Genomic DNA, 144179 nt, shown 5'->3' on the forward strand with positions numbered 1-144179 from the left:
ACCACAGCAACACTGGATCCGAGCCTCATCTGCAACCTACACCATTGCTTGGAGCAATGCCGGATCCTCAACCCACTGATCGAGGCCAGGGACAGAACCGAATTCTCATGGAGATTATGTCGGGTTCTTAACCCACTGAGCCACAGCGAGAACACCTGTATCTTTTCTTTAAAGAATCAATCTTTTTGTATTCCCATGTATGAAAAGAAAAAGGGGATTTTTTCTTTTTCTTTTTCTTTTTCTTTTTCTTTTTTTTTTTTTTTTTTGACTTGAGGTAGTTGTCTGCCTGTTTGTTTTAACCAGCAGTCCTTGCTTACTCAGCTTTGTGTCGTGAGAAAGTCCAGGACAGTGTGGAATTTAACCTCAGACCAAGGTTCTCCCCTGTTCCCTAGAAAACTGCGAGGAAAAGGTACCATTTGAAAACTCCTTTAACCTGGCCTTTTGATACATTTGGAGCAGTTGTCTCCTTAGCAGCAGCCCCGGTGTGGATACTTCAGACAAAATTATGGAGCCACAGAGTCAGAATTTGAAGACAACACCTCCATTGACTTTAGAAAGATTTCACATTTCTGAAGAGTATGGCTTTCTTCTTCCAAATCCTCTGGTAAGAATAGAGGCTTGGAGCACGTTTCTTAAGATGCTGATTTGTGTGTTAATTTGTTTAGTGGGTGTGGTCATTAAAAAGGTGTAATATATGGAGCTCCCTGATGGCTCAGTGGGTTAAGGATCTGGCCTTGTCACTGTAGCAGCTCAGGTTGTTGCTGTATTGTGAGTTCGATTCCTAGCCGAGGAATTTCCACATGCTGTGGGTGCAGCACACACAAAAAAATACCATAGAAAGAAAGAAAGAAAACAAAGAAAAAGAGAGAGAGGTAATTTAAATACCAAGTCATTCATGTGGGACAGATAATACAAATAAGGCAAAGTGTGATTGCCTACAGAAGTGGCAGCAACAACAGCAGAGGAGAGTTTGTTTTAATGTCAGGTGACTTTTTGCTTTTTGTTTCTGTTTTTTGTCTTTTTAGGGCCTTAAAGCATATGGAGGTTCCAGGCAAGGGGTTGATTTGGAGCTGTGGCAGGCCTACACCACAGCCACAGCAACTCAGGATCCAAGATGCGTCTGCAACCTACACCACAGCTCATGGCAACGCCAGATCTTTAATCCCCTGAGTGAGGCCAGGGATCGAACCGGTGTCCTCATGGATGCTAGTCAGATTCATTTCCACTGAGCCATAATGGGAACTCCTAATGACAGGTTTTTAACAATTTTTTAAATTTATTTAATTTTTTTGGCTACCCCCACGGCATGCCAAATTTCCCAGGCCAAGAATCAAACCCAAGCCCCAGCAGTGACGGCATTCTTAACTGCTAGGCCACCAGGGAAATCCTATGTCATTTTCTTTTTTTTAACACATAAAACTGTATTTAATTCATCTTGTATTGTTGAACATTTAGGTTACTTTCATGATTTTTTCATAGCATGATGAGTACCTTTTGCATAATTAAAGATAATTCTGTAAAATTATTTAATTGCCAGTTTCTTCAAGGTACATGTTTAGGTTCCATTTTTTAAAATAGTTTTCTTAAGAGTTTTTTTTTTTTTTTGAGGGGAGTATTTTTTAAATTTAATTTTATTGGAGTATAGTTGACTTATAATGTTGAATTAATTTTGGGTTCACAACAAAGTGTATCGTCATACATATAAATACATCCATTCTTTTTTCCCATATAGGTTATGACAAACTATTGAGTAGATTTCCCTGTGCTATACAGTGGGTTCTCATTAATCATCTACTTTATACAGTAGTGTGTATGTGTAATTCCTACCCTCCCAATTCTTTCTCTCTGCCCCCAATGTTTTGGCCTATGGTAACTGTAAGATTGGAAATCTGTAAGCTTGTTTCTGTTTTTTTTTTTTTAGTTAAGTTATTTTGTATCATTTTTATTAGATTCCACATGTAAGTGATAGTCTATGATATTTGTCTTTTGCTGTCTGACTTACTTCACTTAATGTGACAATCTCTAGGTCCATCCATGCTGTTGCAAGTGGCATTATCTCATTCCTTTTGTGGCTGAGTGATATCCCATGATATGCGCCACAGCTTCTTTATCCATTCCTCTGCTGATGAGTATTTAAATTGTGTCCATTTCTTGGCTATTGTATAGTGTGCTGCAGTGAACATAGGGGTGCAAGTATCTTTTCAAATTAGAGCCTTCTCTGGATCAATGCCCAGGAGTGGGATTGCTAGATGGCGTGGTAATTCTATTTTTTCTTGAATGGATTGTCATTCAGTCTATTAAACTTTTGAGCAAATGTTACCCAAAAAAAGGAGAGAGAGAATTTAGATAAAGATCAATTATATGAGCAAATCAGTGTACCTTTACTTCCGAGTGTTAATAGAGGAATACAGACAAAGGTCAGATCTATTCGCTGATCCCAGAAGTCCTCTGTAGGGCTCTTTTTCCTGAGACAAGTCATAGACCTGCAGGTAACCTGAGCATGACAAGTAATAACTTTGGGAGTTCTCATTGTGGCTCAGCAGTAATGCACCCAACTGGTATCCATGAAAATGTGGGTTCAATCCCCAGCCTTGCTCACTGGGTTCAGGATCTGATCCAGCACTGCCATAAGCTGTGGTACTAGGCCGGCTGCTACAATTTGACCCCTACCCTTGGAAATTCTGGATGCCGCAGGTGCAGCCCTAAAATAGACAAAACAAAACAACAACAACAACAAAAAACCCTAAAACAAAAACAAACAAAAAACTCTATCTTGGAGTTCCCATCGTGGCTGAGTGGTTAACGAATCTGACTAGGAACCATGAGGTTGCGGGTTCAATCCCTGGCCTTGCTCAGTGGGTTAAGGGTCCGGTGTTGCCTGAGCTGTGGTGTAGGTCGCAGACGCGGCTCAGATCCTGAGTTGCTGTGGCTCTGGGGTAGGCTGGTGGCTACAGCTCCCATTAGACCCCTAGCCCAGGAACCTCCATATGCCGAGGGAGCGGCCCTCGAAAAGGCAAAAACGAAACAAAACAAAACAACACAAGACAAAACTATATCTTCTAGAAGAATTAGCAATTTTAAAAAATCCTTTAAAAATAAATAAAAGTAATGACTTTGGGGTGTTATGCAGAGGAGTGCTGTAGCCCAGGATTCTGTCCTGTGTTCCCTAATACGGCTACTAGGGTGACTAAGAATGGCCTTTAGTCATTAGAGACCAAAGGAGTTTCAAGATGCAGGATTTTCCATGCGAAACCAGGAAAGTCAGAATTACTGAGTCACCCTCTCTTGCATTTACTACCCTCTTGTGACTAGAATGAATCACAAGCATTACCTGCCTGACTTTCAGTTTTCACGTATGTCTGATGGAGATCCAGTCCCATCCCCACTGGATTGCTAAGGAGCACAAGAATACTTCATAAATCTGCTGTAAGGATAGAAGCCAAGTTCGCCCTACCCTCAGTCTAGAGCTTAAATCAGAATTCCATCCTGTGGGTATAAGTTGATTCAGGGACACTCTCATCATCTCTAGTTCACAAGATAGGATCAGTAGGCCAATATCTCTTATTGGGATTCAATATACACACTGAGCTGAGAAAAATAATATGGAAAGTATGTAAATGTGGGATTGGGCCCTGATTAGGGCACTTTCTTCTTTGCTGACTCTTTTCTTATAAAGAAGAAACTCAGATGGAAAGCAGTAACAGCATCAAGTGCTTGTGAATTTCTGGACTTTCTGGACTTTCTGAGACAGCACATGCTTGCCTCTGTCCTGTAGTTTGTTTGATGGATTCCCCTTGGAAGAAATTTCCATTCCAGAGCTCATGTAAAAATTTCCTGGCCATGGAGTTCCCGTCATGGCGCAGTGGTTAACGAATCCGACTAGGAACCACGAGGTTGCGGGTTTGATCCCTGATCTTGCTTAGTGGTTTGAGAATCCGGCATTGCCGTGAACTGTGGTGTGGGTTGCAGACGCGGCTCAGATCCCATGTTGCCGTGGCTCTGGTGTAGGCCAATGGCTACAGCTCCGATTCAACCCCTAGCCTGGGAACCTCCATATGCCACGGGAGCAGCTCAAGAAAAGGCAACAAAACAAAACAAAAAAATTCCTGGCCAGCTGGGTCTACCCTCCCAGTCCTGTGTTAGAGTTCCAAAGATTGCAATTCTTTGTTTCAGTTTTAGTTTTCTCTCACTCATGTGAGTAGTTTAAACATCTCCCTTTCTGGGAAGAGAGTGTACACCAGAATTTTCCTCAGGTTGCTCAGCTGATCAGGAACCATCTGCCACCCATCATTAGGCTGTTGCAGTGTTGAAACTGGTTCCCAGTTGAGAAATATCAGCCAGTGACTTTGCCAAGCACAAGAGTAGGCTTTGTTTGCCTTTAGGGAAGTGATGGGGTGGCTCTTCCTTCATGTCAATGAAAGTTGCTCTCTCAGGAAGCTTAGTTGCTTACCATAAGTACTTTTTTCAAAGTCTCTCTAAAGAAAACACAGTCAAGCTCATGAATAAGCAAATATTCTGGCTTTAGGGAAAAGGGCTGACTTGGTTTCTAACATACTACCTCACTGTTTATGTAAACTCTCAAACATTTCCAGAGTCTAATGCTTCAGTGAGGAATATATATTCCTCTCAAACCCATATCCAAAGCCAAGACTGTGTGTGTGTGTGTGTGTGTGTGTGTGTGTGTGTGTGTTTGGGTTGGTGGATAGGGAGTCATTTTTCTTTAGACATAAAGGTTATGATGAAATTATCCTGGCAGGAAAGGAAGGGCTGAGATAGACTACAGCAGGTTAGATTGGAACTCAAAGCTAGCTCAGAAATTTGAATTCCACATACCTGATAAATGCATAATTCACTGGCCTGTGAATATAATCTCCTGCAGAATGTTAAGTGCAGGGCAGGTTACAGCAGTGGTTCCTGGACTGCACACCAAAATTAGTTGGGGAGCTTAAAAAAACTTATGGATGTCAGAATCCCATCCAGGAGTTAATTCAGAATCTCTAGTTTGATGACTTTGGTACTTGAAAACCCCAGAGTATATAAGGGACCGTGAAGGTCCACATGAGAGACAAGGGGCTGCACTTAGGAAGCTCTTTGTGGACATAAAGATGTCCTAACCACGAGAACCAGCAAGAAGAGCTTGGAAGTGGTTTAAATACAAAAACAAAGGAAAAGGGGAATTTGAAATGTGCCATGGAGCAGAAAAAAAGAAAACATGCCAAGAGTCGGAGTTCCCACTGAGGCACAGTGCGTTAAGGATCCAGCATTGACACAGCTGTGGCATTTGTCACAGCTGCAGCATTTGTAGAAGCTACAGCTCAGCTTCAACCCCTGGCTGGGGAGCGTCCATATGCCACATGTGCAGCAAAAAAAAAAAAAAAAAAAAAAAAAAAAACTGGAGTTCCCTTCGTGGTGCAGTACTTAACAAATCCAACTAGGAACCGTGGGATTGCGGGTTTGATCCCTGCCCTTGCTCAGTGGGTTGGGGATCTGGCATGGCCGTGAGCTGTGGTGTGGGTCGCAGACGCGGCTCGGATCCCGCGTTGCTGTGGCTCTGGCGTAGGCTGGTGGCTACAGCTCCGATTAGACCCCTAGCCTGGGAACCTCCATGTGCCGTGGGCAGTGGCCCTAGAAAAGGCAAAAAGACAAAAACAACAACAACAACAACAAAACAAAAAAAAAATGCAAATAGTCGTGAGGACTTTGGAAAATTAATTCCGTATGATGATCAAGCAACTATTTAGAAAAAAGAAATATGTCTTTTCTCCTGGACACATTCAAAGCATTTGAGAGAAGCAGTGGATTCCAGCTATTAAGAAGGAAGCGTGGAAAAAGAATTAACTCAGGACACTATAGTTTTCCAACAGAAAGTGGCAGTAGGAAGAACTTAGATTGTTTCCTGGGAAAATATTGTCATCTCTGACACTGTTTGGGGTATTTTGAGGCAATGACAGTAATTTAGTAGAGAAGGACCCAAAGAGATCAGATGTTAGAATACTTGGGGTAGACCCATAAAGAGCTCTTTTGGGGGGGTGGGAGAGGCTTGGATGGGATGGATTTCTGTGCCAAGATTAAGGAAGGTGAGGAGAGCGCCTGGGGAAATGAGTGGGCAGGGACAATGAGGTGAAAGCAGAGCCAGCCAGGACAGTCCTCTAGAAACTAGAATTCTAAACAATTATGCCACTTAGCATTTTCTTCCTTAGGATATCTAAGCTGTAGAAAAATGTAAGACAATGTGGAGTGGGGGAGAGGGGGGGAAAGAACTGAGCTGGCAGATCCCAGAAAGGGTGAGAAAATTGTGCCCTGGGCAACAAAAACAAAAATACAGCTGCTCTTTTCAGTCAAAACGAGGCTGAGGGAGTGGGTTAATTTCCTAGGGCTGTTGGACCAAATTACCACTATCTTGGTAATCTTAAAAAAAAAAAAAAAAAAAAAAAAAAAGGGAAATGTATTCTCTCAGAGTTCTGAAGGTCAAAAGTCTGAAACCAGGGTGTCAGAAGGACCATTCCTCCTCCGAAAGCTTTAAGGGAGAATCCTTCCTTGTCTCTTCCATCTTATTTTATTTTTTTATTTTTATTCTTTGGCTGCGAGGCATAGGGAATTTCCTGGGCCAGGGATGGAGCCTGAGCCACAGCAGTAACCCCCGCTGCTGCAGTGACAATGCAAGGTCCTTAACCCGACGCCCCACAAGGGAGCTCCCCCTTCCATCTTCTTGTAGATCCAGAGGTAGAGGGAGGGAGACCCTGGGGCAAGAGAAACTGAAGCCTTGTCTTGTCCTGAGATGCCCAAAGAGGACCCTGCAGAAGGATAAGAGGCCCTGAAACATGAAGATGCAAAACACAAAACCGTCAAAGAGACAGGAGGATTCAGTTAAATATTGACTGTTTTTGTCAACGTTGTGTCAATTCGTGTTCACCAGTGTGACCTCCGTGTTCAGAGGAAAATTCACTGGCTCTATTGTAGATGTGTAGCTTTAAGATCAGAGCAAGGCTAGAATATGAGAAAACACCATATGGGCAAAGAGGAGACAGCTAAGGTAGCCCCTGTGAGCTCAAGGTCCTGAAACCATGCATAAGTCCCTGAATCCTTGTGTTTTTGGCGTAAAAGTCTTTTCCTTTAGCCTCCCAGGCCTCCCCTCAGTCTCAAAAGGCTGACTCCAGAGTTAATGATTAAGAAATATGGTTACAGCTAAAAATTAGTTAAAACAGTTTCCATGATGTTATGCCCAGCCTTAGCCCACTCACTTATTACTAATGATTACTTTCTAGTTGGAGTAAGATTGTGTGCCTAGTGTTTTATTTTGCTTTGAAACACTCCTGAACACCCCCTTCCTCTTGTGAGCAACCTTTACTGCAGAGACAAGGTCAAGGGTGATAACCCTAAAGACCACCACCAACAGTCACCGAACCACCTGACTCCAGCCTTGATGACTTTGAAATGATCTCTGCAAGGAGAAGAATGCAGGCGCCCTAATCTGTATCAACAGCCTTGTTTTTTTCCAGCTAAACCTATAAACCCCTTGCAATCTCCTCTCAAGGAAGGACACAGCTTGGAGGCATTAGCCTGCTGTGGCCTCCTTTGCCTGGCAGAACAATAAAGCTATACTTTAGGCCTCACCCCAAACTCTAAGAGACTTAATTAGTGCCGTGTACAGAGGCCAGTTTTCAGCTACAGTCCAGCCTTGTTTTACAAACATGCCCAGGGTCACAGAGGAAAGCAGTCTTCTCTCCTGCATAAATTCCAAAGGATCAGCTAGAATCATGTTTCTGAAACTGTGGCCTGTGGAATAGGAAGCGGGAAAAGGAGCAGATGTAATCCTGAAAATGCCTAAATCCTAAGATTTTTTTTTGTTTTACTTTTCTTCCTCCTTGGCAAATTTTCTTTTCTTTTCATCTTTTTCAAAGGAATTATAGTCAAGTTACAATAGATTTTTGATTCTGTGTTTTTACTCTCTGACAAGGTGTATAAAGAAACATTTTTAGCTACAGAGATAATTGCCATTAGGAAGTTATTTCCAAACCATAAGATTTTGGTTTCTTTCTTCTTTTTTTCCAGCTGAGGTTCTTTAGATCCTTGGAAAATTATTCTCTGGCACTCATGAAAACTATTCCTTTATAGCAATTCCATACATTTTTCTCATTGAGAAACAGTATATCGTTAATATGACAAACTCTGGTTAATGGCAAAGATGACATTGTAATATTCATGCTGATGCAAAGTCCAGCTAAATCTCTCCCCAGTTTTAAAACTAAGTCATATTTGATCTCTTTTAACCTACTTTCCTTTCGTGGATATGCTATGGGGATCAAAGTAAGAAATCAATAAAGATTAGACCTTACTACCATGTCAAAGATTCTGACACTCTCTGGTTTGAGTCTAGACCTAAATTATGTCAGGCCCAGCTCTGGGGCTTATTGACAATAGGATAAGTTGTGACTATACAGCCTAGATTTTCTAAATTGTGACCAGTTTCCAATGGAACATGTTATTGCATTTTGTACCATAATTAAGTCAATATTTATCAAACTGTACATCTTAATTTGATTTTAAAACATAATTATTGTAAGTATCTCCCAACTACTTTCAATCACACTTATGACCCCACTATTGATAAAAAAAAATTTTTTTTTAATTATAATTTCAGGTTATTATTTACCATAAATTGGCTGTCCTCTGCCTAAAATCTTACCTCACCATTCTTTTTACTGATTATTTAAGATTTATCTTTAGCAATGAGGAGACTACTAATTTATGGTGGCTCATCATTAGTCACAGTATTTTTACAAAAAAAGTTATAAAGGTGGTGATTTTCTTACTAAATAAATTCATATCAAATACCTGAATGTATGGGAAAAATTTTTAAAGTAGGACACTGATTATTCAAAGTTCCACCACAAAATCAAAACATTTTTGGTATCTGGGGGTGATTAATCTAAGGAGGTATATGTTTGGGTGTGTGTGTGTGTGTGTGTGTGTGTGTAAAATTGCAAAATGGTAATTCTGTTGCATATCCAAACCTGCATTGTGCATTTTAAAATCAATGCTATAAAAGAAACCTTTTCCTGAAATTTATCCACCTTGATAGTATAATTTTAATGGTTTCATTAAATCCATTTGCATGATAAAACATCACAATTTACATGGCATTGTACATTCTGGTTAATTTCAATTTTTCCTCTCTTTATGAATAAAACTGATATATAAAACTATTGGGTTGGAGTTCCTGCTGTGGCTCAGTGGTAATGAACCGGACTAGTAGCCATAAGGATGTGGGTTCGATCCCTGGCCTCACTTAGTGGGTTGAGGATCAGGCGTTTCTGCAAGCTGTGGTATGGGTTGCAGATGTGGCTTAGATTGCTGTGGCTGTGGTGTAGGCAGGCAGCTGCAGCTCTGATTTGACCCCTATCCTGGGAACTTCCGTATGCCACATCTGGCCCAAAAAAGTAACAAACAAACAAACAAAACAGCTGTGTCTGTTCCACCCTTGATGTTTCCAATCAAACCAAATCATTTGCACAAAAATTTCATATCTTGTTCCTAAAAATAGCTTTGAATCACGAGCTGATTTGAGGGTGATTGGTTAGAACGTTCCTCATCCTTCCTTCTAACCTCCAGCCCTCTGCTCTATCTTTCTTGTTCCAAATGAATGCCCCTCCTTAGACTATTTGCTCAATTTTTCTTTTTTTTTTTACTAAGATCTTATTTATTGCTTCACTTTAGTGTACATTTTTTTCACTATTTGGTATATTTAAGGGCATTTAGGTAGATGCCTAGGATGCAGAAGCAAATGGGAAGGTGAACGTGAACTCTATACCCCCGGACTAAACAAAACTTTGATAAAGTATTGAGGCAGAATATTAACTCAGGTAGTCAGTGTAGGAGCATGGGCTTGGATGCATTCTTTGACATGGCCATTGATTAACATCCGTGGCTTAAGGGCTCCAGGAAGTAACATCCCCACAAGCCTTGTTTACTATAGGGAGTGTACCTACGCCCAGAGGAACCTTAATCCCTAATCCCCTGTGACTCAGTCTACAGGAAGAGAAGGGCAAAGAAACCATGAGACTTACAGGACATTTCCACTCCTAAGACCTCAATTGAACAAGGACTGATATAGGTAACTGGTCAAGGCCAATGGGAGAAAACCACATCTTTCTGGACCCCAAGTTGGTAACCCCCATCTTTAAGGGATAAAAACCCCTATGAGACAATAGTGAGAGGGGCTCTTTCCTCCCCCCCCAGCTGTCCTGAGAGCTGTTTGCTTTCCTGTAATAAAGACTTTGCTTACTTGCCGCCTGGGTGTTCTCAGAGCTCATTCTTCAGCTGCATGAATAAGAACCCAGATTCCAGTAATATTTTTCCAGCATCAGTATGAAACCGGAGCAAAAGATGTGGGACCCCCTAGGTGGATGAATTCACTTGCTGCCAATGAAAAGTTTTTAATATCTGGCCAGTATTTGTGATAGGAATACTTGCGTTCCCCTTATGGGTGGAGAGACAGGGGCCAGAGCTATCCAAAGCTATCAAGTGTTAGTCCCAAATCTAGTTATCCATCCCTCAGGAAAAAGCAGAAAGAAAAAAAAAGAGAGAAGAGAGAAAGAGAAAGTAAAGAAAACTTGATCTTTGTCAAGTTCCGTCTTAGAAAGCATTTTAGCAACCATTTGTTATTTGTCTCTCCAAACCTTTTCTATACTTTCACTGTTCTCTTTCCCTCCAATTTTATATACAGTAATACTTTTCCAGTGTCAAAATACACTCATAGTGGAGCTCTCTGGTGGCACAGTGGGTTAAGGATCCAGAGTGGTTATTACAGAGGCTCAGGTCGATGCTGTGGTTGGTGCTGGACCTCAAGAACTTCCACATGCTGCCAGTGTAGCCAAAAAAACCCGTATATCCATGTGTGTACACACACACACACACACACACACACACACACACACATATATACACACACCCATACGAATGCCCAAAATTAATTGGTCTTTGGATATACTATAGAATTCAATTTGACAATATTTTATTTAAGAATTACCTTTGTGAAAAAATAAATAAATCACAGGAGTTCCCATCGTAGTGCAGAGGAAACGAATCCGACTAGGAACCATGAGGTTGAGGGTTTGATCCCTGGCCTCGCTCAGTGGGTCAAGGATTTGGCGTGGCCATGAGCTGTGATATTACCTTTGTGTATTCATACATAACAGTAGTGTTACTATTTCAAAGGTTAGTCCTAGAGGTTCAGTTATCTTTAAATAATGTAGTTGATGCTTTTTCATGTTTGTCTAGGCTCTGGAACAGATAGCATATCATGATTCCTAAGACTGGAATTTTTAATTTTAGTTTAATTTTAATTTTAAGCTGCAAATTTAAAATTTTTTTTTTCATTCCTCTATGCCCATTGGTCCATTTAGATGTCATGTTTTTAGACTTTTTTTTTTTTTTTTGGCCTTTCAGAGCCACATCCGCAGCATATGGATGTTCCCAGCCTTGAATCAGAGCTGCTGCTGCCAGCCTCAGCCACAGCAACACGGGATCCGAGCCGAGTCCTTGACCCACACCACAGCTTGTGGCAACTCTTTAACCCACTGAGTGGGGCCAGGGATCAAACTTGCATCCTCGTGAATACCAGTCAGGTTCTTAACCCACTGAGTCACAAGAGGAATTCCCATAGAAAAAAAAAAAAAAAATTTGATCTTTTACAATTTTCCCAATGGGGTTTCGATTCAGATTTTTGAAGTATCAGCAACATTTACTTATAGCATTCTTTCATTCAGAATTGCATTTTCCTTGGGAGTTCTCTGGGGGTCTAGTGGTTAGAATTCAGTGCTTTCACCACCACGGCAGCCTGAATTCAGTACCTGGTCTGGGAACTGAGATCCCACATCAGGCTGCTGCATGCCACCCCCACCCCCAAATAAAAAAGAATTGCATTTTTCTTATTTCCTGTGATAATATATAACACTGTACATGTAGGCATCATTATTTAGTCCTTGCTCACATTGTACTAGGCCTTGTATTAGCTGCACAATTTGCATTTGGGCCTCACAGTGATTTTGACTATTCTCAGATAATTCATGTGCTAATGAAACCAGCCCTGTCTCTCCTCGCTGCCCTCTTCCTCTTCTCCACTCTAGTCCAATAGGCCAACATTCCCCAACCCCTACTATTGCCTCCGAACCATTTTGATTTCGATATCCCCTCTTCCTCAACTATAAAACACTCTCTGCAAGGTAGCCACAGTGATCCTTTAAAAAGAAAATCAGAGAGTTTCCGTTGTGGCTCCATGGGTTAGGAACCCAACTGGAATCCCTGGCTTCTATCAGTGGGTTAAGGATCTGGCTTTGCCTTGAGCTGAGGTGTAGGTTGCAGACATGGCTCGGATCTGGCATTGCTGTGGCTGTGGCATAAGCCTGCAGCGGCAGCTCCAATTTGCCACCTAGCCTGGGAACGTCCATATGCTGGGAACAGGGGTGTGGCCCTAAAAAGACAAAAAAAGGAAGAAAGAAAGGAAGGAAAGAAAAAGAAAAGAAAGAAAGGAAGAAAGAAAATCAAATCATGTCGCTCCAGTCTTTAAAACTCTTCATTTGCTCTGTAGAACAAAATCAAATGGTTTGGTGTAAGCTGCAAGGCCCCTCATGCTGCTTACCTGTCTCTTCAAAGGCATCTAATATCTCTTTCTCCTCTTTACTTTACAGCAACGTCACACCAGCCTTTGTCCACTGAAACTTAGCTACTTCACTTAAAACCATCTGCTTCAAATCCTCATCTGTCCAATAATTTACATTCTGATGTTTATGATCCTGCTATTGTCACTCAGCTTTCCTTTGTTGGCATTGGCCTGGTTTAATTTCACTTAAACTTTGATGTTTTAACCTTTCTGGCCTACTTTCTTAATCAGTAGCTTTAGTGTTAACACGACTTGTTGCGATAAGAGGCCTCCTTTCAAAAAAGTCTATTCTGGGAGTTCCCATCGTGGCGCAATGGAAATGAATCCAATTAGGAACCATCAGGTTTCGGGTTCAATCCCTGGCTTTGCTTAGTGGGTTAAGGATCCAGTGTTGCCGTGATCTGTGGTGTAGGTCGCAGACGCAGGGCTCTGGCATAGGCTGGCAGCTGTAGCTCTGATTAGATCCCTAGCCTGGGAACCTCCATATGCTGTGGGTGCAGCCCTAAAAAGACAAAAGACAAAAAAAAAAAAAAAAAAAAAGTCTATTCTTTTTTAGATTATAAATGTGTTGAGAAAAATTATCTAAAATAGAGCCAAAGGAGGGCCGAGTGTTCATGCAAGACCATTTGGAGCCCTAACAGTGTCACTTTAGGATTAGTTAATTATCCAAGGGATGGCTTGTTTGACATACTACTTACTATTGATTAGAGACCAGTCTCTGAAGTTACAGATTAACTTGCAGATTTTTGTATAAAGACTGGCAAATGATTTCTGTTGAGTAGGAAATATCACCCTAACGCTTATGATTGTGCCACCATATAGGACATTAACCAATTCCTCTGCCTTTAACTTAACAATTTGATTTTAACATTTTCCAAAACTCTGTAAACATTCAGTTTATCAAGTGCTTTTTTTTTTTTTTTTTTTTTTTTTTTGGCTTTTTAGGGCCACACCCACAGCATATGGAAGTTCCCAAGCTAGGGGTCAAACAGGAAGGAGCTGCCGATGCCAGCCTACACCACAGCCACAGAAAACGCTGTATTTAAGCTGCACCTGACATAGCACACGGCAATGCCAGATCCTTAACCCTCTGAGCAAGGCCAGGGATGGAACCCGCATCCTTAGGGATACTAGTCTGGTTCCTGACCCACTGAGCCACAACAGGAACTCCCTCCTGCTTGCTCTTTTGAACCAGCTTTCTCATCCTGCTGAGTTCCTCATTCATAAACGAAATATGTTTTGGGAGTTTCCTCATGATTCAGCATGTTAAAGATTCGTCATTGTCACTGCTTTGGCTAGGGTTATCCCTGGACCAGGAATTTCTGCCTGCTGTGGGTACAGCCAAAATAAAGATTTTTTTTTTTTTTTCAAAATAAAGAATATTTTGGACACACAGTATGAGTCATTGTTTTAACTTTTTTGCAAATTATACTTTGACACATGTAAAAGTCCAGAAAAAAAAAGATATCATAAAATAGGAAACTGGCTTTTATCAAGAAAAGAAGGCCAGAAATTTTATTATTCCTGTCCACCCCACATCTGGATCTTCAGGTCATTGGAATGAGGGGAAGAAAAACATGTTAAGTTTCTCTTGAGTTCTTGGCCCCTTGTGCCATCTCTCCATCTTCCTGGCCTTCTATCCCCGATGTATTTATTCGAAGGAGGTGTTGGAAAGGACACCAGACTTTGAGTCAGAAGTTAGACCTAGTCACCAACCAGATGTGTAACCTCGGGGAAGTTATATAACTCCTCCGGCCCAGAATTTCCTCTTTTGAATTGGAACTAATGAGATAATATGTGCTAACTCACAACACAGATGGAGATAGATTAAAGATGTGGGCATCAACAGTTAGGCTAGAAATACTCTAAAAAAATTGATACTGGGACAAGAAGAACTTTCTAAGCATCATTAGAACCAAGTGGCATAGGAGTTCCCATGTGCACAGCAGTTTAAGGATCTGGCATTGTCACTGCAGGAGTTCGGGTCGCTGCTGGGTGCATGTTCCATCTCTGGCCTGGGAACTTCCATATGCCATATGTTCCAAAAAACAAACAAACAAGAAGGAGGAGGATAAAAAATGGAGAGGAAGGGAAAGAAGCCTCTAGGCACCCATGGAGAAAGGAAAAGAAATGCGCCTGGATTGAGGTAAAAGGTAATGTTTAAAGATTTCCATGCAAGCGAGGAAGCAAAAATCCAGGATGCTTTCATTTAATTCTCAGGATATAATCCCCTCTTTAGATATCTAAGAAGGAAAGACAGAGGTGATGATTTATTATAACTTTTCTTAAAATCCACCTTAAAAGGAACTTCTAAGTACCATGACGCTGTTTCTGTGATTTTCTTTTATAAACATCGTGTTCCCTTGTCTCTGCAGCTGCATTCAATTTTTGTTCACAAAACATAGGCATCATATAGATGCGATGAAAAACAAGTCACCATTTCAGTCAGTTCACCATAAATCTCTCTGCCGTTATTATTTTTTATTGAAGTATAGTTGATTTACAATATTGTAAGTTCTGCCCTACAGCAAAGTGATTCAGTTATGCAGACTTATATACATTCTTTTTAAATATTCTTTTCCATTATAGCTATCTCAGGATATTGAATATGGTTCCCTGTGCTATACAGTAGGACCTTATTTTTTATCCATCCTATATGTAATAGTTTGCATCTGCTGATCCCAAACTCCCAATCCTTTCCTCCCCCAGACCCTTCCTCCTTGGCAACCACAAGTCTGTTCTCTACGTCTGTATCATAGATAGGTTCCTTTACATTTTATTTTATTTTATTTTATTTTATTTTATTTTATTTTACTTTATTTTATTTTGCTTTATTTTATTTTATTTTGCTTTTTGGAGCTGAACCTGTGGCAAATGGAGGTTCCCAGGCTAGGGGTTAAATCAGAGCTACAGCCGCCTGCCTAGGCCACAATCACAGCAAGACAGGATCCGAGCCACATCTGCGACCTACACCATAGCTCATGGCATAGCCAGATCCTTAACCCACTGAGCGAGGCCAGGGATTGATCCCACAACCTCACATTTCCTAGTTGGATTCCCTTCTGCAGCGCCATGACAGGAACTCCCATTTACTTTTTAGATTCCACATGTAAGTGATATCACATGGTATTTGTCTTTCTCTTCCTGACTCACTTCACTTAGCATGATAATTTCAAGGTTGGTCCGCACTGCTACAACCAGATCTTTTAACCCACTCCACCAGGCTTGGGATGGAACTTGCACCTCTGCAGTAGTGACCTGAGTCACTGCAGACAGATTCTTTTTTTTTTTTTTTTTTTTTTTTTTTTTTTTTTTTTTCTGCTTTTTAGGGCCACACCTGTGGCATATGGAGGTTCCCAGGCCAGGGGTTGAATCAGAACTACAGCTGCCGGCCTACATCACAGTCACAGCAACACAGGAGCCGAGCTGCATCTGTGACCTACACCACAGCCCACCGCAATGCCATATGCCAGATCCTTAACCCACTGAGCAAGGCCAGGGATGGAACATGCATCCTAATGGATGCTGGTCAGATTCGTTAACCACTAAGCCATGACGGGAACTCCCTGCAGTCAGATTCTTAACTGACTGTGCCACAGTGGGGATTCCCTTGGTAAAATCTGAACCCTGCTTCCATGACCCTGACCTAAATGTCTATGCCCTATATATAGGGAAAAAAAAAAAAGAGAAAAAAAAAATATATATATCCTAATGAACTTTTTAGGTTAGGCTTTTTTTCCCCAAAAAAGAGAAAGAAGAGCTTACTTAATGATGCATTTAGCTTTCTGATAAGTTCCCACCTCTGGGAATCCGCCATGGTGTGACTTTCACACATTGATTCTCTTGACTCCCTGAGCTTCTGCACGTGTGTTTTCCATCTGAACGGCTGCATTCAGTTTCCTCGCCTGCCCAGTAAGTGTTCCCCCACATGCTGATCGAAGCCCGCTTCTCCTTTTACTTTGCAGCTTCTCCCAAATGACCCTGTATACTCTTGTGGTTTTAAGCACAAAGTGGAATTTGCACTACTGCTATGCCTCCCGACTATATCTTTCTAATACGACTTCTCTCTTGCAATTCTAGCTGTATAGTCAATGGCCCAGGCTCTCTTGACATGCCATAGATATTTTAGGTTGGAGCTATCTAAACATAAATTTAGGAGTTCCCATTGTAGCTCTGTGGTAATGAACCTGACTCGTATCCATGAGGAGGCGGGTTTGATCCCTGACCCCGATCAGTGGATCTGGCACTGCTGTGAGCTGTGGTGTAGGTTGCAGATGAGGCTCGGATCTGGCATTGCTGTGGCTGTGGTGTAGGCTGGCAGCTGCAGCTCCAATTTGACCCTTAGCCTAGGAACCTCCATGTGCTGCGGGTGCGGCTGTAAAAAGCAATAAATAAATAAATACATAAATATGAACATAAGTTCACTCTCATTATGTCCTTTCTGTCTTAACTTCCACCGGGATTTCTGTTTCATTATGCATTCTCACCAATTCTTTCAATCAGTCACCTAATTCAAACACATGTACGTCATCCTCACTTCCTCTCCTTCTAAACCCAGAGACCCGCATTCAGTGGCGCAGATGGGACTCTGTCAAAGGGGGCCCAGCCTCTGGAGTTAGACCTGGAGTTGGGCTGTTTTTTCTGTAAAGGGTCAAATAGTGAATACTTAAAACTTTGCGGACCAGAAGGCTTCCATTGCAACGACTCAACTTTGCCACTGTAATGCAAGGGCACTACATGCAAACAAAAGAGCTTGGCTGTGTCCTAATAAATGTGGGTTTACAACCACGGATGTAGTTTGCTGCAGTGTGCCATTTCTTGGGATCGAGAGTCAGGGTTGCTGAAATCCAGTGTATGCTATTCTTGGGGAAACCATGGGCCTGGTGTGGGCAAGGAAATGGTGCTACTGGAGTAGGAATCTTCTTGCTTCTTTTAGCTCCACTCCTATGGCTAAATTTAATTATTTCAATTTTATTTTCCAATTTTTTTGACGCGTCCTGGGCCAGGAATCGAACGCGAGCCACAGTTGTGACCTGAGCCACAGCAGTGAACAACAGCAGATCCTTAACCCGCTGCTCCACCAAGGAAATCCTCTGACTATTTTTGAGAACATACCTTCTCCTTTCCAAATTCACTGTCATTGCCTGAGTTTATTTTTTTCACAATATTTCAAAGGCTTCCTAATCTGACTTTATGTCTTAAATCTTGTAAGCAAGATTAGCTGCCTAAAATTCAGATGGAACCATGTCACCAATATACATAAAAATAAAATTCTTACGTGTGTATTTTATCAAAAGAATCCATAAGCAATTTTTTTTGTCTTATTTTCAGGGCTGTACTTGCATCATACGGAGGTTCCCAGGCTAGGGGTCGAATTGGAGCTCTGGCCTCTGGCCTATGCCACAGCCACAGCAATGCTGGATCCTTAAACCACTAGGCAAGGTCAGAGATTGAACCTGTGTCCTCGTGGATGCTAGTCAGATTCGTTTCCACTGAAGGAAGATGGGAACTCCCATAAGCAATTATTATGTATTCTAGGAAAAAAAGTTCGATCTGATTTTCCAGTGAAATCTTCCATCATTCTTTCTCTTGAGCTTTATTTTCTAGTAATACTGTGTCACTTGTAATCCCCAGAAGCAGAGTTATCTCTATTTATCCATTATCTAGTCTGTTTCACTACCTTCCCATCTTCAAATTTCCAACCAGAAAAGTCCCTTTCAGACCCTAATACTGGCCCCAATGTGGTATTTCTAGAGTAGTTCCCTTTAATTCTGTTGAACAGCTGGCAGGTTTGACTGCTTCCTCCTCTGCTCATTCTTGAGCTTACACACATCAGCAATTGAACATATTACACGGTTTTGGGTATATCTGAGTACATTTTTTGGGGGGCCATGCCCACAGCATGTGGACATACCAGCCATAGACCTGTTGCCATAGCAGTGACCCAAATTTCTTCATTGACCATGCTAGATCCTTAACCTGCTGCTCTACCAGGGAACTCTCCAAGGGCATTTTATTTATCCCTTGCTGGACCAGATGCTCCTTAAGCACAGGGATTTTGGGGTTTTGGTCACCTGTGCTTCTGCAGTGTGTCCAGAGGGTCCAGCGTAGAACGAGTTCTCATAACGCGTTGACCTGAATGCTGCTTGAAGACCGAAATCTGAAAGCAGTTAAATACTGAGACATGTTGTATTCCTTTGATGCAGAAAGAACTCCCCGATCATTACAGGCCCTGGATGGAAATTGCCAGCAAACTCCCTCACTTGATTGACACTCACCAGCTTCGAGCTCAAGTGAACAAGGTAACACTTTCTGTCTTCTCTTTAACCCCATCTCGCAACCCTCTTTTCATCATCACACCACTTTCCTTTCACAACACAGAAGTCGGTCCACAGCCTGGGCACTGATGTTAAGTTTATCACCCCAAACTATCTTACTGTTTGTAATAAGCAGAATCGTATGTTCTTGGTAATGACAAATACTTACAATTTCCAGAGACTGCCCAGAGCAATCCCTGGAACACAGGGAGCCCTAAACAAGTATGCATTTAGAAAAGGAACACAGTCTGGCTGGGAATTGTCAACAACTGATGGATAAGATCTGATAAGATCAAGCTGGGGAAGAAGAGCGGGGACTTCTCAGCGTCCTCAGGCCAAGTCATGTGGTGGGGACTCTCTGCCCTCTGATTAAGGTGACATTGATTTGCCATCAGTGTCTCGTGAAAGAGTGGAACCAAGAAGCATTCTGAGTTATAAAGTCAGATTGGTAGGTTCTTTGGAAATAATGGATAAGTCTATAAACCACAAATGGGGAAAGTTGAGCAACGTCACTGTATATAAGGAATGCTGACATTTCTTGGTCCTGGGACTCCACGGGAATAATAAGAAGGTGTAACAGGAGTTCCCATTGTGGCACAGCAGAAACGAGGCTGACTAATATCCATGAGACTTCAGGTTCGATTCGTAGCCTTGCTCAGCACATTAAGGATCCGGCATTGCCATGAGCTGTGGTGTAGGTCACAGATGTGGCTCAGATCTGGCTTTGCTGTGGTTGTAGTGTAGGCCGGCAGCTACAGCTCCGATTCGACCCCTCGTCTGGGAACCTCCATATGCCTCGGGTGTGGCCCTAAAAAGAAAGAAAAAGAAAAAAGAAAAGAAAAGGTGTAACAGGAAGAATATGGATTTTGATTGGATTGTGATGATCATTGTACAACTACAAATGTAATAAAGACATTGAGTAATTAAAACAAAAAGAATATGGATTTTGACTCAGGAAGACCGAGTCAGACCCTTGGTTTTGTCCCTTAGCAGCGATAAACCTTGAGCAAGTTACTTAACATTTTATTTATTCTGCTTCCATATTTATAAAATGTGAGACATTCTGGCCCCTAAAATTGTGAAAGCTACATGGCTTTTGAAATACCCTTTCATATTTCCTCCCCGCAATAGCATTCCTTATATATGTATATTTCCCTCTGGTCTCTTCATTACTCTCACCGATCTGGAGTGCCATGTGATTTTAGAGATATAAGAGGTTTTCCACCCTCCACGATGCTCCTTCCTTTCATATCTATAATTATAAATTCATTTAAACATATTTGGTGTGGCTCGGTGGTAACGAACCTGACTACTATCTCTGAAGATGTGGGTTGGATCCCTGGCCCTGCTCAGTAGGTTAAGGATCTCAAGGTGCCATGAGCTATGGTATAGGTTGCAGATACAGCTCAGATCCCACGTTGCTGTGGCTGTGGCACAGGCCAGCTGTTGTGGTTCCAATTGGACCCCTAGCCTGGGAACTTCCATATGCCACATATGCAGCCCTAAAAGGCCAAAAAAAAAACCCCCAAAAACACCTAAGTGGGGAATTCCTTTGTGGTAAAGTGGATTAAATATCTTGTGTCGTCACTGTGGCAGCTTGGGTCACTGCTGTGTCATGGGTTCCATCCCTGGCCTGGGAAATTCCACAAGTCACAGGCAAGGCAAAAACAAAAACAAAAACACAACAAACAAACAGGCCTAGTGAATGTCTGCTAAGTGCAGGCACAAGATTTAAAACTCTGGAAGAGATTCAAGACTTTAGTGTCTTTAGTGTCTATGCAGATGGTAAACTAAACCTAAGAATTTATTTTTATGCTGCAAAAAGTCTCATTAACAGGATTCAAGACATCCCAAAAGAAAATATCTGAGAGTGAGGGAAAAACAAGATAAGTGGCCAGTGATGAAATAAAAACATTAAGGATTTTTATACCGTATTAAGAAAATTTTATCAGATCCAGAAATAAAGTCTACAGTACTAATGCCAAGCATCCAACCAAAGGAGAAATAAGACCCCTGGGAGTTCCCTAGTGGTGCAGCAGGTTAAGGATTCTGCATTGTCACTGCAGCTGCTGTGGCTGGAGTTCGATCCCTGGCCCAGGAAATTCCTCATGACTTGAGTGTGGCCAAAAAAGTAAAAGAAGCTCCCCGCCCCCGTACCCCCAGAAGCTCCTTCCCTCTCCCATCTGAGAGGAACAGGGTGTGGAAACAAGGGAGAGTTTGTAGTAAGCAGATTCAAGTTCAATTTGTGAACCAGACAGTCCTCTGTACCAGGCTTTCCCCTGGCTTCATGGGATAAAAGCTCTGTAGGTGAAGGGTGTATTGTATTGATGCTTCTCCTCTGGTCAGTGTCATCAAGAAAAGGCCAGGTGTGTCCAGCTAACCTCTGGCTGCTGTAAACATGGGCATGGGGGAAACAGCCCAGCACAGCAATGGAATTAACCCCCTGCCACTGCCACTGGGTTAAGGAGTGTCTCTCCAGATATCAGGTCTACTTGGAAGCCTGAAGGTGACCTTATTCGGAAATAGATACTCGAGGTACCTAAAGTGATATTGCATTCCAGTGCACTCTCAGTGCAGTAAGACTGGTGTGCTTAGTGCAAGAAGGAAATTCAGACTTGGAGACACAGATGCACGGGTGAGAACATCAGGTGAATACAGAGGCTGAGATTGAACGGATGCATCTATAAGCCCTTAAATGTTCCCAAGAGTTGCTGGCAATCACCAGAGACCAGGAGAAAAACATAGACCAGATTCCCCCTTAGAGTCGCCAGAAGGAACAAACCTCATAGATACCTTAATGCCAGACTTCCAGCCTCCAGAACTGTGAGTGCATCTGAAACCAGGCTCTGTACACCAGCTCCACTTAAGTCTCGGAGGCAGGATCTTAGGTGAAGCAGAAAGAACAGCTTTATTGCTTTGCCAGGCAAAGGAGACCACAGCAGGCTAACGCCTCCAAGCTGCGTCCTCCCTTGAGAGGAGATTGCAAGGGGTTTATAGGTTTAGCTGGAAAAATCAGGGCTGTTGATGAGGATTAGGGCGCCGGCATTCTTCTCCTTGCAGAGATCATTTCAAAGTCATCAAGGCTGGAGTCAGGTGGTTCGGTGACTATTGTTGGTGGTCTTTGGGGTTATCACCTTTGACTTTGTCTCTGCAGTGAAGGTTGCTCACAAGAGGAAGGGGGTGTTTGGGAGTGTTTCAAAGCAAAAGAAAACACTAGGCACACAATCTTACTCTGACTAGAAAGGAATCACTAGTTAAAGGATAGCAATGAAGCAAGGAAGAATTCATTTGTGAAAAGCCCATTAGTGTAAATTCACGGGCCCAGGCAGGACATAACATCATGGAGACTGCGTTAACTAGTTTTTAGCTGTAACAATAGTCCCTAATCATTAACTCTGGAATCAGCCTTTTGAGACGAAGGGGTGGCCTGGGAGGCTAAAGGAAAAGCCATCTACTTCAAAACATAAAGATGTGGGGGCTTGTACAAGATTTCAAGAGAAGATATTTCTGTTGTGTTCCTTGGTTGAGGCAGCCTTAGGAAACTAACACAACATTCATGGCCAGCCTCTACAAATTCCTCATCGACAACTAACTCGGAAACAAACAAACAAAAAAAAACACCTTTTAGATTTCACTGCTGTAGACTGAGACAGAAAACCATCATGAGAAGCAAATATTATGGCTTCCCACCACACATGGAGCTTCAGACTAAGACATGCATCCTTCTGAGTCCTTCACGTGGCACAAACAACATAATCAGTGAATTCACACTTTTTTTTTTTTTTTTTTTTTTTTTTTTTTTGGTCTTTTCAGGGCCACACCCACGGCATATGGAGGTTCCCAGGCTAGGGATCCAACTGGAGCTATAGCTGCTGGCCTACACCACAGCCACAGCAACAGCAGATCAGAGCTGAGTCTGTGAACTACACCACGGCTCATGGCAATGCTGGATCCTTACCCCACTGAGTGAGGCCAGGGATCAAACCTGCAACCTCATGGTTCCTAGTCGGATTTGTTTCCACTGCGCCATGACGGGAACTCCTATTTTTTATTTTATTTTTTTTTCTTTTACTGCCACACCCATAGCTAGGGGTGCAATGCGAGCCGTAGCTGAGGCCTATGCCACAGCCACAGCAACCTGGGATCCTAGCCACTTATGGCAACGACAGATCCTTAACCCACTGAGCAGGGCCATGGATCGAACCTGAATCCTCAAGGATTCTATGTCAGGTTCTTAACCCACTGAGCCATGAGGGGAACTCCTGAATTTACACTTTTCATCTCACAGTACTCCCAGGCCAACCACCATGTTCTTAGAAAGCCTCAGTGTATTTCCCTATATCTTGGTAAAAAATGTGTTTGTCGACTTACACTCCCCTGTCTTAGAGGAAGAGAAAGATTCCCCCTTCTCCACCCCCTGGGTCAAAGCTCGACAGGCAACTGATTTATTCACAGGAAGCTACCCAAGAGAAGGAACTCAGAAATATTCTAGAAACATGAGGAGGAAAATTATGTTACTAAACCTGACAACACTAACCTCTCTTCCTGAGATGAATGGATAACCCCAAGTTACTGAACAGTAGGAAGAGAAGAAGTGCATCAAAAAGGAGGAGTTGGAGTTCCAGTTGTGTCTCAGTGGGTTACGAACGGGACTACTATCCATGAGGTTGCAGGTTCGATCCCTGACCTCGCTCAGTGAGGTTAAGGATACAGCACTGCCGTGAGCTGTGGTGTAGGTCGAAGACGTGGCTCGGATCCTGAGTTGCTGTGGCTGTGGCTGTGGCGTAGGCCGGCAGCTGCAGTTCTGATTTGACTCCTAGTCTGGGAACTTCCATATACCATGGGTACAGCCATAAAAAGACAAAAAAAAAAAAAAAAAAAAGAGGAGGGAATTTCAGGACTTGCGGCTTCCAGTAAAAACCTGAAGATGAAACAACCAGTGCTTTAAAAAATCTGATTAAAGGTCTCCAGTTTATTTACCTCCTAAAGATAAGTTGCTGTGTAAAAGGAACTTTGGGGAAGCAAAGAAATAAACAAATAAAAAAACTCAATATAAGCCCAAATAAATAAGGGAAAACCTGATTCCAGAAAAATAGTTTGTTTCAGTTAAGCAAATGCTGCCTAAATATGGGTGGGTTTTTTGTTCTGTTGTAATTTGATTTTCATTTGGTTTTGTTTTGTTTTTGGCCTTGCCTGTGGCATGTGGCTGAGCCCCTGCAGTGACAATACTGGATCCTTAACCCACGAGAACTCCTAAACCAGGGTTTTTGAGACCAATTGTGAAAATCTTACTCCATGTGCTCAGTATTCTCAACTCAGCCTCCTTCATATTTATACAAAGAGACGTTGTAACCAATATTCAGAAAATCAGGAAATATGCCAGCCAGCAAGAGCTAGGCACAAAAGAAAACTGTTTTGTGTTTTGATGCAATGAAGCTAAACTACTCTTGCTTTTGCAAAAGCATTTGCTTTCCACCTTACAGGGAAAAACAATTATGTAATTAAGTTGATAACCTGAAACTGACAAAAGTATTTAAAGTTCTTATCTCACTCTTTTCCTAATCATGTCATTTTTTTTTTTTTGGTAGAAAAAAATCCCATTACAAAGGTCTCTGTTTTAATCAATTAAAACATTATTTGTATGTTTGCCTGGGGAGAGTCTATAGGTTCTGAAATACACAGGAAGTTTCCAAAAAACAAAACAGAACCTCTAGCCAAGAGAAACCTTCTCAGTCAGGACACCTTATTCTCTCACTCTGAGACTGCCACACTGTAAGAAGTCAATAGCCACTCCTGGCTACCAAGCACCTGAAATGTGGCCATGAAAAATTGACATGTAAGATATTCACTGAAGTTTGAAGACTCACTATAAAAAGAGAGTGTAAACTATCTTAATATGTTTTTTTTCAAAGTCTTTTTTGCTTTGTTTTTTGTTTTTGGTCTTTTTAGGGCCACATCCACAGCATATGGAGGTTCCCAGGCTAGGGGGTGGAAATGGAGCTACAGCTGTGGGCCACAGCCACAATCACAGCAATGAGGGATCCGAGCTGCCTCTGCAACCTACACCACAGCTCACAGAGGCTCTGGATCCTCAACCCACTGAGCAAGGCCAGGGATTGAACCTGCATCTTCATGGATGCTAGTCAGATTCCTTTCTGCTAAGCCACTCTTGGAACTCCCTATCTATCTTGATATTTTTAATACTTATTATATGTTGATAATATTTTGCCTATATTATCCTAGATCAAATGTTATTAAAACTAAGTCTATCTGTTTCTTGGGGTTTTTGTTGTTTTTTCTACTCAAAATCTGGCTGACAGAAAATGTAAAATTACACACATGGCTCTCATTTATACTGGGCAGGGTTGCCTTCAGAGAGCAGGGCTGCAGTCTGCAGAACTGAAGTAACCCCCTGGCTCAGTCCCTCTTGGCTCTGTGACCCTATGTAAAGATCTTTTTCAGACTCTCAGTTTTGGCCTGTGGGTTTGGGGGAAGACAGATTACCGCCCTGCGTTGGAAACTTTTAGCGTTATGCCGCGCACGCGCGCACACACACACACACACACACACACACACACACACACCCCTTTCTAGATTCTATCCCGAGTCCATTTTTAGGGCCAAAGTCTGGCAAAGTGCGGACAGACACGGAGATGCTGCCCCCTAGAGGACAGCGGAGGAAGGAGTCCATCGCGAAGGCTGAGGCTCCAGCTTCCTGGCCCGGTCCCAGCCCATCCTTCATCTAGGAGCTTAAAGAGACAACCCGCGACGTCCACCGCTGCCCCTTCTGGCGCTTCGGACCCGGGACAGCGTCACCTGGGAAGATCCACATCAGACTGTGTCTAGCGCTGGGGAAGGGATTGGGGACGGAGGAAACTCTAGGAGGATGTGCAAGGAAGCTGGAGCTCAGAGGCTGTTGATGGCAACCAAGACCCGCCAGGCTCACTCCGGCAAAACTGAGAAACAGTCATTTTTGCTTGGGTAGCGCTGTGGGTAGTAACTCACTTGCGTACAAGGTTTTGCCTTCAATAACATCACCTTTAAACCTCCCGAAGAGTCATCTTGAACAAGGAGGAAGCAGGCGTGGAGAGGTGAAAAGACCCAGCCAAGATCACGGGAAGTGTTTGGACTGGACGTGCTTGGATGGGACTGAACCCACCCCACCCTCACTCCAGCTCAGCTAGGTATCGGATCACATTCCTAATTCCACTGGGTCTGTTTACCTATGAAGAAAACAAAGAGAGTAATCCCCACAGCTACAGGGCTATTATTCGGGGTAAATGGACCAGTTAGCAGAGGTGCTTTCCTAAGGCAGGATTGTAAAGATTGCCCTGGGAGACGGCCCTTCAGTAAATGATAGCAATCTTGGGACTTAGTTATTCTACAACGCTCTAACCAAGCTGTCATTTCAGTGATGGTGACCAGAGTCCAGCACAATCAGGGGGACAATTTGGGGCACTTCGTGAGCAAAATCATCTGAAATGCCTTCTACACGGCAGCATCTTAAGATCAGAGGAGGAATGGGTGTGTGCAGAGACTCAGGCCCTTCAAAGAAACATAGCCCATCTTTTACACCCAAAGATCCCTTCAAGCCACAGCAGCCCTATGTCCATCCCACTCCTGCAGCTGGTAATATCTGGCAATTCTCTTGAACAGATGCCCCTCTTGAACTGCCAGTTCCTCACGGGTTACAAGGAGCAGCACCTGGCCCACCTGATCCTGAGCTTTATCACCATGGGGTATGTCTGGCAGGAAGGAGAGACGCAGCCCAAAGAGGTAGGGGCAGAGGGACGCCTGTTTTGTCATCCAGCAGGTCTGCGGCACCCGGGGTGTGCTTGCTCTACTATTTTCCCTGAAAATGGGTCCCTTCTGGGTTTCCTCCCTCCTGGGGGATATGAATTGAAGGAAGGGCAAAGGGTTCATTGACATGAAAGATGTTTCTACCTTCTGGCCAAGGGTTACTTTTCTTTAGAACCTGTAGCCCTTTCATCAAGTTTTGGATCTTTTTTTTTTTTTTTCAATTTTTATTTGGTATCCACTCTCCTCCAAGAATTTTGAAGTCTCCAATTTGAAGGCAAGTCCTGAGATGTCATAAAAAATATAACAGCTTCCTTTTAACAGCGTTTTGTGCTCTTCTACACATCTATAATCACAGTCATTGTTCACCGTCCCGGAAGGTAAGTATGTCCAAGCTCTGCCCATTTTGCAGACACCGGGGGGTGGGGTGGGGGTAACAGAAGTTAAATTGCTCGCCCAAGGTCAGATAGCAAGTTTGTGGAAACTTCAAGGCCACAACGCAGATCTTCTGCTATCACGTCAGAGGCACACGTTGCATGTTATAACACCAGTCTTATTTTTGTTTTTCACGTTGTTTACTATCTACCAGTATGGGTCTGTCTCTTAATAATTCATGTAAATCCCTTTTGAATCTTTGCATAACATTTACAGTTTTGCTCTGAACCTTGGGACATGAGATCTTTGAGTTCCAGTAACTGCATGGACCCCTGGGTGTCCTCACAACAGCCAGGAGGCCCTGGCAACTTCTTGATGTTCTTTCTCTCCAGACCGTCACAAGTCTTTTTTTTTTTAATTTTAATTTTTAAAATTATTTAATTATTTAATTTTTAATTTTTTAATTTAATTTAATTTTAATTTTTTAAATTTAAGTTTAATTTTTTAAATTTAATTTAATTTACAATAAATTGTAACACTTATTTACAATATTGTGTTAGTTTCAGGTGTACTGCAAAGCGAATCAGTTAAATTTCTTTTCAGATTCTTTTCCTGTATAGGTTATTACAGAATATTGAGTAGAATTTCCCCATGCTATACAGTGGGACCTTGTTACTTGCCTATTTTGTATATAGCAGTGTGTATATGCTAATCCCAAACTCTTAATTTATCCCTTCCCCCAGTGTTTTCCTCTTTGGTAACCATAAGTCTGGTTTTAAAACCTGTGAGTCTGGGGAGTTCCCATCGTGGCACAGTGGAAACTAATCTGACTGGGAGCCATGAAGTTGCGGGTTCGATCCCTGGCCTTGCTCAGTGGATTAAGGATCTGGTGTGGCTGTGAGCTCTGGTGTAGGTCGCAGATGTGGCTTTGATCTGGTGTTGCTGTGGCTGTGATGTAGGCCAGCAGCTATAGCTCTGATTAGACCCCTAGCCTGAGGACCTCCATGTGCTGTGGGTGCAGCCCTAAAAAGAAAAAAAAAAAAAACTGTGATTCTGTCTTGTAAATAAGTTCATTTGTGTCATTTTTTATTATATTATATTCCACATATTAGTCATCCCATATGATATTTATCTTTGTCTGACTGACTTCACTTAGTGCAATCATCTCAAGGTCCATCCATGTTGCTGCAAATGGCTCTTTGCCATGGAGTCCACTGCCTCCTGAGCCTGGAGCTGCCTGTTCCCCCTGCCATGCCCGGGCTTCCCCCTACATCCCCTGCTGCCCCTTTTCAGACTTTTCAAATATCAGGATGTCTAACTATAAACAAAAAATCATGTGTTGGAGTTCCCTTGTAGCACAGTAAGTTAAGGACCCAGTGTTGTCACTGCTGTGGTGCAGGTTTGATCCCTGGCCCAGGAATTTCTGCACGCCGTGGACTTGCCCACTCCCCACTCCAAAAAAAAAGAAAAAAAGAATCATGTGTTTTGTCATGGTCTGTGCACATGGGGAGAAGAGTCTCAGGACTCCTTTCAGGGTGAAAAGAAAGAAGAGTTTATTGAGCATGGTGAGATGGAAAGAAAGTAGAGTTCATTGATTGAGGCGAGAGAGGCTGCAAGTGCAGCAGGATGGCTTCCTGTTGACCAGGGAGAGCCGACCCTGGCCGTGTGGTCATGTCTGCTTTCATAGCCCAGGGAGAAGGGAGGCCTTACGATACACCTGCTGACCTGCTGATTGGTTGGGGGAGAAGTAATCTTAGGATACTTTTGCTGGTTGGTTGGGGGCATATAAGGCCCCCATAGGGGTGGGGTGCGGAGTGGGCCACATACCTTTCCTAGTAGGGGCAGGAAGGAGCAGGGCAGGTTGTTCAAGGTGGGGGAGGGGGGCATTAAGATGAGACAGGTGGGATGATAAGGGTCTGGTCGTTCTTGTCTTGCCCAGAGGCTTCGAGCTGTCTCTCCTTGAAGGGGCTTTGAAGCCCACCATGCCCACCATGCCCACCGTGTCTGTTTTGGAAAGTTGAGATCCAGGCATGCGGTAGAACATCCCAGTGAGTGTCCCTCCCCTTCTGCTCTCAGAATCATAATCCTCAGTCAGAGGTAGGGGTAGGGCAGGCGACAGGGGAGGAAGCCTCCAGATGGGCCTGCATCCTTCCAGGCCACCAGGGTATCCCCCCTGCTCTCCCGCCCCCCTCCTTGGGGCAGCCCTTACTTTCTGGGTACCTCCTCCTCTATCGTTCCCACTAAGCAGACCCCTCACTTCTGCACTGCTCTCCTCACCCTCGTCCTCCCAAGGATTGGCTTTAAGTTTGAATTTGAAAACTCTTTAGGGCTCTTTATTGTTTTCTAACTAAGAAACTGTTTTGTCCCAAGCTTAAGGGGAAACAGAGGCAGGAGCTAGACTTCTTTGAGTAGATATTTCTACCTTGACGGGGAAGGAAAAGGGAAGTGGGAGGTAGGAAGCATAAGGATGATCCTGGATCTAGATGAATTTAGCCTTGTATGTGGTTTAAGCCCCCCATCCCCGCTCCCATGGATCTGAGTAGTTTTTTCCTGGATTTGTAAGCAGGTAGGGCTCTGAGTTTTCTTCAGATTAACTCAGGGGTTGAGAGGAAACTGATTTGAGATGATTTATTTGAAGTTGTTATTGGATTTGAATTAGTGTCCTATTCTTCCCATTCCTCTCCCTGATTTGCATGCGTGCGTGTGCACGTGCACACACACACACACACACACACACACACACTCCTAAAAATATGACTACACACACAAACACAAATATATATAGATATCTGTATCTATCTATCTATCTGGATGTGTGTGTGTGTGTGTGTGTGTGTGTATAGAAAGATTTTTCTCCCACTACTCGTTACCTCAGCCCCAATTTATGCTTAAATATTTTGTAATGTCCATTTTTGCACAGTTTTCAGAGATTTTTTGTATTCCATCTCTGTGTGTGTGGGTTCCAATTTCATAATTTTTTTTTTTTTTTTTTTGTCTTTTTAGGGCCACACCCAAGGCATGTGGAAGTTCCCAGGCTAGGGGTCAGATTGGAGCTGGAGCTGCCGGCCTATGCCAGAGACACAGCAACTCAGGATCTGAGCCTCGTCTGCAGCCTACACCACAGCTCACAGCAACACCAGATCCTTAACCCACTGAGCAAGGGCAGGGATCGAACCTGCATCCTCATGGATACTAGTCAGATTCACTTCCTCTGAGCCATGACAGGAACGCCCAATTTTGTAATTTTCTCTCTCTCTCTCTTTTTTTTTTTTTTTTTTTTTTTTTTTTGTCTTTTTGCTATTTCTTTGGGCTGCTCCCGCAGCATATGGAGTTTCCCAGGCTAGGGGTCTCATCGGAGCTGTAGCCACTGGCCTACGCCAGAGCCACAGCAACGCAGGATCCGAGCCGCGTCTGCAACCTACACCACAGCTCACGGCAACGCCGGATCATTAACCCACTGAGCAAGGGCAGGGACCGAACCCGCAACCTCATGGTTCCTAGTTGGATTCGTTAACCACTGCGCCACGACGGGAACTCCTGTAATTTTCTCTTATACTTCAAACCATCCTCATGAACAACATCCCCAGGTTGTTAACAGAATGAACATGAGAGCAAGGTGTGTGTGTACATGAATCACTCACATAATTTCATAATTTCATTTCTTTACCAAAGACAGCCATGATTAAGTTCTCTGATGCATTCTTTCTAGAATATACTAACTGTCTGGATTTACATCTGAAAGGTTCTGCCAAGAAACCTTGCCCTTCCCTTTGTGGAGGTTTCCAGGAACTTGGGGCTCCCCCCTATCCTGGTTCATGCAGACTTGGTGCTGGCCAACTGGGCTGCAAGGAATCCGGAAAAGTAAGTCAGGGAGAGGGAGCTTGGGGTTTGATCAGATTAACACCGAGTAAGGGAGAGTCTTGAGACTTTTAACCTTATAAGAAAAGCCCAGGGCTTTTCAGCTATTTTGTGGTTAGAGATATTCATATTTATTACCTGATTCACAGTTCCAAAGAAGGGGTGAACTTGAACACAAGTTCAATAAATCACAGTTGTTGTGGTCTGTGCACGGGTTGAAAAAAGAATTTCCAGACTCGCAGTGGGGTGAAAAGAAAGATAAATTTATTGAGATAAGAGTGGGGTGACTTCCTGATTAGGGTAAGCAGACCCTGAGCTCAATGTCCTTTTTGTTTTTATAGCCCAGGCACAGAAGAAAGAGGGGAGGTCTTAGGATACACTTGCTGGTCAGGGGTGGGAGTATAAGGCCCCTAGAGGGGTGAGGTGAGGAGTGGGTCACATACTTTTCCTAGGAGGGTCAGGAAGGGGCAGGCCAGGTTGATTACGAAGGGCTCAAGAACTCTGTTACAATTGCGGTGGGACAGAAGGGGCCATGGTAAGGGTTTGTTTGTTTGTTTGTTTGTTTGTTTATCTCAGCCAGCAGCTCTTTGAATTTATCTCTTGGGAGAGGCCTTGGAGTCCCACAACAGTCTTTAGGACTTTGAACACACCCTGAATCCACTGGAGCAGGTCACTACAAATACATAAAAGGAGTATGATAACATGTCAGGGTGGCCACAGGCTAAATGTTCTAGGGCTGATGGATAAGTTGAGCTCTAGCTCACTCTTTGTCATGGAGGAAAACATTTCCCTTCATATTGAGGTTCCTTGGCTGGTCTAATAATTAAATAGACATAAGACAGCTTAGCAGGAGAAAAACAGATGTCATTCTATCCAAAAACATATGGTTCACTCGTATGTATAAATGAATGGGGGTTATGCTTTCAAGTGCCTAATTCCCACTTTAAAACTTCATGCTGGGAGTTCCTGTCAGGGTGCATTGGAAACAAATCTGACTAGGAACCATGAGGTTGTGGGTTCGATCCCTGGCCTCACTCAGTGGGTTAAGGATCGGGCGTTGCTGTAGCTGTGGTGTAGGCTGGCATCTGTAGCTCTAATTTGACCCCTAGCCTGGGAACCTCCATATGCCTCAGGTGCGGCCCTAAAAAGACAAAAGACAAAAAAAAAAAAAAAAAAAAAAAAAAAAAAAAAAACTTCATGCTGGGAATTCCCCTTGTGGCTCAGTGGGTTAAGAACCTGACTGGTATCCATGAGGATTCAGGTTTGATCCCTGGCCTTGACAAAAAAAAAAAAAAAAAAAAAAAGGAAGCAATACATTTGTGGAGAATAGACAAGACAAAGGGGTTTGGGCTTGGGGTGGCTAATTTGTAAAGAAGTAACAAGATTTGCTTATACACACTTCTCAGCCCTGAATTCCTCCCTCTGGTGGTAAGGCTGTCTCTCTATCTCCTGATACTGGAAGAGTGCTTTCCTGTGGGAGACTTATTTCCCACCTTCAGGGTCACAGGGGAGGTCAGAGCCTCCCTCTTGCTCCTGCTGTTTCTCAACTACCTTTCATTCAAAATGATCAATAAGCTAAAATGGCACATTTGGGGTGACCTTATTCAGCTCTCCTCAGGTCCGTAGTCTAGCCGCAACCTGCAACATTGAAACTGTGCATTAGTGTGTGTGTGTGTGTGTGTGTGTGTGTATGTTTGTGTGTCTTTGTGTCTGCATGTGCATTTACAAAGAGCTGTGCATGCCTGGGTGCATGTGACCCCAGAAGGCATGTTAGGTTTGCACACTGATTGGCTCTTTTCTTTTCTTTTTTTCTTTCATCGATAACTGAAACTGGACTAGACCCCTGGAAATAAGGTAAGTTCTCAGAAATCCTTCACTCACTTTAGGATCCAGGCCAGCTATCAAAGCTTACAGTAAAACAAAAAAGAAGGCATACAAAGCCATATGTGTAGTATATAAACCCTAAAAAAAAAAAAGCATGAAAACAAGACTATAAGCAAATGTGCTCCAAATTGACAGCCCCAAAGTTAACAGTAGTTGATTCTGCTGTGTAGAGATTAAGGCATTAATTGTCTTTCTTTTTTTTTTTTTTTTTTTTCTTTTTTTTTGGCTGCACTGGCGGCATCTGGAAGTCCCCAGGCTAGGAGTGGGATCAGAGCTGTAGCTGCTGGCCTAGGTCATGGCCACAGCAACACTGGATCTGAGCTGCATCTGTGAACTGTGTTGCAGCTTGCAGCAATGCTGGATCCTTAATCCATTAGCAAGGCGAAGGATTGAACCTCCATCATCACAGAGATATAGCATTGGGTCCTTAACCCACTGAGCCACAATAGGAACTCCAAGGTGTTAATTTTCCTAATAAAACAAGTAAAATGAAATGCAAGAACAGAAAACAAACAACAAAAACTGAAATTTACCAGTTCTCATTCTCTGTGATTCTTTGAGGTCTAATGACCTGAAAACAATCTCTAGTCTCACCATTAACTTCTATGAAAGGCCAAATTGCAAGGCAGTAGTTGCTACAACTACAGAAGAATTCTTCTGCAATATTATAGAGACTGGGCCTGGTAGAACAAGGCTGGTCCAGACATTCTTAGGCTCTTCTTTCCCCACAGAGCAAAATTACCCTCTAAGCTGACATTTCCTTTCTCATCACCAAACCTTAGCTCAATAAAGGGGCTCAGAAAGAGCTATAACTTGGGGGATGGAAGGACAAGGGGTAAAGACCCCATTTCCCTCGCTAGTGCGATGCTGCTGGAACAATGGACACCTTGACTTTGTTTTCTTTTCTTTCTTTCTTTTTTTTTTCTTTTCATTTCTTCGTGTACTTAAAATGTTAGAGGCTGAAGGGATTTATGAATTTTTTTTTATGTTTTGTAGACTAGATCCACATCTGGGATGAATCCATAATAGGAGTTCCCACTGTGGTGCCATGGGATAAGAATCTGACTGTAGCAGCTCAGGTTACTTCAGAGGCCCGGGTTCAATTCCCTGCCCAGTGCCTTGGGTTAAAAATGATCTGGCATGGCCAGAGCTGTGGCATAGGGGACATCTGTGGCTCAGATTTGATCTCTAACCCAGGAACTTACATATACTGTGGATGCAGCCATTAAAAAAAAAAAAATCCCTCTACAGTGGTCTTCAGCTTTCATTGTCATAATACAGCATTTGAAAGAAAAAAAAAATCACTGATTGGAAAGAACACTTGAACTCATGGGTTAAGAACCCAGCTAGTGTCCATGAGGATGTGGGTTCAATCCCTGGCCTTGCTCAGTGGGTTAAGGATCCAGCATTGCCATGAGCTCCAGTGTAAGTTGCAGATGCTGCTCAGATCTGGCATTGCTGTGGTTGTGGTGTAAGCCAGTAGCTGCAGCTCCTATTCAACCCCTAGCCCGGGAACTTCCATATGCAGCAGGTAAGCACTGCCCCCACCCCCCCCACCACCAGAAAAAGCACTTGCCTGAGTTATGAAACTGTTCTTGACTACATCCTGGGACTAAGCAGCTGGATGAGCTTGAGGAGACTATTTTGTTTCTTTGGGCCATAGTTTTATGTCTGTGAAAAAGGAGCCTGGGATTAGCATTAGACACTATGCTCCTGACACACGGATGGAGTGATGGGCCCTAGATGAGTCAAGTGAATAATCAACCTGAGCTGTCCACTTGGGTTTCAGGGGTCCCATGATGGGGATGGCCTGGGGCCACCAGGGTCATGCCAGACTTTGAGGGTCCTCAATGTTGGGGTCTCTGCACGCAGGTGGGAAAAGAATGTTCCAGATTCAAAGCAAGGTGTAGAAAAGACAAGTTTATTGAGATAAGAGACTCTGTTAACACAGCACACCGACTTCCTGATAATCAGGGAGAGCCAGCCCTCGGCACATGGTTGTGTCTGTTTTTATAGCCCAGAGAGAGAGGAGTGCAAGAAGAGGGCTTGCCATCCACCTGTGGACCTGCTGATTAGCTAGGGAAGGATGAGGTCTTCTGATACACTTGCTGGCAATGTAGGGCATATACTGCCCCTATAGGAGTGGGGTTAGGAGTCAGGTAAGGAGTGGGCCACATACCTTTCCTAGTAGGGGGCAGGAAGGAATAGGCCAAGTTGCTGGGGTGGGGAGGGCCTTAGGAACATTGTAACAACCATAGTGAGATGGATAGGATGAAAAGGGTCTGGTAATTCTTTTTTTTTTTTTTTTTTTTTTTTTGGTCTATTTAGGGTCTCACCCTTGGCATATGGAGATGTCCAGGCTTGGGATCAAATCGGAGGTGCAGCCGCTGGCCTACACCACAGCCACAGCAACACCAGATCTGAGCTGCATCTGTGACCTACATCACACCTCACGGAAATGCCTTATCCTTAACCCACTGAGCAAGGCCAGGGATTGAACTTACACCCTCATGGATACTAGTCAGATTCATTTCCACTGAACCACCAAGAATGCCAAGGGTCTGATAATTCCTATCTTAGCCGGGGCTTGACGTCCCACACTCCAGTTGGGTGAACCTGGGCAGGAGCAGATCTATCTCCTTCCTTCCCCAAGGATGCTGAAAGGATGCTCAGATGTCAGCCTCCAGCCGCCTTGTAGAGAGAACTTGGTCCACTGTTTCAACCTTGTACTTGATTTGTCAAGACCACTGCTGGACTCCATGTACTCACTGTGTTCAAATCTCTCTCCCTTCCAAGGAACCTGGACCCCATTGTCTCCTTTCCTGGGGGAGAAAGCATCCGTGGTTTTATACTGGTGACTGTTTTGGTGGAGAAAGCAGCGGTACCCGGGATTAAGGTACCTTCTCATGCACGACACTTTTTTTTTTTTTTTCCTCTAAATGAGAAATCAGTCTGGATTTCTCTTTCCCTGTGGTGCATTAGTCAACAGAGACAAGCATAGGCTTTGGCTTATTTGGTTACTTGAGCAAAGTGATCTCAGTTCTAGCCATCAGAGAGGTCTTCCTTTGCTCAACAGCTGGGAAATGTGGACTCGACCGGGTGCCCATGTCACCGAAATCTCAGCTGCTTCTGTTCACTGATGTCAAGTGGAAAAGCACAGACAGAGTTGGAGGAGCTACAGAAAAAGCAGCTTTAATTGCCAGGCAAAGAGGGGAACATAGCAGGCTAGCGCATCAAGGACAGTGCCCGCCTTGGAGGGGGTAGTGAGAAGTCTCACAGTGTTTGAGGAGCAGGGCGTGATCAGCTCATGGACACTTTCCTGATTGGTTGTTGGTGAGGTCATCGTGTCAGTGTCATCAACCTTCTGGTTCCAACTGATCTGGGGTCCATGTGCTTGTGGGCAGCACACAGTTGGCTTCTTCCACACAGTGGGGGCTTCAGCACCTGCAAAACAGCTCCAAGGACATGGCTCAGAATATTATCTATAGTCTTTGAAGAATAGAAGGCCCTTGATTTTGTTGAATGGCTGAATTATTATTATTGTTTTTTTCCTTTTTTTTTTTTTTTTGTCTTCTTAGGGCTGCACCTGCAACATATAGAAGTTTCCAGATTAGGGATCAAATCAGAGGTGTAGCTTCTGGCTTATGCCACAGCCACAGCAACATGGGATCCGAGCCCAAATCCGTGATCTACATGAGAGCTCACAGCCAAGCCAGATCCTTAACCCACTGAGTGCGGCCAGGGATCAAACCCACCTTCTTGGGGATACTGGTTGGGTTCGTTACCACCGAGCCACAGTAGGAACTCCCTTTTCTCTGTGTTTTCTCACTTCTCTGATTCAGTTGGTTCTTTGGCTAAAGGTTTTCTATAGATAAAAAGGCAGGTGGGGGTCCACTCTGGGAAGGCCTCCCAAGGTCCTGCTTGGCTAAACCTGTTTAACAAAGAGCAGTGTCCTAGGCAATGTGCTGCCTGGGGGAAGAAGAGAGACGTTGTTCCAGCCTCCACAGAGGCTCACCAGCCAGGGGAGGAAGAGGGATTGATGTCTAGGGTGACAAGAAAAAGGGGCAGTGTTTCCTGAAAAGACCTCTGAAAACCTAATCTAGTTTTGAAGCATCAGGCAGAGGTTTCTAAGGGATATGGCAACTCATAAAGTTAAAACCTGAGAAATGTAGAGGGAGAGAGAGCTAGGGAGAGAGAAACAGACAGACATAGACATAAAGAGAGAGAGAGAGACAGAGACACAGAGAAAGAAACAGAGTGACAGACAAAGACAGAGAGAGAGACAGAGGTACAGAAAAAGAGAGAAACAGAGAGAAAAAGAAAGACAGACAGAAACAGAAAGGGAGACACAGAGACAGAAAAAGAGAAAGAGAGAGAGAGATTAAGAGAAAAACAGAGAGAAAGAGACAGAAAGAGAGAGGGAGTGGAGGGCTTGTTTCTGGCAGAGGGAATCGCCATGCAAAGACTCTGGGGAACAATGAACCTTCTGGAGTTCCTGTCATGGCTCAGTGGTTAACGAACCTGACTAGCATCCTTGAGATTGCAGGTTTGATCCCTGGCCTTGCTCAGTGGGTTAAGGACCCTGCATTGCCATGAGCTGTGGTGTAGGTCGCAGACGCAGCTCAGATCCCGCATTGCTATGGCTCTGGTGTAGGCCGGCAGCTACAGCTCCGATTCGACCCCTAGCCTGGGAACCTCCATAGGCCTCGGGTGCTGCGCTAAAAAGCAAAAAACAAACAAATAAAAACAAACAATGAAACTTCTTTGAGATTATCTGGCCCTGGGGGCTTATAAACTTGAATTCTTTCAGGGGCCAGGCAGGTACTAGAAAGGTCACATATAAAACAAACAACGACAACAAGAAAAACACTGTCATGCTGCAGTGATCAGCTAGAGGATTCATGCCTTGCCTAAAGATACTGGAGTTAGAATTCTTCCTGCAAGGTGACCAGAGATTGTCCCTTTAGGAAGCAGTCACAGTAAATCTGGGCTCATGGCACTCCCAGGGGAACCCTGCCAGGGGGTCCAGCAGGCAGAGGGCTGCCCTTCCTAGACATCCCCCGCTGGGATGCTCACCCCGTAGCCAAAACTAGTTCTTTTCACTAGTGCTGAAAAGAAACACTGAGGTGGTATTTTGGAGGAAGGAGAAAAAAATTGCTTTCTTGCTTTGCCAGGCAAAGAAATCCACAGCAAAATAATGCCCTAAAGAATGTGCTTTCTCTGGGGAGAGATTAGGAAGTGCTTTTCTTGCCAAAATCCAGTGTCTGTCTGCCAGTGCTGAATTGAAACACAGAGACAGGGTTGTGGGTAGAGAGAAAAAGATAGCTTTTATTGCTTTGCCAGGCAAAGGGGACCACAGCAGTGTAATGACTTAAAGACTGTGCCCACTTTGGAAGGGCTTAGGAGGTGGTTTTATACTTTGGGGAGTGGAATAAGGATCAGAGCTGTAGATAAGGATCAGAACAGAGGCAAGGCTTGCCCTGTTTCTCAAAGCTGGTGTTTAGTGGCACTAGAACAGGTTCTGGTGGTTCTCCTTCATCCCAGAATGAAGGAGCCTTCATCAAGTAGTTCTTCCCTTTGCTGGGGGTTTAGTTCTGCAGAAAGGCTCAAAGATATCGTTATGCGTATTCCTTGAGGAGGAACCAGGACCCTGCCCCAAGGCTGCACTCTTGTCTCTAGACTGCTCCTGCCTGGTCTCTGCATCCCCTCTCTTGCCTGATGAGCAACTGCCCTTTGGAACTCAGGGAAGGTCCTGGAGGCTGAGGCTTCTTCCCTAAAAACAAGAAATGGAGGATATAGAAAGGCTTGTGTGCCCAGGAGCCCCACTGGGCACTAGCTCGGTTATAGTTTTATAGTTTGGGAGTGAAAAGTAGGGCCACAGAAAAGGATGGGTATAGAGAGGCAAGCTTTCATTCTTCTTTAGAGTTTTTTTTTTGTTTTTTTTTTTTTTTTTTTTTTTTTTGTCTTTTTGCCTTTTCTGGGGCTGCTCCCACGGCATATGGAGGTTCCCAGGCTAGGGGTCTAATGGGATCTGAGCCGCGTCTGCGACCTACACCACAGCTCACGGCAATGCCAGATCCTTAACCCACTGAGCAAGGCCAGGGATTGAACCCACAACCTCATGGTTCCTAGTCGGATTCCTTAACCACTGAGCCACGACGGGAACTCCTAGAGTTGGTGTTTAGTGGCCCCAGCATTGGTTCTGGTGGTCCTCCCCTCAAAGATATAGTTAAGCGCATTCCTTGAAGAGGGACCAGGACCCTGCCCCAAGGCTGCACCATTGTCTCTAGACTGTTCCTCCCTGGTCTCTGCATCCCCTCCCTTCCCCGGTTTGCAACTGTCTGAACCTCCCTTTGGAACTCTGGGAAGGTCATGGAAGCAGAAGCTTATTCGATAAAAACCAGAAATGGGCGGACACAGAAAGGCTTGTGTGCCCAGGAGCCTCGCAGGTTGTGCTCAGCATCACTCCTCCTCTGTAGACCCGAAGTGACACTAATGAATTGAGTGACAAAAACCTCATCCCCAGGCCCTTGTTCAGGCAGTGAATGCCCTCTTGAAGCCCAGCCCGGACTGCCTGCTCCAAGCCCTGCAGCGACTGACACTCTCCATCCAGGATATCACCAGAGCCTTGGGACAAATGCACGGTAGGCGTTCCTCCTGAAGGCTGAGGGTGATGCTTGGGAAGCAAAGGGCTGGAGGTTGGGCAACATCCATCAGGTGGCGCTGCTGTGTCAGCTTTTTTCCTAGGTAACTGGTGTTCACACTCTTGGAAAATATGTCAGTGTGGAGGAATATTCTTGTGCTTTTGTCCTTCTTTTCTTTTCTTCTTCTTTTTTTTTTTTTTTTTTGCCTTTTCTAGGGCCGCTTCCACGGCGTATGGAGGTTCCCAGGCTAGGGGTCGAATCGGAGCTGTAGCCGCCGGCCTACACCAGAGCCACAGCAATGAGGGATCTGAGCCACGTCTGCCACCTACACCGCAGCTCATGGCAACGCCGGATCCTTAACCCACTGAGCAAGGCCAGGGATCAAACCTGCAACCTCATGGTCTCTAGTAAGATTCGTTAACCACTGAGCCACAACGGGAATGCCTGTCCTTTATATTTTCTTATGATGAGGATGAGGGCAGTTTCCTCTTTTCATAGTCTGAAGTTTCTTTGCAGGTTGAGATCTTGCCAGAAGCTTTCAAGAAGGGGATGCGGCCACACAGAACTGTTTGTACCTGCTTCTTCCAGCAATGATGTTGGCCCCAAGAGATGTGTGACCTGAGCTTCCCCAGTTCTCCTTTACTGTGGCCAGTGCAGGAATGAGTTTATCACAGGCATGGCCAGTTAAGGGGCCCACCCTTTTTTGCATCTGGTTACATATTATTCTGATGAGTGCATTTCTCTCCAGTGCCTGGGCAGCTTTTTAACTTCCTCTATCAGGAGCATTAAAAATAAGTAAGAGGGAAAAGGGTGTGTGATCTGTTTACCAGAGAGAAACAGCTGAGAAGCAATTTCCCTAATTCTTACTTCAGTGGCAAACAAAAGGGATTCTGAAAAAAGAGAGCGTTTATAAGAAATGGGGCAAGAGGGAGGGAGCCGGAGACTGGGTGGTGTCGAGTTTAATGACCTTTTATTAAATAAAAGAGTAGATGTAGAGAATTACCATGGTGGCTCAGCTGGTTAAGGACCCGACATTGTCTCTGTGAGGATGCCGATTCGATCCCTAGCCTTGTTCAGTGGATTAAGGATCCAGCATTGCCTCGAACTGCAGCGTAGTTCACAGATGCAGCTCAGATCCAATGTTGCCGTGGCTGTGGGGTTGGCCTGCAGCTCTGATTCAAACCCTGGTCTGGGACCTTCCATATGCCACAGGCACAGCCATAAAAACTTTTAAAAATTAAAACAAAAGAGTGGATATACTCGTCATTGTGGACTCTATACTAGTGGAAATCTATGCCAAGTCACAAAGTTAGGCATTACTTCCATTCAGCTTCCCTGTTGTACATTGTAGTGTTTTTCTGGTTTTGTTTTGTTTGCTTTTTAGGGCTGCATCTGAAGCATATGGAAGTTCCCAGGCTAGGGGTTAAATCAGAGCTGCAGCCTCTGGCCTACACCGCAGCCACAGCAACTCGGGATCTGAGCCGAGTCTGAGATCTACAGTGCAGCTCACAGCAACGCTGGATCCCTGACTCGCTGAGTGAGGCCAGGGATCAAACCCGCGTCCTCATGGATACTAGTTGGGTTCTTAATCCACTGAGTCACAATGGGAACTCCAGCCTCTTGTACCTTTGAGACTCCCATAGCCCCATTTCCCAGAATTTGAATGGTAAAGCCCTCCGGATCACAGCAGTCAGCACTCCTGCCGAACAAGCTCTGCCAACTTCGAGAGATGGATTTTAATTTTGCAGAGATGCCCTGGGTTTATTAGTCAGGATGTCAAGACCACTAGAGGGACATTGAAGGGTCTCCAGATGGCATGGAGGAGCAGAAGTTAGTCCTTCAGAAAGTCAGGTGGGGCCTCTGCTCTGTCACAAGGTGGGCGGCAGTAAGGTGGCACCTGCCTGGCTGTCACAAGCTTTCCTTTCCTAGTACTCATTTTCAAAGTCACTTCTTCAGCAGGGCCAACCCTGCAGCTTTCTTGATCATCCTCTGCAGGAGGTCTGATGGCCTGGGGGGTGAGGTCCCTTGTTTCCCCCAAAGGCATGTTTTCCCACACAGGAGTGATTTATTTCAAAGGTTTCACTGCTGGCCAGTAGGTGAAATCGATGAAGGTATCAGATCACATTTTTCAAATGCATCTTCCATCCTTCCATGACAAGGTGACCTGGAAACCCCTCTCAGCAGAGGGTGGGGTCTATGTCCTTGTTTGTGACGGGGGTGGGCTTGCGACATGCCTGTGACCAGTAGAACTCAGCAGAAGTGACACTGCATGACTTCCCAGACAAGGCTAGAGAAAGTGACCCAGTTGCCACCTTGTACACTGAGTCACTGGGAACAAAACGTACCGTGGCTTTGAATAAGGATGTCAAGCCACCTGGAGGGGCTGGGTGTAGGTGTCCCACCTGGTACCTGGCATGGGGGTGCATAAGCCCTCAGGTGCGTCTAAGTTCCCATCTTCAAGGCTTCCTCCATCTTCATTCATCCCATCTGAGGACCCGGTCACTGTGTGGCAGAGACCAGCCGCCTCCACTGGGTCTTGTCCTCATGTGCAGCCTGCAGAGACCATGCTTGAAATGCAATGGCTGTTCTATGCTACCGAGTTTGAACTAGTTGGTTATGCTGCCATGGTAACCAGAGGAAAATGCAGTTCTAAAAATGCTCACGAGTCACAGAAACCGCAAGGTGTAAGAGATCATACAAGTGTTTTAGTTAATGCCTGTGATATATGGTTCTTGACTTTGCTGCATAATACACAGAGCTCAGCAGCACGGCTTTCCTCCCCCAACTGGAGCTGACCCCCAAAATGCCTTCTTCCTGAGCCCGACTTTATCACGGATTGGGTGCTTTCCTCCCTTCCTCCATGAGCACCTCTCAGAATTTTCAAACTCACGTCTGAAGACATGCCCAAGGCAGAGGAGGAGGTCTCCTTTATTGCAGGGCTGCATTTTGGGTATCTGAAGACCACCAGGCTCTGACCGTTGTCGCTAGGCTGCTCTCCAGCCCACACAGGATCTCTGCTTCAAAGCTTTCCCCAATTCTCACCACTGACTGGAAGACAAAATCAGACCGTTCCATTTCCATAGCCTGACTCCCCACAAGGCAGGGGTCCTTCACCACCTCACACGTGTGGACACACCTCGACACGCACTGCTTGCCAAGTCTCCACCTTGCACACCTGCAGGACCCGAGTCTAGCTCCCTGCTCTGGTGGTTTGCAGAGAACTCAACCACATCCCAGCTTTGGGCTCCTTTGGAAGGCTAAAATATGTTCCGACTTTCAAACATCCAGATTATGTCTGGATTTAAGCAAATCTTTTGGAGCCCTTATCAATAAGCTCTTGTTCTCTAAGGGTGAATTTTCATAGAAAAGCTCAGGGATTATTTTCTCTCCCCAAACCCATGGACATTGTTGCCTTGTCTTTTCTTCTGAACAAACACAGTTTCCAGCTTCTGCTTGACCTGTTCGTAGCTGTAAGAATGTCTCTTTTATGAGTGATGAGGAGTCAAAAAATGTTTCCTCCAGAGTTCCCGCTGTGGCGCAGCAGGATTGGCAGCATCTCTGTAGTGCTGGAGCTGTAAGTTCAACCCCTGAGCCCAGCACAGTGGGTTAAAGGATCTGGCACTGCCACAGCTACGGCTTTGGTCTCAACTGCAGCTTGGATTTGATCCCTGGCTGGGAACTCCACATGCGGGCGGGCAGCCAAAGAAGAGAAAAGTTTCCTTCTAACAATTTGCTATGTGTTCAAATTAGATTTTTTTAGTCAGTGAATTGGTATAGTGTGAATTCTTCAGCCATCCCCTTCTGATTAGTTCACCTGATTTTGCCTAAGACATTTTCCTTCCTAATGTGTGAACTTGTTTTGTCTCAAACCAATTGCAAAAGAATTAACACTGGAATCCGTCTCTTCAAATGCCAGTTTGATAAGATGACCAAATTCACATTTCTAAAGTTGTTTTCGTTCAGGGCCTAGTTACACACAGTAATTCTGAATATACCCAAGTCATCTGAGGCACCATCTCTTACCTTAAATCCAATTTCATCCTGGCAGTGCGTGCAGTCTGGAAGCACGCACACATACACATATATAGATACACAGGGTTATTAAAGTGCTTTAGGCATCTTCACAGAAGACTTCGCCTTAGGGCTGTAAGGAGGAATAGACATTGCACATCATACCTCAAAGATATCTAAAAATCCCCTTGTGGCTCAGTGGGTTAAGAACCTGACATAGTATCTGCAAGGATGCAGGTTCGATCCCTGGCCTCGCTCAGTGGGTTGGGGATCTGGTATCACCACAAGCTGTGGTGTAGGTTGCGGATGCATCTTGGATCCAGTGTTGCCGTGGCTGTGGTGTAGGCTGTAGCTGCAGCTCTGATTGGACCCCTAGCCTGGGAACTTCCAAGTGTGAGTGTGACCATTAAAAAAAAAAAAAAAAGAAAGAAAATCTAGAATCTACAATGATTATTGTTGTTTTATATGGTTAAAGTTCACACAGATTTGCTTGTATATTTATAAATTTCTTTGCTCTTCTATCCTTTGAATCACATTTTTTTTAGGTAAGAAAAATATTATTTGTTTAGATAAGAGAAATTGTAACACATTTCAGATCAGATTTTAAAGAAGGGATAAATCATACAAACATGACAAAATCTGGAAAAACAACTTAATATTGTTCCTAACTACATAACCTCTATTATAGCATCTGTACATTTGAAGCCCTATTTCTCCTCTTCTACTCACAAGTTTTCAGTGCCAGCTTTCAAGACGTATTTGCTTATTTATTTTTTTATCGAAATCTAGTAGATTTACAATGTGCTAATTTCTGCTGTACTGCAAAGTGATTCAGTTATGCATATATACATTCTTTTTTTCATATTCTTTCCCGTTATGGTTTAATCTTAGGATATTGAATATCTCTGTGCTATAGACTAGGACTTTTGTTGTTTATCCATTCTATGGGTAATAGTTTGCATCTGCTAACCTCCAACTCCCCAGTCCATCCCTTCCCCACCCCTGTAAACATTTTGGATTTTTTTGCCTGTAGAATTTCCTCTCATGAATCTGTTGCTGATAAATGCTCTCATCTAAAAAATTACCTTCTTTTTATATTTATTTATTTTTAATTTAATTTTAAAGTTGTATTTATTAATGTTAATATGTACTATATATTATATTTTTGTGAGTAACTATATTCTTAGATGTTGAACAGATCACTGCAGTAGTTTCTGGTTCCCATCATCCCTAAATGAGAAGGTACCTGTCAGTCTGTCCTTTTTTCCCTTGTCTACTTTTTTCTCTCTTCCATGTTGTTGACCTTATTATGCTTGGACTTCGCTATGCTTCTTTAACTGCTATGACTCATCTGTTTGGAAAGTCCTCAGCCATGAAATACTGACAAATTGCCTATGTTTCACACCCTTCATCTCTCCTCCTGGAACTTTTTTTTTTTTTTTTTTAATGACTGACCTGCAGCACATGGAAGTTCCCAGGCTAGGGATCAAACCCATGCCTCTGCAGTGAACAGAGACGCTGCTGTCAGATTCAGATTCATCACTCATTGCACCACAGCAGGAACTCCTCCCTCTGGAGCTTTAACTGTGGATGTTAAACCTTTCTTCCTAGCTTTCCATCTCCCTCAAATCTTTGATTTTCCATCTGTTTATTTCTTGGGGCTCCATTCCAGATGAATTCTTCTGGCCTAAGTAAATCCTTCACTCTTCAGCTGCTTCTAATCTGCTGCTAAGCACACTCAATAGATGATTTCATTTTTCATTTCCAAAAGCTATATTTTATTATTTTCAAATCTGTTAGTTTACTTTTTGTAATTTTCTGTTCCCTGTAGATATTTTCAAGCTCGCTTAAACATGGTAAGTGTGGTTGTTTTATAATCTGTAGGTGGTAAAGGTGGTAATTCTAATATTTAAAACTTGTTTCTGTTTCTTTCTTAGTTTTTTTTCTTTCTTTCTTCCTTTTTTTGGTTCTCACGGTGGTTGTCATTTTTTTGTATGCTTGCTTTTTTTTTTAACCTGGTACTGTTCATTGTCCTTGAAGTGTCACTTGGAGGCAGGCTTTTGGGACTAGAATAGAGAAGTATTTGCATTTGGTTCTTCCTTGTTCTTAGCAACACTGAAATTCTGAACCATCTTACATCAAGTTGAGTGAACGAGGGTCCATGTAGCAATCTTGTGTTAAAAATGTGCCAGAAAAAAATGGCCACAACTTTTCAAGGACAGCTTTTTAAAAAATCTTCTTTCGCTCAGTGCCAAGGTAATCTTAATTCATGGCAAGCAGGTGGAGACAGTGCTCTGAGTCACCCCGAAGTTGAGGGCGTAGGTGTTTGGGACTCCAAGGTCAGTGTGAGGAGGGTATCCGTTAAAAGACCAGGGCCCCCATCACTCAGAGACACCATTAGACCAGAGCCCGGGTGAACCTGGATTGGCAAAGTGTCTTTACCAGTCTTATTCTCTGCCTCCCTGGATGCCTGCTTTTTCTTATAAGGCTTTTGCTTGGTGGGTCTTTGCTATCTTTTCAGCTCTTTGATTGCCTTTAGAATGTTTTCATATTTATCCAGCTTTTTTGGTTTGTTTTTAGTAGAAGGATAGGTCCAGGTAACATAGCACTACATAACCACAAATGGGAACCTCTTTCTGGAGTACCGTTTGCATCTCTTCTTTTCCGATCCCACCATCACTTACTCTTCACATGGCCATCATCATCTGCTGCCTGGACTCCTGCAGTAGCCTTCTAATTGTCTCTCATCTGCCCTTTACCTAGTCTAATCCACTCTCTGCACAGAAGCCTGAATCGACTTTTGGATGTGCAAATTGGGTTGCATCACTTTTCCTCTTAAAACTCTTTGGTTTCCATCCTGGCAAATTCCAGTATGGCCACTGAACCCTTGATAAAACTAAAATATTGTATTGATATTAATTTTTTCCATGTTTTACCTTTGGATATATGACAACTAGAAAATGTAAATCTACATGTGTCCATCTCATTATATTTCAGTGCAACAGCACTAGTTTACCCATTACTCTAAGGGTAAGACAAAAATCCTTAACCCCATTATGCAGGATCCAGCATGATCTGACTGCAGTCTCTTTTCATTTTAATTTACTTCACATCATATTTCCCTTCACTCGTTCTTTCCATCACTAGCTTTTAAAGTTCCTGGGAAGACCCATTTCCACTTTAAGGCTTGTGTTTTCACTGTTTCTTCTGCTTCATTCTTCCCAACTCCTCCTCTGCCTAGTTAACTCCTTTTTATACCTAGATTGAAGCTCTGGTCTCATCCAGGCTCTGATGGCTGTTTAAACCCTATCAGCAGTGCTTCCAATCCCAGGAATAGGGGACAGGAGGGAACAGTGGCAGTAGCAGAAGAAATAAACAAAAGACCTCAAGAAGAAGGACTGAGGGTGAGCAGAGCTTAGGTGTGATCTGAGGTGTCAAGGATGTACTGGATTTCAAAGCTGATTAAAAAAATCATGATGCCATATCCAACCACTTGTGATAGACCACAAATAAGATAATATGGGGAAAAGAAAGCATATATATGTATAACTGGGTCACTTTGCTGTCTATCAGAAATTGACAGAACATTGTAAATCAACTATACTTTATTAAAAAAGAAAAGAAAAACAGGGAAAGGAAACGAAGCAAAATAGACTCGCAGACATGGGGAAGAAACGTGTGGTTGCCAAGAGGGAGAGGGGGGGAGTGGCATGGACTGGGAGTCAGGGGTTAGTAGATGCAAACTATTCCATTTAGAATGGATAAGCAATGACGTCCTGCTGTACAGCAAGGGAATTCTACCCAATCTCTTGGGATAGAACATGATGGAGGATAGTATGAGAAAAAGGATATATATATGTATGACTGGGTCAAATTTGCTGTACAACAGAAATTGACAGAACATTATAAATCATGTATACTTTAGCAGAAAATTCATGGTGCCTCTTGCAAAAATTTGTTATTTAGAAGATTGAATCGAATTCTGATTGGTTGGTAGATTGATTTTCAAAGGAAATAGGGAATTCGAGGGAAGGATGCAATACTTGCTTTGAGACAAGTCATATTTAAAGTGATAGTGAGACACCCAGTGGAAATAGGTGGCTTTAAAAGTGGAAATTACACAAAAAAAGATACAGTCTGGTGGTCATGGTCAATGGATACATAGTTCGATTATGCACCCACTGTGCTTTTTTGGGGGGATCGGTACTAGCACAGTGCTGAATTACTTCCCTGAACAGAACCATATTGAATGCTAACGCTAATAATGTAATGTGAAATTGCTGCAGTAATTCTGGGTCTGTAGTGTTCATACTGACCCAAAGCCAGGATATGCTGAGTTTTGCTTCGTTTAAAGACCATTTCTCCATATAAAACCTAAATCCCCTACCCCTGAAAAGTTTTCAAAAAGCAAGTTTCCTAAGGGAAACAAAGATAATCCTTATGACAAAATTTGCATGAAGCGCATGTATCCTAATCAAAAGCAGACATTGTGTTTTTCTTGAGATTCACTTAGATTTAACAGCAAAAGAGACCTAACTATCCTATGTTTGGCTGAACAACATCAACAGAAACTTTTGGAAGCTGTCTAGCTGGGCAGTAAAGACACCTGGGCTTGGGCATCAGGATGGATGTTGCAGTCGTGGTACCCTTTTCCCATCCCTCTAGGAAGACACGTGGAAGGGAAGGGGGGAGGCTGATCTTAGGTGTGTTCTTGGATCTTCTGTGTTGCCTGTAGGATAATGTCTCTGGCTTTCAAGGATTGCCTTCTTAGCCAAAGCGTACACAAAGCAGATCCAGAAGCAAGTGCACTTTTGTGGCTCTCAACCCTCCCCACCCCATCTTAATAGATGTCCTCTACCCGCTATTCTCTGAACAGGGGTTCAGAGTCAGCTGCCCCAATACATTCCCTACTAGTGTGGTTGAAAGTTCTCCCAGAGAGTTCAGCTTGGGGAATGGAAAAGAGTAGGATGCAAAACCAGAAGATGGGATTCCAGCTCAGACTCTCTTAATACCACTCTGGATCCTAGATTCTTTTTTAATTCAAAAAAAAAAAATTTTTTTTTGGTCTTTTTGTCTTTTTAGGGATGCACCTGTGGCATATGGAGGTTCCCAGGCTAAGGGTCCAGTTGGAGCTGTAGCTGCCAGCCTATACCACAGCAACATCAGATCCGAGCTGTGTCTGTGACCTACACCACAACTCAGGGCAACGCCGGATCCTTAACCCACTGAGCAAGGCCAGGGATCGAACCTGCGTCCTCATGGATGCTAGTCAGATTCATTTCCACTGAGCCATAATGGGAGCTCCCATAGCATCTTTTTTTAAATGAACTATCTCTTCTACCTACCATACAGAATATTGACTATATAGAAAAATTGTAAAATAAACTCCCTTATACCCTCCAACTTAAGAAATACTAAGCACAAACTCAGAAAACTTTTGTGTGAAACTTTCCAATTTCGTTATCTAAACATGTCTCCTGGTTACCATCATCCTGATTATGACAGTAATCATTTACTTTGACTTCTGAATAATTTCACTATTTAAGAACTATTTCTGGAGTTCCCTGGTGGCCCAGCAGTTAAAGATCTGGCATTGTCACTGCCATGGCTCAGGTTTGATTGCTGGCCTGGGAACTTCTGCAGGCCATGGGCGTGGTCAAAAATAAAAAAGACCTAATTGAAAAAAAAGAATTATTCCTAAACTGCATATTTATCTCTATTTTTGAACTTTATATACAAAGAATTAAAACGTATATATTTTTTCCTGTAACTTGCTTATTTCACTAAGGGTTATCAACATTAGTCTTATAGAGGTAGGACAGTTTCACTGCCATATAGCATCTTTTTGTATAAAAATAATATTATTCTCTTTATTTCTTTTTTTGATTTGCTTGGTTTGGTTTGGATTTGCTATGATAAGCAACAGTGGTACAAATGGTCATGCACAGGGCACGTGGTATGTTCTTGGGAATATCTGTGAATCTTCACTTTTACTAACTAGCACCAACTTGTTCAACAAGTGACTTATTAGTTTGAAATCTCAGTCATGCACATTTAATATAATTAGCTTTATTCATTCGAAACTGTGCCACAACAGTGACCCAAGCCATGTCAGTGGCAAGGCTAGATTTTTCATCAGCTGAGCCGCTAGGGAATTCCTCTTTGTTTTTGAATATTTTTTTTTTCTTTTTAGGGCTACACCTGCAGCATACGGAAGTTCCTGGACTAGGGATCGAATCAGAGGAGCCGAAGCTGCCAACTTATGCTATAGCCATGGCAATGCCAGATCTTTAAGACGCATCTATGACCTACACTGCAGCTGGAGGCAATACTTCATATCCTTCACCCACTGAGTGAGGCCAGGGATTGACTTGAATCCTCAAGGAGACAATGTTGGGTTCTTCACCTGCTCAGCCACGATGGGAACTCCTGTTTTTTGTTTTGTTTTGTTTGTCTTTTTAGGGCCGCACCTGCATCATATGGAGGTTCCCAGGCTAGGGGTCGAATCTGAGCTACAGCTGCCAGCTTACACCACAGCCATAGCAACGCCAGATCCAAGCCACGTCTGCGACCTACACCACAGCTCACAGCAATGCCGGATCCTTAACCCACTGAGCAAAGCCAGGGATCAACCTACGTCCTCATGGATACTTGTTAGATTTTTTTCCACTGAGCCACAACGGGAACTCCTGTTTTTGATTTTTGACGCCTGTCTTGGAGAATACCTCCCTTTGGTTGAATATGTTTGGGGAGCTATGAGATTCATGAACTTGGACATCCAAGGCTCTTCCAGTTTTGAAAAATTCTCAGCCATCGTTACTTAAAGTAAGCTTTCTGCTCTTTTGCCCTCTCCCCTCAGCTAGGACTGCAATAACTGTTACGTCGTTTCTCCTAATGGAATCCCAGAGTCATGTAAGCTTTCTTTACCCTTTTGCATTGTTTTCATTGTTCCCTTCTAATTAAATAAATAAGTTCCAATCTTCTACCTCAGGGATTCTTTCTTTTTCTTTAGATATCTTTAAAAAAAGAAAAATGTTTGGCCCTACCAGCGGCAGGTGGAAGATTCTGGACCAGGAATCGAACCCAAATCACAATTGTAACTGCACCACAGCTGCAGCAATGCCAGATCCTTAACCCACTGCACCCCAGGGAGACTTCCTGCAGATTTTTTTCTTCTGCTTGATTCACTTTGTGGGTTTTTGTTTTTTGTTGTTGTTGTTGTTGTTGTTTTCTCTTTTTATTCATTGTATTCTACAGCTCCAGCCTTTCTGTTTGATTTTTTAAAATAATTTCCAACTTTAAACTTCCATTTAAGTTTGAGTTTTCTGTTAAACTTCTCCTTTTGTTCATGTGTGGCCTTACTGATTTCATTGAATGGGATCTTTGTGTGTTGTAGTTCACTGAGCTGTCTTAAAACAGATATTTTGAATTCTTTGTTGGGCAAATCCCAGATCCGCATTTCTTCAGGGTCAGTTAGTGGAAAATTATTTTGTTCCTTTGATGGTAGCAAGTTTACTGGATTTTTTCTTGTTTGTTTCTTGAAGTCTTGTGTTAAATGACTTTACCTTGGAAGAAGCGCTCACCTCCTCCAGCCTTTACGGACCACTTTCAGGAGAGAAACACCTTCCCTCAGCCCTGTTAGGGCTTCTGAGGCTTTTTCAGACCTTCTGCGGATGCGCCTGCTCCACTCTTCTTGCCCCCTCTTGTGGCAGAACTCCTAATCCCAACTGTGCATGCCTTCTTTTGATCCTGCAAAGCCAGGCTTTGCTTTTTGGGGTGGGGAGGGGAAGGAGGCAGTGCTGAAAGCTCAGGTTTGTTTGCTTTCTCTCAGCCCCACAGAGTCCTGCTGCCTGTGCTGGGCAAAGGTGCACTCTTGTCACCCTATGGGGTGTGTGGGTGAGGCACTCTGAGCAGTAGGGGTCTGGGTTAGCTGGGGGGAATCCACAGGCGAGGTATCCCCAGAGGCTCAGCGGTGGGATTTTTGGGGGCTTGGGGTTTTTTGCTTTTTTTTTTTTTTCCTTTTTTGGCCACCCCAAGACATATGGATTTCCTGAGCCAGGGATCAGATCCCAGATTCAGTTGAGACTTAAGACACAGCTGCTACAATGCCAGATCCTTAACCCACTGCAGCGGGCCAGGGATCGAACCTGTGTCCCAGCGCTCCCAAGCCTATCCCATTGGGCCACAGCAAGAACCTCAGGGGCAGTTTTCTTGATGGAGTCTGTGAACACTTTAATGTCTCTGTCCCTTTAATGCCTTCCAACAGCCCCATCTGACACCCTCCTGGTCACCCCCCACCCCTCGTGCAAGGAGCACAAGCCAGTATCTGGGATGGGATGAGAAAGAAGTGGGTCTCTTTGGCTGCATTTCATGCAGTTGGGGAAGCCAGGCACTCACGAGCTCTCACTTTCCCTTGTGGGAAAAATCACAGGCTGAAGAGGTCTGTCTTGATGCTGAACTGTGCTGCGCTGGGCAAGGGGCACTGTGGGTAAAGTGAAATCTGTCTTAGATGCATCCAATCTTAGATTTTTTTTTTTTCCCTCTTTAGGGCCATACCTTGGGCATATGGAAGTTCCCAGGCCAGGAGTTGAATTGAAGCTGCAGCTGAGGCCTATGCCATAGCCACAGCAACACTGTAACAGAGCCACACATCTGTGACCTATGCCGCCGCTCACGGCAATGCTGGATCCTTTACACACTGAGCAAAGCCAGGGATCGAATCTGTAGCCTCATGGATACTAATCAGATTCTTAATCTGCTGAGGCACAACAGAAACTCCTAATAAGGAATTTTTGTTGTTGTTGTTCCAGTGGTGTGCTGGAACTTCTCCACTCGACTCTTGGACTTCTACAAAGGCTTCTTATCCACGAGTGATGGTCTGAAGTAACGTCTGGGAGTTCCCGTCGTGGTGCAGTGGTTAACGAATCCGACTAGGAACCATGAGGTTGTGGGTTCGGTCCTTGCCCTTGCTCAGTGGGTTAAGGATCCGGCGTTGCCGTGAGCTGTGGTGTAGGTTACAGATGCGGCTTGGATCCTGCATTGCTGTGGCTCTGGCGTAGGCCAGTGGCTACAGCTCCGATTGGACCCCTAGCCTGGGAACACCATATGCCGTGGGGAGCGGCCCAAGAAATGGCAAAAAGATCAAAAAAAAAAAAAAAGAAAAAGAAAACTCTTATTCTGCCATAATGAATATGTTACTCTTGCATTTCTGATCCCTCATGCGTTAACGCTCTTCTGTGAGTGTGTGTGTCTGTGTGTGTGTGCTCCTATGTGCTCACCACTCACACCCCTGTTTTGTGAAATGCGTGGCTTTCCTTATTTTTGCAAATGTCTTTTATCTTTTAGTTTTAATGTTATTTTTTAGGACATTCGGGAGGGTGATTTTTTGTGTTATGCATTGCAAATGTTGTGGTTTGTCTTATTTCTGCCTTTTGAAAGCAGAAGTTCTTAATTTAAATATAGTCAAAAGCATGTATCATTTCTTTTGTAAAAGTCCATGTTTCAGAAGTCTTGGTTATTATTTCATGATCACAGGTCATAAATCGGTTTTTCTATATTTTCCTCAGAAATTGTTGTTTGCCTTTCACATTTCTGCCCTTATTACACATAAATTATTATCTATACATAGTGTGACACAGGAAATAAATTCAACTTCCTGTCCACGAATAATCACTAATCTACAATATTAGCCCAGTCTTACATCAGATTTTCTTTCTTTCACTTCCTTCCTTACTTCCTCTCTCTTTCATTCTTTCTTTTTTTCTTTCTTTCTTTTTTTCTCTCTCTCTTTCTTTCTTTCTTTCTTTCTTTCTCTTTTTCTTTCTTTCCTTCTTTCTTCCTTCCTTTCTTCCTTTCTTCCTTTCCTTTGTAGGGTGGCACCAGAGGCATAAGGAAGTTCCCAGGCTAGGAATGGAATTGGAGCTGCATCCGCAGGCCTACACCACAGCCACAGCAATGCTGGATGCCCAACCCACTGAGCAAGGCCAGGGATCGAACCCGCATCCTCATGGATACTAGTCAGATTCATTTCTGCTGCACCACCAAGGGAACTCCCAGATTTTCTTAAATGACTGAATCTGTTTCCAGGCTTCCTATTCAGTTTCATTCTCTGTTTGTCTTGCCCTGCAAAAATACCATCTGTCTTTTCTTAAATTTTTTTTATTGGAGTAGAGTTGGATATACAATGTTGTATTACAATGTTGTATTAGTTTCAGGTGTACAGTAAAGTGGATCAATTACACATATACACGTAGCCATTCTTTTTTCCCATACAGGTTATGACACACCATTGAGTACTGTGCTGTGCAGTAGGTCCTGGTTAGGTATCTATTTTACATAGAGTAATGTGTATGCATTTATCCCATCCTCCCCATTTATGCCTTCCCCCAAGGCTTCCCCATAACCATATGTTTGATTTTGAAATCTGTGAGTGTTTTTCTGTTTTATAAATAAGATCTTTTGTATCACAATGCCATCTGTCTTCCGAGAATTGCAGCTTCGTAAGAGTTCTCCTTTTCCAGTAGAGAAACTCCCCTCATCCTCACCGTCCTCGTCTTCTCCAGGGACACCTGTTCTATCTTTGACTCTGCCTTTCATCTAAACTTAGAATTAGCTTGGCAAGTTCCAATAAACATATCTGTGAGGGATTTTGCTCAAATTCCATGCAGGTTGTGTATTAATTTGGAGACAAGTTACATGATTTTGATATTATAACTGATCCGTCTTACCATCAAGGCAGGTGGAGAGATGGAGACTAACATAAACACATTAACATGTTCCCCTAAGTTGTGTCTTTTTTTTTTTTTTTAATTTTGGCCATACCTGCAGCAAATGGAACTTCCTGAACCAGGGTTGAAACTGAGCTGCAGCTGCAACCTACACCACAGCTGCAGCAACACTGAATCCTTAACCCACTGCACCAAGCATGACCCTTAAGTCATGTCTTTGTATGCTTCTTTTGTCACATGGCCTGAAATTTATCTAGTTAGAAAACTCTTCTTTCCACACAGTTCTTCTCTTAGGTTTTTTTTTTTCTTTTCTTTTCTTTTGGTCTTTTGTTTTTTTAGGGCCACACCCATGGCACATGGAAGTTCCCAGGCTCAGGGTGAATCAGAGCTACAGCTGCCCACCTACACCACAGCCATGGCAATGCAGACTCTGAGCCCTGTCTGTGACCAACACCACAGCTCATGGCAATGCCAGATCCTTAACCCACTGAGCAAGGCCAGGGATCAAACCCGCATCCTCATGGATCCTAGTTGGGTTTGTTAACCACTGAGCCACAACAGGAACTTCCATCTTCTCTTAGATATTGATACTGAGTTTTCTTGTCCATGAGCAAGGAAAGGACACACTTTTCTTAAATTTCTTTAATTTCTTTCAAGATAAGAGATTTCGATATTTTCTGCTTTATTCATGGTTACGGCATATTTTTGTTTCTAGTGACTACGTATCTTTTGACTTAAGTACTTCCTGTTTGTTCCTGGTTTGTAGAATGAAATTGATTTTTAATATTAACCTTGAATCTAGCACTTTGATAAACACTCATTAATTGTTATGATTTTATTTTACTTTACTTCATTTGTCTTTTTAGAGCCACACCCGAGGCATATGAAGGTTCCCAGGCTAGGGGTTGAATCGGAGCTACAGCTGCAGGCCTACGCCACAGCCATAGCAATGTGGGATCTGAGCCACTTCTGCGACCTACACCACAGCTCATGGCAACACTGGATCCTTAACCCACTGAGCAAGGCCTGGGATCGAACCCGCGTCCTCATGGATGCGAGTCAGATTCGTTTTGGCTGAGCCACAGTGGGAACTCCAACACTCATTAATTGTAATAATCACGTGCAAATTATCAGGGTTTTCTGTGTAGAAATTATATTATTTGAGAATATTTTATTTCCATTTATGATACTTTTGGCTTTTATTTCTTTTAATTTGTTTTCTTATTCTTCAGGCAAAGATGCCTAACGCTGCGTTAAATGGAAGTTCTGATACTTGGTTTTGTCCCACATTTTATTTTATTTTTATTTTTTGCTTTTTAGGGCAGCCCCTGTGGCATATGGAGGTTCCCAGGCTAGGGGTCAATTAGGAGCTATAGCTGCCAGCTGCCAGCCCATGCCACAGCCACAGCAGCACGGGATCTAAGCATACACCACACAGCTCACGGCAATGCCAGATCCTTAACCCACTCAGCAAGGCCAGGGATCGAACCCACATCCTCATGGACACTAGTTGGGCTCATTACTGCTGAGCCACCACAGGAACTTCCCTGTCCCATATTTTAAAAGATTTGTTTTTAACATTTCAATATTAAGTATAATATGTACTATAGGCTTTCTCTGGTTTCCTTTTATCAGTTTAAGGATGTTCCCTCCTGTTTCTAATTAGCTAAACTTTTTGCTTATTTTAATCATAAATGGGTTATTTATATCTATTGAAAAACTTCTACATCAACATAATCTCACATCTAGTGAAATGATCATTTGACTTTTCCTCCTTAAATATGATAAGTTGGGTAAAACATTAAATTAGTGCCAGTCATTTCTCTTCAGTAAAAACTTGTACTTAGCATTTTTGTGGGATAGAGCACAGACTGGGAAAGACTCAGAAATAGGGCCCAGAGAAAAAGTCCAGCACATGGGACATTGTCACAGATGAGCAGAGAGAATGTGACAGCACTCGGGAGCCCTGGGGAGCCCTGAGGCTGAAGGAAGACGTGAGTTACCTGAGCCCACCGGGCCTCAGAGAAAACAGAGAAGGGGGCCAAGACAGGTGTGATGGAGGAAAAGGTGAACTGATACTATGGAGATGTCATTATTTGGGTTTCATTAAAAATAGATGTTTGTGGAGTTCCCTAATGGCTCAGTGGGTTAAGGACCTGGTGTTTGACTGAACTAATTTTTTTTTTTTTTTTTTTGGTCTTTTTGCCTTTTCTAGGGCCGCTCCTGTGGCGTATGGAGGGTCCCAGGCTAGGGGTCTAATCAGAGCTGTAGCCACCGGCTTATGCCAGAGCCACAGCAACATAGGATCTGAGCTGTGTCTGCGGCCTACACCACACCTCATGGCAATGCCGGATCCTTAACCCACTAAGCAAGGCCAGGGATCGAACCCGCAACCTCATGGTTCCTAGTTGGATTCATTAACCACTCAGCCACAACGGGAACTCCTGACTGAACTAATTCCTATTTGTTACTGATTTACAAAGTGAAATTGAGATTTTATACTAACCTTGAACCTTGAATCTAGCACTCTTATTAATTCTGATGCTCACCTGCAGATTATCTGGAGTGTCTATGTAAAAATTACACTATTTGAGAATAATTTTTGCTTTTTTCCATTTATGGTACTTATGATTTTTACTTCTTGTGATTTTTTTTTTCCTAACAGAGTGTTGAATGGAAAGGCTGATACTTGGTTTTGTCCCATCTTTTAAAAGACAACATCTAGGGGAGTTCCCATTGTGGCTCAGTGGAAGTGCATCTGACTAGCATCCATGAGGATGCAGATTTGATCCCTGGCCTCGCTCAGTGGGTTAAGGATCCAGCATTGCCACGAGCCGAGGCTCGGATCTGGCGTGGCTGTGGCTCTGGCATAGGCCAGCAGCTACAGGTCCCTAGCCTGGGAACCTGCATATGTTGCGGGTTCAGCCCTAAAAGGAAAAAAAAAAAGAAACAAAGAAACAAAGGGACAGATATCTGGATGAGATAAATATTCCAGGTATTCCAGGTTACAGAGGGGTCCCATGGCATGAAGAATAGAGAACAGCTTTCAAAAAGTGATGAAAAGAAACTCATTACAAATGTGAGGACATGTGCCTTTATATACAAGTTCATAAACGAGTGGAATCAATTATCCCCACACATTGAGTCAGATTCAAAACTAGCTGCAGAGCCTAAGGAATGCACCTCAGGGGTTCCAGTTGTGGCTCAGTGGTAAGGAACCCAACTAGTATCCATGAGGATGTGGTTTCAATCCGTGGCCTCCCTCAATGGGTTAAAGATCCAGCGTTGCTAGGAGCTGTGGCATAGGTTGCAGCTGAGGCTGGATCTGGCATTGCTAGGGCTGTGGCTGTGATGAAGGCAGGCAGCTGCAGCTCTGATTCGACCCCTCACTTGGGAACTTTCATATGCTAAAGGAGTGGCCCTAAAAAGAAAAAAAAAAAAAATGCAGCATGGCGAGTATGTATCTGACCAGGTGTGGGAGGACCTGAGCAGGACGCACTCCCTCTGTCCCTTGCTGACTCTGCAGGCCTTCAAGTGAGCACCCCTGGGCCCGGTTTTCCGCTCTTTTTAAAGCCTTGACAGAGTAGCTTCCTTCTCTCCGCTTCTCTCCTTCCCACTTCCCCCATCCTCGCAAATATCATGTCTGTTTAAAATATTAGTATCTTCAAGATAGCCTTGACCTCTCTTTTTCTTGTTGTTATGAAGGACAGAAGGGGGAAGCGCCACAAATAGAAAAGGGCAGCATTTGGAACAGTTTAATGCTTCTGAAAGCGCCCGCGAGGGGGGCTCCGGTCGCAACATTGCTCCCCCGCCCGCAGCTGTGTTCCTCCGTTTCTGTGCAGATCAGATAGTGGAGGCGGCCGGGTGGGGGCGGGCGGCAGGGCCCCTGCATATGGAAACAATTGCTTTCTGTGCCTGTAGTCAAATTTACAATGTGATTGTTCCTCCAGATTATGTCGATCCAGACATATTTTATGCAGTCATCCGCATCTTCCTTTCTGGGTAAGTAGAGTTCAACTCCCTTCCTGCATGAGGCATCTGCAACATTCCCCCAATTTAGGAAGGGAGAAACAGACAGAAACTTTCTAGAGGAAGAGACACTCCGAGTCACCCTGGCTAGCAAGGTAGCGAGGATGCACTCTTGGAGAAAAGGAGTGGGGTACCACCTGCAGGACAAGAGACACTGGAGGGTGACTCTTTCAGTTGAGAGTAATCCGAGTTTCTGTTGAGGCTCAGCGGATTGAGAACCCGACTAGTAACCTTGAGGATGCGGGTTCGATCTCTGGCCTAGCTCAGTGAGTTAGGGATCCGGTGTTTCTGCAAGCCGAGGCATAAGTTGCGGGGTTGGCTCAGATCCTTTGTTGCTGTGGCTGTGGTGTAGGCCGGCAGCTGCAGCTCCGATTCCACCTCAAGCCTGGGAATTTCCATATGCCATGGGTGCAGCCCTAGAAAGGAAAAAAATATATATATATATATATTTAGAGTACTTGTCCTTTGGCCACCACTTTAGAGTCATTTGTATTCACCTTAGAAAACCACCTGGATGTCAAAGGGAAAAAAATCCAGTGTGCCCCCCACTGGATAAATGGAAAGCTCTATCATTTATGCCCTTTTTCCTTCTTCTTATCAAGGCAGATGAAGGCTTCGCCGGCAGCTTAAAAGCTTCCTTCTAACAGTTGTGGAACAGCTGTCCCAAGACATGGTTGCATGTTCCTTCTTTGCTCACATGGCCTGCAATTTCTCCAGAGAGAGAATGCTACTCTTAGAGACATTTTTTTAATCTTAATGCATTGGTCATAACTTGACATGTTTTAAGAAGCTTGCTTTCCTACTCACATTAACTGAAATTAAGGTTTTTTTGCTTTCATGTTTGCTTTAATAGTAAAAAGTGAAAGGTGGAGGTAGTGGATGGAAGAGGTGAGGCTTCCTCTTCTCATGCGTTTGCTAGAAATATGCTGCTAAGAAAGGCTAAAAATAACCTTGCTTACAGAGAGTTAAAAAGAAAATAATTCTTTTTCTTCACAAAGAGCAGTTTGGGCCTGAGAATGCAAGGGAGCAATCCTTGAGCTATTCAGAAAAATCTAATTTTCCTTCCTCAGATTAATCTCATCAGAGGTGGAAAATTTGGGCTTTGAAAGTAGATGACTTTTTTATTTATTTTTAACGTTCATACTTGTGTTTTATCTTTTGCCTTTTTATAAGCTGGCCAGGTCTTGTCAAGAAATACACTTGGGTTTACTTATTCTAGGTAAATAATACCTAATTATAGCATGCTGCTTTTTTCATTCATTCATTCATCAAATATTTAGCAAGTTAGACCATGATGAAAAACAAAATGATAAAAACAATGTATATGTATGTATATATATAATAGGTGTGTGTGTATATACATACATATATGACTGGATAACTTTGCCGTACAAGAGAAATTGACACAACATTGTAAATCAACTATACTTTAATGAACAAAATTTTAAAAAATGTCTAGCAAGGGCTTACAAAGTGCCAGGCAGAGTGCTAGGTGCTGGGAATGCAGCAGTAAAACAAAACAGCAACTGCATTCCTGTGGGGCCAACATTTTAATCATGGGAGAGAGATGATGAATAAATAAGTATAACAAAGGCAAGCATCACCCTGTATGCTCGATAATTGATGGGGGAAATTTAAGGTAGGACGTAGAGCATTACAGAGCGTTAGGGGTGGGTGCTGAAGTTTTTTATTTATTTATGGTGATCTATGAATGCTGCATTTCTAAGAGATGTTGAAGCAGACACTTTTTTTTTTTTTTTTTGTCTTTTTAGGGCTACCCTTATGGCATATGGAAGTTCCCAGGCTAGGGGTCAGATGGGAGTTACGGCTGCAGCCACAGCCACAGCAATGCCAGATCCTTAACCCACTGAGCGAGGCCAGGGATCCAACCCACATCCTCATGGTTACTAGTCAGGTTCATTACTGCCGAGTCACAATGGGAACTCCCTGAAGCAGATGTTTGAAGGCATTGAGGAGTACGCCCCCCAGGTCCCTGTTCTACCCAAAAGGCACAAAGATCGCAATGACCTTGAGGTGGGAGCGGTTGGAGGAAGGGCTTCACTGAGCCCAGCAGTGTTAGCATGGAGTAAATATGGAGGAATGAGAAAGGCAGGCGATGGGGAACCAGATCCCCTAGGGACTCGCTGGCTTCTTTTCTGAGTGTAATGAACAGCGTGGGCAAACTTGGAGAAGAAGAATGACATGAGCTGCCTTAAGTTTCACATCATCACTCTAGCTTCTCGGTGGGAAAGACAGTGGATGGAGGAAAGCCCTTGGGAAGCTGTGGGTACCGCAGCTGGTGGGCTAAGGTGCGAGCCGTAGAGGCATTGAGAAAGGGTCGGTCCTGGATGTGGACTGGAGGTAAGGTTGACAGGATGTGCCCTTGCATTGATCTGCCCTTGGATTGCATGTAGAATGGAAGAGAAAGAGGTGCATCAAATAGGACTCTGGGGTTGGTGGCCAGACCCACTGAAAGGATGGAGCTGCCATCTTCTCTTCTCCGATGATGGAGACAAGGGGAGGAAGTAAGTCTGGCCTGAGGAAGGGAGGATGGAGAGGTCAGTTAGGGACATGTTCACCCCTGTGGAGATACCCAGTAGGCAGTTAAACATATGTGTCTAGAATATAAGGGACAGGTCCTGGTCTTAGGGGAGGGGTGTCCATAGTCACACTACAATGGTTTAATTGGCTCCTAACTCTAGCCTCTAGGAGGCTAAGGAGATCGCTTGGGAAGTGAGAGGGGTATGAAGCCTAAGGACTGAACTCTGAGCGGGCCCAGCACTTTGAAGTGGTCCCAAGGGAAGGACATGGAGAAGGAAGCAAAAATGCCTGTGTGGAACCATCAGCAGGATTACAGAGAAAAATCGGAACCAACCAGCACGGCCATTGTGTTGGGTTCACTTACCACACAGTGGGTGATGTGTGTGTTTCCCTTCTCTCTGGCAGAAAACTGTTAGAATGACAGGAGGAAGCAGAGAAAACCACAAGAGCCTGTTATTTAAACCATTAACAAGGAGAGAGAAAGATTCTGTTCTTCATCGAAGTAGAAATCCACACGCAGATGTCTTGGGAAGTGAAACTAGGAAATTAAAATTTGGGTTTCAAAGTTTGGTTCCCTCGCACCCTAACAATACGGCCCTGGAGACTTAATGCCTTGAAATGGGTTTTAAAAAAATGACTGCCTTGGAGCTCCCATTGCGGCTCAGCCAGAAACAAACCTGACTAGCATCCATGAGGACGCAGGTTCAATCCCTGGCCCCACTCAGTGGGTTAAGGATCTGGTGTTGCTGGGAGCTGTGGTGTTGGTCAGAGACATGGCTGGGATCCCATGTTGCTGTGGCTGTGGCTGTGGCGATTCAATCCCTAGCCTGGGGACTTCCATATGCCATGGGTGTTGCCCTAAAAAGCAAAAATAAAAAAAGCCTGCCTTGATCTGCTCCAGAATGGACAGAGGAAAAAATGGATGTGAACGTGAGGTGGAAACTAAAGCATTGTGAGTGCAGATGTGATGTGTCTGTGATGCTGCTGTTTCTGTCTCATTAGGGAGTCACATTCCATGATTGTTCAAGGCCCTGTAAAAAGTCAGACTGCTGAATGGGTAAAATAATTGGTGATAGAAAGAGGGGGGCTTAAAGTTCCTGCTGTGGCACAATGCAATTGGCGGTATCTCTGGAGTGCAGGTTTGACCTCCCGCTCAGCACAGTGAGTTAAGGATCCAGTATTGCAGCAACTGTGACATAGGTCACAACTGAAGCTAAGATCTGATCTCTGGCCCAGGAACTGCCATATGCCAGGGGGCAGCCAAAAAAGAAAAAAAAGAAAGAGGGGGATCAGAGACAGAAAGATGAAAAATGGAAGCAGGGTCTCAGAAGAGGAAAGACGATTGGAGAGAGAAAGGGGAAAAGAAATGCATGTAATCTGAGCCTCAATTCCAGTCTTTTCTTCTGCCCTTGACGTAGCTTCTGGTGACCTGCATGCTTGTGTTGCATTTCTTTGTGGCCACTCTTATAATCAATACTTGCCATCAACAGAGGGTTTGATAAAGGCACTCCCATGATGAAGTCACATAGTATTTAGAACTGATAGTTTAATGTGAAAACTGTTATAGCTGTAATTGTTTTAAGAAAAGACAAAGGGGTTTGTATGTGTGTGCACATGTGCATGTATTTTTAAAACTCTACCCATGGAGTTATAGGTGTCAGGTCATCAAGGTTGAGATTGGCAGAGGGGGTGAAGATTTTTCCAGAACCCCTAAATGAATTGTTCCTGTTGATCAGCACTGATTGCACCTACATAACTGAATTTTTCCCATAAATAAGTCATAGGACACATGCCAAAAGATTCCTCTCTAAATACCCTTTGCTTCTCTGGAACAATTCTTTAAATGAGGAAAGAGAAGGGCCGGCCTGACGTTCGGGTCCAGATGATGCTCAAGTTTATATCGTGCAAAGACATCCAGTCTCTTGCCCTGAAATTGCCATTGGACTCGTGTTTGGTTTCTTGCTCCATCTGTTTCCCTATCAGAAAATACACCCAATGCCTAGCACCCACTTCTTCTTTCTGACTTGCACTCTTGCGTAGGTGGAAGGATAACCCAGCAATGCCTGCGGGGTTGGTGTATGAGGGCGTTTCTGAAGAGCCTCTGGGATATTCTGGTGGCAGCGCTGCTCAGAGCACCGTGCTCCATGCCTTTGATGAATTCTTAGGGATTCGTCATAGCAAGGAGAGTGGTAAGTCACACATTTTTCTTTTTCTTTTCCTTTACCTGGAGAAAGAACCAAGGTGTTTTTACCGATGGATAAATCCAAATGTAAATTAAAATGTCAGAGATGGTCATTCTAAAGGAAGTCAGACAGGGAAAGACAAATACCGTATGATATCATGTATACATGGACTCTAAGAAATGATATGAATGAACTTATTTATGAAACAGAAGCAGACTCACAGACATAGAAAACAAACTTATGGTTACCAAAGGGGAAACGTGGGGGAGAGGGATAAATTAGGAGTTTGGGATTAACAGATACATACCACTATGTATAAAATAGACAACAAACAAGGACCTACCGTATAACACAGGGAGCTCTACTCAATATTCTGTAATAACCTATATGGGGAAAGCATCTGAAAAAGAATGGATATATGTATATGTATGACTGATTCACTTTGCTATACACCTGACACACAGCACTGTAAAGCAATTCATTCCAATACACACATACATACATAAAATGTCAGGAAAATATTCTCTAGATCAACCAGGAGATTGTACCTGCCATATGTTTGGTGTCAAACCACTTAGTATCAGAGCTGTTGGATTTTATTTCCCAATCTTAAAATGTTGCTACAATATCTGGCTCTTCCCTGTGACTTTGTTTGGATCCTTAGGTAGTAGCTTCCTTTCTCCAAAGTGGGGAAAATATCTGGAGATCAAAGTCTGTGACACTATGTCACCAAGTCTGGATATAGCTAGCAATGGTGTCAACTCCTTCACTGCAACCCTGTCCTTATAAAAATGGTGCAGCCTTGAGCTATGTCTAGTATTTAGACCAGAAGAGGGGCCTGCCATTTATAGCCTTGACATGGCTCATGTCCTTACCTGTTAGCATCAAGCCAAGTGTCCAACTGCTGCCAAAGGGCACTTCCTAGAACAGAGCTTTCAAGTTGGATTTGGTGGCGGAGGCGGGGAGATGAGAATTTGGTGTCAGAGGTTCCAGTCTCATCCACAAGAGTCCATTCTCTAAAACTATGATTGTGTTTCATGGACTTTTGGTGATGTTCATAGTTGACTTACCATACATCCTATTAATCCCATGATGGCTTTATAAATGATCTCTCTTCTATCTTATTTCCCACAAGTATCTATTGATTCAATTTTCTGACTTCATTGGCGTTCCCTTTGTGGTTCAGTGGGTTAAGAACCAGACTAGTATCCATGAAGATGAGGGTTTGGTCCCTGGCCTCGCTCAGTGGGTTAAGGATCCAGCATTGCTGCAAGCTGTGGTGTTGCTGTGGCTGTGATGTAGGCCATAGATGTGTCTTAAATCCGGTGTTGCTGTGACTATGGTGTAGGCCATAGCTGCAGCTCTGATTCAACCCTTTGCCTGGGAACTTCCATAATGCCACAGGTGCCATATGGCAAAAAAAAAAAAGATAAAAAATTGAAAAAAAGGAGGCTATTCCTGAAACAGTTGCTCATTCTTTGTCTTTTTGCCCTTAGAAACTCTCTGACTTTCTTCTTTCTTAGCACTCCCTCCAAAACCAAACACTCAGAAACAAAATTCAGCAGAGTATTTAGCATATCAGTTTAAGGGTCCACGTCTCATGTATGTGGGGTGTCATTATGACTAGCAGGATATCCTGTCGTTGTGACTAGCAAGATATGCTGTCTGCATTTGATAGATGGTAAATATTTATACATTGGCTAGTAAATCTGGTTCCACCTTAGTTATCTGAGATAGGTGTGGCTCTTTAACCTTCATCATATCCAGTCAACCATCAGGAATGTGCATTAGAGTGTCTGATGTCTACAAGCCAAAGAGCCAGCAAAGTGGATTAGATCCTCAGGAAGAGGGGTTAGGACAACAGCAGCAGCTAGTGCTGCATGTGTGACCTGGAGATGGGCACTTGCCATCTGCCTCTCTTCGGATTAAATCAGGAGCCACTGCAGCTATTGACCATTAACAACCCCCAGAAGGAGCTCAGGGTGGGGATCAGGAGGGAGGTGCTCTGTGCTCTGGGAAAAGTGGCAGAACACGTCTTCAGACAGTTAGATACTTGCAGGACAAAATTTTAGGAGCCCAATTCTTGCCACTCATATCTAGAAAAGCACTAAAATCCTTCATGGTGATGCTTTCTCCTTGCGACTAGCAGTGACCTTCACGAGGCTAGGGGTGACCTTCTATAAAGCATGTGCTTGGGGAGTTCCCATGGTGGCACAGTGGTTAAGGAATCCTACTGGGAACCATGAGGTCGCGGGTTCGATCCCTGACCTTGCTCAGTGGGTTAACGATCCGGCGTTGCCATGAGCTGTGCTGTAGGTCGCAGACATGGCTTGGATCCCGTGTTGCTGTGGCTCCAGCGTCGGCCGGTGGCTACAGCTCCAATTCGACCCCTGGCCTGGGAATCTCCATATGCCGCGGGAGCAGCCCTAGAAATGGCAAAAAAGACAAAAACAAAAATAAAAATAAAAAACATGTGCTTGGTTGCGTGGACCTCCCCCTTCATCAAAATCACACATATACTGACCTTCCCCCCTGTATCTCTGGTGCAATTTCTCAGAGCTAGCTGAAATGCTGCCTCCTGGGCTCTAGTCCTCAGTTTGCCCCAAATAAAACTTAACTCTCAACTTTTTTCTCTCATTTTTTTTTTCCAAAAAGCTGTACCCTTGGCATGTGGAAGTTCCCAGGCTAGGGATCGAATCAGAGCTATAGCCACCGGCTTACGCAACAGCCACAGCAACGCCAGCTCCTAGCCACTTCTGCTACCTACACCACAGCTCATGGCTGTGCCGGATCCTTTAACCCACTTATCAAGACCAGGGCTTAAACCCACATCCTCATGGACACTAGTTGGGTTCGTTGCCACTGAGCCATGAACGATGAGAGCTCCCAACTCTCAACTTTTAAATTGTGCTTATTTATTTTGAAATTGACATATTCGTGTCTGGCAAAGCACACGGGCTCTCCCCTTGCTCCACGTGGAGCCATGACATTGTCCTGCATTGTTTCTTTCAGCGGATTTTCTGCACAGGATGAGGGATTACATGCCTCCCTCCCACAAGGCCTTCATAGAGGAAATCCACTTGGCTCCTTCCCTGAGGGACCACGTCCTGTCCTCTGGAGACGGCCAGCTTCTGACAGCCTATAACCAGTGTGTGGAGGCCCTGGCAGCCCTGCGCAGCTATCACATCACCATGGTGACTAAGTACCTCATCACGGCTGCATCCAGAGCAAAGGGCAGGAGGACCAGCCATCTCCCAGGGCCGCCCCGGTGCTTAGAAGAGAGGGGCACTGGCGGTACGGCAGTTCTGAGATTCCTGAAGAGTGTTAGGGACAGGACCTTAGAGGCAACCCTCCAACAATCAGCTAAGAGGAGTTCCCGTTGTGGCTCATCACGTTAAGGACCTGACGTTGTCTCTATGCGAGTGTGAGTTCAATCCCTGGCCTCGCTCAGTGGGTTAGAGATCTGGGGTTGCCACAAGCTGTGGTGTAGGTCACAGATGTGGCTTGGATCTAGTGTTGCTGTGGCTGTGGCATCGAAGGTCAGTGATAGCTCCAATTTGACCCCTAGCCTGGGAATTTCCATATGCCGCAGGTGCAGCCCTAAAAAAGACAAAAAAAGAAAAAGTTGCTAAGAGCCTCTCTCCCATCCAGCAAGGCAAATGCAGTCTCTCCTTGCCCTCTTCTCTGCGGACGGCAGGCCCAGGGTTCTGTCTGGAATCCTCTGGAAGGGACCTCAGCCCTGTTGCTGTTCTTGCTACACCGAGCACCACCTTCTCCTCTGTCGGGAGCTCTTCGTCCTCATGGAGAAGAATGTTCAAGGCCAGAATCTTGTTTTCCCTACCTGAGCCCTGGGTAATAGCCAACAGCTTTGAATATGCTTATTCAGAACCCCACAGAAGAGTGCGTGTACCCCCATTCTGTGTGTAAAGCAATTGAAAACCAAGTTCAACTTCACAGATCAAATACAATCACTTGTGGATGGATCGCTTGGTTGGTGTCTCAAAAAAAAAGTAAAAATTCCTGTGTTCAGGAGTTCCCATGGTGGCTCAGTGAGTTACGAACATGACATGGCATCCTTGAGGATGTGGGTTTGATCCCTGGCCTCGCCCAGTGGGTTAACGATCTGGTGTTACCACAAACTTCAGGATAGGTCACAAATACAGCTCGGATCTGGTGTTGCTGTGGCTGTGGTGTAGGCCTCAGCTGAAGCTCTGATTTGACCCCTAGCTTGGGAACTTCCAGGTGAGGCCCTGAAAAAAAAAAAAGAAAAAATTCTTTCATTCATTCATTCACTTATTATGATGTTCCTACTGAGCACTGGCTTAGGGGTTACAGCAGGGATCTTTGTGGCCCCAGTCCAGCCGTCTTCTCCCTGCACATGCAGAACTTGGGGTCAGACAGTGACAAACTCTCCAGGGGAGATGTAAGCTGACAGTAAGTCTCTGGAATCACCAGTCTGGAAACGAGTAGTTAATGACATGGGAACGGATGTGGCTTGTCACGTGGTTCTGAAATGTGTACAGTCTATTTTGGTTTCCTTCTTTATTTTTAGAAGAAGGATGATTCTTTCTCCTTAGGCTGAAAGTCTGCATTTTGTAAAAATGAATGGATTGACCCTTTGGAAGCCAATGGGTGAAATAGGAATAAACAGGAAATTTAGGTTTTGCGTGCAAAGGAATGTAGCTTTTCATGGACTGAATTCCTATCTCAAGGTCTTACTCCCTCTCAGAGTAGAAAAGTAGAAGATGTTAATCTTTGGATGAACTCCATTAATTTAGGGCCCTCCCCTTTTGCTTGTACACACACACACACACACACACACACACCCCACACCTAGGATGGGTCTAAATTCCATAGGGTTGATCTATGTCATGGCATCAGGGAGAAACCTGCTCGTTGGGCGAGTTAGCCTCTGCTAAGCCCTCCCCATGTGGGTACTGGTCTAATGGAGCCTGCAGAGTGTGTCATGTGAGAGGCAGGAAAGATGCTCAGGGACTATCCTTCCAGCTGGCGGAGCGCTGACTCCTTCCCACAGTCCCTGGGACTGTTGACTGACTACCAGAACAGCTCAGAGCATGTGCCCAACATCACAGCCACCGCCTCCACTCCCCAGGGCCAGAGGGAGCAGAGGTGGGGATTTTCGACACTCTTCAATGTTCAGGACCCTTGGTAAGACGTCATGAACCAGTATATTTCTGGGGCGCCAAAAGGGGTCCTATGTCCCACATCCTCCAAAGACTTGGTCTCGCAAAGCATGGGGAGGGGAGCATGACAGGGCATCTGATGTGCATGGACCAAAGAAACCCTGGGTCTGACAGGTGTCCTCTCTGCCTATTGGTTGAGTCAGAGTCTCAGCTCAGAAGTCTGAGGCTGTCGAAACTCAAAAAGCCTTTTCTGTTCACACTCTGTTCTTAGCTTATGTTTGAACAATCTATTGTGAAACTCAAAAAATGGGCATGGATGTATTTATTTCTCTTTGATTTGCTTTCCTAACCGCTCCACCTTGATATCAACAAACCTAGCCTGTCTTAACTGCCCAGGCTGGGTGTACACTGCGGTCCAAGGAAGTGGATCAAGGGGTCTGGATGGTAGGAACACTACAGCTGGTGGTTCAGAACAAACTCCCTCTCGGGGTCATTCCTGGGCAAAAAGGATGTGACCTTTAACATAAGTCTGAATTCTGGCATCTCCATTTTTTAAAATTACTATTTTTTAATTGAAGTGTAGTTGATTTGCAATCTGGTGTTAGTTTCAGGTATATGGCAAGGTGATTCTGTTATACATACATAAATTTCTATGTCTATATTCATACATTTTTTGGAGTTCCCACTATGGCTCAGTGGGTTAAGGATCCAGCACTGTCTCTGTGCCAGCGTGGGTTTGAGCCCTGGCCCAGGAACTTCCACATGCTGTGGATGCGGCCATGAAAAAAAAAAAAAGAAATCTGTATTCATCCCACTTTTTAACAATGTGGATTTGACCAATTTCAGAATACCTCTGATCCTCAGCTGCTTATTTCCCATAAAATCAAAATGTACAGGTGGTCTCAGGATGAACAGAAGGTGAAATTTATTTGATTGTGAGATGGGGCTCAGAGCATCGTGGAGACACCAGTTCAAGAGAGAACATTTTATTCCTCCAGCTTCTTGACTCACAGAGTTTGCACAGCAATACAATGACCATTTATCATTTGGGGATCCTAGAAAATGATGAAAGCAGGGGCTTTAAAAAGATGAAAAAGGAGTTGTTTTGTAGCTCAGCAGATTAAGAACCCGACTAGTATCCATGAGGATGCGGGTTCGATCCCTGGCCTTGCTCAGAGGGTTAAGGATCCAACATGGCTGCAAGCTGTGCTAGGTAGCAGGCATGGCTCAGATCCCGAGTTGCTGTGGCTGTGGTATAAACCAGCAGCTGCAGCTCTGATTCAACCTCTAGCCTGGGAATTTCCATATGCCACAGGTGCAGCCCTAAAAAGAAAAAAAAAAAAAGAAAAAGAAAAAAGGAGACAAAACCTGGGTTTGTATTTCAGCTTTGTCACGTTGCATGGTATATTCTTTAATCTTTCAGAGCCATGGTTCTCTCACATGTAAAGGAAGGCTGTTTGTAATCACTGAGTGGGACTAAAACAGAGACTAAGTAACTAAATGGTGGTTATTACACTTTTAATCTCATGGATGTGGCCTTGAACTAGAGACAACAGGGTCCAGGGCTTCCTAAGGACCAGAAGGGAAGGTGGACCTGGCTGTCTCTGTCCCTCCACTTGGTAAAGCAAACAGGAAAGGTGACTGCAAAACAAGCCAGCAAAGTGAGACAGAACCCAGAAATATTATTCTTTTTTTTTTTTTTTTTCTGTCTTTTTGCCATTTCTTGGGCTGCTCCCTCGGCATATGGAGATTCCCAGGCTAGGGGTCTAATCAGAGCTGTAGCCACCAGCCTATACCAGAGTCACAGCAACGCAGGATCCGAGCAGCATCTGTGACCTACGCCGCAGCTCACGGCAACGCCGGATCCTTAACCCACTGAGCAAGGGCAGGGATCGAACCTGCAACCTCATGGTTCTTAGTCGGATTCGTTAATCACTGACCCACGATGGGAACTCCGGACATATTATTCTTGAAATAATTTGAGGCCAAGTGGGAAGTAAGGATAAGGGCCTTTGTGGGAGAACTTGGGAAAAGCTGCCGGGTCAATCTAGGCTCTGAATCCAGGTCTGTATCAAATGGGGCCCCGAGTGACAAGATTAACAGGGAATCGTCTTTCTTGGTCTATTTCCAACAGCTCCGGGAACACACACAGAGACCTCAGGGCCTGCCTCTGAGCAGGTTTTCAATCACTGTTGAATAAGTAGAAACCCAATTAGAGGAAAGGGGGCTGGAAGGGAAGTGAACCAGGTGTTGTCTTTTCAAAGCGTTCAGAGTGGTTGGCTTGTTTGTCTGTTGTCATTACACCACGAGGAAATACAGGCAAACAAAAGAGTTCCTTTGCCAATGAAGCAATTTCTCACTCACGAGCCAATTTGCTTTATCGGGCCAGGGAGTTCCATTTTCAGCTTTCTGATAGAGTGGTGAAAGTAAAGCTTCCAGGACAAAAGAGAACATGGTTTTCTCAACATTTCTAGGGATAAAGGGTCGCCACGTCATTGCAGAATAAGTGACTCTCTAATGGTAGAAATCATTTCATGACAGTGATGGTGTGAAGATGCTACTGCAAACTGAAGAAATGGCTAAAGTGTAGACTTAGAAACTCTCTCTCTACCCATACCAACATCTATAGCTATCCCAAGCTGAAGACTCAGGGAAGAGCCCATGCTGTGATTCAAGTCTGAACATCAGCCACTGGAGAATTTCTTCTTCCCCAAGGAAGGATCACCCTTTTTGTTCTAGCCGTGCCTTCAACTGATTGGACAAGACCCACCCACCTTACAGAGGGCCAGCTGCTTGACTCAAAGTCCACAGAATTGCATGTGAATTTTACCCCAAACACCCTCTCAGGAGCATCCCGAATAGCGTTTGACCAAATATCCAGACATCATGGCCCAACAAAGGTGACATATAAAATTAGCCATCACAAGCTTCCTCGAGAAGAAACTGATTTAGGGTAAGTTATGGGATCTGACACACTCGCCCCACACTCTGTATTAGAAGAGGAATTTTCCTTTGTCATGATGGAGAGGAGGTAAAAGAAGGTACAGAGTAGAGCTCTCCTCTAAGATGTGCCAGGAAGGGCAGCAGCGGGGGATTGGCTAGAAGCCACTAGGGAGAAGCAGGGAGCTGAATGATCCACACGGAACGGACCATCATCTCTCTCTCACTTTTCGGCTGCCCGGTGGCATATGGAGTCCCAGGCCTGAGATCAGATCTGGGCTGCAGTTTCAACCTAAGCAGCAGCCGCGGCAATACCAGGTCCTTAAACCACTATGCCGAGCCAGGGATAGAAACTCCCTCCCAGTGCTCCCTCTCTCTCTCTTTAAAATAATTTTTTAGATCTTTTTTTTTTTTTTTTTTGGCCATGGCAGGCAGATGTGAGATCTCAGTTCCCAAAGCAGGGATTGAATCAGTCTGCAGCAGTGAAAGCACTGAATCCTAACCCCTAGACCACCAGGGAAATCCCTCTCTCTTCATAACAGTAAAATCCCACTGTTTTGAAGTGGAGAATCCAGGGTAAACCTTCACCTAAGAAGAAGGAATAAGACCTGAAAGTCCTAAGCCTTGTACATGAGACTGACCTTCCTCTTGGTCACCCCCCGATCACTGCTGGTGACACCCTTGTGTGTCTGATTCTTCCCCTCCTGTGCTCTGGTCCAGAGAGGATCAGTTGGGTCATTTTTTTATGAGACTTGAGTAAAGAACTCAGACTTTCAGACTACAGAAAGTTTTAGATCCCAGAAGAAAAGTTGGTTATTCTTTTTCTGTGCCATGACAATTTTGTTTTTAATTTTGAAAAATGAGTCTCTTTATTTAGAAACGGCCTCGGGGGCAGAAGATAGTAGCCACTGTCCTCTTCAAAATGATGCATTTATTCAGGACAAGCCTTAATTTTGTCTTCTTCAGAAGAAAGAGCGGCTGCCACGCCTACAAGATGGAAAAACTTCAAGACGCAGGGGTGACTTTTCTTTTTCTTTCTTTCTGTCTGTCTGACTTTCTTTTTAGGGCTACACCGGTGGCATATGGAAATTCCCAGGCCAGGGATTGAATCAGAGGTGCAGCTGGCGGCCTACACCACAGCCACAGCTACACGGGATATGAGCCAAGTCTGCGACCTACACCACAGTTCATGGCAACCCTGGATCCTTAACCCACTAAGCGAGGCTAGGGATCAAACCCACACTGTCGTGCATACTAGTCAGGTTCCTAATCCACTGAGCCACAACAGGGACTCAAGATGAGTTTTAAAGAAAACAAACAAAAAGCACAAAGGAAATACTATCTAGATGGTATGGCTAACAAGTCATGTTCTCTCTGTGGACTCAGAAGCCTCAAACCACCCCAATCCTGGGCTGTGCACAGCTTGAGGTAGTCCCTCAACCCCTGATGCTAAGATCTTTCAACTTACAGGAAGTCAAGCAAGACAGAGATGCTCATAGATTGAGTTGGATTGCTATTAGTCTGTAATTCACTTTCTACTGTTTCCAAACCAGGGTTAAAATCCAAATAAAACTGGAGTTCCCCTGTGGCTCAGTGGGTTAAGGATCTAGTGTTGTCAATGCTGTGGCGCAGGTTCAATCCCTGACGCTGGGAAATTCCACATACCATGGGTGCAGAGCCAAAAATAAACAAAAAAAACAACTAAAACTAAACCATGAAAAGAAAGAAATGCTTAACACCTGTGACATCCTATCCAATTTAAGATCTGGGGTATAAAGCCATCTGTACCTCCAAGCCAAAGATTCCTTCCACAACAATGAGTATCACCCACCAAATTGTGTGTTTCATTTCCTTGTGTGCAGATGTCCTATTTGCTTTGCTAATGGGAGAAATGTTTTTCTCTTTCCTTGTTCCCTTAACAGTAAACTTAATAAAGAAGTCAGATAGCCTTGATTTCTGAAATGCAATTGCTAGGTAATTTTTGCAGTTTAGCATCTGCTTCCCAGTAACATTGCAAAAACAAAAACAAAACCGAGTTCTTGAATGTAAGCATCATAAAAGCAAATGATCTTTTTTTTTTTTTGCAAAGTCATTTCCTTTGTAAACTCACAATGCTATTGGCCCACATGGTTCTGTGGTTATATAGATTCCAAACCAAACTCCATTGGGTGTTTTCCTTTAATTATCCATCAACAGGTGTTCTTCCTTCCTAAAGGTATCAGTCGGAGGTTGGACCTGCTGTCTATTTGGGAGCCATTGTCAACAGAACCTAGGACCTCCTTCTGGCCCTTCATAGATCACCTCCCTCCTCACAAGGGAAGGACCAGCAGGGCTTGCCTTCAAGACAACCAACCTTTAATTTTAATTTAATTTAATGTTTTGCTTTTGGTGGCTGCACCTGTGGCATAGGGAGGTTCCCAGGCTAGGGGTCGAAGCAGAGCTGCAGTTTCAGCCTACACCACAGTCACAGCAATGCAGGGCCCATGTCACATCTGCAGCCTACACCACAGCTCCCAGCAAAGCCAGATCCTTAGCCTGCTGAGTGAGGCCAGGGATTGAACCTGAGTCCTCATGGATACCAGTTGGGTTCATTACCTCTGAGCGGCAATAGCAACGCCCAGAACCAACCTGAGACACAGCCATAGCAGACTGAATAACAATAATGATAAAACTGATAATAAAAAAATCATTATCCACAGAAGTGTTGTTAATTTATCACTAAAATATGAAAAATAAGCATTTACTTGGAATTACATTTGGCATTACCTATTCTTCTGTTACATACGTGTTATTTGTTTAAATAAAACAATTGGGTAATTAACAGGAAGCGTAGTAGTGGCTAATAGTAGGACTAATTAAACCAAAAATATGTAATTGTTCTCACTTTAAAAAAATATTATTGGGCTATAGCTGACTTAGAATGTTGTGTTAGTTTCAGGTGTACAGTGAAGTGAATCAGTCATAAATATACATTTTTCCATTCATTTTTTTCCCATATAGGTTATAAGAGTCTATCAGGTAGATTTCCTGAGCACAAGAAGATTTAAAGAACAAAGAGGGAGTTCTTCCTGTGGTGTAGCAGAAATGAATCCGACTACTATGCATGAGGATGCGGGTTTGATCCCTGGCCTCGCTCAATGGGTTAAAAGATCTGGCATTGCCGTGGGCTGCGGTGTAGGTCACAGACGTGCCTCGAATTCTGAGTTGCAGTTGTAGCTGTGGTGTAGGCCGACAGCAGCAGCTCCAATTCGATCCCTAGCCTGGGAACTTCATATGAAGCAAGTGCAGCCTGAAAAAGAAAAAAGGAAAAAAAGAAAAATGAACCATACAATAACTGGAATGTTCACGCTTTCATTAGCTAAACAACTTTTCAAGAGAATTCAGGAGTTCCCGTCATGGCGCAGTGGTTAGCGAATTCCACTAGGAACCCGTGAGGTTGCGCTTCGATCCCTGGCCTTGCTCAGTGGGTTAAGGATCCGGCGTTGCCGTGAGCTGTGGTGTGGGTTGCAGACATGGCTCAGATCCCACGTTGCTGTGGCTCTGGCATAGGCCGGTGGCTATAGCTCTGATTCGACCCTTAGCCTGGGAACCTCCATATGCCGTGGGAGCAGCCCAAGATATGGCAAAAAGAACAAAAAAAAAAAAAAAAAAAAAAAAAAAAAAAAAAAAGGGAGAATTCAGTAAACACCACACAAGTCACAATGTGAAACATCCAATACAAAGAAAGTGCCAAGGTCAATCCACAGGCAATGTCAGACATTGTTAACGCTTAGGATTTCAAGGCACATCCCTCGGAGTGTACAACACGGGGGATCCATTACTGGGAAGCACAAACACCAGTTGCCAGCATCAGTGCCTGACTCCAGGAGAGAGAATCAACATCATGTCCACTGGACCCCCAAATAGTGTTACTTTCAGCCCCTGTTGGGGGGCCTGTGGTGTGGATTTTTCACTTCTCCCTTAGTCTTTTGAGGCCAGATTGAAAAGTGAGGCTTTTCACATCCTGATGAAGCGTCTCCTAGGACATGGAATGTCAGTGCTAAAAGCTGGACAGATGGAAGCACCTCTTTGGTCACACTAACACACTGCCTCCACAGCTGCCCTTTTCTTCTCTGTTTCTTTTTGTGTGTATCTGTGTGATTTTTAGGGCCATACCCAAGGTATATGGAAATTCCCAAGCTAGGGGTCGAATCAGAGCTACAGCTACTGGTCTACACCACAGCCACAGCAACGTCAGATCCAAGCCGCGTCTGCCACCTCAACCACAGATCACGCAACACCTGACCCTTAACTCACTGAGTGAGGCCAGGGATTGAGCTTATATCTTCATGGATCCTACTCAGGTTCGTTAACCACTGAACCACAAAGGGAATTTCCTCTTTTTTCTTTTATTTTTCCCTTTCTTTTTTGGCTGTGCTCACAGTGTGTAGAAGTTCCTGGCCCAGCAATGGAAGCTCGCCACAGCTGCAGCCTGAGCCAAAGCTCTGACAACACCAAATCTGTAACCTACTGAGCCACCAAACCCCCTCCCCTTTTTTTTAACCACCGTTTTCTAGATCATGGCTCTGGTACTTGGAACCCAGAATCCTTGCACAAATGGTCCTAGCCTACTTCTGGGACCTGCACAGTCCTCTCTCCTGGGTTTGCTTCTGCTGGAGTCAGTGCTGTTCAGCCCCTGGACCCACCAGTGAGTGTCTGGGGACAGAGGGGCTCTTTGCACAGACGGGATGGGGCTTAGCCAGGAGGCTGGGGCATCCCAGGCATGAGGGTCAGTCTGGAGGTGTGCTGCAGGGCAGGGCTGAGCGGAGTGGGTTAAACCTGAGGCCCACAGTCTCCAAATCGGCATGTTTCTGAAGGAATCCAAAGGTGTCTGCGAATTTACGAAGATGGGCCTCCAGGTCACTAGGGAATGATGCAACATTTTTAATTTAATAATTCATCATCTGAATTTATTAATTTTAAATACGTGTAGAAATTGTATGTGGATGTTCATTTACCCCCAAAGGCTCTGGCAAATGTCAGGAGTGGGGGTTGCCTTGTTTCAGCCGCGGGCTTGCAAAGTTTAAACCTTGCCTGCAAGTCTGCACTTTCACCACCAGAGGGCAATAGCCACCTGCAAGACAGCACCAGCTCCAGGGAGGGTGTGGTTGCCCAACTAGGTCACAAGCCAGAGGTTTTTCCTATTTTTTAAGAATTTTCTCTTTCTTCACCGTAGGACTAGGAGGCATTTTGAGAGGTTTTCACTCAGGTCCCTGTCTCCAGACAGAACCACAGTAATCAATCCAGATAGGTCTGTCTCCGTCTAAAAGCCAATCGTTATTTGATTTATGTTTATGTTTTAATAGGGATATTCTATTGTATTCCTCTTTTGAGAGTTTTCTGTTTTGAAAAGAAAAACACCATTTTTTTGTTTTTAAGTTGGAGAGGAATTCTTCCTCTGACCTCAGTGACTAGCTAGCAAATTGTGGAAAGATTAGGAACAGAACTGAGGATTGAAAAGAAAAGTCACATAACTGCCAAATAACTTGCCTTGGGCTAAGAAAGAGATTAGTTGAGGACTTGCCTGCAGAAAAAAAACCAATACCATCACCAATTCAGTATTTCTCTTCTCACTGACCTCTCTGCCTACTCCCCATCCGTTGCACCCTGACCCCTGTGTGACTTGTGTGGAATTCCTGCCCCTATCCAAGCTCAGTGATGCTGTCTGCCCCTGCAAATGCATGGGCCAGGAGCTCTCATCGTGTCTCAGCGGATCAAGAACCCAAGTAGGATTCATGAGGATGTGGATTCGATCCCTGGCCTTGCTCAGCGGGTTAGGATCTGGCATAGCAGTGAGCTGTGCTGTAGGTTACAGAGGCAGCTCAGATCTGGTGTTACTGTGGCTGTGGTGTAGGCTGGCAGCTACAGCTCAGATTAGACCCCCTAGCCTGGGAACCTCCATATGATGCAGGTGCGGCCCAAAAAAGCAAAAAAAAAAAAAAAAAAAAAAAAAAAAATTAAGTAAATAAAATTAAAATATAAAAAAATAAATTATAACATGGAGTTCGCTTTTTGGCCCAGCAGAAATGAATCTGACTAGTATCCATAAGGATACAGGTTTGATCCCTGGCCTTGCTTAGTGGGTTAAGGATCCAGCAGTGCTGTGAGCTGTAGTGTAGGTTGCAGATGCAGCTCAGATCCTGTGTGGCTGCAGCTGTGATGTTGGCCAGCAGCTGCAACTCCAGTTCCACCCCTAACCTGGGAACTTCCATATTCTGTGGGTGTAGTTATAAAAAGAAAAAAAATAGACTGGTCCACTTAAACCCCTCCTATCAAGACAATCATTGAAGTTATCTTCCAACTCCTCCAACTCTGGAGGGGAACGTTCAAGGGGATGGAGGCAGAGGTGCTGGATGGAACAGGCAACGTGACATCTAACTTAACTGATCTACTTGTTGTCACCAAGTCCAACCTTCTCCTAAAATACGAAACTGGCATTAAAAAAAAAAAAAAAAAAAAAAAAAAGCTGGAAGAGTCCTTATTTATCATCTTCCCTTATCCATTAATTTCTAATCAGAAATTAAAGCAGAGAATTCAAGATTCTTTTTTGTTTGTTTTTGGGGGGTTTTGTTGTTGCTGCTATTGTTTTCTGACTGCCGCAGAATATGGAGTTCCTGGGCCAGGGATCAGATCCGATTGATGCAACATGAATCCTTAACCCACCGTGCCAAGCCGAGAATCGAACCCATGTCCCAGCACTCTGAAGACACCGCTGATCCCATTGTGCCACAGTGGGAACTCCAGAATTCAAGATTCCGATGTGAAACTAGGAAAAAATCTAGTCTCTCTGCTCTGAAATGCTCCATAGCCACAGAGTGAACAATTTGGGTACCAGAGATCTCAATACAGAGTACGAAGCCCACAGAAATCCACTCCTAACATCCTTCCTTTCCAGGTCACTTCCCTGTGTGCAAATTCCAGCTCCACCATTCAATGTACTTGTGACATCTTTGTGAGTCAAATTCAGGGTGATCTCAATACTTATAGCGTATGACGACTATATGTTTTACTATATATACGTAAAACACTTAGATCAGTGTCTACCTAAATCCAACCCTAGGGAACTATCTGCTGCACTCGTTGCTGTTAGTAATTTCCAGGGAGGGTTAGACCCCACTGTGGAACGGTGTGGAAGGAAACTTGCTTTCTTAACTTGCTGAACTCATGGAAGCATTCTCATTTCTGTTCTCTCGGGCTTCACCTGGAATGGAATTTATGCTCTGAGAAGCCCAGAGGAAGGCCTTGGGGAAACCTGAGAAATGCCCGTGGTATTGCAGTCTCATCATTTTAGAGGAATATTTTCCTGACACTGTTTGATTACCATCTTGTTCGCTATAAAAGACCTTCTCCGATCCCACTCCTAGCTTCGAAATGATATGAAATGTCTAGTTTTCAAATAGAATGAAAATCGTGTCAGTGTTGAGAGACCTTACGACACTCTCTGAGGGAAGTGGGGATACGAGAGATTATGAAAAAAATTAGAACTGGCATTTAGTAGAGCTAAAGGCTCATAGCATGTTGGAAAGGGGGAGCAGTGGGTTGATTTTCTGGGAGATGGGATGAAATATCCTACTGCTTGACGGGACTGGCTAAGCTGTAATGTAGGGAAAGTCTGGGATTTTCTTTGTGGCACAGTGGGTTTAAGGAGCCAACATTGTCACTGCAGCAGCTTGTGTTGCTGCTGTGACACAGGTTCGATCCTTGGCTGGGGAACTTCCACATGCCAAAGGTGCAGCCAAAAAATATAATAATAGAGTAGGGAAAGTTTAGTTTTCACCTGTCTAATCTATTGACTAGACTATCTTGATGATATCCTTTCTATTGGGACAGTGTTGTATTTTATATAATTGCCCAACTCCCAAGGATAGATGTTTGTTTCTCTCTCATATATTGAAAAATCCAGGAATGGAATGGTGATTCCATTTAGTCATTAATGACTCCGATTGCTTTCTCTCTCTGATTTGACATCTCAGGAAGTTTCTTCTACCTCAGGGCTTAAAATGGCTGCTGGAGCTCCAGCCTTTATATCTGTCTTCCAGGTCATGGGAAGCAAAAGAGAAATATAGAAAATTTCCTTTTTTTTTTTATAAAGAGGACTTCTTGGAATTTCTTTTACTTTCTATTGATTACATCTTAATTTCATAGCCTTCCTAGCTACAGTGGAGGCAGAATAGTCATACGCCTAGAAAAAAAAAGAGTTCTGTTAAAAAAGCAAGAAAGGTATGGATGCAGGTTGAAGCTGGTGACATATTACACCTTCCTTAAGTAGCATCATTTCCTCCATACCCTTCATGTTTCTCAAAACTTTTCCTCAGAAAGGAATCCAAACTCACTCCATTGTAGAGGGTGAAAGTAGTAAGCTCCCTAAGGAATTTGAAGTATAATACGATGAAAGCCTGGAGTAGAGTGACCGACCATTACTAGTCCAATGTCAAGGGAAGGAGAGGTGACATCAGGGAGCAGAGGAGGTGTTTGAGAGGAGCAGGGTGTGAAATCACAGACGTCGCAAACCTTACCTCAAGCCACTCAGCCTGCACCCAGTGACCCTGATAAGGAAAAAGTCTGGCCTGGCTACAGCTGCTCCGGGACAGGTGGGCAATTCCACCCGTTCTCACAGTCAGGAGCACATTCTTCTAAGGGGTTGCCTTCCCCTTAAGTTTTCTGCTCTCTCTCTCCCTCTCCCTCTCCCTCTCTCTCTCGCCTCTGCCTTCCATCAGGATTGTCTGGAATTTGCTAAGAACAGGGGTTGCTGTGAGCACTCCCAGCTTTTCTGCCCTGTAGGTTGGGGCTTCATCCGGAACGTGTGCTTTTGCAGCGAGTTCCCAGGCGGTGGCATTCTAAGCTAAAGGTAGAGACCCACTGGTAGGAGGTGTTTTCCTTTTTCCTTCTTAGCAAAGGCTTCAGGCGCCTCTAACTTCACCTCGCATTTAGTGAAAGAGAGTTTTGCTTTCTGAAAAGGAAAATGTAACATCTTTATAATCATCTGAAAATGAGGCAGAAAATGCCCAAGGCTGTTGTGAGGGCTTGCCTGCCCATCCCTCTCCAAAAACTTGCCTAAAAGTGCTTGCCTTTGTTATAAAGGGAAATATTTCTTTTTGATCATTCTCTTGCCCTGTTCAGTTTCAGCAGAAATAGAACACAAAGTCGAGTTTCGGGGAAAAAAGAAAAAAGCAAGACTATTGTTAAAGGAAGGACACAGTAAAAAAAAAAAAAAAAGAAAATCGAAGACAGCTTGGGCCAAAAGACACAGGAAAAGAGACGGATGATTTTCTCAAAATGGCAAAATTCCAGATCAACTGCTGATTAACCATGATACCAGTGCTGGGACTTGCAACTGATTTGGTGTGTTTCTTAAGTGATGCTAAAATTTGTAGATTAAAATATTCCTTCCAAATTTAGTGAGAAAACACAGCATTGGAAAAATGTCTCATGCGAATCAGGATTCTTCAGCAAATAAAACTAAACTGCATGGCGGGGACTTACTCTATGAGCTTCATTCTTGGCCCGTTCTATGCTATTTCATTCACCGTTTTAAGCGTAGCTAAGAGCTATCCCAGGGTCCAGATTTTCAGTTTCTCGACTTAGGTACTGAGGAGGAGTCCAGGTTGGCCTAGCACATCTGCTTTCTGTTTCTTCCTGAGAGAGAAGACATCTTACTCCACGTACGCACTCCCCAGGGGCAACTGTTAAGTGCGGTGACAGCCCAGTGTGAACACAGGGAAACTCAGACCTCCTGTTTCCAGCGAACTTCTGTGTCGCTGTCTGAATGTGGCATCTGTATGTCAATATCATAAATGGCCTCCTCTCACACACTTCTTTTCTGACAAAAGGCTGCTTTTTTTTTTTTTTTTTGTCTGCAGTGTCCCTCTCCCATCTGTTTCCTTTTATGCCACCCCTCAAGCATTCCAGTGCTCTGATGCCCAAGTTCTCATTCCCCTCATGCCTGCCTCTAGCTAACCTATAAGAGGAACGGTCCCTCTGATGAGTACTTTAGGATCAAGGTGACAGTGACTTTTTTCCACGTCCCATATGGGGCCAGTTCCAATTCTCCTGCCCACAGATGTGGGCAGGCGACATGTTCACTTTTGAACAGAGTCCTTGTTACCCAGACGACGGGGCGAGGCGGTGACACACACTCCAGTCAAGTCCCCTTTTGAAAAAGGTGGATATCTGGGTGCAGAGAGACATTGCTGAGAAAGTCAGTCTGAGGTCAACCGTGGAAAGAGACTGTCTGAGCACAAAACCAACAAAAAACAGGGAAGGGAATCAAGAATCAAGAAGGAGAGGGACAGGACAGAGGGAGGAGGAGAGAAAGAGCGTGCTGAGAAAACACTTTGCAAGCCACCATAACTGAAGCCAGCTCTGCCCTTGGACTTTCCAGTTACCTATGCCAATAAATTAAATTAAAAAAAAAAAAAAAGCACCTGAATACAATGAACCACTGTCTAAAACTATTCGTCCTTCCTATGTACCCATCCTGGAATCTGTACCTGGCTTCCTTCTTTAGCTCTGCTAGAAGTGACCTCAGTGCTCCCAGCAGAATTTCACACCCATAGACTCTCAGAGGGAGAAGGTTTTAGATCCTCCTCTGGCGGATTAAGCAAGTTTCTATTGCTGACCCTGCCCCGGCTCTGCTTTTACTGCATAAGTAAGGTTTAGAGTCTCACCTGCCCCCGATCTTCCAGAGACCCCAGCCCATTCAAGCCCACCACCATCGATCCTCATTCTGACTCATCCAGTTCCTGGTTTTCTTTGCTTTTCTCACCTGTCCTGAAAGCGCACAGATGCTCTACCTGTGGGCACAACTGAGACTGATGTCTGCTCAGAGTATCAGGTCGCCCTGGAAAAGAATACCCTAATTGAAGGCAAAGGTCCCCCTAGTACTTCAGTGGTCTGTGTGCCTTCTGAAACCCAAGATGGGATTCAGCTAAAGGGCGTACGGAGAAGATTTCCAGCAGCGGGACAGGTCAGCTGGACTGGAAGCTTCCCCATCCGCCTTCAGGCAAAGCCACGCTCCTATGCTGGCCGTTTCCTGCTCTGCTCATGTCCCCTTCTAAGGAAATCTGCTTCACTGACAGCCCGGCTCCCTGCTGGGCTGTGTTTTGTCCTGTGTTGCATCACCCTCTTGGGATCTAGAGTCAGGCAGGTGTCAGTAGAAAAGACAGCAAGAAACACCTACGTTAAAAAAAAAAAAAAAAAAAAAAAAAAAGCAAGAGAGAGAGAGATTGAGATTTAATCTGTTATCCAAAACCTCCCAACAAACACAAGCCCAGGGTCAGATGGTTCACAGGTGACTTCTACCACACATTTTTTTTTTTAAATGTATTGGAGTAGGGTTGACTTGTAATGTTGGATTAGTTTGTACTCTTATTGTGGTCCTCCATAGAGCAAAATATTTTAATTTTGGTGACGTTCAATTTATTGACTTTTTTCTTTTATAGACCACATTTTGCGTATAAGACTTCTATATAAAGCCCTAGGTCAGAGAGATTTTTCTCTTACCATTGTTTCAAAAAGATTTGTATTTCTAAGGCGTTCCTGCTGTGGTGCAGGGGCTTGGGTTTCTGCAGAGGCACAGGTTTGATCCCCGGCCTGGCAAACTTCCATATGCCTCCAGTGTGGGAATTTAAAAAAAAAAAAAAAAAAAAAAGATATGTATTTCTGCATTTTGCATTTAAAGTTGTGATCCATTTTGAGCTAATTTTTGTATGAGATGTGAAATTTAGGTCAAATTTCTTCTTTTCTTTCTCTATCTCTCTTTTTCTTTCTCCATCTCTCTTTTTCTTTCTCCTGTGGATATCTAATTATTCCAGCATCATTTATGAAAAGGACTACCCCTCCTTCATGGAACTACCTTTTTTTTTTTTTTTTCCCAGGGCTGCATCTGTGGCATATGGAGGTTCCCAGGCTAGGGGTCAAATAGGAGCTGCACCTGCCAGTCTATGCCAGAGCCACAGCAACGTGGAATCCGAGCTTCATCTGCGACTGACACCACAGCTCCCAGCAATACCAGATCCTTAACCCACTGAGTGAGGCCAAGGATCAAACCCGCATCCCTATGGATACTAGTTGGGTTCTTCACCTGCTGACCGCCACGGGAACTCCCACTTTTATACTTTTATCAAAGATGAGTTGGCTCTACTGATATAGGGTCACTCCCGGGTTCTCAGTTATTTTCCACAGATCTATGTGCCCAGCCCTCCACAGTCTTGCTCTCTGTAGCTCTATAATATACAACTCTGGAAAGGGGGAGAGTTATTCCTCCCACTTCGTACTTCTTTCAACCTTATGGGATGCAGTAGAGGGTTGTCAGGGCACTGATATGGCTTCAAGGTCAAACAGTTGGTTTAGGTCATGGCTCAATCACCTGGTGGCTAGTTGTCTATAGCAAGTCACGTGAATTTTCTCATCTGTCTAAAGGGGCTATAATACCTAATTTATTAGGCACACAGCCTAATGAGCCCAAATGAGACAACGTACATAATACACTTTAGCACAGAATTTAATGACTGCTGTTATTATTCCAAGTCCCACCTTTTTTTAAAATGATGGTCCTAATTTTAGCCTTGTGTAAAGTATTTCTGCATGCATACCAGCAAAGTAATTAAGAACAAAGGATTTTGAATCAAACAGACTTCTACTTAGACAACTGTATAATGCTGGTAAAATTACTTACCTCTATAAATTTCCATTTCCTCATACGTAAACTGAAAATAATAATAAATGCTTCCTTGCTGTACAGTGGGAAAATAAAAGCAAAAAAAAAAATAATAATAAATGCTTCCAAGGCTTAATTCAGGGGGAAAAAAATTATGTATGTAAAACATTTACTATATAACACATAGTAAATGCTCACTATTGTTATTATCATTACATTCTTATTACAGAAGATATGTTGACTCAAGCTTTAATGTTTGTATAACTTTATGGAAGCCTTCAATGCTATATGACAGCAGAAAAATGTATTTCAATTCCATCATATTATTATTATTATTTTACTTTACAACTGCATCTGTGGCATGTGGAAGTTCCTGGACTAGGGATCGAGTTGTAGCTGGAGCTGCAGCTGCAGCCTATGCCATGGCCACTGCAATACTGGATCTGACCTTCACCACAGCTTGTGGCAACGCTGGATCCTTCACTCACTGAGCAAGGCCAGGGATCAAACCCCCATCTCACAGAGACTACGTTGGGTCCTTAATCCACTAAACCACAATGGGAATTCCTATATTATTATTAAGCAAAACAAAACAAAACAAAAAACGATGAAGCTTATTTGCTATAGCACTCTGAAACAGCTTTATATGGATAAAAAAAAAAAAAAAGAATGAATGATTGTACCTATTACTCTGTTAAGGCTTTGTAAAATATGCCCAGAGTGTAGTACACATAAGATAGCTGGTACTTCCGCAGGAGGACTAATTGCCTGCACAGAAGGCCACAGACAAACTCTTATTCAATTAGGAAATCTGTCTGGAACCTAATTATAGCACCGATCTTCCTCCACTATCTAATTCTTCCTAGGTGCCTCAAAAGATTAATATAAAGCAGGATATGGGAAAATGCCAACACAGAAAGCCCAACTAAAGGGATATCTTACCAATCTCTGGAGTGCAAGCTATCACAAAAATCACTTCTATAAGACTTTTGATCACTCTGTGGGTAGGATGTGAAATCCACCAACAGAGAGGTGGGGGGCCTATGCACAACTGCCATAGTGATTTATTCTTTTCTATTTTTTGTCTTTTTAGGGTTGTTCCATGGCATATGGAAGTTTCCAGGCTAGGGGTCATATCAGAGCTGTAGCTGCTCACCTATACCACAGCCACAGCAACGCCAGATCCGAGAACTACAAGGCACTCATGGCAGCACTGGATCCTTAACCCACTGAGCGAGGCCAGGGATCAAGTCAGCATCCTCACGGATACTATGTAGAGTTCTTTACCTGCTGAGTCACGACGGGAACGCCGATTTATTCTTTTTTAGGCATTATTATTAATCCATTCATTCTCATTTATTAACCCCCACTCTGCACAACGCTAATTATTCAGGAATATTCATAGTGTCAGCTTCAGTCCTTGCGGCTGAAAGAATTAGGCAGATATTCATTCATCCAGTCCTGGCTTAATCCAAAGACTCCACACATATTTGATGAGCATGAGCTATGTGCCAGACACTCTCCTTGGAAAAGGAAGATGACAAATCATAATACTTAAGTTCCTCAGGAGCCCAAAGTCTGGACACATGTAATCCACTGCCTCTGAAACACTCTTGCTTCTTTAGCACCGTGATTTCCCCCTGCCAAGGTGGAGCGTGTGGTGGAGCGGTGTTTGGGGAGTTGGGGGTGAAGAAAAGAGAAAGTTGGTGCCTAGCAGAACCAAGCAGATGGCCACCCTTCTCCCCAGGGAGAGGTGACAGGAAGATGCAAGTCAGCACACCTTTTATGGCGGGGTGCAGTGGGGGGGAAGGGGGTAGCACCGACGTGTATCCACAAAATTGACCTTTGGGATTAAAAGATGTGCCCTTGAACAAACAAATATTTCAGCCACTCTGGGAAAACTGGTTTCAGAAACCCGTCATGCAAGAGTTGAGCCAGGGCCTTTGGCAGGTGGCCTTTGCATTTTGCCATGTGGGTATGTTTTCTGCCCTGCACCCTCCACCTGTGTTTATGGATTGGCCATGACTCCATGCCTCATTCTGCAAGTGAATGCCCTCCTGTGCTGCCAGCTCTGTCTGCTTCAGCTCATGCACTGTAGCTTGTCATGCTGGGTGGCCATGCCTGTCCTTCCCCCGGAGACCCAAGCAGTCATTCCAGCCAGTTCTGAGAAATACAGGACAGAAGGCCCTGGCAGCAGGGTCGGAAATGGCTTGCCCTGGGCCTGTTACCAGCCTGCCACAGGTCAGTGCCCCAAGGGGGCCTGTGCGGCTAAAGGAACGAGTACATTGGGAAGAGCAGTGATCCCCAACCTTGCCTTGATAGATAGGTGGACCCTGCTTGGGTGACATCTCAGAGAGGGAAGAGGCCCCCAGTGTCATCTGGTGAGGAGGCAGGTAGAGAAAAGGATGGGAGAGCATTTATTTATTTATTTATTTGCTTATTTTTTTGTTGCTTTTTAGGGCCACAGTCCGGGTCAAGTCGGAGCTGTAGGTGCCGGCCTATACCACAGACACAGCCACGTCAGATCCAAGCCACGTCTGTGACCTACACAACTCATGGCAATGCTGGATCCTTAACCCACTGAGAGAGACCAAGGATCCAACCTGTGTCCTCGTGGATGCTAGTCAGATTCATTTCCTCTGAGCCACAATAGAAACTCCAAGGGAGAGCATCCTTTAAGGACAGATAGAAAGAGAGGAAAGCGGAGGAAAGAGAGGAAGCCATGCTCTTTTTTCATCCTTCCTACTCGTTACAAATTTATCAATAGGTTGGCTTGGTTTTCTCCAAAAGACAAAGACTTGGGTGCCAGTAATTTCTTTGTGAAGTCATCTCAAGAAGCCCAAAGGAGAGCATGATGACAGTGGTTCTAGGAAGGAGGGGTGATTTTCGTGGGCGCTAAGCTCTGCAGGCAGCTGGGGCTCCACCCTGATGGAAACCCTGTAAGAACTACCAAGAAGGAGGCCCCCCTCAGAACAGAGCCACCAGGGAGCGTGGTGGCAGCATGACTCACCCAGCAGCTCCCACCCCCATTAATCAGGGATGGCTCCCATGGTCACGAGAGCCCCCTGGCCTATGTCCGAATTGCCCTGGCAGGCAGAGAGCGAGCAGAGAGGGAAAACCCTCAGGCTGAAGGGAAGAGATGTGTGAGTAAATGAGGTGGGAATTCTCTACCTTCTGGAAGCTGTCTACCCTCATCCCAGGTGAGCTCAGAGGTGGAGCATGGCGATGGGGGAGGGGGTCCTCCAGTAGACACACACACGACGTCTGCATCTGGAAACAGATGAGCAGAGGAGGAACCTCCTTTATGTGAAAGAGGAAGCCAAGACCAAAGGGGTTGTGATAAACCAGAGGTCACTCTGCCACTTTCTTTCTCTGTGGCTCTACATGGTTGCCGTAATTGTTTTCTTTATTATTATTATTTTTTTTTTCTTTTTTGGCTGTTCTTGGGCCAAGGATCAGATCCGACCTGCAGTTGCAACTTAAGCCGCAGCTACAGCAATGCCAGATCCTTAACCTCCTGTGCTGGGCCGAGGATCAGACCTGTGTCCCAGTGCTCCCAAGACACCCCCCGATCCCTTTGCGCCACAGCAGGATCTCACCTTAATTGTTTTAGAGCTCAATTTCCAGATATGAGAGATGAATGCTGTAAGATCTGTGCAATCTTGCTGGCAGAAGTTTTAAGAACAAAGTGAGAAAGTACTTGTGTGGATATTTGCATAAAACTAAACAGTCTCATACACTGAATTTATTTACTCAACCCATGTGATTGAAAGGCCTGCCTACTCCACCTCAGGACCTATATACTAAGCCCTAAAGATAGGACAGTAAGTAAAACCACTGAAGTCCTTGTCTTCATGGAGCTTGTAGTTGACTGGGGGATTTAGACCCAAAAAAGGGGGAGTAAGTTTAATGACTCATAGTAGGTTCTATGATGGTTCTAGGTGTAAGGTACTATAGGAATGCAAATAGGAGCATGTTTTTCAGGCTCGAGAGGGCTCCAGCAATGCTTCCTGGAGGACCTGACTCTAGGTTGAATCCTGAAGGATGATAAAAACCTAGTTAATGAAGTCCCCGTTTTGGCTCAGTAGGTTCAGAATCTGACTAGTATCCATGAGGATACAGGTTGGATCCCTGGCCTTGCTCAGTGGGTTAAGGATCCAGCATTGCCTCAAAACTGTGGCATAGGTTGCAGATGCGGCTTGGATCTGGTGTTGCTGTGGCTGTGGTGTAGTCTGGCAGATGCAGCTCCTATTTAACCTCTAGCCTGGGAACTTCCATATGCCACAGGTATGGCCTGGAAAAGAGGGGGAAAAAATTGGTTAGAACCTACTATGACTAAGGATTGAACACAGTCCAGTAGGGCCAGAACTTAGGGAGTGAGGAGCAGAGGAAAATGTAGGGGATGGGCCGGACTTCGAGGTGCCCAGGGTTCAGCTCACAAAAGACCTTGCAGTTGTATTAGGGGATGTGACCTTATCTGGAGGGCCACAGGGACTCAAGGACATTCTTTAGACAGAGGAGAGAGGTGATCTGGTCTGTACTATAGAAAGATCACCCTGGCTGCCACACAATTTGACTGTACTGGTCCTATGGCTTTGAATTTGACTGTACTGGTCCTATGGCTTTGCGCCAAGGCTGTCACTTGAACCAGAGAAGCACAGACTACAACCACCTCCTGCAAAGCGTCTCTTCCGACTTTGTGCTTCCTTCCCCCACAGCTCCTACAGACCCCTCACTGACCAAGATTTTTGCCTTTGCTGCATGATCTCGATTTTGTAAAGTGTGGTAAAGCACATCAAATTGACCATCCTCATCATTTTTTAAATTGAAATATAGCCGATTCACAATGTGTTAGTTTCAGGTGTACAGCACAGTGATTCCTATACATGTATCCATTCTTTTTCAGATTTGTTTCCATTATTAAAGATATTTACTATAGTTCCCTGTGCAATACAGGAGGTCTTTGTTGTTTATTTTATTTACATATAGTTGTTTGTATCTGCTAATCCCAAACTCCTAATCTATCCCTACCCTTTCCCCTTTGGTAACCATAAGTTGATTTGTACATCTGTGAGCCAGTTTGTGTTTTGTAAATAAGCCCATTTGTATCATTTTTAAAGATTCTACAGATCGGTGATTTCATACGATATTTGTCTTTCTCTGTCGGAATTACTTCACTCAGTATGATGATCTCTGGGTCCAACCATGTTGCTGCAAATGGCATGATTTCAGTCTTTTTTATGGCTGAGTAATCCATCTCAACCATCCAGCCACAGATCCCTTTTCATTTCGCAAAACTGAAATTCTAGCCATTAAACAATAACACCCCATCTCCCCTCTCCCTTGGCAACCACCACCCTGCTTTCTGTCTCCATAACTTTACTCTGAGTACCTCATATAAACGAAGTCATACAATGTTTGTTCTTTAGTGACTGGCTTATCGCACTGAGGATAACATCAAGGTTGGCACATATGGCAGCATGTGTCAAAATTTCCTTCCTTTCCAAGGCTGAGTAAGATCTCATTGAACCCCTAGACCACTAATTGCTTACTCATTCATCCATCCGTGGACACCTGGGTTGCCCTCACCTCTTGGCTGCTGAGAATCGTGCCGCCATGGGCATGAGTGTGCCTATGTGAAATGGGTGTTCAAATTCTTGCTTTCAATTCTTCAGCTTCTATCTCTTGCCCTATGTCATTGTGGACCAGTTTCTCATACATACCTCGTTTCTTCCTTATTAGGTAATATGGAGAATCCTGAAGTAGGTAGCGTTCTCTTCCTGTGGGAGGTGGTTATTCATCAAAATCCCAGCAGGCAGTGGAGAATAATGGAGAGTGTAGACTCACCACTAAACATGAGGTCCAATTCTAATACTTCCACTTATTAGCTGTGTGAAATTAAGCAAGCCATCTTCCTCTTCCAGGCTCAGTTTACCCTTCTTAAAATCAGGAGGATATGCCAGAAAAAGCATTCACTGAAAAAGATCCATGCACCTGTATGTTCATTGCAGCACTGGTCACAGTAGCCAAGACATGGAAACAATCTAAATGTCCATAGACAGATGAAGGGATTAAGAAGATGTGTACATGTGCACAATGGAATGCTACTCAGCCATACAAAAGAACAAAATAATGCCTTTTGCAGCAACATGGATGCAACTAGAGATTCTCATACCAAGTGAAGTAAGTCAGAAAGACAGGTACCATATGATAGCACTTATATGCGGAATCTAAAATATGGCACAAATGAACTTATTCACAAAACAGAAACACACTCATTGACATAGAGAACAGATTTGTGGTTGCCAATGGGGGAGAGAGGGGGATGGATGGGGAGTTGAGGTTAGTAGATGCAAACTATTATATTTAGAATGGATAAGCAATGAGGTCCTGCTATATATGTACAACTGGGTCACTTCTCTATACAGCAGAAATTGACAGTACACTCTAAATCAACTATAATAAAAATTAAAAAAAATAAAATCAGGAGGATATAACTTATCTTGCAGGTAAGTATACATAATACGCATTATGTAATATGTTATATAACCAAGTAGTTTAGGAACTCAGCACATAACAAGTGATATTAAATGTGGTGATTATTGGAGTTCCCTGGTGGCTCAGTAGGTTAAGAATCTGGGGTTGTTACTTCTGTGGCTCAGGTCGCTGCTCTGGTGTGTGTTCAACCCCTGGTCCAGGAGCTTCTGTACCCTGTGAGCACGGCCAAAAAAAATTCGTGATTATTAATTTTGCAGGTGCATTCTGAGGTATTTTTTTAATTTCCAAGTGTGCGGGTCAGCAAGGGAACAGCATCCTGACTCCTGTGCCAGCCTGACCTGAAGCAGAGAAGATACTATTGAGGCGGGGGTCTCCACTCACCCTACCACAGGCACCCCCTGGATCTGGGTGATTCAGGATCCACAGGGCATCTTTTCGCACAGGCTCCCAAAGTCAACTCACTAGCTTTGGACACTATCTGGGATAGAGAGAAAGAGACAGGAAAGGTAAAACCCACCAACAGACCAGCAAAGTGGGAGGTGGTGGGGGTGGGGGAGCATTTTGTCAGCCAAGATACATTTCCCACCCCCTTAGCCCATGGGACTGTTTTCTAACTCTCCCCACAAGCTCAATCTTATATTCCAATCAAAACTTTCTCTTGCAGTCATCTCGTTGCAGGATGACTCAAGTCTTTCACAGACTGAGGCACAGCACAAACACTAGCATTAACTATAGGACTTGGACGCCAGAATATAAAATATATGATTTTAATTGTGAGCGAGTCCTGCAAAGCTGACACTGTTATGGTTTAAAAATACTTCCAGGCTCCAAAATACATATTATTTTAATTTCTGTCAATGTTTGATGAAACCAGAAACCACTGTTAGCCAAAAATTGTGGATGATGCATCTTTTTTTCTCTTCTTGTACAGCTGCACCTGCAGCATATGGAGGTTCCCAGGCTAGGAGCCGAATGGGAACTGCAGCTGCCGGCCTACACCACAGCCACAGCAACACGGGATCTGAGCTGCTGACGTATGATGCAGCTTGTGGCAACTCTGGATCCTTAATCCACTGAGTGAGGCCAGGGATCGAACCCACATCCTCATAGATACTATGGTAGGGTCTTCATCCGCTGAGCCCATTGGGAACTCCTGAACTTTCTCATAAGGGTATCAGATCTTAGTCTCTAAGGTAAGAGGCAAGTCACAGGGAGCATTGTACCCACTCATGGGAAATAACTTCACAGGACATCTGGCTGCTTTGTCACTCCAATGTCAACAGGCAAAAAAAGGCATCAAAACCCCCAACTCCAGAAGTCAGTCTAGCAGGAACCTCAACACGTCGTTAGAGAGTGTTTAGTCCCAAGCACAGTTTCTTTAAAGTTTCTGGAGCCAACAGTCTCCAAAACAAACACCAATGCTTTCTCTCTATGAGGCCATTGTCTGAGGGCACTTCCTTTTAGAAAGTGCTAATTAGCAGGTGACTCAGCCTGGTGACTCCCCTGGAGGGCCAACTGGCTAGGACTTTGTATTCCCAGGCATCAGGAGAGGCAACCAGAAAAGGAAAATGACCACCAGGCAGCTTTCTCAAGAGTCTCAAAACAGGCAAATGCCGTTCCCTCAAGATTTCCCCTTGGAGGGAGTTCCCGTCGTGGCGCAGCGGAAATGAATCTGACTAATGTCCATGAGGATGTGGGTTGGATCCCTGGCCTTGATCAGTGGGTTAAGGATCAAGCATTGCCGTGAGCTGTGGTGCAAGTTGCAGACGCGGCCCGGATCCCGAATTGCCCTGGCTGTGGTGTGGGCTGGCAGCTACAGCTCCAATTCGACCCCTAGCCTGGGAACTTCCATATGCTGTGGGCACACCCCTTAAAAAAAAAAAAAAAAATTTCTCTTTGCAGCACAGAAGGGGAGTGTGTGGCTTCAGGGGGTAGCCTGTGCTGAGAGGCAGGGGGCGTCTACACTGAGAAAGGGCAGAGTGAGGAAGAATAAAGAGAGGTGAGATTTAGAAATAACCCACCGCTCCCACAATGCAGCACGAGGCTTGTCTTAGCAACGTATTAGATGGCTTAGGATCCTCCTTATGTTTTAGCCTTTTTAAAGTGCTTGGGGTGTGTGTGCACCATGTGAATGTGTGGGCAACGGGGCCAGAACCTGGAAATAGAATCCTGGACAATATGTTAAAGTCAAGAGTTATGTTCTTTTTTTTGAGCGAAGCCAGGGATCAAACCCACATCCTCATGGTCAGGCATATGACCCGCTGAGCCACAACAGAAGCTCCCTTACGTCTGAATTTTAATGTTAGGTCCTTTTCGTCTTGCTGCGTTATGTCCTGTTTGGCTTGCGTGTTGGAGCGCATCCGTGTGCTCTTCCACTGATGCCTATTTTGAATCTACTTGCTGCTCTGACCACCCTGACCCCTTTGCAGTGGCAACTGCAACTGTGAAGGCTGTGATATTTACAAAATATATTTATTAGAACAGACCAAATCATCCCAAAATACCCAATTATTTCCATTTTCCTCAATTCTATACCGCCCTGTCTTGTCATGTCTAATCTCTAGTACATTTTCTTCCTTCCTTCGTGAATACGCGAGATCTCTACAAAGCATTATCCTCATACCCCAACGGAGTGTTTGTACCCCTTTTCTGTTTTGAAATTGTGCGCACTCCTCGTTTCTGTCTCTGTCTTTTTCTCTCAGCGCTAGCAGACTTCTGCTCCCTCACTTTCTCCATTTCTCTTTGCCAACCCCTCTGCTTAACAGTGATGTCCAAAACGAAAATTTAGAGTTGAATCAGATATATTACTGATTTCCAAGAACTTGCAGTCTACTGAGAGATGTGTGACAAATAGCTATAATATATTATATCCTATAAGGGAATTTGGGACAAAATTTATGGCTAACTTTGCCTCAAGGGGCCAGGGAAGGCAGCACAGTGGGAGGAGTTAACACTCGAGCGTCACAGGGCAGTTCCTACTGTTCCTAGACCTGGAGTCAGGTTAGGGTCTCCTTGACCTCTCATATCTATTCGCTGTGTGAAACTAGGTAAGCCTATTCTTTTTTTTTTTTTTTTTTTTTTTTTTTTAGGGCCATACCCATGACCTGTGGCATATGTAGCTCCCAGGCAGGCTAGGGGTGGAATCAGAGCTGAGGATGCCAACCTACAGCACAGCCACAGCAGCTCGGGATCCGAGCCACTGCTGCCACCAACACCACAGCTCACGGCAATGCCAGATCTCTAACCCACTGAGTAAGGCCAGGGATTGAACCCACGTCCTCATGGATCCTAGTCAGATTCATTACTGCTGAGCCATGATGGGAACTCCCTAGGTGAGCTTGTTCTTTATCTCGAAGCTTCTGTTTTCTCACTGACCAACTCTCCTACTGATACTTGTCTTGGAAGGTTGAGGAAATTAAATAATAGGATCCATAGAAGGTATGGTACATTGCCTGGCACACAGCAGACACATAATAAATAACAGTAGTCAGCTGATGTTATGATTTGTGCTATCAAAGGCACATGCAGGTGGATGGATAGGTCTTTGCTAACGGAATAGTCTGCCCAGGGACACTGTTCATGCACACTGACATGTTGAAGAAAAAGCAGTAAGCTAAGCGATGCAATAAATTCAGTGCTTGGCCAAGTATGAGTTAAAATTTCACTGAAAAACATAAGTAGACCCAGATGAAGCCTCCTTTAACCCTCTAAGCAGTCGAAGTGGATTCTGTTTTTTGTTGTTGTTATTGTTTATTTTATTTTTATTTTACATTATTTTATTTCTTTTCATTTTTATTTTATGGCTGCCCTCACAGCATATGGAAGTTCCTGGACCAGGGATTGACTCTCAGCTGCAGCTGTGACCTATGCCACAGCTGCAGCCACACAGGACCCTTTTAGCCACTGTGCTGGGACGAAGATTGAACCCGCCCCTTCACAGCCACCTGAGCCACTGAAGCCGGGTTCTTAACCCAATGCCGCATGGCGGAACTTCAAAGTTGATTCTATTAAAATGTATTTGAGGCGTTCCCGTCGTGGTGCAGTGGAAAAGAATCCGACTAGGAACCATGAGGTTGCAGGTTCGATCCCTAGCCTCACTCAGCAGGTTAAGAATCCGGCGTTGCTGTGGCTGTGGCGCAGGTTGGCAGCTACAGCTCGGATTAGACCTCTAGCCTGGGAACCTCCATGTGCTGTGGGTGTGGCCCTAAAAAGACAAAAAGACAAAAAAACAAAAATGTGTTTGAGAAGGAAGTTACCATAATTGGCTTTACATTCAGAGGGTTGTGAGAGGTGGATTTCGGGTTAAAGATTAGCAGTTAGGAAAGTCCAATTAGCAAGCGATGGACACAGTCTAAGCAAGAGACAACGAGTTTCCAAATTAAGCCACTGGAGGTGGAGAAGATTTGAAGTTAGGTAGATGAGGGATATTTAATCGATGGAATCAACAGCCTTCGAAAAAACTAAATGTGTATGTGTGTGGAAAATGAAGTATTACTATATGTCTTTTACTTGGCTATCAAAAAAAAAAAAAAAAGCTATATATACATACCCCCAAATGCTATGTCTTTAGCCCAAACCTGTTACCTAGATTTCATTCAATTATCCCTTCCATTTATTTATTTAAATTTTCCATTTAATCATTTATTGGCATGCCTGGCAGAGAAATGGAAAGATCAACAAGCCTTGCTCACTCCTGTCTCCCAGAAGTTTTTGCTGATAATGAGAAAAGAGAGAATATCCACTTTTCTTTGTTCTAATTTTTAACCACCAAGAAGCATTATTAAGTCAGAAAAAGTCCAAGAAGTTAACCCTTGTTATTTTGAGACTTAGTATTTTGCTTTCCCCTCTTCCCAGCCCCATGGGTTATAGGAAGTCCCCATCACACATGACCTGAGGACTCAATGAGTTGTTTTTGGATGACCGTGAAAATTTCACCAAGCAGCTTGGGCTAAATCCTGTATCGCCAGTTCCCTCCGCAGACAAACCTCTCACAGAAAGTAGTTCTTCTAACCCACTCCGACACATGGCTCTGATCTTCCCTTACAAAAAAGTAACTATATCGGTAATATTTAACTGCATTTTATTTGAAAGATATGGAATTCCCGTCATGGCTCAGCGGTAACAAACCCAACTAGTATCCACAAGGATGCAAGTTCGATCCCTGGCCTTTCTCAGTGGGCTAAGGATCTAACATTGCCATGAGCTGTGGTGTAGGTCACAGACACAGCTCGGATCAGCGTTGCTGTGACTGTGGTGTAGGCCAGCAGCTGCAGCTCTGATTCAACCCCTAGCCTGGGAACTTCCATAAGCCATGGGTGTGGCCCTAAAAAGACAAAAAAAAAAAAAAAAAGAAAGAAAAGTTATCATCACTGAACTAGGCAGCATAGGCTAGGATATACTGCATTAATAAAAAAAAAAAAAATTGAAATCTCAGTGGCTTCCTGCAGTAAGGTTTAATACTTCTTCCTATAGGCCAAGAGCCATTTTGGGTTCTTTTTTTCTATTTTTTTTTTTTTTTTTTTTGGCCACACATGCAGCATATGGAGATTCCAGGGCCAGGGATTGAATCCAAGCTGCAGCTGCAACCTATGCCATAGCTGTGGCAATGCTGGATCCTTAACCCACAGTGCCACAGTGGGAACTCTGGGCCATCCTGTGTTTTACTGCACCCCATTCATCGCTCCAGGATACTGGCTGTTGGCACCCAGGCAGTGCCTGGGTAGAGAGCTGTATTTAGTGATCAACACAACCACCCTAAAGGTTTACTCGTGGAGGGACATGGACTCCAGCTTTATATCCCATAGGTCAGCACCGGGCACGGGGTCACCTTTAACTACAAGAGTGGGAACAATGTATCAAATTCATTCCTACTATTTGCCTGGAAGGAGGAGGAGGAATTGATTATTTCTGAGCAGCCTGCGGGACAAATAGCAGTCGTCTCTTCTGATCACCAAACGTTCTGTCCCTTGCCTTTCCCCACGCCACTACCCACATCCCTTCCAATCAGGAAACAAGTTGAAGGCCCGACCTGGCATGGAGCGCAAGGTCCAGCATCTCGGGATGATGCTGTGGCATCACCTCTTCACCAGGGAGACTGTGCAGTTGTCTCCACCTCTGGTCCAAATCTGGGACCTCTTGGTGCTGAGACTTGGGAGTCGGAAAGCAAACCTCACGGACCCCTCCCACCACAAGGAGGCGAAAAGCAAAGGCCCTTAAGCCCTGCTTTTCCGAGAGAAGAAGAATGGGAGACACACAGTTGGCAGAGGTTTGCAGCAATTCCTAAATCCCACGCCTGGGGCGGGGTGGGGGGTGTATTTAGAGGCCCCCATCTCCTCAGGAGGGAGTGTGGAATGTCTGGAATGTTCCCTGATGACATCCTCCAGCAGTTCCCAGGAGTCCTTTGGGCTCCCTTCTCCTTTCTTCTCTGCGGTCCTCTGAACGCTCTCTCTTCCTTATCCTCCCAGACCGATGATGAAAAGGGCAATCAGAAACACCACCCTCCTTAGGGACGAAAAGGCTTTTCTTAGTTCCTCTTCTTCCCCGGAAACAGCTGGGAAGGTCAAGGGTCAACTGACGACTCAAAGAGACAGTCTCCTTTACCCAAGCCGATGAGTCTTTTGAAAGGAAAATTCAAGGGGAAAAAAAACAAATCATCTTGTTAACTGAGTCTGTAACTTTCAGAATCTTTGGTGCAAAAACTCCATTCAATACGTTGCCTCTGGTTTCATCTAAGCCTGTTGCCACGTGATTGCTATCAGTAGATAAGATATTAATAAAAAATAGGCAATGTTTTATCCCATGAACAAAACTCATGATGCTTTTATATATATATTAAATATCATAGTCTTGGAGCTCCCGTCGTGGCTCAGCAGTTGGCAAACCTGACTAGCATCCGTGAGGAGGCGGGTTCGATCCCTGGCCTTGCTCAGTGGGTTAAGGATCTGGTGTTGCCATGAGCTGTGGTGTAGGTCACAGACACGGCTCGGATCCCGAGTTGCTGTGGCTGTGGCATAGGACGGCGGCTACAGTTCCAATTGGACCCCTAGCCTGGGAACCTCCATATGACCGTGGGTATGGCCCTAAAAGACAAAAAGACAAATAAATAAATAAATAAATAAAAATATCGTATTCTTTTAAAATTTACTTCTATCGAAGTACAGTTGATTTTCAGTGTTGCATTAATTTCTGCCGCCAGCAGAGTGATTTGGTAATATACATACATATATCCATCCCCATACAGGTTATCCGAGTCCACTGAGTAGATTTCCCTGGGCTATACAGCAGGTCTCTGTTGATCATCCATTCCATATACAAAAGTGTGCATTTACCAGTCCCAAACTCCCAGTCAATCCTCCCCATCCACCCTTCTGCTTTGGTAACCCTAAATTTGTTTTGGAAGTCTGTGAGTCAGTTTCTGTTTTGCAAATAAGTTTATTTGTATCTTTTTTTTTTTTTTTTTTTGCTTGCTTGCTTTTTGTTTTGTTTTGTTTTGCTTTGCTTTTTTAGGACCACTCCCACAGCATATGGAATTTCCCAGGCTAAGGCCTGAATCAGAGCTGCACCTGCTGGCCTCACCACAGCCACAGCAATGCCAGATTCGAGCCACATCTGCAACCTACACCATAGCTCATGGCAACACCAGATCCTTAACCCACTGAACAAGGCCAGGGATAGAACTCATGTCCTCGTGAATACTAGTCAGGTTCGTCACTACTGAGCCACAGTGGGAACTCTTCATTTGTATTGTTTTTTTTAAATACCACATATAAGTGATATTATATGATATTCATCTTAAATATCATATTCGTATATATCTCCCTGAATGAATATTATATTCAGACTATCTTCTTTCTCAAATATTTATCTAAACTGCTATTTATATATCTGTTTTATCTTATTTACTCTGCCTTTGATTTCAAATTATATATCTGATTTCATTTATTATCACTTTCCTTCTTCAAAAGGTATACTTGGATTGGTTTTAAATATATATTACCTGACATTGTCGTTTCACCAATAACCCCTGATGAAACTTATCTGGTCCTTCCACAAACACCCCACCACCACCAATAAGCAGTGACAGTAGCTGAAAATATGTGTCAAGACGACTTCTTTTCCATGACACAGATTTATCATTGATTCCTTGAAAGAAGTGTCATTTCTTTTTTTTTATTTCTTCTTTTATTTTATGGCCACACCTGTGGTGTATGGAAGTTCCCAGGCCAGAGATTGAATCTGAGCTGTAGCTGAGGCAAACGCCAGATCCTTTAGTCCATTGCACCAGGCTGGGGATCGAGCCCGCATCTCTGCAGTGACCTGAGCCACTGCAGTCTAATTCTTAACCCACTGTGCCATGGTGGGAACTTCAGAAGTGGCATTTCTAAGTGATCTTGGGAAGACAGATCATCTGAAAAAATGGGAGCAAAAGAAATTTCTTCATCCCTTAGAAATATAGCATCACTAATAATTTGGAATATCACTATAATATCATTTTAATATTATAATAAATATAATTTATCAAATTTCCCATCTTGAAATTCCTAAAATGTTGTTTCTTTCTTTTTCTTTTTTTTTTTTTTCTTTTTTTGGCTTTTGTCTTTTTAGGGACGAACCTGCAGCATATGGATGTTCCCAGGCTAGTGGTCAAATCGGAGCTGTAGTTGCTGCCTTACACCACAGCCACAGCAACTTGGGATCCCTTGAGCTTCATCTGCAACCTACACCGTAGCTCACAGCAATGCCAGATCCTTAACCCGCTGAGCAAGGCCAGGGATCAAACCTGTGTCCTCATGGATAATCATCGGGTTTGTTAACTACTGAGTCACAATGGGAACTCCCAGATGTTGTTTCTGATGGTAGCTGTCTCTGTTCTAGGCTTTGGGAATAGATTTGTGAGAACAAAACCTCCCTGTCTTTATCATGGAGCTGATGTTCTGAGGGGAGAAGCCAGCCAGTCGACAACTAGATAAGGAACTTCTATCACACGGAAGTGTTTATTGTTTGTGGTCATTGTCATTTTTTAAGAAAAGTGTTATGGATTCCAAAACAGTTCCTAGAAACTCGGTAGTGGTGGAGACGAACCTTATGTTGGCTTCATAAATACAAGCAAGCCTGTCAAACTGATCGAATAGAACTGAGGTGTGTTGGTGGCAGCTCAGCTTCTTACCCTCATCGCTCATTTCTTCTTGAGGGCAGATCTTTAGTAAGTGGCAAAGGTCAGATTTCAAATACTCTAAAGTCTTATCTTTTTTTCCACAGCAATAGCCACAATTCTTTTCTAAACATCCTTTGAGCTATTTCTTGGCTTTCTCAGTTCCATCTCTTTTTTTCATTCTTCCTTCCTTCCTTTCTCCCTTTCTTCCTTCTCTGTCTCTATCTCTATCTATCCATCCACCCATCTATCCATCCATTCACTTATCTCTGCTTTCTCTCCGTGTGCCTAGCTCTCTACATCTATCACCTATCTATCGATCTGTTACCATCCATCTCTCTCTTTCTCTCTCTCTTTGTCCCTATGTATCTCTCTCCCTATCTCTCTGTTTCTCTCTGTGTGTGCCTGTTTCTTCCTGCCTGTCTGTCAATCTATCATCTATCTATCTATCCCTCTCTCTCTCTATCTCATTGCAGCTCCATTGATATTTGATGAGAGAGCCACATCGCTTAATCTCCTTTTTACCTGCGTCTTTTCTGTCCAATCAAAAGGATTTTGCTAGTTGCCACACCCATAAGTGAACCTTCACTCTGGCACGACTTAATCCATTCACAAGTTTTACAACTATGTGGGATGTATTTTAAATATTTTTCTGTATATTCACATACATATGTTTGTACCATAGAATTTATCCGTATTTTTTACATAAAGACTAGTATATATTTTACTCTGAAATTTTGTCACTAAGATTATGTGTCCACTTTAAGAAGGACAACCATGCCCTATATTGATAAATACATTGTCTCATATTCTTGTATGTGTATACTTTTTTTACATGTAGGTCTATAATTCCTATAAAATTTATTTCTGCAAATGTCAAAAACTATGACTTTAATATTTTATCAAATATGTAGCTAGTTTTTCCACTATCATTTAATGTGTTAGACTTTCTCTTTACTTTCTTTGTCCTGTAAGAAATTCTCCTGTAAACATAATTTCTGCTTTTGAACTCTCTGATCTATTCAATCGGCCTGTCTGTGTTTATTTGTTTTATTAGAACACTGCTTTGATATTTAAAAGTTTATAAGTCTTGGTATTTGTAGGACAAGAATTCTCTCTTTTTTTCCAAAGCTGTCTTGGTTATTTTTACACATTTCTCTTTCACTTGAATTTTAGAAATAGCTTACCAAGGTCCATAAAAATTCCCCCTTTATTCATGATTTTGGGTTCTCTCTATTTAATGCAATAGCCAAAGATTTGCTCATATTATTAACCTTAAAAGTATGCATTTTTGGAATATATTTTTATACCAAAAATGTAAAGTAGTTCTCAAAGAATAATGGGTAGCATCAGAAGAACGGGGGGCCAGCTTGAATGGGCTCCCTCTGATCAAAACTGAGGTAAGTCGGGCATCAAAAGAAAAAATACTTGTGTTTTGACACAAAAAATGTAAATTTGTAATTCCATACTGAATGTGAATATGCATATTCATAATAAACACATAAACAAACAAGGAGGAAATTTCTTTTTGACAGTAGAAAGGCAAATAACAAAACAGATGGCCTGATATGTTCAAAAAACCACCAATTGACAACCACCACAGTAATAGTTGTTTTAGTCAAGAATCATCAGTAGATACTAGAATCAGTGGGTGAAATTTGATGAGAAAGTTTGACCAAGTGAACAAAGTTATCATCAACATCAGTGAGACAAACAGATACCAGGTACCTCCTAATGGGTGTTCTGTTAATCTAACCATAAAGAGGCTTCAGAAAATTCCCCACTGAGGGTTGTCCTACAAAATAAACGGCCTCTACTCTTCAAAAATGTTAGAGTCATGAAAGACAAAAGAAGTGGAAGAACTACTTTGAATTAATGGAGAATAAAGACACAAGTAAACCAAATGCTATATATATATATATATATATATATATATATAGTCTTTTTGCCATTTTTTGAGCCACTCCAGCTGCATATGGAGGTTCCCAGGCCAGGGATCAAACCCCCAACCTCATGGTTCCTAGTCGGATTCGTTAACCTCTGAGCCACAAAGGGAACTCCACCAAACACAATATTAACCCTGGTTTGGATCCTGGACCAGAGAAAAGAATATCCTGCTATAAAGTATTTAAGAAGATAAATGACAAAAGTTGAATAAGGCCTGTAGATTACGTAACAGAGCTGTATGTATGCAAATGTCCTGATTTGGAAAATCGTACACCCTCTGGATTTGTAAGAGAATGCCCTTGTTTTTAGGAAACACACACTGAGGGGACAGGGAAGTTGTCTTTGAAACTGTCAAATGCTTGAGCAAAAAATTTACATACTTGGAGTTTCCGTCGTGTCTCAGAGGGTTAAGAACCTGACTAGTATCCATGAGGATGCAGGTTCAATCTCTGGCCTCATGCAGTGGGTTAGGGATCTGGCATTGCTGCAAGCTGCAGCATAGGTCGCAGATGTGGCTTGGATCTGGTGTGGCTGTGGCAGTGGTGTAGGCCGGCAGCTGCAGCTCTGATTCGAACCCCTAGCCTGGGAACTTCCATATGCTGCAGGTGCAGCCCTTAAAAAAAAAAAAAATTATATAAGCACATTCAGAGAGAGAGGAAGAGAGAAAAAAGATGATACAGCATAGAGTAAGTATGAAATTATTTCAAAACAAACAGATGAGACAATTTTTTCAAATATGCGTGATCCGTAAAGTATCGTGTAACATCTGGACCGAGCAAGCAAAAGAGGCAGGCTTTAAAGTTCTGTCACAGGCAAATGACCAGAATGGCATGCTGTCCCTGTGCTCTGAATGATGGAGTTAGCAGAAACAACAACCAGCCTGAGATGATGCTATTTGTATAGTGCGTTGGCAAGAACAAGAATACAGTTCCAACAAATGCAAGGTTTGATATTTGCCAGCAGAAAGCCAACAAATGCTGTGGAAATAGCTCTTAATCTGGGTTCATTTTGCAGCAAAGGAGATCTCTCAAAGGACACCTACACAGGCAGGCTTACTTTAGAAAACCAAACCAGGAGTTCCCACTGTGGTGCAGTGAGATCAGTGGTGTCTTGGGAGTGCTGGGATGCAGGTTCAATGCCTAGCCTGGTACAGTGGATTGGGGATCCGGTGTTGCTGCAGATGTGGCTTAGGTCGTGACTATGGCTCGGATCTGATCTCTGGCCCAAAAAAGAAAAAATAATAATTTTTTAAAAATGAACCAGTCCAAACCCAGGGATCATTCACACAGACCCCAGTGGACTTGATAGTTGGCTTTCCCAAACCTCTCGCCAGGGAACAAGAAGAATTTTCAGGCAAGTACAACCTCTTCCCCCAGGAAACTGTAGGACACTCAGAAAGCATGAGGTTCACCTCAACATGGCCTTTGGGTTCTGGGTGGTGACATTCATGAATTGTCCTCTGAAAGAATAGGGCACTGATGCGTGGGTGATACCTTTATGAAGAGGCCAGCATGAGGGAGATTTTTCCCTGCCTGCAGTGACCAAAAGTTTTGCATAAACAGGAAATGGAAGAGTTGTTTGAGTTGCCTCATTACGGGAAACGTAGACTTTAATTGAAGAAAGATGTTCAAAGGTTATTTTTCCCTTGGGCTCTGGGAACGGAAACGTATTTTAGGTTCGCCTCATATGACTTTTTAATTGTCCGTAAAGAGCTGTCAGTGTGGGGTTCTGTGTTTATGAAATCGTGCGTTTTTCTTTTGAAGTCCTCTCACTTTCTTTGCCACGACTATTTCAAAACGACTGAGTCTCCATCTGCTAAGAAAAACAAGGGCTCTGTGGGAAAGGACTTGCTGAGCCAATGAAATTGTGCCGATCTGGTTCTTTATTCCTTCTGCTGCTTCTATTTGTCTGCAGCTAATTCTCAGCTCAGGGCATTCATTCACTTCTTCATTATTCATTAATCCATATGTTCACCAAGCCCACGCTTAGAGAGCGCACCTGCAATGGGTCCAGCACTGCTGTCAATATGTGAAGGAAAAAGACTCTTGCAAGACCTTCTTTTTTTTTGTCTTTTTTTTTTTTTTTTTTTTTTTTGCCATTTCTTGGGCCGCTCCCTCGGCATATGGAGGTTCCCAGGCTAGGGGTCGAATCGGAGCTGTAGTCACCGGCCTACGCCAGAGCCACAGCAACGCAGGATCCGAGCCGCGTCTGCAACCTACACCACAGCTCACGGCAACGCCGGATCCTTAACCCACTGAGCAAGGGCAGGGACCGAACCCGCAACCTCATGGTTCCCGGTCAGATTCGTCAACCACTGCGCCACGACGGGAACTCCAAGACCTTCTACTTTAAAGAACTCTTATTATATAATACACAGAGGAAATCATCATGTCCTTTTCCTTTGCTGCTCATTAATATCTAAGTCAGTCATGCAAATTCAAAAGGGGTCAAAATTCAGATGAGTGTCTTTCCTAAACCGGGCTGGAAATTTAGAGAGGGCATAGAAAAAAAGACATCAGGCTGGTGGGGAAAGGCATGAAAAAGGGACCATGCGGGACCCTGAAAATAGGGGAGATTCAGAAGGTCAAAATGAAAAGGTAATTGTGGCAAAGAGGTCAGATTAAGTACAGTGTATTTAGGGGACATTGAAGAGGTTCTTCTTGGGAGAGAGTTGTGTGAAAAGGTAGGGAAAAGTTGATGGCTTCGTGGCGGTCACATCAAAAGAGATCAACACAACCTCCTTCCATCTCTTCTTCTTTTTCTCTTTCCCTCCTTCCTTCCAGTCTCTTCCTTCTAATAGTTTGCTGGGTAGAATAAGGCAAGAGTATGCAGGACTTTATATATCATTATACTAAGGATGTGGGAATTTAGCCTAAAAATTTTAGGGGTGGTGCTGCCCTAAATTCCTTGCATACCCTCTGCTCTCTTTATCACTTTCTGGATGATTTTATAACTGAAGAATCCCGTAATTCTTTTCAAGAGGTTTCTGAGGTCAGAGGGGGTTCATTTCAAGCAAAATTTAAATAAATTCTTTAAAAATTTTTGAAAAAAATTTAAAAAGCAAGCATTAGTTATACTTCAGGTGATTTTATTCAGAACTTAGGAAAATGCAAAAAAAATTCCTTTCTGCAGACAGCCCTGGGATCTTACTCAGGAAGACAATAAACTGGGAAGGAAAATCAGAGATAGGATTATGTGTGTGGCTAACTGAACATTTATTTATTTCTCAACTCATTTCTTCTGTCTTCCTGGTAAAGCCCAGAAGAGTCCAATCTGGTTTCATGATGAGACCCTATGGTATTGTCAAAAGAGGACTCAGTCGGAGTTCCTGTCATGGCTCAGCGGAAACCATACATCTGGTAGATATTTTGTCCCATTCTGTAGGTTGCTGTTTCACATTGAACCTGACTAGGATCCATGAGGATGTGGGTTCGATCCCTGACCTCTCTCAGTGGGTTGGCGATCCGGCATTGCCATGAGCTGTGCTGTAGGTCACAGACTCAGCTCAGATCTGGCATTGCTCTGGCTGTGGTGTAGGCCTGCGGCTGCAGCTCCGATTAGACCCCTAGCCTGGGAACCTCCATAAGCTGTGGGTACAGCCCTAAAAAGCAAAAAAAGAAAAAGAAAAAGAGAGAACTCGGTCATTTTGCCAGAAGCCATGTTGCCAGTAGATCAATTAAAAAAAAAAAAAATCCTGCTGGCCAAATTCTTGAGGAGGGTTCAAAGTTTTGATATTGTTCCAGCCCTTATCCAGCACTTGCTTCATCTTTTCTCATTCCTGTTCTTGCTATTTTATACGTAGATAGGTAGCGTTTTAGTCTCTTTACTTCTTGGGTTTGAGTCCTGCCACTGTCTTTCTTTCTGTACCCACATTAGCTCCCACTGTGTCAGCAATTAAAGGAAAGCCCTGCTACCTGCATTGAAATTAACAGGCTGGGGAGTTCCCACTATGGCTCGGCAGGTTAAGAACCTGACATAGTCTCCATGAGGATGCAGGCTCCATCCCTGACCTCCCTCGGGATCTGGCGTTGTCATGAGCTTCCATCCCTGGCCTCCCTCAGGATCTGGCGTTGCCATGAGCTCTGGTGTAGGTTGCAGATGCAGCTCAAATCTGGCATTGCTCTGGCTGTGGCGGAGGCTGGCAGCTGCAGCTCCGATTCAACCACTAAGGTTTTAAGGTGTGGCCTTAAGAAAAAGAAAAGAAATTAACACGCTGGAGTAGAAGCACATGCAGAGACAGAGTTGCTAGAAACAGTAAAGGGGTAAGGGCAAGAGTTCAAACTGAAAGGAAGACTTTGAAAAATACTCCAACAATTAAATAATTTATTACATTTTGTAAATTTGATGGTTGAATACACTGGTCATTCAGTTGGATTTGTTTTTAGGACCCGGCTTTTAAAGCAAATTGACCTGGAGCTAGTAGTGGAAAGCTGTAAATCTCCACCACGAAAATCTCTTCACTCTCATTGATGGCTTTTATCGCTCCTCTGTCATGTATTAGGTCTTGATTTATTTTTCCTGTCCTCTAATATAGACGTGAGGCCCAAGGTGACAGAGAGATTGTCTTCAAGGTCACTTCTAGAAGACTTGAAAAGACTTTTCCTGTCAACATCACATTTTTTAAGAGTTTGTTATAAATATTACAATTAAAAAAGGATTTAAGGAGTCCCCTATGGCGCAGTGGGTTAAGATGTGACATTGTCTCTGCGGTGGTGAGGGTTTGATCCTCAGCCTGGCTGGGTGGTTTAAGGATCCAGTGTTGCCACGGCCGTAGCATAGGTTGCAACTACAGCTCAGATTTGATCCCCGGCCCAGGAACTTCCATTTGTCATGGGTACGGCTGAAAGAAAAACAAGAAAAATGATCTAAATTTTTGCAAATACATGAATGCAATTCAGATATGTTTCTGCTTTAATTTTTTTTAAATTGCTTTTTTTTGGGGGGGGGGGCATGCCCATGGCATTTGGAAGTTCCCAGGCCAGAGTTCAAACCTAAACCACAGCTGTTAACTAGAGCCACAGCAGTGACAAGCTGGATTCTTAACCCACTGAGCCATGAGGGAACTCCTAAACTTGATTTTTTAATGGTTTCACAAAATTTGAGGCAACGGTGAAAATCTAGTACCCATGGAATTCTTGGAGGTGACTCTGAACCTGGGCTAAGTGGGAAAGGATGAGGTCAAAGTGAGGTGTAGTTATTCTGCTCTGGGACCGTCTCAACAACGAGATGACATCATCCTCTTTCCGTAATTGTATCTCCTCTTTGTTTCTGAGAACCCTGGGCCTCAGCTCCCAGGAAATCCCTTTTCTGCGGAACAAGACACTGTTGTTTTCAAGATTCCACTACAGTGAAACCCACAGTCCATAAATTAAACTTAATGAAGGAGAGAGTAGGCAGATGACTAAGCTGCTTTTTCTAAACACTTGAAACAGCCTTACTCTGGCAGCATCCAGACCATTAATCACCGAACTCGCCGGGATCTCAATGTTGCCCTTTATGAGTAGACACATGCATAGGTTTTTAATGTGTAAACCTAGTCATTGAGACGGTCAAAGGGATAGATGTGCCAAGGGTGAAGCTACTTGTTGAGTTTTATCAATGGTATCTCACTGATGATAAAATTCAGCCTCTCCCCTCCCTTTTTTTTTGCTTTTTAGGGCCACACCCATGGCATATGGAAGTTCCCAGCTAGGAGGTGAATTGGAGCTGCAGCTGCTGGCCTACTCCACTGCCACAGAAATGTGGTATCCAAGCCGCATCTACAAGCTACACCACAACTCACAGCAACCCCATATCCTTAACCCACTGAACGAGGTCAAGGATGGAACCCGTGTCCTCATGGACACTAGTCGGACTCATTTCCACGGAGCCACAATGGGAACATCCAATGGGAACTTTTTTTAAAGAAACTTTTTCTTTTAGAACAGTTTTAGAATTACAAAATTATCGTGAAGACAGTAAGACAGATCTCATACACGCCAACCCAGCTCCCATTAAAATTATGATATTTCTTTATTAGTACTATGCATTTGTCACAATTCTTGAACAAATATTATTACATTATTATTAACTAACTATTATTAATTATTACTAAAATAATAATAATGCTTGATTCAGATGTTCTCAGCTTTTCCCTAATGTTCTTCTACTGTTCTAGGATCCCATCCAAGATATTCATTATATTGAATAGTCACATCTCCAGCAGGCTGGGACAAAGTATTTTTGGAAGAAAGGTCATTGAGATAAGTGCCCTTCCCATCACATCATATTGAGGGTACACCCTATCACAAGACTATTGATGTTAAATTAAACTTGGTCAATTGGTATGATCAACTGGTTTGTCAGTTTCTTCAGTGTCAAGTTACACATTTTCAGATTTCCTTGGGGGCACAATGGGTTAAGGGTCCAGTGTTGTCATCACAGTGGCTCAGGTCACTGCTGTGGTGTGGGTTTGAACTCGGACGCAGGAATTTCTGAATGCCATGACAGTGGCCAAAAAATTACACTTTTTCTCCTCTCATTTTATTGAGAAATGATTGACAAACATCACCACACACTGTTTCAATGTATAGCGTGATGGTTTGATTTCCATTTACCGTGAACTGATTACCTCCTTAGGTTTCATTAATATCCAATGTCTCATATAAACACAAGAAAAATGTAAGAGGGGTAAAAACTTTTTCTCTGTGTAATGAGAACTTTCAGGGTCTATTCTCTTAACAACTTTTCTACAGATCATACATCACAATACATCGTGTCGTGTTAACTATGGTTATCAGGTGGTATAGTATATTCCTGATGCTTATTTTATAACGCAAAATGTGTATCTTTTGACCATCTTCTCCTCTTCCCCTCCCTTTACCACCACTCTCACCTCTGGTAACCACAAATCTGACCTCTTTTTCTATGAGTTTGATGTGTGTGTGTGTGTTTTAAGATTCACATATATGCAACTAGAGATTCTCATACCAAGCGAAGTCAGAGAGAGAAAGACAAATACCATATGATATCACTTATATGTGGAATCTAAAACAATGATACACATGAATTTATTTGCAAAACAGAAATAGACTCACAAACATAGAGCACAGACTTGTTGTTGCCAAGTGGGAGGGGTTTGGAGGAGGAATGAACTGGGAGTTTAGGGTTAGCAGATATAAGCTATCACATATAGAATGGATAAACAACAAGGTCCTATAGTACAGCACAGCACAGGGAGCTATATTCAATATCCTATGATAAACCACAATGGAAAATAATATTTTAAAAAGAATATAGATAGGTAGATAAACAGATAAATAGATAGATAAATAGATAGGTAACTGAATCACTTGGCTGTACAGCAGAAATTAACACAATATTGTAAATATATACTTCAATTAATAAATACAAACAATAATTTTTAAAAATTAAAAAAGAAAAAAGAAAAAAAAAGATTCACATATGTGTGATCATACAGTATTTGTTTTTCTCTGTTTGCCTTATTTCACTTGGTATAACGCCCGCAAGGTCCATCCATGTTGCCACAAATGGTAGATTTTCTCCTATTTTTTATGGCTCACTAGCATTACATCGAATATTCTTTATTCAGTCATCCATGGGTGGGCCCTTAGGTTATTTCATGTCCTGGCTATTGTGAATTATGCTGCTGTGAACATGGGGATGAAGATATCTTTTTGAGAGTGTTTTTCTTTCCTTTAGTTATATATCCCCTGAAGTGGATAGTGGCATTGCTGGATCGTATGGGTAGTTCTATTTTTAATTTTTTGAGAACCATCCATGCTATTCTATGCAGTGACTGCAGCAATTTATAATTCCACCAGCAGTGCACCAAGATTCCCTTTTCTCCGCATCCATGTCAGGGTTTGTTTTCTGTTGTCTTCTTGATGATGGCTGTTCTAACAGCCATTTCTCCACTAACTAGTGAGGTTGAACATCCTTCCATGTCGTTCGTATATCTTCTTTGGGAAAATGTCTCTTCAGGTCCTTCCCTCATTTTTTAATTAGACTCTTCATTTTATTTATTTTATTTTATTTTTTGCTATTGACTTAAATGAGGTCTTTACATATTTTGGATATTAATCCCCTATCAGATATATGGTTTGCAGATTTTTTTTTCCCACTTTGTAGGTTGTCTTTTCACATTGTTAATGGTTTCTTTTGCTCTGTAGATGCTCTTTTCATTTGGTACCGTACCACTGGGTTGTTTTTTCTTTTGTTGCTTGTGCTTTAGGCTTAATTTCCAAAGAAAATCATTACTAAGACCCATGTCAAAGAGGTTTTTCTACTTAGAAAAAAAGTTAGACTCTAACTTTGAGGACAACTGCTTCTCTGGTATTTGGTCCTCTTATGACTTTTGATGGGTAGTTGTGACTGAAGAGCCACAGTGAAATTTTGATCTTCGTACTTAGTTTCCAGGCATCTCCAAGGAGCAACTGATTTTGGACATGATATGAGAACACAGTTGTGCAAACACATCTTGGAGCGCAGATCTCAATGCCTGAGGTTTATAGGATTGTACATTCCACAGCCCAATGATTGTTTTGTCTTTCTTGGTCTCTAGGGCCTCAGAGTGACTTAAAAACATGTTTATTTATATCTTGTGGCTCCCCCAAGAAGCTCAGAATGTGAAGCTCACCATGTAACTAATACATTTTTTATCAAAGAAATTGTCTCAACTTAGCAGAGGCTATTCAAACACAAAGAAAAATCACTTCTCTTTGATGAATGAGGGTTTGATTTTTGCTGGATCGTTATCAGTTCTATCTTTATCCTCCCATCCAGGGATGCTAGTCTACTTCAGCTTGTTTCAGAAAGTTTTGGGATGCCTTCCATAATACGTAAATATGTTTGAATGCCATTTCTCATTCTAATAGCTGAACCTCCATTTGGAATTCTTATTAGAATACATGCATCCTTTCCTATGGATTTTAGCACCCTAAAAGTTGTCTAACTAGCTGATTGAAGAGTACTGTATTTAAACTTAGAAGGTCCTCTGGATGGATGAGAAGGGATCTATGATCTCTGACATAATTCAGTGAAATATTAGCTGTTTCTTTTTGTTAAGAGATGATAAATGCAGCTGTATATTTGATAGCACACACACACAGGAATTATCCTTATTAAAAAGCAAGTGAACCTGAAACGATACGGTGAAAAATTCATTTTTCCAATTGGGAATAAAGTATAAGTCATTCACTAAAATACACCTTAAACATCAAAGCCTACAGAATTACAGGTGATGGGCAAACATCACTCCAGTGAGGTTCTTATTGCATTTTCATGAAGGCATCAATGAGGCACCTGAAAATTCAGATTGGAGCTATTAAAACTGAAAGACAAAATGAATGCTCTGGATACGGGGTGTCCAATGCAAAGAGGATGCTGGATGGAACTCTGGGGACAAAGGAAAGAAAACTGAGGAAGTGTTCAGAGATTCAGGAGAACATATAAGACAGTGATGTCACAAATCTAAGGACACATTTTAAAGTAACAGCGAATGTTCCTAGGAATGCCGTTTGCAGCGACATGGATGCAGCTAGAGATTTTCACACTAAGTGAGGTAAGTCAGAAAGAGAAAGACAAATACCACATAATATGGCTTATATATAGGATCTAAAATATGGCACTGCTGTGGTGCAGGTTCAATCCCTGGCTTAGGCACTTCCGCATGTGGGGCACTGCCAAAAAGTATACATATATCCTGTGATGAACCATAATGGAAAAGAATATGAAAGTGAATATTTATATATGTATAACTTTTCTGTACAGCAGAAATTAACATTGTAAATCAACTAGACTTCAATAAAATTGACTTTTTTAAAAGATGACTCCCTCAGAGCCCCGCCCCCATACATTTTTCTCACAATTCCCTACACCCCACACCACTTCACGCCTGTCACTGATACTTCCATTATCTCAACTCCCTGGATGCAAACCCTAGGTCATTTTCCATTTCTCCTATTTTTTTCTAATTTCATTTCTGGCCAGTGGTAGATTTCCGAGGACTAGTCATAGATTTCTGTAGATTTCATGGCAATGCTTTTTTTTCCCCCCGTTTACTCTGAGTGTCAAGTCACCCCTGGATTACCAGCATAGACTTCTAGTGGGTTTCTTCTCTTCCACTTCTTGGGCCTCTCTCACCTCCTAGTCATCTCTTAAGATAGAACTTTCATCAAGTTATCCCTAGCTCCTTGCTGGAGAACTTCATTCTCACAGGAAAGGTGGAAACAAATGGGTGTCAGTTGGGGTCACTTGAGGCACAGATTTTATTTGCATGTTTCAGTACAGATGGGACTTCACCCATAAATAATCATCTGAGGCCTCTCTCATTGATGACTATTACCTCTGTCCACAGAGTCTTCTTTCCTTCCTTCCTTCCCTCCTTCCCTCCCTCCCTCCCTTCTTTCTTTCTTTTTCTTTCTTTCCCTTTCTTCCTTCCTTCCTTCCTTCCTTCCTTCCTTCCTTCCTTCCTTCCTTCCTTCCTTCCTTTCTTTCTTTCTTTCTTTCTTTCTTTCTTTCTTTCTTTCTTTCTTTCTTTCTTTCTTTCTTTCTTTCTTTCTTTCTTTCTTTCTTTCTTTCTCTTTTTAGGGCTGTATCCAATGCCTAAAAACAAGTTCCCAGGCTAGGGGTCAAATTGGAGCTGACTGCTGGCCTACACCACAGCCACAGCAATGCAGGATCTGAGCCGCATCTGTGATCTACACCACAGCTCATGGCAATGCCAGATCCTTAACCCACTGAGTGAGGCCAAGGATCAAACCCTAGTCCTCAGGGATACTAATTGGGTTTGTTACTGCTGGGCCATATTGGGGACGTCCATGTCCACAGAGTTCTTATATTCTCCACTGAGGTGAGCAGGGAAGATTCAAATTTGAATTCAAGTAAATATTTCAACTGTGAATTATTTTGACAACTGAACTCCTTCTCCACAATTTCTATAAAGCTGCATATATATATGCATGGCCAATGCAGATGACAGAAATAATTTAAATCAGTAACAGGGGTGTGAATTTACCACTTTAGGCTCCACCGGCTAGAACTTAAAATTAAACTTAAACTTACCTCTAAATTGACTTAATTTATTTTTTATTGAATTGCGGTTGATTTACAGTGTTTCAGGTGTACAGTAAATTTATTCGGGTATATATATATATGTATGTGTATATTTATATGCATTCTTTTTTCGATCCTTTTCCATTATAGATTATTACAAGACTTTGAATATGGTTCCCTATGCTATACAGTAGGACCCTGTTGTTTATCTGTTTATATATAGAATTGTGCATCTGTTAATTTATCCCTCCCCATTCCTTTCCCCTTTGGTACCAGTAAGTTTGTGTTCTATGTCTATGAGTCTGTTTTTGTTTTGTAAATAACTTCATTTGTACCTCTGTTTTAGATTCCACATATAAATGATGTAATATCATATTTGTCTTTCCCTGTCTGATTTGCTTCGCTTAATATGATTATCTTTAGGTCCATCCATGTTGCTGCAAGTGACATTCTTTCATTCTTTTTTATGGCTGAGTAATATTCCCCTGTGTGTGTATGTTTGTGTGTTTGTGTGTGTGTGTGTGTGTGTGTCTGTGTGTACATAAATCTTATCTCTTTTGAGAAGCACTGAGGTATCACAGATGGAGGCATAGCTCTGGACCTGGACTTCCTGGGCTCAAATGCTGGTACTAACACCTAGTCAGCTGGCGTACTAAAGTGAGTGCTAAGATTTCTGGGTCCCCGTTCCTGACTATCATGATCCCTGTCTCATAGGACTATTATGAGACTTCGATGAACTAATAAATACTGGTGCATACACCCACGCCATGATTCTTCTAAAGAGAACGAGGAATGAATTCTTCCCTCTTTCCCCACCTGCCCTCCCTCTCAAGTTGTGCACTAGTAGCCACAGGTCTTGTTTCCAATCTCCCTTTTTTCAACATGCATCCTCCATCAACCCCTCAAATGACCTCATGCTAAGAAGGAGGCTTGGCCCACCTGAACACACACATTTAGAGGTGACTTAAGAACCTTGGAAAAGATGGTAGAGAAATTTTCATGGGATTGGTAGGAGATGCGTAGTTTTGCATGCGAATGAGTAAAACCCCAAACATAAAACCATGCAAAGAACCAGGACCAAACTCTTGCTTGGGATAGATGAGCACAAGTACAAGAATGCAGTCCTCCTCCTTTCAGGAAATGCCAGGCCTCCTTCGGATCGATAGGAAAGATCCCCAGAGGCCAGAATGAAACAAATGAAACAGTCTAAAACAGTCTTCTCGATTTGACAAAATTCCACATTTCTGACCTCACCTATGGGGCCACAGGCTATAGCGACAGCTTCTCTCTTTCTCTCTCTCACTCTCTATTTCCCTCTCTCTCCCTCTCCTCCTCCCTTTCTCTCTTTCTCTCTCTCTTCCAATTCCTACAGGGCTTTATGAAAAACTAATCTCTACCAGAAGTAAAAAAAGATTCAGTGAAAATCACCCTTCTGTCTTTTTTTTTTTTTTTTTTTTTTTTTTGTCTTTTTGTCTTTTTGCCTTTTCTGGGGCCGCTTTCCACGGCATATGGAGGTTCCCAGGCTAGGGGTCTAATCAGAGCTGTAGCCACCGGCCTACACCAGAGCCACAGCAACATGGGATCCAAGCCGGGTCTGCAACCTATACCACAGCTCACGGCAACGCCGGATCCTTAACCCACTAAGCAAGGCCAGGGATCGAACCCACAACCTCGTGGTTCCTAGTCGGATTCGTTAACCATTGAGCCATGACGGGAACTCCTCACTCTTCTGTCTTACATTCCAGGAATTCTCATTTTTTCAGAGCTTTGGTCTCTATTTTCTCATCTATAAAATGAGAAGCTTGGATTCAGGATGATTTCTAAAATATCATCCATGTCTTGTAATAGATGTTACAAAGCACTTGACACTGTCAGGAATTAGGAAGACAATTAAGTCTTCCCTGGAATTCCTGCTGTGGCTCAGCAGGTTAAGGACCTGATGTAGTCTCCATGACGATGCGGGTTTGAGCCCTGGCCTCCCTCAGTGGGTTAATGATCCGACATTGGCACAAGTTCTGGCATAGGTTGCAGATGCGGCTTGGATGCGGCATTGCTGTGGCTGTCCTGGAGGCCGGCAGCTTCAGCTCAGTTAGACTCCTAGACTGGGAACTTCCCTGTGGAACAGGTGTAGCTGAGAAAAGAGAAAAAGCGAAAAGAAAGAGAGAGAGAGAAAAAAAGAAACCTGGACCTCTCAAGTTAATGGATTTAGTGCTTTTTCTGTGGATAGGAAGATGCAAGGGTCTGGGCTCATTGAAATCATTCCTTTGATGTGCACCTCAGCTACCTGGGGACTGTGCTGTTCTTGCCCATCCTGAGTCCCTCCAGGATGCGCCACTGGTGGAGGCTGCAGTGGCTGAGGGCTTGGCACCAGGCAGCTTGGTTTGTACCCATCCTGAGTTCCCTCAGGCTCACTCTTGGGGGCAGCAGTAGCTGCTGATGGCTCGATGGCCACAGCATCCTTTGCCAACGTGGCCAGCAACATTTTTCACTCACCCTTCCATTCTCCTTTGACTGTAAAGGGAAATGTTTTGAAGTTTTATTTTACTTATTTATTTATTTATTTGTCTTGTTAGGGCCGCACCCGCTGCATGTGGAGGTTCCCAAGCTAGGGGTTGAATGGGAGCTGTCGCCGGGGGCTCGACACCACAGCCACAACAACTCGGGTCCGAGCTATGTCTGCAACCTACACCACAGCTCACGGGAACGCCAGCTCCTTAACCCACTGAGCAAGGCCAGGGACTGAACCCGCAACCTCATCGTTCCTAATTGGATTCGTTTCCACTGTGCCATGATGGGAACTCCATTTTGAAGTTTTATGTTAATTTCTATGGATAATTTTCAAAATAAAATAATGGCTAACTCCATAATATCTATTTTCCTTTTTCTGATAATGATGACATTCTTTCACCAGCCCTTCCAGGAAAATCCAACCCATAGGCAATGTTTTATCTTAGAGTGTTAAATATTCATGTATGTATAGTGGAATAACCCTTAAGGTGAGACGCCTGCAACTAAAAAGCCTAAGCCTTATGCTATGGAAAACCATTGCAAATATTTTGAAGGGACTCACATGCTATTTCAGAGTGTGGCATAATTTTAAAGAAACAAGAGCTGCAGGAGTTCCCGTTGTGGCACAGTGGTTAACGAATCTGACTAGGAACCATGAGGTCGTGGGTTCGGTCCCTGCCCTTGCTCAGTGGGTTAAGGATCCGGCATTGCCGTGAGCTGTGGTGTAGGTTGCAGATGCAGCTTGGATCTGACATTGCTGTGGCTCTGGCGTAGGCCGGCGTAGACAGCTCTGATTAGACCCCTAGCCTGGGAACCTCCACATACTGCGGGAGTGGCCCCAGAAAAGAAAGAAAGAAAAAAGAAACAAGAGCTGCAGGCAAATGCATATTCCTTCTTTTCTCAAAGGCCTTTCCTTTCTCTGAACTCTCCCTCACACCCTGAGGACTTTGCAAGACAGAGAAGATGAAGGCTATCACTGTCAGTGCCAAAAATCAGATAGTCTTTACCTCTTCAAAGCATTGGCTCATACATTATTTCATCTTTATTTCAGCATCTTTTTCCAAGATTGGCTCTGAGACCAATAACACCTACAAAGAGTTAACCATTGGGAAAATATATGTATTTTGCCCCTTATTTGAGGACACTATTTCTTTTATTGAAAAGTCAAAACGTCCCTAGTGGCTCAGCAGGTTGTGAATCCAGCATTGTTAATTGCAGCAGTTTGGGTGGCTGCTGTGGTGTGAGTTCGATTCCTGACCTGGGTATTTCCTTATGCCATTTGGGCACCCCCCCAAAAAAAAAAAATGTCATAACTTTATTTGACGAAGTTCTTACTTTGGGAAAAATTGAATCCCCAAGTACAAATCACACTGCCATAATGAGGCCTTTCCTGCTTGGCTGCTTGGTGGGGTAATGCTAGTTTCCATTAACTTATTTGTATGAATAAGGCTAAGAACATTGTCATTGAGATTCTATGCCTGCTGCTCCTGGAGATGCTTTCTTGGAATGGGAGCTGTTTTTTGAAACTCTTATGAGGACTTCACTCTCAAAACAGGGCGCCTCCCCCACCATTGTTCTTTTTTTTTTTTTTTTGCCTTTTAGGGCCCCATCTGTGGCATATGGAGGTTCCCAGGCTAGGGGGTCTAATCGGAGCTACAGCTGCTGGCCTACACCACAGTCACAGCAATGCAGGATCTTAGCCACATCTGCGACCTACACCACAGCTCATGGCAACACCAGATCCCTGACTCACTGATCCAGGTCAGAGATTGAACCCACAGCCTCATGGTTACTAGTCGGATTTGTTTCTGCTGCACCACATTAGGAACTCCCACCTCCATCGTTCTTTTTTTTTTTTTTTTGTCTTTTGTCTTTTGTTGTTGTTGTTGCTATTTCTTGGGCTGCTCCCGCGGCATATGGAGGTTCCCAGACTAGGGGTTGAATCGGAGCTGTAGCCACCGGCCTACACCAGAGTCACAGCAACGCAGGATCCGAGCCGCGTCTGCAACCTACACCACAGCTCACGGCAACGCCGGATCCTTAACCCACTGAGCAAGGGCAGGGACCGAACCCGCAACCTCATGGTTCCTAGTCGGATTCGTTAACCACTGAGCCACGACGGGAACTCCCCTCCATCGTTCTTATTGACAACCTTCATTTACATGTGTCTGGATGTCTGGCATAGCCTATCTTCATGATTTATGACTGGGTCTATAATGGAATATTGGCATGTGCTAATTTTTCCTATTGCTCTTTCTTCTTTATCCATCCAAGGACCTCCACACCACACCATTTTATAAACTGAAACTGGGTGTGTGTGTGTGTGTGTGTGTGTGTGTGTGTGAGGGTGGGGGAGTTAATCTTATCTGAGACTCAGGAAATCTGAGCTGAAAACTTATAAGAGATAGTAGAAAAGTTATGATTTAACTAGGTACTCTGAAATGCTTCCCTAACTCCAAATATCTCCCTCTGCCTATCTGCCAAGATTCTGCCAATATCAATGTGTGCAACAGTTCCTTATGAAAGCATAAAAACCTTTTGGGCAGGAAGGATTGAAGGAGATGGCGATAAGGCTAAAGCCCAATTCAATATTAGTTCCACTTTGGAATCATAGAACCTTCTAGGAGGCTGATCTATAAAAGGTCAGCCTGCTCATACATTCACAAAGAACAATGTGTCTCGTAATTGCGGAAATTTACTCATCCAACTTTAATGAAAACAGATCAGAGGCCTATTTGTATTAAAGCACCTAAAGAGGCAATTCCTTCCATAATTACATCACAATGATGATATTTGTTTTAACAAGTGTTGGGTTATACAACTTTCAGCACACTTTTATGTCTATATGATCTCATTTATTTAATGCAGTTTTGTTTTGTTTTTTGTTTTAGGGTCACACCTGCAGCATATGGCTGGGATCCACTGCTGCTGTGGCTGTGGTATAGGCCTCAGCTGCAGCTCTGATTTGACTCCTAGCCCGGGAACTTTTGTATGCCACAGGTGCAGCCCTAAAAAGCTAAATAAATAGAAAAAAAAAATGAGGAGTTCTTGTTGTGGCTCAGTGGAAACGAATCTGACTAGTATCCATGAGGACACAGGTTCGATCCCTGGCCTCGTTCAGTGGGTTAAGGATCTGGCATTGCTGTGAGCTCTAGTGTAGGTCACAGAGGTGGCTTGGATCCCAAGTGTTTGTGCTTGTGGTATAGGCCAGCGGCTACAGCTCCGATTCGACCCCTAGCCTGGGAACCTCCATATGCCCTGGATGCAGCCCTAAAAAGACGAAAAAAAAAAAAAGTCTTTTAAAATGAGAGAGAGAAAGACTTGTGCATGTGTGTGCGTGCGAGAGGGAAAACAGAAAAATGAAAGACAAATATTTTCTGGGTGGTCTAAAAGAAGAAATGGAAACAAATTAGGAAAACAATGTCAAAGCCAAATTAAAAAAAAAAAAATAGAATTCCCAATGAGAGATGCACTGACTGGTGAACCAGAACCGCAAGGAAGCAGCAGGCCTATAACTTGAGTCATGTTGAAAAAAATAACATTAACAAAAACCACTCTTTTGTTTGTCTTTTCCAGTTTCTGAAAGTTGACCTTTCAGGGACCCAGCTCCACTTCTTCTTTTCATTATGAGAACATCGGACAGGGTCACAATTGCACGTCAAGTGTCTCCTTAGTGGCTGAAGCTTTAGGGTGAAACATCTCAGAATTGAAGAGGAACCACTCGTGACGCATCTGTTCACATGCAGGGGGAGCTTGTTCTTTGTAAGATCCTAGCCTGGAGCCTCTGCAGCTGGCATCACACTTACCCCCTCCACGGCCCCGTGCCCATACATCCTGGAAAAGGAGGCCCTGCATCAGGGACACGTGGGCTGTATTTAAACAGCATATTATGGCCTCCTGCCTGAGTGTAGGTTTTGAGAAGGTCACAACACATCTGGTTTTAGTCTGTCCTCACAGTTTGAGCAGGAAGTTAGTAGGCTCTGAAGATGCTGGCTTCCTACCAGTTTGAAGGGCGTCGCGAGGCTGACTTTTACAGTGAAATCCAGTACAAAGGGTATTTTGCATCTCCTCTTTCTCCCGCTTATTCATGTGAGCTGATCCTTGAAACTCTTCCATTCAAGCCATAAACTTAAAACAACAGTCAGGTTATACAGCATTGGACCCATTGCCGGGTTCATCATGGCACTTTAGGATATGCGCCCTCACAACATGCACCCTCTCAAACTATTATATATGGGAACAGACGAACAACAAGGTCCTACTGTGTAGCACGGGGAACTGTATTCAGGATCCTGTGACAAACCATAATGGAAAAGAATATGAAAAAAGAATACATGTATGCATATCCAAGTCACTTTGCTGGACAGCAGAAATATCAATCGACTAGACTTCAATAAAACTCTTAAAAAACATGTAGCCTCTCAACTCCAGGTCCAAAAGCTGTCCCCAGCCCCAAGAGTCCCAAGCCCTAAAATAAACCCTTCCAGCTGCCCCTGGTCTTTCCACAGCTGCCATCTTCTTTACACCTTCTAGTTTCTTTGTTTCTTAATCTACATCCTCCCTCTCCACCTGCAATGACTGTATTTTGACTTTCACTCTAACCATTCCATTGACAGCTCCGTCTAAGGTGGCCAGTTCACAAATTTCATGTCCTTGACATCAACCAGAGGTTTGACTTTGGTATCCATCTCTTTTAATCCTCTTTTATGTCTCTTTCCACAGATTTGAACCATTCTGTTTCCCCTACCTCTCTTCCTTTTCCTTCACTCTGCTTTTTCGGTACTTTTTTTTTTTGCTTTCTTTCTTTTCTGTTTTCCTTTTTTGACTGCCCACTGCATATGGAGTTCCTGGGATGGACCACAGTTGGGATAACACCAGATTCTTAACGCTCTGTATTAGGCTGCGGATGGAGTCTGCATCCCAGGGTGCTGCAGAGATGACACCAGTTCCCTTGTGCCACAGTGGGAACTCCAGGTTTTTTTTCTTTCATTGAAGGTCTTTCTTAGCCCCTGTGACTTTCTCATTCTAATTCCCTTGGAGAAGTAGCCATGACTGATATTTTTACAGAGCTGATGACCGTACCATTCACACATCCTACTAAATACATCTGGTTGGATGTCCTATGGTCACCGCAAACCCCACATGCCCAAATCAAGTGGGTCTTCTTCGCCTAAATCCAAATGCAAATCACAAACATGTCCAAAGGTCTCACTCTGTCCACCATCTCAATTATGAAGGTTGAAAGCTTTGCAATCATACTTTATTCTTCCACCTCCTAACATGTTCCTACTTCCACGCAAAGGAAGAGAAAGAGGAAAGTCTTCTTCCTTCTTTGAAATTTTGTTTCTGTTTTTTTAAAGGTTCTTAAAATTATAGTTGATTTACAATGTTCTGTCAATTTCCGCTCTATAGCAAAGTGATATATATCTACTCTTTTTCTCACATTATCCTCCATCATGTTCCATCATAAGTGACTAGATACACCCCTGTGCTATACAGCAAGATCTCATTGCCTTTCCACTCCAAATTGAAATTTTAAATTACTCTTCAAAGTTATCTCCCTATCCATCCTTCTTCCTAATTACACAGGCCTCTATCATTGTAGTTCTGGTTAATCCAAAATGTGTACTCTTTGCATCCAAGTCAACTGGCCTACAGCTACCAGGCTAAGTCTCTTGAAATACTGCAGCAGCTGGAGTCTTTCATTTCTCAAGAGCATGTCATGATTTACTATTGATCAGTGAAAAGCAATACCTTTTCAGTCTAGTTTTCAAAGGTCTCCCAAATTCACTCTGTTCAATTGTTCCCACCTTTGAACCCACTTCCCCCTCACAGAAATCCAGTGAGACTATCTACTTGGTCTTTTGTTCTGGTCATCTTAGCAAATTTCTTACACCATCTTTGACCTTCGAGATGCCAAATCTTCTATCTAAGCAACCTCTGTAGTTGGCTAGGACTTCGTCCAAGTAGAGGGCGCCTCTTGCATGAGTTTTTCAGGGTTTTAAGTGACTTTAAACTCAATAACCCCAGCGAGGAGGAATTTTACTTATGAGCTGCGGAAAAGAATTCTAAATGGGGAATAAAGTACTTTCATCTTGCTTTTTGCCTCAAGCAACCGGGTATAAATCACTGCTGAAATTTCATATGAATAAAGCATTTCCTTCCTCACATCTGAATTCACATTGGCTTTAAAATGGAACTAACAGTAGTAAATGTGAGTTGCTGGAGAAAAGAATCCAATTCAAAGGGGTTTCATAATAAGGTCTCTACTCATTTATATTCTCAGTAGGAAATGGGTATAATAAACTCACTTCAGTTTTTATCCTTGAAACTGTTCTCCACTGTAGGTCAATCTCAAGAGGTTTCGATACACATATGTTTGGGGGGGAGGTGCTTTCTGTTTAGAAATCACATACAATGCCAAACTTCTTTCAGCTTGAGTTTTTAATAAGCACTCTACATTGTGTTGATAACCAAGAAGAATTCAAAATACTCTTAGCTTTTGAAAGCCAGAGTACTAAAAACGCAGTAAATATTCTAAAGCTAGATATTTTCTTTTACAAGTTGGCAATCGTTTTGAATGTGCATTCATTGAACTATAAAATTTCCTGTTAGTGATTAAAGACTCTTTTAGAAGATAATAATTATGGATGAAAAACCCTCCTGGCTCACAAATTGATTTGAGATGGCAAATAAGGATGTTTTGCCAAGTGAGGAACCACAGTCAGTGATCTTTCTCAATTCTTTTTTCCTGATTAAATTGTTGAATATTGCCCGCTAACGTACATCACTTTTCCACCCTCCTGAGCATATCTGAAATAAAGGGTGAGTCTTTCCACCTCACAATCCTAGTCTGAAGATCATATAACAGAAAATAGTATGTGAAAGAAATAGAAGAGTATATTGCCAGAAATCCACGGTGATATTGTCTTCCATACTCTTCTTCACTCTTCTTCCCCCATTTATTTAATTACGAAATACATCCACCTACTGGTGAGTGTATATAATATACATGTACATTCTCTGAATAAACCATACAATGAACATTGGTGAATGGGCCGCCCCATCAGGACATTGACCATCGTCCTCTGTGTCCTTGCTCTTTTCCTGGGCTGGGATGGGATACATTACGGTGAGTGTCCTTGCTTCCCTTCTCAGAGGAACGCTTTGGGAAATGGCCTGACAACCCTGTTACTTGAATCCCCAACTAGCCTTCCTTCTCTCCTCCTATGCCAGGCCAGCCTTCCAGGCTCAGACCAGAGCTGTTCCACATTCTGCCTTCCAAAAATCCCAACCCTACCTGTTTCGTACCTCCATCTACCAGGCAATCAACAGCACACTCTAACTGCCAAGTTTGAGGGCAATGTAAAAAAGAGGAAATGCTTTTTCTTAATTAAATTAAATTGTATTAATTAATAAAATGTTTTATTAATTAAATTTTTATTAACTTTAATTAATTAAAGTCGATTTACACTGTTGAGTCAATTTCTGCTGTATGGCATAGTGACCCAGTCATATATCTATATATGTTTATATATATATATATAAAACAAAAAATAGTATGTAAAACAAATAGAAGAATATATTGACAGAAATATACATATTTTATATATATATATATATATACATATATATATATATATAAACACACACACATTCTTTTTCTCATATTATCTTCCATTATGGTCTATCCCAAGAGACTGGATACAGTTCAAGTTCCAAGCACAATTTATTTAGAGAAACCAACACAGCATAACGTACTGTCTCTGGGCAGGCAACAGAGGCAAATACTGACCCACTCTCCAAGTCTGAAGTGTCTGGAGAAAGGAATAGCTGCGGAGCCCACATCTAAAGAGTGTGATGCAGCCTGCAGTGACTCGTTGCATTTTGCAAGGACACAGCCAGCAAAGATGTCTGGCAGGGAGATACTCACCGGAATACAGCTTCCAAACTTATCCTTCCCGACCCTGATCTTCCGTTTTTTTTTTTAAGTTTTAAACCTTTTATTTTTTTAGGTTTTATTGAAGTAGAGTTGATTTACAAGGTTGTGATAATTTCTGCTGTGTAACAAAGTGATTTATTCATAGATGTACACACATCCATTCTCTCTCAGATCCTTTTCCCACATAGAATATCACAGAATAGTGGGCAGAGTTCTCTGTGCTATGATATTTTGAGCTCCCTTTGCTACTGAATCCAACTAGCCTGATGTGCAAAAAAAGGCCAATCTACTAACACTGGCTTGTGGTGAAGGAAAGTACTGTGCTTATTTCAAGACCAGGAAAGGAGAACAGGCAGCTCATGTTCAAAAGATTCACACTTCCATGGAGTTCCCGTCGTGGCGCAGTGGTTAACGAATCCGACTGGGAACCATGAGGTTGCGGGTTCGATCCCTGGCCTTACTCAGTGGGTTAAGGATCCGGCGTTGCCGTGAGCTGTGGTGTAGGTTGCAGACGCGGCTTGGATCCTGCATTGCTGTAGCTGTGGCGTAGCCCCTCAGCTACAGCTACAGCTCCAATTTGACCCCTAGCCTGGGAACCTCCATATGCCACAGGAGCGGCCCAAGAAATGGCAAAAAGACCAAAAAAAACGATTCACACTTCCAGATGGCTTTCAGGAAAGGGTTTTGAAGTATTAGGGGTGAGGGTTGCACCATGTTGATTAGCTCATGAACGTCCTTCTGATTCGCTGGTGGCGAGGAAACAAGATGGTCTTTCACAACCTTCCAGATCCAACGTTCTGGGGTCTGTGTGCTAGTCGTCAGCACACAGTTAACTGCTCCGACCTGGCAGGGGGTTTCAGTATCTGCAAAATGATTCGAGGATATGGCCCGGAATATTACCTATAGCCACTGAGGAGAAACGGAAGGTCCTTGACTTTGTTTGAAGGCTCAACCATTACTATTTTGTCTTGTTTGACTGTTTGGCTCTATTTCTCCATTTTCTCACTTCTCTGATTAAATTGCTCTTTGGAACTCAGGGGAAAGCCTACCCAGGAGGCTGAAGATTTTCTACAACCAAGAAGCAGGGAACACAGGGGTTCTGGTCCCACAGGGTTCTGCTGTTTCACCCTCACAATGCAAAGATCTATGGCTGCTATGATCAGCTTTTTTTTTTTTTCCTTAAATAAAAGGAAGACTTTAATGCTTCCTAAAATTTTTGGACTCCATTTTCTCCCAGATCAAAATGTCTATTTCCTCACTTCTATTTTGTTTAAAGGCATACCATTCTGGAATAGCTAATAAGCCAAACAAATCCCCATCAACAGATTAGTGAGTCACAAATATGTTAACATGTCTTTTCATTTCAAAAAAAGAAGTGTGAAGATCTGATGATGGGAAGTTCTTGGAATTCGTTATATTCCATTCCAATTTCTTTCTGGAAAATAACATTCACTGTCATCTCTGACTCAAAGTAATTCATGGTTCACATGAAATTTTAAAAAGTAGATTAAAGAATAGAGACAAATATAAAAGTAAGAACATTTTATACCTGGAGACATCTAAATTTTTTTTTTCTTTTTATGGCTGCACGTGTGGCATAGGGAAGTACCTAGGCTAGGGGTTGAATAGGAGCTGCAGCTGTGGCCTATGCCTCAGCTAGTGGCAACATAGGATCCTTCCTTAACCCACTGACTGAGGCCAGGGATCAAACCTGCATCCTCATGGCTACTAGCCTGGTTCTTAACCCACTAAGATACAATGGGAATTCCTGGAGTTAAAATTTTAGCTTATGATTTCAGTAATTTGTCTATGAATATCATCTTCTGCAACAAAATAAGAATTATACTTCTTTTTTGAAGTCTGCCTTTTGCACATAGTATTTTATGAACATATTCCCATATTCCAATTATACTTTGAGAATATGATGTTGATTACTGTACAATAAATGCTTCATCATATGATGTCTTATAAGAAGTTTCCCATAGTCAGAAAGCTACATTTTTCCCAAATTCTCACTACAGGGAACACTCATTTCCAAAAGTATCTTTGCACTTCACACATAAATTCTGAAAAGTAAAAGTCAAAAAGAAAAGACTTTTAAAGATGATTCATATTTATTGTCATATTGCTCTACAATTATGACAGTAAGGTAAGAAGGATCTGCACCTTCATTAAATGCAGATTATATTATTTTTACACCCTTGCTAATTTGGTAAATACAGATTGCTACCTATTTTAACAACCATGTCTGCTTACTAGTGAGGTTGAACACTTTTCCAAAATGTCTAATGCCTATTGGCATTTTTTCTTTGTAAACTGCCTATTACCTACCATTTACCTTTTTTTTCTCCTGTTACTTACGCACCTTTTAGGTAAGTTGTTCATAGATGAAAAACAGAATTCATTTGTCTATTTTATATGTTCTAATAGAAAGTCCTGGGCTGGGCAGACAAAGCTTCGAGTCATAGACATTAAATAAACTAACTAGCTAGTATTAAGATAACTAGTTCGTGTTAGTGAAAAAAATAACTAGTTGGTGTTAGTGAAAAACTCATGGTAAAATAACTAGCGAAAAATTCTGCAGAAACCACATCTTACCAAAAAGGGGGCTTTTGAGGACCCCGTATTTATACCACCGGGACAGCCAATTACATTGCTCCTCCCAGAACTTCACCTTATCTTTCTCTTTACCCAGAAGTGGAAACCCGCTGGTGCTTTTGTCCTCTTTGCTGTGGTCTCCATCCTTAGATCCAAGCTCTCCACAGTCTTTTCTTCAAAACAACAGAAGAGGAGTTCCCGTCGTGGCTCAGTGGTTAATGAATCCGACTAGGAACCATGAGGTTGCAGGTTCGATCCCTGGCCTTACGCAGTAGGTTAAGGATCTGGCGTTGCTGTGAGCTGTGGTGTAGGTCGCAGATGCAGCTTGGATCTAGCGTTGCTGTGGCTCTGGCGCAGGCCGGTGGCTACAGCTCTGATTCTCGACCCCAGCCTCCATATGTCACGGGAGCGGCCCAAGAAATGGCAAAAAGACAAAAAAAACACAAAAACAGAAGGAAATAATTTCTTCTGGAGTTGCATAGAAACCAAACAGCCCTCTCTGATGGTTTATGATTCTGACACATTACATTAACAAAGAGTTTCCAACACCACAGAGGACCCGTTTCTCTGAAAACGTCAAGATAATCGTCTAAATAAATCATGCTCATCTGACACAAGCCAACTGACAAGCAAAATGTCTACTTAAATGTGATGCCAAAAAGGAAACTCGAAATGTCTAAAACCATGATTTCCTTTTGGAGAAATCAGGGTTTCCTAATAAATAGTCTCTTAATAGTTCCCACCATTTATACTTTCTCGTAAAGTGGATGGATTGCTGAGAAGTGTTTTAAACTCATGGAATTTGGGGCTTACATTGGTTTTTGTGGCATTCTTATTTAAACAAGATCTACCATAAAGTTTTGATCAAATTACCTACTTTTGGGTCTCGATTGGCTTGAACGTAAATTGCCCTTGAATTGTCTACCTGTCTGTAGGAAGGAGGTCAGAAGAAATAGTCTCTTCAGATCTCTCCTCAAAACCTATTAGGAGTTTCCTGGTGGCTCAGTGGGTTAAGGATCTGGCATTGTCACTGCAGTGGCTTTGGTCGCTACTCTGGTGCGGGTTCAAACCCTGACCCAGGAACTTCTGCATGCCGTGGGCACCACCAAAAAAAAGTGTCTTAAAATCCTTTGCACCCATCTATGGTGAAGCAAGTATCGTTTCTAGAATGGCTTTAACGGCTCATTTGCTGAGTCAGGATCCAGCTGGTGTAAGGAAGTGAACCATGAGGCTCCTTTCATCTTATAATTGTAGCAGAACACTTTTAAAACTACCTTTATTTTTGTTTAATAGGATGCAAAGCCGTGATGTAGCTCACTGGTACAGAGGTATAAAAATGCTAATGTAATCTTTTTAAGTCTGTTATTGCTTCTCTGGGAGTCATATGGGGTAAATCAAACCTATAGCGAAACAGCAAAATCCAAGGTATTTGGGCAGGAGCACATTTTCGATGGCTGCCACCAACGATAATGGTTGTAAACAGCATATGGCAAACATCTGTATCTTGTATTAGGAGGGTCTGGCATTCCTACCCTCTCTCTGTTTTCTTCCATACGTGAGTTAATCAGTTTTCCCACAGAAGTTACTTTTTAGTAGTTCTTATATATAATTATCGCAGAATTCTAATACACATTTTTATCGGGCTTAATGTGTTGAACGATGATACACTTTTGCTTACAGACCTGAAAAATGAAAATGTGTGAAGTGCCTAGCATTCTTCTTTACCTTCTGGAAGTGTTTGGTTTCCCAAAGGGTCTTGGAAATTTTATCTTGAACTGAACACACCCTTGCATCTGCATTCTTTTTTTATCTTTAAAAATCATAGTGTGGGAGTTCCCATTGTGGCTCAGAGGGTTAAGAACCCGACGTTATCTCTGTGAGGATGCAAATTCGATCCCTGGCCTCAGTGGGTTAAGTATCCGACATTGCAGGGAGATGTGGTGTACGTCTCAGATGCGGCTCAGATCCAGTGTTGCTGTGGCTGTGGCCTAGACCAGGAGCTGCTCTGATTTGACCCCTACCCTGGGAACTTCTATATGCTGAGGGTGTGGCTGTAAAAAGAAAAAAAAAAAAAATCATAGTGTGAAGATTTATATGAAAAACTCTCTCCATCTCACAAAGTTATCAAGATACTCAGTGGTGTAATAACATTAATAAGAGGAGCTAAATTTATGGAAACTTTGTCATATAATAAGGAATTTGAAAAAAAAAAAAAAAAAAAAGAATTTGACGTATCTTTGTCTTTGGCTCCTGGGAGGGAAACTCTAAATCTGTGGAATTTTTCAAGTGATAAGAGTCTGTTTGTTATTCCTGGTAGAATAACAAGGGCTTATGGTAGAATGACAAGGGCTTATGTTAATGAAATGACTCATGGGGAACCCCTAGTTAGTTTCACAGTCTATCTGGTGTAGGGGCTGGCCAGGATGGAAAGATCAACCATGAGCTAGATGAGGTCAGCCCGACTTCCCAACCTCCAATTGAGGGAAATTGAGAGGCAATTGATTTTTTTTTTCTTTCATTTTTTAAAGTTTTATTGAAGTAGAGTTGATTTACAAGGTTGTGCTAATTTCTGCTATACAACAAACTGATTCAGTCATATGTGTACACACATCCGTTTCTTTTTCAGATTCTTTCCCTCATAGATGATCACAGAATATTGGGTAGAGTTCTCTGTGCTCTACAGCAGGTCCCCATTGGCCAATCATTCCATGTACCATGGTGCACATACGCCAATCTCAAACCCCCAGTCCACTCCCCCCCACCCAAACAGTCCCCTTTGGTAACCATAAGTTTATTTTCAAAGTCTGTGAATCTGTTTCTGTTCTGCAAATCAGTTCGTTTATATCCTTTTTTTTGAACCATGGGGCCAGGATTCAATCAATTGTGTCCATGTAATTGTTCCTGAGCAGGGGCTCTTGTGCCTGCAGTGTAGAAAGCAGAATTCTAACAGCAGGTGTTTGCAGCAAAGTAAGGCTTATTTGCAGTGCACCAAACAAGGGAAAAGGATCAGCTCTAACTCAGAGGACCTGATCTCCTCAATGGCTTTCAGGCAGGGCTTTTAAAGGTGGTGTTGGGGAGAGGGATGTAGGACATGTCATCAGCTTGTGGACCTTCTTTGGTTGGTTGGTGGAGAAGTAATAGGGTGATGTTTGGAGAATCTCAGTCTTCTGGTTCCAACCAGTCTGGGGTCTATATGGTTGTGGGCAGCATGTAGTCACCATATTCCACGTGGGTTTCTACAGAACAACTCAGAAATATGCATCATATTGTTATCTCTACCTGGATCTCCCATTGTGGCTCAGAGGGTTAAGGATCAGATATAGTTTCTGTGAGGATGCGGGTTCAAGCCCTGGCCTCGCTCAGTGGGTTAAGGACCCAGAGTTGCCCCAAGCTACAGCAGAGGTCACAGGGGAGGCTCAGATCTGGTGTTGCTGTGGCTGTGGCGTAGTTGCAGCTGCAGTTCTGACTCAACCCCTGGCCCGGGAACTTCCATATGTTGCAGGTGCAGTCGTAAAAAGAAAAAAGAAAATTGTCATCCATATTCCTTTAGGAGGAGCCAGGCATCCTGCGACTCTATTGTCTTGATCATTGACTGCTTAAGTCTGCTCTTGGGACTCAGGGAAGGCCTAAGAGACTAAAGCCTTTTTTTTTTTTTCCCTATAAACAAGAAACGGGGGACACAGAGGGCCTTTTGTACCAAGGAAGGCCCCACAGGGTCCTGCTTGGTTTCCAAGTGAAACCCAATAAAACTCTGGACGCTGAAACTTCCTGGAGCCTCCTGTCGGGTGAACAAATCAGAACACATGGTGAACTGCATACAACACAGAGATTGCTCCATTAATTCAAGGGGATGAAAAAGCATATTGAAAAGTTTGAAGGAAACTTTTTTTTAGCAATGAAGAGGTCATTCTTGTTTATTTTTCCCCATCCTTTTTCCTGAGCCGAGACCCGCTCTGTCTTAGCCTTGGCAATTCAAACCGTGTCGGTGAGAGAGATTCAATGACTACAAAACCTTTTCATCTTAAAATTGACGTTTATGTGAGGACAAGACTCGACAGTATGTAAATGATATGGCCACGATGAATAGAACATGCAAATTGAAAAATTTCAAAACTAAATGTTCGCATATAGCTAAAATAGTCTCTAAATCAGGAGTGAAATCACTCATTGTTTTTTCCAGGGTGGGAGAAGTTATATCCAAAGATTTGACCAGGTTATTACTCAGATGACTCTGTTTTACAATTAAAGTCCTTGAGTAAAGGTATTTTATATGGTCATAAAGAAAATAATTTAAAAGTATTGTACGTGAACCTACCAGCCATTGCTTTGCATGTCAGGAATTCTGACAGCCCTGAGTGGTAGCCACAAGACTCGACAGATAGATATCGGAAGATTTTCTAATATTAAATTGTTCTCAAAATGACAGTCAGATTTCACTTGGGAGCAGCACCATGGAATATAATCAGGATGCCAAGTAAGAGAGATTAAATCCATCAGATTTTACAGAACTTAAAGAATAGCTCACTGAACCTGAAGACATAAGCAATATTATACTAAACAAAAATAAACTGGGTAGAGGGAGAGAAAAAACAACTTAAATAAAAAGAATTCAAAGTTATCAAATAACTGGATTTGGGACAAAAAGCACTGCCAAATGGGAATTGGTTTTTTGGAGCAGCTGAATTGGAAAACATATTATGAAATGGACATAAGACCAGTGTATGGCATGCCCCCTCCTTTTCCTTATTTTTGTTTTTATTTTTTGGCCACACATGTGGCATGTAGAAGTTTCCAGGCCAAGGATCAATCCCAAGCAGCAGCAGCAACCTACACCACAGCTGGGGCACCACCAGGTTCTTAACCCAAGGTGCCACAGTGGGAACTCCTTTACATGGCCCCTTTAATGATGTCTCTCTATGAACAATTGCGTCAACTAGCTATAACCTAGAGCGTAAAATCAGCGTTTGCTTATTATGGCTCACTAACTCAGAACAACTATAGGAAAGTGCCTCATTTAAATTTAAATTACAGAACGTGTAAAAAAATAAATAAATTGTGCTACCTACAGAAGGCTGTCTTTGCCCATGTGCATTTTTTCTAAGATAATAGGGAATATGAATAACCAAGAGTAAATTCTGCATCAGAAATATTAGAGGATTAAATTGAGATTTATTTATTTATTTTTTGTCCTACCAGTTTCATCATTCCATAAGGTGGACATAGCATCTTCTCTAAAACTAGATTCTTATTGGAAGTAAACAGCTTATCCTTTTAAGTAATCTTAAATACCCCTACTTTAAATTTTAATTTGATTGTTCATTTGCTTTGTAAGCATTCTATTAATAATAAATGAAAACTTGCTAAATTTTCTCCTTAAACACAGTTTCATCTTGTTCCCAAGCATCTCGAAAAGTTTCTGTTTCCTCATGGATCCAGATCAACCCTTTCCATAATGTAGCCTCACCAAAAGGATTTAGAATGCTACTCGTTCTCTTGGCAAATCTTTCTACCAGGTTTTTTAAAAAAAGTTTTGCTTGAACTATAGTCGATGTACAATGTTGTGATAATGTCTCCTGTACAACAAAGTGATTCAGTTATACATATGCACACAGAGAAAGATAAACATCTTACGATACCACTTACATGTGGTATCTGAAAAAAGGGATACATACAGATGAACTTCCTTGCAGAACAGAAATTGACTCAGAGACTTTGAACACTTATGGTTACCAAGGGAGACGGGTGATGGCTGGGAGAGATGGCCTGGAGGTTGGGGACTGGCATATGCACACTGTGGTATATGGAATGGTTGGCCATCGGGGACCCGCTGTAGAGCACAGGGAACTCTACCTAATATTCAGTGATGACCTATATGGAAAAACATTCCAGGTTTTTTCGTCCTTTATTTTAGTTGCACCCATAGCATGGGCAGAAGTTCCTGGGCCAGGGATCGAACCCTGGCCAGAGTAGTACTCAGATCCACAAGCGTAACAACGCCAGATCCTTAACCTGCTGAACCATCAGGGAACTCCTTTCTAGGGTTTTTATGTACTCTTTTCTGCCCACATGTATTTAGTTTTGATTCTACGCTTTGGCATTCCCTGTTCCTTGTTGGGATAGTCTTTTCCCTGCCCCTCCTAATTTAGAACCTACATAAACTTTAACCCCTCATATCACTCATTGCCTTCATGGTGAGTTCCTCCCTCACTATAGTCCGTGCAGCCCCACCCTGAGTCCCTCATGGTTTTCAGTTGCCGTTGTATGACTTGGGAAATTATGTAAGCTCCGGGCCGAAGTAGTCTCAAGTTGGTCGTTTACATGTTTCATTCATTTAAACAAGGAACCGTGTCTTAAACCTTTTTTTGTGTCTTTCCTGAAAATTAATGAGAACAGCACTGGGTGCATGATTTCGTAAAAGGCTGAGAGTTTACATAGTACTTCCTTCATAGGATGAAATCAGTAATTGACCATTGATGTAGCGTTTTCCTAATATGATGAAAAGATGGAGCCCAAGTCTTCTGGAGGATGACAGGTGAACTTGGGGGGAGGTTTCCATGGAGACCTATCTGAATTGTCTCAGGTGAGTGTAAGATGTATTCATGCAGAAAAACTCAATGCTACCCCGGGTCACCAAACAACAGAATAAAAAGGGATGCTCTCAGTTTCCAGTGACATGATTTACAGAGGGCACCTGAAACTTGGCACGAGCTTGTCTGGAAGGGTAACGCCAAGGCTCCAGCAGAACAATAAAGCGTCTGCTTCTCCTAAACAAGATTAAACCAAAAGCCTCAGAGAGGGAAATACAGGATTTCCCCTGGCTGTCAGAACAATGAGTCAGCGTCGTCTGCCCTAAACAATGGATGGAGACACAGCCACTTAGAGACCTTTCATCCCTATCCTTTTTTAGCAAAGCATGTGCCCTATTTTCATAGGTAGGCTGACTGACGCCTCACCCACCGCCCCTCTTCACCGTCATTTGTTAAACAGGAAACTGGCAACATTCTTTGCAGGAATGGGGAGAGGTCTGCTTGTCAATCAAAATGAAGGCAAAGGGGCAAGAATCTGAAATCTCTTTCAGTCATAACCCTGGGTCCACTTACATTTCTGTTTAAAAAAAACCGTAGGAGACAAGATTACCCAGAATCCAATGTAGGACCCTAAAACCTAGAAGCCCACCTTCTGAAAAGAAACTGCGTGTCACAGTTTTCAGCAATGATTTTTCTATTTTAAACCCAGGCTGTGAAAAAAATAATAAAATTGTTGCCTAAAGGCATGCTTTTATTGACTCAGTGCCATTATCCATTAGGACCCAACTGGGATTGAGTAAACCAACATATCAGCGCAGTGTGAAGTCCTACATTCTATGCTGTAACCGGTCCCTTTCATATTTTAGGAAAGGTCCAAAGTCTTGAGTGTATTCTACATTAAGAACTCCCCGCTCCCAGACACTCCTGAACTGAGCTGAGTCTGTTGTTGGGAATTGCACTTGGCAGCTAGTAACAGAAAGCCCCTACTCACTGGCTTAACCAATTTAGGAGTGATTTGCTCCTCCCGCTGGAAACAGACCGTCCAGAGCAAGCAAGCATGGTGCCTTCTCTGTGCCAGCAGGAAGTCAGTCTCCTCTTACCTTAATGCTCTTGATTCTTGGGGTGTAACCCCTGTCCTTGGTACTCAAAATGTTCTCAAGAGCCATGGTGGAGGGGAAGGGGGAAGGAAGACGCATGTGCCTTATGCTAGTTCCCTTTAAAGAACTTGCTGGCGAGTCTCGCTCAGACCAGAAAGTAGTCACATGGCTACATTTTACTGCAGGCAAAGCTAGAGGGTGCTTGTCAGCCAGGCTCTGCTAGAAAGGAAAACAGAGCAAACAGATTGTGCAGGTGGCGTTCTCAGGTGGCTCAGCAGGTTAAGGATCTGGTGGTGTCACTGCTGTGGCTCTGGTTACTACTGTAGCGCGGACTGGATTGCTGGCTCGGGAATGTCTGCCTGCTGCAGATCAAATAAATAAGCAAATAAATAAAAAGATATCAGAGTTCCTGGGGTGGTGCAGCAGAAATGAATTCGACTAGGAACCATGAGGATGCAGGTTCGATCCCTGGCCTCGATCAGTGGGTTAAGGATCCAGCATTGCTGTGAGCTGTGGTGTAGGTCACAGACACAGTTCAGATCCCGCATTGCTGTGGCTCTGGAGTAGGCCGGCAGCTAGAGCTCTGATTAGACCCCTAGCCTGGGAACCTCCATATGCCGTGGATGCGTCCCTAAAAAAGATAAAAAAAGACAAAAAAATTTGAAAAAGGCGTGGTGCAGTTAAGAGGCTCCACTACAGTGGAGATGACCCCTTGTAATAGCTGTTCCCGGTCAGAAGCCTGCCAAGCAAAATAATCTCAAGAGGCCTTCTGTTTCCCCATGAATAAATGCTTAGCTCACAGTTAGGGTGAAAATATCAGTAACTGCCATAGTTTAAATACCATGTACTACTCCGTGCTGCCCATTTTTTTTTTTTTTTTTTGGTGTGTATGTGTGTCTTTTTGCCTTTTCTAGGGCCGCTCCCTCAGCATATGGAGGTTGCCAGGCTAGGGGTCGAATCGGAGACATAGCCACCAGCCTACTCCAGAGCACAGCAACTCGGGATCAGAGCCGCGTCTGCAACCTACACCACAGCTCATGGCAATGCCGGATCCTTAACCCACTGAGCGAGGCCAGGGACTGAACGAACTCACAACCTCGTGGTTCCTAGTCAGATTCATTAAACACTGCGCCATGACAGGAACTCCCTGCCCATTCTTAATGTTTGTAATACCGTTTCATTTATACAACACCTTTAACAGTTCTTAAAACAACAAAATCCCTTTATTTTTATTTCAAAAATTTTTATTTTTTTGCTTTTTTAGGGCCACACCAACAGCACATACAGAAGTTCCCAGGCTAGGGGTCAAATCAGAGCTACAGCTGCAGGCCTACACCACAGCCACAGCCACAGCCGGGCCTGCAACCTACACCACGGCTCATGGCAATGCCGGATCCTTAACCCACTAAACAAGGCCAGGGATCGAACCTGAATCCTCATGGATACTAGTCAGATTTGTTTCTGCTGCGACATAATGGGAAATCCCAACAAAATCCTTTTAGTGTCAAATGGATCTAAAGACAGCTGTATCACAGGATGATTCTAGGATGTCTTTTGTTCATTGTTTTCTGCTGCCTGGTTTAGGGTTTTAGCCACGTTGCTTCTAAACTTCTTGGCCTCATTCTGAGCTCTTTCAAATAAAGTTCTACCCTGAGACTTACTAGGATTCTTTAAGAGGTTATCTAGGGACAGTTATATTTCTTCGGATTTTTTTTTTCCAGGGCAGGGGAGGGCAGGCTTATCCAAAAGCAAGACCCAGAGTTGCTGCAGTTTTGCCCAATGAGATGCGGGTTACCTCTCCTTCAGAACTGGTGGGCTAATGCTTTACACCAGCCCACTCCAAATATCACTGAATAAGCTGTGGGCACACCTTTTTGCAAGCTGCATTGATGTTTTCACTTGTCAAGTCACCATTTTATAGTCTCCATTTATGACTGAGTTTCAAACAGTCTAGGCTCTTTTTTCAGCATTCTAGCTATGTCATTTTTTTTTTTTTTTTTTTTTTTTGGTCTTTTTGCTATTTCTTTGGGCCGCTCCCGCGGCATATGGAGGTTCCCAGGCTAGGGGTCGAATCGGAGCCGCAGCCACTGGCCTACGCCAGAGCCACAGCAACGCGGGATCTGAGCCGCGTCTGCAACCTACACCACAGCTCACGGCAACGCCGGATCCTTAACCCACTGAGCAAGGGCAGGGACCGAACCCGCAACCTCATGGTTCCTAGTCGGATTCGTTAACCACTGCGCCACGACGGGAACTCCCCTAGCTATGTCATTTTAAGTCATATTAAGCCTCTCACCCATAATACACTGAAGGGAAAAACACGTTTCCTAAAAGACATGTTCTAGGGATGATTTGTTGCTGCTTCCTCCTGAACCCAGGTTGATATACCTAATAGCCATGATTATAAATGTGGAGCCTTCAACTGGAATGCATTTCTGGCATCTCCATTTGCCTGCTAACGTATATGGACTTAATCCTCTTTTATAACCTTTTTTTTTTTGTCTTTTTAGGGCCGTACCTGAAGCATATGGAGGTTCCCAGGCTAGGGGTCGAATTGGAGCTGTAGCCACCGGCCTACACCACAGCCACAGCAATGCAGGATCTGAGCCGAGTATGCGACTTACACCACAGCTCACGGCAATGCCAGATCCTTAATCCACTGAGCGAGGCCACGGCTCGAACCTGTGTCCTCACAGATGCTAGTCAGAATCGTTTCCGCTGAGCCACAATGGGAACTCCGACTTAATTCTCTTTCTACGTGAATCCTCTTTATTCGTGGATTCTGTTTTATAAGTTGACACACTCACTAAAATTTATCTATAACCTCCAAAATCAACAGCACTTTCACGGTCATTTGCAGATGTGCAAGTGGCAAAAAATGTGTGTAGCCTGACACTCCTGTCCCCAGTTGAGGTCAAACAAGGAGACACTCTGCCTTTTTGCTGCAACACTCAGATTGTAAACAGATGTCTTTTTTGGGGGGGTCTCTTTAGTGCCACATGTTTGTGTTTTTTATTTGTGATTTTGCTGTTTTAAAATAGTCCCCAGATGAAGTGCTACGTGTTAAAGGTGAAGTCTCCCTTGGGGAGAAAACAGATGTTAGGGGACCTTTGTTCGGACATGAGTTCCGGTGTTGCTGGCTGTGGGTTCAGCGTTAACCGATCAACAGTGCTTGTTAAAGGCCATTAAGAGTAATGCACATAAAAGCAGGTTTATGTTGGATGACTGATGACAGTGTGACCAGAAGCTCTCAGAAACCTAACAGAATGTTTCTGCTAGAAGCAACGGTTCCGTATTCACTCATTCAGTATTCACGAGGACTTTATGGAACATGACTTCCATGAATAACGAGAATCAATTACATCTTCGTTCCAATCGGCCCTTAGAGTGGATCTTTGCATAGTCGAACCAGAGTATTTCGGCCTTTAATACTCTTGATGTGCTGCCTCCAACGTCTAACTACTTATGTTGTTTTGAGCCTTAAGAATCATTATTCTCTGCTATAGAGAGAGAGGAGAAGGGGGGAAAAAACACAGGAAGAGATTTTCTAATCTCTTTCATGAATAAGAAGACAAAAAATTGGAAGTATGTAATTGTGTGCTGGACAATTGAGTCTTGGAGTCTGTATTTAATCACTTGGGATTTCCAGCCATTATCTACCTTGGGCTGATTTTCAGAGGAAAACCAACTCACTTTCTAAAAGCCTGCATAGATTTTCTAAAAGCAAATTCTGTGGCCATGGACGCCCAGTGGTTCTAGCAGGTGGTTATCACTTAAAGAAGACAGATACTGAATTTTCTCTTTGATCTCCTCTCTGTCTCTCTCTCTCTCTCTCTCACACACACACACACACACACACACACACACACACGTGTCCCACACCACTCACAGAAACACACGCAAAATTCTGCAAGCTTAAGATCATTTCTATTCACCATCATTAATTCATTTAATGAGCATGTGTCTGGCATCTAATGTGAATGGTGTAAATCATTGTGGGAGGTGAATGGATGATAGATTCAGATGAGGCCCCCGGGGAACTTAGGATCCAGTGGAGCAGTAACCAAGAGAGACTGGAAAATATTTAATTAAAAAAAAAAGGCAGGGGTATCTGCTTATTGCTGACCCCCTGTACAATTCCGTCTTAGCTACATAAAGCTAGATGCCTGTAAGCACAAATGTGTGCAAAAGGATAAAAGAGAGGGGATGTGTGTTTGCATAATGTGTCTGTGTGTGCCTGTGTCCTCAGCCTCCTGTTTCTGTGCCTTGTACAATAATCTTCTAGGCAAGGAGATTTTTTTTTTCTTTTTTGGCCACGTCCTAGCATATAGAATTCTCTGGCCAGGGATCTGATCTGAGCTGCAGTTGCGACTTAACCCACTGCGATGGGGCGGGGGATAGAACCTTCGTCCTGGTGTTTCAGAGACACCACAGATCCCATTGCTGCACCACAGCAGGAACTCCAAGTTAATCTTTTAAAAGGAATATGATGAACTGGGTGTCTGGGGTTAATAGATGCAAACTGCTGTATTCAGAGTGCATAAGCAAAGAGATCCTGCTGTATAGCACAGGGAACTATACCTAGTCACTTATGATGGAATATGATGGAGGATAATGTGAGAAAAAGAATGCATAAATATGTGTGACTGGGTCACTTTGCTGTACAGGAGAAATTGACAGAACATTGTAAACCAACTATAATGGAAAAAAAAAACAACAAAAACAGAAAGATACATGCAAAAAATAAAAATAAAAGGAATATGAGAGATCCCATTGTGGCTCAGTGGATACAAATCTGACTGGCATCCATGAGGACGCAGGTTTGATTTCTGGCCTCTGTCAGTGGGTTAAGGATCTGGCGTTGCTGTGAGCTGTGGTGTAGGTCGCAGACACGGCTTGGATCTTGCATTGCTTTGGGCTGTAGTGTAGGCCAGCAGCTGTAGCTCCGATTCAAGCCCTAGCCTGGGAACCTCTGTATGCCATAGGTGCGGCCCTAAAAAAACAAAAGACAAGGAAATTAAAATAAAAATAAAAGGAATACGAAGCCAAATCTGTGGGTAGGTTCACAGCTGCCCTTTTCTTCAGTTTTAATTGGGAGTTCTTTTATGTGGCCTTGTGAACACTGAAAATGTCATGCATTTCAGCTTTGTTTCTGAGATTTGTAAAAGTCTGTAATTTACTTAAAGTCACTGGCAATTTATCTTGTCATGGCCTGCACTATCAGGAACTCAAGAGATGACACCAAATTTATGCGAAGTTATCAGACTCTTAATTCTCAATGAGAATCTAACATTTATCATATTCTTTTCTTTCCTGGCTTTGCATAGTGTGATTAATTTATGCTTGTATGAGGCCACAACCAAAGCTTCTGGCTTCTGGTGTCCCTGGAAGAGCCACGCTTCTTCCGAGGTTTTCTACTATTTTCCTCGTTTTATGTCAAACTATATTGAATGAAAATGAGCTCTTAAAACTTGTTCCCTTGACAAATCATATAACAGCATCTGGATTTAACCCAAAATCTTCTTCTCAATTCTAAGAACAGAAATGTGCATACAAGACAGAGAGACCTAAATGGAGATAGATTGAAAAAAAAAAAAAAAAAAAAGCTTTGCAGCAGCTATACAACTGCCACAAGAGCACATTGTATTTACACTCAAACCATCTTTCAGAAGTTACTTGAGAGGACTACAAAATTAAACATTAAAGAATTAAAATAGGATCAAAAAAATTTTTTAAAAAGCCATAATGGAGAAGCAGTTATTAAGCCAGAAAACCCTGAGCAAAGATAATTACAAAAACTGAACATGACAATTTAACTCCGCGCTTCCTGCCACTAAAGCAAAAGTTGGAAATCCATAAAAACAAATCCTTCATTAGCCTTTTAATGGAGAGAAAAACCACTGCATTAGGAGAGCCCGCTTCCTCAGTTCTGAGTGCTAACAAAAAGTGCTTTGTGTGGCCCACGAGTGCAGGAATCAGATTGAAATCTGCATGTGTCCTCCGACTGCCTTCAGCTACATGGCCAGGGCACAGTCACCTTCCCTCCAAGTGTTTCTTACTGGGCAGTGAAAGTGACAGAGTGGCCTTTATGCTGGAAAGGTGTAGGGGGCTGGGCGTCATAGCGTCTCACCCTCCCTCCTCTGTCTGCTGATTTAGCTTGTATGCTGGGGCAGCCCCTGGGTCTGCAGCTCTTCCAGCTCCTCAAGCTTCCATTGGATCTTGTTTTTCAGCTTCGACCCCTAAATCGTGTGTGTGTGTGTGTGTGTGTGTGTGTGTGTGTGTGTGTGTGTGTGTGTAAAAGAATGCTAGTTTCAATTGCAGGTCACTGGTGTCATCAAAAAGTCAGAAGTGGTGAGAGATGTGGGTTGGGATTTATTGTTTCGGATCCCAAGCTGTCCCCACAGGTTTTAGGTTGTCCTTACCCTTCCCCGGTTTGCTTCTGCTTTTATTTCCTGGCTGTTGCTCTTCCTGACCCCTCGAGTCAGAGAAAAGTCTTCCAGAGACTTCTTCATGTGCTTCCAAAAATAAATAAGGCTTAATTCCCATAATAAATACCTTAGTCCATATCATTCTTAGTTCTGTTTTGTCTGATCAGACTCTACCTGATGCCTATTTGGTGATTGAAATTGGAGTACTGTCAAAATGGAAGCCTAAAACGTGGCATTCTCTTCCAGGCTATGGGGGGGGGGGGCAAAATCTAGAATGTTCCTGATGGCTATAAGCCTTAAAGACAGTGAGAAAATTGTTATTTCATGTTAAAAGAAAAAGAAAAGAAATTCATGTTATGTAATGGCACAAATTTTGACAGCACTGTGGCCTGTCATGGAAAATAGAACATATACCTAATGAAGTAGTATGTTTGGCTAAAGAGATTTCTAGGCAGAACTTTATAAATGCCAATTAATTTCTCTAGTCACATACAACAAAGTATCAATAGAGAGCAATAAACTAAAATAAAGTAGTATGTCTGTGTGTCAGTAGAATTTTGAAGAAATGTAAAGGAGTCAAGCCTTGATGGATTTGAAAATAGAACTATTTCTTATTTCCAGCTTATTTAGTTGGCAAAAGATTCTCAAAGTAAGAAAGAGCCTCAGCATAAAGAGCAAGTCCAGGGAGTTCCCACTGTGGCTGAGCAGTAATGAACCTGATTAGTATCCATGAGGATGTGGGTTCAATCCCTGGCCCCGCTCGCCGGCTTAAGGATGCGACATTGCTGTGAGCTGTGGTGTAAGTCTCAGACGTGGCTCAGATCCCGTGTTGCTGTGGCTGTGGTGTAGGCCGGCAGCTGTATCTCTGATTCGATCCCTAGCCTTGGAACCCCTGTATGCTGCAGAGTGGCCCTAAACAAACAAACAAACAAACAAACAAACAAAAAAGAACAAATCTAGGAGTGTGGCTGTAAGACCTTTTGTTAGAATGTCAAAATGATTTAAGAATGTACCTCATAAACTCTCTCAACTAGACCAAAAGGGTCCCAACAAAGGGTCTGTTACCTCCTAGAATCCAGACTCTTAGCCCAAAGCTGGAAAATTGTGGGCATTGAATTTTTATCTAATGGAATAAACCCTAATAAGACTTACAGAAAACCTATACAAAGTTTTAATATAGTTACACTAGCTGAAGCTTTGTACACTTGAATTAAAATGATAGAGACAGGTTTTCAGGAAGCAGGAGGAGAAAAGTTATTAAACTAGAAAAAAATGAGTCATGTCTTACAATAAAGGAAAGATGTTCCAGAGTGAAGAGCTTATAGTTTTGAGGACAGAGTTTAGAGAGACCAAACAAAAAACAAACAAACAAATCATACCCAAGAAGGATCTTTTTTTGCTTTTTGGTTTTTTTTCGGGGTGCATATGGGGCATATGAAAGTTCCCAGGCTAGGGGCTGAATCAGATGTCGGCCTACACCACAGCCACAGCAACTCGGGATCCAAGCCACATACGTTTTCAACCTACACCAGAGCTCATGGCAAAGTGATCATTAACCCACTGAGGGGGACCTGGGATCGAACCCGCATCCTCAGGGATACAAGTCGGGTTCATTAGCATGAGCAACAATGGGAACTCCTAACAATCTAGTTTAGAAACGGGTGCTATGTGCTGAGATAGATTTCAGTATTGCCGCTGTTGGCCTCTTCTTTCTTTTCTTGTTAAATGCCAGCGTCTATTTCAGTCATTTTTATATTAGTTTTCTGAGATGTCCTAACAAAGTCCTACCCAAGGGAGGACTTAACAGAAATGTATTCTTTCACAGCGCTGGAGACTATAAGGCCAAGATCAAGGTGATAGCAGGGTTGGTTTCTTTTGAGGACTGGGCTGAGGATCTGTTGCAGCCTGATCCCCTTGGCTGTAGACAGCTGCCTTCTCTCTATCCTCTTCGCATGACCTTTCCTCTCTGCAGTCCTGTGTCCAAACTTACCCTCTTTTCAAAAGGATGCCAGTTATATTAGATTAAGGAACCCATCGTAACTAATTTTATATGCGATGACCCTCTTTCCAAATAAAGTCCCATTCTGAGGTTCTAGGGGTTAAGGCATCAGCATGTGAAGTTGCACAGGACACAGTTCTATCCGTGTATCATCACTGTATACTGGGTGTGTGTGATTGGCATCGGGGGGCTAGCTAACGTGTTTATAGGTTGGCAGATTGAGCAGAAATTAAGGTATTGCATCCAACAAACATCCTCTGTACCTGAACTTGATTTGGAGGAAGAGATCCTGGACTTGGTGATAATACTGTAACTGGATCAAATATTAGGGGCCTTGGATGAAGTGTGGGTGTATTTTTCATGTGACAGGGCCGGGAATTGTCATGATTAAAGGGCAGGCTATCGCAGACTGTAACCTACAAGAGCCACAGCAATAGCTCCTGTCCCACACAACCCCCTCCATCGAGAAAGGTGGAGAGAAGCTGGGGATAAGAAACCGGTGCATTTTCTTTTCTTTTCTTTTTTTTAGTTGTATTTATTTATTTATTTATTTAGCGATTTTTATTTTCTCCATTATAGCTGGTTAACAGTGTTCTGTCAATTTTCTACTATATAGCAAGGTGACCCAGTTACACATACATGTATACATTCTTTTTTCTCACATTCTCATGCTCCATCATATGAAACAGGTGTATTTTCAAATCCAGCAGGGACTTGACTTCTTGATATTTTTTTAAAAATTCTGCTTACCAACAGACATATTGCTTTATGTCAGCTTCTCTTCTTGATTTTATTTTCCTTCCCTCGAAGCTTTGCTGATCTTAGGGATTCACTTAGCCAATAGCAGCTGGGAGAAATGGCCTTCTAACTCCCAAGCATCTTTGGCAATTTCTGTCTGGATCTCTTAGAGAATCTGTCTGCGGAATACTCCCTCTTGGAAAGTAGTTACCATGGTGTGAAAAACTCACTGAAAGACCATGTTCAAAAGTGGTATGTTTAACCAACAGTCAGCATGACCTTCCAGCCAGATAAATTAGCCATTTTGCATGTTCTAGTCGTATGAGCTTTAGGATGACAACAGACCCAGTTAACACCTGACTGCAGTTGCATGAGAACCTACAAGAGAGGAGTTCCCGTTGTGGCCCAGTGGTTAACGAATCAGACTAGGAACCATGCAGTTGCGGGTTCGATCCCTGGCCTAGCTCAGTGGGTTAAGGATTCGGCATTGCCGTGAGCTCTGGTATAGGTTGCAGACGCGGCTCGGATCTGGCATTGCTGTGGCTCTGGCATAGGCCAGCGGCTATATCTCCAATTAGACCCCTAGTCTGGGAACCTCCATGTGCTGTGGGAACGGCCCTAGAAATGGCAAAAAGACAAAACAAACAAACAAACAAAAAAAAACCTGCAAGAGAAAACCACACAGTCATCCCAGTCTCTCCTAAGTAATGACTTTTTTTTGGGGGGGCACACCTGTGGACCTCAGAATTTCCCAGGCTAGGGGTGGAATCAGAGTTGCAGCTGCCAGCCTACTCCACAGCCACTGTAATGCCAGCTCTGAGCCACATCACAGCTCATGGCAATGCCAGATCCTTAATTCACTGAGCGAGGCCAGGGATCGAACCCACATCCTCATGGATACCAGTCAAACTTGTTTCCACTGGGCCACAATGGTCACAAGTCATGACCTTCTGAAAAATTTTAATTATTTACCACCCAAAATCTTTTGGATTTGTGTGTGTGCCTGTTTGTGTACAACACAAACAGAGGAGATTTGAGAAACTGTTCCAAAGATTACCTGAATGGGGGAAAAAAAAGAAAGAAAGAAAAAAATGTTAGCCAAAACATTTTTGAAACACAAAGGAATTTACTAGAAATGAAACCTATATTCAAGCAACAATAATTAAAACGGTGGCACAGGAAATGGTTACATGGAAAGAGATGTGGGTCAATATGGCACAAGAGAGAGAGAGAGATCAAGAGAAAACTTCATCTTCTCCTTCAAGATAGAGTACATGTTAATTATAATACTTAGATTATTTTGCAATTACTATAAATGTAACCTATAAATAAAATCCTAATATAATGTCTAAGGCTACAAACCTAGACCCATCTACCAGTTCTCTCACCCAGGAGATACAAGAGCCTCCTATCTTGTCTTCTTGCTTCTATTTAGACCCACCTCCAAACCATTTTTCCACTGAGGAGATCAGTCATATGACTTTCGCACTTAAAGCCCCCCAAACATTTTCAAGCTTTTCATTTTTATTTATTTATTTTTTTTGGTCTTTTTTTGCCATTTTCTTGGACCACTCCCTTGGCATATGGAGGTTTCCAGGCTAGGGGTCGAATTGGAGCTGTAGCCATCGGTCTACGCCAGAGCCACAGCAACTCAGGATCCGAGCCATGTCTTCGACCTACAGCACAGCTCACAGCAATGCTGGATCCTTAACCCACTGAGCAAGGCCAGGGATCGAACCCACAACCTCATGGTTCCTAGTCGGATTCGTTAACCACTGAGCCATGACGGGAACTCCAAGCTTTTCACTTTTAAATCCAAGCACCTCGTGATGATCTATAGAGCATCGTGGGGGTGGGTCCTGCATCCCTGTGACATCGCTTTC

General features: G+C 43.2%; 1 protein-coding gene across 6 annotated transcripts; it reads left to right on the forward strand.

Moving 5' to 3' along the window:
* Positions 1–418: 418 nt before the first annotated feature.
* IDO2 (indoleamine 2,3-dioxygenase 2) lies at positions 419–67010 on the forward strand. 6 transcript variants are annotated; one of them, XM_021077735.2, is made up of 10 exons: positions 419–604; positions 18868–18963; positions 26635–26754; positions 30893–31011; positions 32848–32862; positions 35689–35788; positions 39419–39536; positions 58225–58276; positions 62885–63033; positions 66040–67010. In XM_021077735.2, exons 1-10 carry the CDS (start codon positions 506–508, stop codon positions 66423–66425), a joined length of 1254 nt encoding a protein of 417 aa, XP_020933394.2. In that variant the 5' UTR covers positions 419–505; the 3' UTR covers positions 66426–67010. The 6 variants fall into 6 exon arrangements, with proteins under 6 accessions (XP_020933394.2, XP_020933397.2, XP_084860378.1 ...); XM_021077738.2 differs by having other exon boundaries at positions 18891–18963; XM_085004252.1 differs by lacking the exon at positions 32848–32862.
* Positions 67011–144179: the final 77169 nt, after the last annotated feature.

Source organism: Sus scrofa, chromosome 17 (genome assembly GCF_054392235.1).
Source record: "Sus scrofa isolate SSC_HxYL_T2T_F1_AM1 chromosome 17, Sscrofa_HxYL_maternal_Yorkshire_Landrace_v2.0, whole genome shotgun sequence".
Lineage (NCBI taxonomy): Eukaryota > Metazoa > Chordata > Mammalia > Artiodactyla > Suidae > Sus > Sus scrofa.

What these genes read in the sequence shown, in the direction of transcription:
- IDO2 (XM_021077735.2), top strand. Translation starts at nt 506, where the DNA reads ATGGAGCCACAGAGTCAGAATTTGAAGACAACACCTCCATTGACTTTA. An exon ending in TTCGAGCTCAAGTGAACAAG is followed by an intron (nt 18,964 to 26,634) that starts GTAACACTTTCT and finishes TCTCTTGAACAG; the next exon opens with ATGCCCCTCTTGAACTGCCA. An exon ending in CAGCGGTACCCGGGATTAAG is followed by an intron (nt 35,789 to 39,418) that starts GTACCTTCTCAT and finishes CCTCATCCCCAG; the next exon opens with GCCCTTGTTCAGGCAGTGAA.